Genomic DNA, 144179 nt, shown 5'->3' on the forward strand with positions numbered 1-144179 from the left:
GGAAAAAAGGATTTGTGAGGCTAGTCTTATGCTGTAGTGAATCTGGTATGCTTGTGTTTCTTTCTATATAGTTCTATCAGAAAAAAGGGTACATTAGGACAGAATGAGGGCCTAGGACCACGTAAGCTTACTGTTCAAGCCAGCTTAGCAAACTGGTCAGTAACAACTTTGCTACAGATCTCTGAGGAAAGAATATAAACAAACTGGTGGTTTTACATCTTTGGGAGCTTGACCTTGTAGCCATGTGACAGTTCTTGCTTCTGGACTCTGCTGTTTTACAATGGCAGCCGGGGTTCAACCCTGGCTTAGGGAATGACTACTTTCTGGTTAATATTTGTGTGGCATTTGCTGATACTTTTCCCTTCCATGAATGACTTCTAAATTTCTTTCTTAAGTCTTTCTGTGAACTACCATTAAGATTCTAGAGATTGGAAAACTGCTTGTCACCCCTTTGAAAATACTTCCTACACTCACAGTTAAATCATAACCTTAGTTAATGCTTGTTGGTTTCACCTGTGAGGTTATTTTTGTTAAAGTTCAAAAGCCAGAAATATTGACCACTTGGCATGGCTAAAGTCATGTAATAAAGGATTTTAAATGATTTTTTTAAAGAGTGCTATGTTTAAAAGTCAGCTTAATTTAAAATGGATATCCAAGCTATAGGTATATTTAAAAGGCCTTTATGATTTTTTTTTTAATTTTTCTTAGACCTTGTTTTGCAGAAAGGGTTTTTTTTTCTTCTCAATCAACTGAGTTATCTTTCTTCACTTTTATTAACATATGCATGAGAGGCCCTAAGATAACTTCTGATAGCTTGGGATTGCTTGAGAGAAACAAAGAACCAAAGATCCCATTTTGGAAAAAAACAAAAACAAAAATATGTTTTTCTCATGGAACCCCAATAATTAAAAGTAGATAGTGTAAGATTTATTGTCGAGGTAAAATGAGGAAACTGAGGCAAGTAAAACAAAGTGAGAAGCTAATTTACTCAGCTCCCGGGCAAAGTCCTGTGGTCCAGGGCAGGGCCAGAGAAGTCGCACCTGGCTGTTCAGGGTGTGGGGTTTTATGGGGAGGGCAGGCAATTGATTGGGTATTGGGGAAACAAAAAGAAGGCATTTCTATTGGCTGTTGAGAAGCAGGAAGTACATCAAGTTAAAGTAGGAAGTACATGAAACTAGCTGCCATTGGTAGGCGGGCGGGACCTTGGGTAAGTGGGCCTTGATTGACTACTGGGGAAACAAAGAGAAGGCATTTCTATTGGCTGTTGAGGAGCAGGAAGTATATGGAGTTAAAGTAGGAAGTACATGAAACTAGCTGCTATTGGTAGGCAGGCGGGACCTTGGGTATAGGGGCGTACAGGGCAGGCTGCTGTTGGGCACGGTATGGTGGGGCTTCTTTAAAAATTTTTCTGCAGGGTTTTTAACAACAGGCTGGAGGTTGGATGCATAATTTAGTGCTGAGTGTGGGCTTGGGCATGGTATGCAGAGGCAGGTGCAGGGAAACCCATGTGGCAAGGCCAGATAATGAGCTCAGGTGATGGCGCAGTTATCAGGCATGGAGAGTGATGAATGTGTCCGTTTGACTCCTGGCAAGGCAACCGGCCTTACAGATAGATCCCTCTAAAAATCTTTTTTTGTCTTCCAGCTATACCTACCTGCCTATTAAACCCTAAAATCTGCACATTTCCCTAGCCCTATTTCTTGAAGGGCTCTACCATAAGGACAATAACTTAGTTCAGAGATTGGCAAATAAAAATTTTACAACTGCTGGATCATCTTCTTTCTGTCTGCATGTATGTTTTATGTGTGTGATGTTTATATATGAAAGAGATCTAATTAATTGCCATAAAGAAAAAGAAGTGCTTAGATCAAAGATTTTTTTTTTAAAAAAAGCAAGCTGTAATGTCTTTTAGTTCACATGACTTTACTATTTTAGAAATAAAAACTGTTTTAAAGATTATTGGCAAAATACAAATGTTTCAAAATGTAAACTTGTGATCTGAATTATGTTCCGGTATTAGGTTTGCTGCATGCTTTAAATAATAAAATAACAAACAAAGTAGCATTTTGACTTTTGAAAATTGTTCAATTTGCCTGTTTTACAGTTTGGTAAGGCCTGGGGACATATGAAACCAACCACATCCCCAACTATGCTGGAAAGAGTAAAACCTTATGTGCACCTGGTACATAATTAAAATAGCTTACCAGTTTTAAAATTAAAATCAAAAATTGCTAAGAGTTATCATTATAACATATAATTGTTATACTGAGACTACTGAAAATAAATTTACATTCAAGGTATATAAGAAAAGTAAAATGTGTTTTTAGTAAAGTATTATAAAAATGCATGAGAATATAAATTTTTGCCTTGTTAGAAGGTTAAATTATTGTTTTAGATAAGATAAAGCTGAAAATTTAAACAAGTCATAAGATGTTTGTAAAAATTAATCTTAGTAAATTCCGTGTCAGAACATATTGACTAGATTCAAAAGATTATTATATGGCTTTTCTGTAAATTGAGCATTGAAATAAAAGCACCACAAGGTTTTTTTAAGGCACTGATCTGTTCTTCAACAAAAATTTGTAAAGGGTTATATAAGGTTTATAGGAATCTCACCTCATGGTCAAACTGATTAAGGTTGGATAATAATCTTATTATCTATAAGATTTCATTTTAAAGATTGGGGTTAAGAGATAGTAGACTAATGCAAGAATGAAATTTGGCTTATTCTCTTTTGAACAAGACTTTCATGTAGGAGTAAAGGATAATAAAATTTTTAGGTTAGCCTGTGAATAAACGACCAAAAAGAAGAAAACAAGAAACAAATTGTTTGGAAAATTAAGTCTTCCCTCTTAAGGAGTAAAGGTTTTTGCCTTGTTTTAAAATTTTTGAGTCATAATTTTGGCAAATAAAAAACTTAAGGGAATCTGCAATTTTATTTAATAATTTCAAGTGTTTTAAATCTCTAACATATTTAATAGCCTTCCCCAAATCAAACTTCAGCTTGAAAAGTTGTTTTTTATGGACCTTAACTTTTGAATACTATGGAGGCCCCTGGATCATACAAAAGGGAGGTAAACAGGACTATTTCACATGCTTAGTTACATGGGATTTCCAAAATAAAAATAAGGTTTAATCTTTTTCAAGTTATATTTCAGTAAACAATATTAATACATGTTCCAAAAATAAGGTTGAATCTTCTTCAAGATATATTTTAGTATATAATATTAATATATGTTCTAAAATTGTATGGTATTTATAAAATTCTAATGTCTGAGTATATGCTACCAATCATAATATAGGTTATTATGTTGAGTTATTGTAAACCACAGAAGTAATCAAATTTCTTTGTCAATCATGTTTTTGATGGTAACTCTGCTGGACATTCTGCAACTCACAGACAGTTGTTGTCTTGCTTCAATCCTTTACAAAAGATGGTTTATAATCAGCTATGAGACTTCAGCAGGTGCTTTCAAATGCAGGTTTCTGATAACTTTGGAGATTGTGATAATGTAATTCAGGAAAAATGTGCAGAACTCATGAAGAGCTGAGAGGTTTATAAATATCAAGCAGAACAAAAGTAACTGGAATGGAACTAAATAGAAAACTGATGTAATCATTTTTAACTTTTTGCTTAAAACATTGTTGACCTTTGTTTCGTTTTTCAGAGTCAAGGAAATTTTGAGCCATCTACAACTTTTAACATTGGATAAATTAAACTCCTGTGAACAAAATTTTGAAGCATATTTGTTTCTCTCTGCATGGTTTCTCCAGAATTTGGAAACTATTTGTGAGTATTCTTAACTTATGGCAATATAATTATTTGCATAAATGTAAAAAAATCCATTTTCTTTGCACCAGGACACAATTGGAGAAACTGGTGTTTTATCAAGGAATTGACTAGAATAGTGTGCTTTCCTTTAGTGAATCAATCTTAATTTACAGAGACAATATAAATCTCTTGGGGCAACTGGCCTTATGCCTTGTCTGTACAAAGTCCCTATACAAGGTTCCTGACCTGTGATGAATAAAGAGTATCACTTTCTAACAGGCCCGGGGCCCCAAGCTATCTTAGGACCTCAGGAAGAGAGGAATTTTCCCAACTCACAGATATTTGAGGGGACAAACACATGGCTGGGCTTGGCTTTGTAAGGTCTCATCTGAGATTCCTTGTGAAACAGCGTTCTCTCAAAGCCAATTTAGAAAAGTCTTTGTGAAAATAATTATTCTTGCTGCACTTTATGCAAGTAATCAGGTTCAGCACAAGAATAAAGCTTATTTTATTAACAACTTAGTTCTGCCGTAATTTGTTTTTTTAAATAAAGACTTGAGAGAGAAGCCTTATGTTTCAAAACATAAACACTTGTCATTACATTCCAGTGTCATTAGTTGTTTAAATTTTTGTCGTATTTTAGACGAACCCTGTGAATTAGTCTGTTCTCAAGCTTCTAATAAAGCCATACCCAAAACTGGGTAGTTTACGAAGGAAGAGATTTAATTGACCCATGGTTCTGTATTGCTGAAAAGGCTTCAGGAAACTTACAATCATGGCAGAAGGCATTTCTTCACTGGGCATCAGTAGAGAGAATGAGCACTGAGTGAAAGGGAAAGCCCCTTGTAAAAGCCATCAGATCTCGTAGAACTCGCTCACTATCACGAGAATAACATGAGAGAAACTGCTCCCATGATTAAATTATCCTCACCTGGCCCTACCCTTGACACATAGGGATTATTACAATTCAAGGTGAGATTTGAGTGGGAATGTAGAGCCTAACAACATCATTCTAACCCTGGCACCTACCAAATCTCATGTCCTCACAATTCAAAAGACAATCATGCCCTTGCAATAGTCTCCCAAAGACACAACTCAGTCCAGCATTAACCCAAAGTCCAAGCCCAAAGTCTAGCCTGAGACAAGACAATTCCCTTCCACCATTGAGCCTATAAAATCAAAAGCAAGATAGTTACTTCCTAGATACAATGGAGGTATAGGCATTGAGTAAATACACCCGTTTCATATGGGAGAAATTTGCCAAAATAAAGGGGCTATAGGCCCCATGGAAGTCAGAAATTCAGTGAGGCAGCCAAATCTTAAAGCTTCAGAATGATCTCCTTTGACTCCATGTCTCATATCCAGGTAATGATGATGCAGGAGGTGGACTTTCATGGCCTTGAGAAGCTCTGCCTCTGTGGCTTTGCAGGGTATAACCTGCTCCCTGGTGCTTTCATGGGCTAGCATTGAGTGCGTGCAGCTTATCCAGGGGCACCATGCAAGTTGTCAGTGGATCTACCATTGTGGGATATGGAGTATGGTAACCCTCCTCTCATAGCTCCATAGGCAGTGCCTCAGTGGAGACTCTGTGTGGGGACTCCAAAGCCACATTTCCCTTCTGCACTGCCCTAGCAGAGACTCTTGGTAAAGGCTCTATCCCTGCTGCAAACCTCTTCCTGGATGTCTAGGTGTTTCCATACATACTCTGAAATCTAGGAAGAGGGTTCCAAATCTCAATTCTTGACCTCAGTGCACCTGCAGACTCAACACCACATGAAGCCACCAGGGCTTGGGGCTTGCACCCTCTGAAGTAATAGCCTGTTTTTTGGCCCCTTTTAGCCACAGCTAGACTTGAAGCAGCTGGGGCATAGGGTACAATGTCTTAAGGTTGCCTAGAGCAGTGGAGAGGTAGGGTTGGTCTGGGCCCAGCACAGAAAACCATTTTGCCTTCCTAGGCCTGTGATGGGAGTGGTTGCTATGAAGCTCTCTGACATGCCCTGGAGACATTTTCCCCATTGTCTTGGTGATTGACATTTGGGTCCTCATTATTTATACAAATTTCTGCAGCTAGGTTGAATTTCTCCCTAGAAAACTGGATCTTCTTTTCAGCTGTATTGTCAGGCTGCACATTTTTCAAACTTTTATGCTCTGCTTCCTCTTGAACACTTTGCTGCTTAAAAATTTCTTCTGCCTGATACCCTAAATCATCTTTTTCAAGTTCAAAGGTTCATGGATTTGCAGAACAGGAGCAAAATGCCACCAGTCTCTTTGCATAGCAAGAGTCACCTTTATTCCAGTTCCCAACAAGTTTCTCATCTTCATCTGAGACTACCTCTTAGCAGGCATTACTATATTTACCAGTTATCTGGACATGTCAGCAGCCTCAGGATTTTTGAGCTGTCTTTACTTCCTTGTTTCATTTTGATACATGTCTTCTAATAACCTGGCTTGTCGTCTCTTGCTTTCAGGCCATCAAACTCCAAATGGTCCTGCAACTGGAGCCTCTGATGGTGGCTCCCTTTTACCAGAGACCATTAGATAGGCATCTCAGAGAGATCTGACCGCCCTCTTTCTAAAACAGCTCACCTGTCCACAGAAAGCAATTAAGAGCAATCAAAATCCTTATCCTAATGGGAGTTAGATATATGTCTTCATAGGGGAAAAATGACATTGGCAGGAGGCAGACAACTGCGTAGGCAGATAGGAGCAGTTCCCTGGTGAAACCCTATCTTCAAGCCAAAAACATCGTAAATACTGAAATACCAGATTGCTGATTCCTGATGAAAACACAAGCCAGAGTAAGAAATTCCATTCCTGTTTTCTTATCCTTTCCTGATTTGTTCTTTCTGAATAATGCTTTTTAACCAATCAAATGTTGCTTTTTCCAAGACTACCACCAGCTTGCCCCTCCCCATCCTGTGCCTGTAAAAAACCCAGATTCAGCCACCCTGGGGGAGAAACCACCTGATTATGGGGGTGGGACACCACCCCTGAGTCCCCTCTCCCCTGAGAGCTGGTCTATTGCTCAATAAAATTTTTCTCCACCCTCCTCGCTCTTTGATCATCAGCATATCATCATGCTTCTTGCATGTGGGCCAAGCGCTCAGCACCCACTGAACTTGTGTACAGAGAAGGCTGTAACACGTGCCCTCTGCCCTCCACCGGCAGATGGTAGCCACCCCATGTGACAGAAATGTTGGCAGGGCTGAGCCAGCCCCAAAGCCTTGGGTCAAGGTGGGGCAAGAACATTGTCAGCTGGGTGTTTCCAGCTGGCAAAAGTGATTAAGGTAAGTCCTGCATCCATGGCAGTTTAGATACTGTATGTTCTATGTATCTCACATGCAAGGGATCCTGTAAGATAAACTTTGATGCTGTTGTCGATAGAAAAGCTACCCTCTACTGTGAATATACATAGGAAAGTGTCCTCGCTGTGACACATTATGGGTGGACCAGGAAATCATCATCTTTAAAATGAAGATTGGAGTCAATTGATATTTAAGTTTACACATTTTATTCCTGGTCAAATTAATCAGGCAAAAAGTTTGAAGACTGTGATATTTATATTCAAGCTTTTAAAATTAAAATCAATGTATAATTCCCCAAGAAACATATTAAGATATGATGGAAAAAATGCAAAGATATTTTGAGAAAAACACTAGGCAATATTAAATATCTAGTTTCTATAATTTTTTCCCTAGAAAAGGCATGTTATAAATTATCCATTCGTATTATCAGTTTAAATCATTTCCTTTATTTCAGATTGACAGCTTCCTTTTCTCACAACCCCAATGCTAATACTTTTGAATAGAGACAATTTGTAGAGACATGCCCTGAGGAAAGTTATATTAATGCATCATGTTTTCCTAGTATTTAAATCAAAAAGAGCCTTCTATTATTTGACAGTAACGGTAATGAATAAAATAACAGCAGGATGAAAGAAACACTTTCTAGTGAGGATATAGCTATTGATAACATAAGAAAAAACTTCGTGTTTTTGACAGTCAAAATGGTTCACAGTTAACAATCTTATAAATGTATTTTGTAGAATTAGAGATGAAAGAACTGATTCAGTTCCTACTTTGCTGAGCTGTTTTTGTTTTAGTCTGCTCTATAGACTTCTTTTTCCCATACCTTCTCCCCTAGATTATTTCTTTCAGCCTTCGAGAATCAGCTCTAGCGTCATGTTCATTCCAAAACCTTTCTGGTCCTCCCCAGGTTGCACTGGATCCTCTTAAATTTGTGCTCTCACCTCACATGATATTTATTGTATTGCATTTGTATTAGCCAGTGTCCAGTTAGGAAAATATATACAATACTACTTCTTTCAGATGGGAAATTGAATACCAGGAACTGGTTTTAATGAGCTGGAAGAACTGGATGAATGAAAGAACATTAAGTTCTCTCACCAGTTGGTGGCTGATTGAAATCTGTCTGATGATTAGCCAACCAACTAAATGGGAGATCAAGTAAAAATGTATCATGAGCCAAGAAAGTATTATCTCAGAGAAGATTGCCCAAAGTGAATAAACTAAGTTAAAGCAAAAATACCAATGGTTTCATTTTACAAAATGGAAGCTCTACCCTTAGCACAGTAGTCACTAGCACACTTGAGTCTTTCTCCTCTGATTGTTCCATCTCAGAGATATTAACATATTTAGACAGAATGTCCAACCTAATTAACATAGAATAGAGAGGTGTGGACTATCATGAAAATTATCCTAAGGTGTATTAGCTTTAGAAGTAGAAAGCTTGGTTTGTTTGCTCTATTCTTTAAACTCAAATGTGGAAATACATTTCTATCTCACAGAATTGCCAATAAGTTTGGAGAACATAAATACAAAAAGAATAGTACAGCATGTGTGGTCAATCACTGAAAGCTACTCTTTTTATTACTATTTTTCATTAAAATGCTCTGTTTCCTTTTGCTCTGATTCTGATTCATAAATTCCCATTTAGGATGATTCGTTTGCTTTCTGGATATGTTGATTCTGATCAACTCTAGCCATATATGTGATTATTTTGACACACAGATTGTCTTTCGATTTCTTCTTATTCAGAGTCCTTCAAGCTATAACCGACATTTCTGAGTGAACTGAGAACCTACCCTACTTTTTGGTTTGGCCCTGCTTGATCACCATCTAGGGTATGATGAAGTCACTTAATTAAACTACCTTACACGCAAATGGTGACAAATCTGCTTGCTGCTTTTTCTTCGCAGGCATCATCACCCCTTTCATTCCTAAGTTGCCAAATTGCTGCCTTTTTTTAACTCAAATTTCATCAGTATCCAAGATTACTTTCACATGACTGTGATGATTTTTATTCTCAGAGTATGCCTATATGGTGATTAACATTGGCTTTGATTAAAAGAAATAGAGTCAGAAATTTTATTTTGAAAGAGTAAGTAGCTTTATAAAAGTGTAACAAAATGTATTTTCGTAAAATATCAATTACTTACCAACAATTAATTTAAAATGCATAAGTTAACAAGGCCTAAATTCTGATTTATTTAGTTCCTACTTTCTATTATGACAATGTCAAGTACTAATTTTTGCCTCTTAATTCTCCCAGTACATCTTCGGCAGTTTTGTGACCTGGTTGGCTTTTTTGTGACACTTCACTACGGTGTTCTGTTCCCCTTTACTATTTTTTGTCCTTTGTTGCGTCCTCCTTAATAAAAGGCTAATCATCAAGGACTTTCCCATCTTTCTTTTTCTGATTTATATTTACTTTGATTGACTAAGCTTAATACTTGCTTAAATGCTGACTTTTTAATAAGTAAATGAGTATCTTTTGCATTTATTTCAGTTTTGTTATGAAAATCAGATCTTTGCAGCAATACTCTCTTATTGAATACCACATAGAACTCCTCAAAAAGCCGATGGTTTCTATTTTAAGGTGGTAATAAAATACATTGACAAATGCATGCTTTCACAAAGGATGGATCTAATATGTTATCAACCATTACCACTAAAATCATTGAAATCTGCAAGATTACAGTGAAAATTATTTGATGTGGTGTGCCAATTCATACTCTAAGGATCAAACTAAAAAATCAATTTCTTTCATTTTGATCATAAATTAAAATTTATGTAAACATGGAGCTTATAACTTTAAAAAACACTAAATAATAAAAAAATTAATATATTTAAGTATTCATTGATGTATCTATTACCTTCAATACAAATGATATATAATTAAGACTTTAGCTATTGATGTGTCTTGCAAAACAGATGCTATTAAAAAACTGCCATTTATAAACCACATTATTTTAACACAACCATAATAAGAACTCAATAACTCATTCAGGTTCAGTAATTTTTTATTAAATAAATTATTTTTTAGAGCACTTTTAAGTTTGAAGAAAGATTGTACTGTCTGGTTATATGGTTTTGACCAAATGCACAATGCCATGTATCACCATTATATTATTATACAGAATAGTTTTGGTATTATTCTGAAATTCCCCTGTGATACACCTATTCATCCTTACTTTTCCTCTCTGTAGCCCTTTCAACTATTGATCTTTTCACTTTCCCTATAGGTTTGTCTTTTCCAGAATGTCATGCAGTTCAATTTGTATTCCCTGTAGCCACTTCAAACTGGATTCTTTCACTTAGCAATATGCATATAAGGTTTCTTCATGTCTTTTGTGTTTTGATAGTTCATTTATTTTTAGCACTGAATAATATCCTTTTGTATAGATGGACTATATATTGTTTATTCAAGAACCTACAGAAAGATATCTTGGTTGCTTTCAAGTTTTGGTAATTGTGAACAAAGTTGCTACAAATATTTACATGCAGGTTTTTGTGTAGACATAAGTTTTAAACTAATTTTGATGAATACCAAGGAGTACAATCAATAAATCATATGGTAAGAGTTTGTAAGAAACTGAAAAACTGTCTTCAAAGAGGCTGAATCATTTTGCATTCCCACCATCAATGAAAGAGAATTCAGGTTGCTATATATCCTTGACAGAATTGGTAGTCTCAGTATTTTGGATTTTAGCCATTGTGATAGTGGTGTGCTGGCATCTCATTATTGTTTTAATTTGTATTTATTTAATGATGCATGATGATGAACATCTTTTCATACACTTTTTTAACCATTTGCATATCTTCTGTGGTATCTGTTCAGATCCTTTGTCTGTTTTTAAATTGGGTCGTTTGATCGCTTATTGTTTAGTTTTAAAAACTCACCATCACTGGTCATTATAGAAATGCAAATCAAAACCACATTGAGATATCATCTCACACCAGTTAGAATGGCAATTATTAAAAAATCAGGAGACAGCAGAGAGGATGTGGAGAAATAGGAATGCTTTTACACTGTTGGTGGGAGTGTAAATTAATTCAATCATTGTGAAAGAGTGTGGTGACTCCTCAAGGATCTAGAAATAGAAATACCATTTGACCCAGCATTCCCATTACTGGGTATATAACCAAAGGATTATAAAACATTCAGGTATAAAGACACATGCACACATATGTATGTTTATTGCCACACTGTTCACAATAGCAAAGACTTGGAACCAACCCAAATGCCCATAAAAGATAGACTAGATAAAGAAAATGTGGCATATATACACCATGGAATACTACACAGCCATATAAAAGGATGAGTTCATGTCCTTTGCAGGAACATGAATGAAGTTGGAAACCATCATTCTCAGCAAACTAACACAAGAACAGAAAACCAAACACCGCACGTTCTCACTCGTGAGTGAGTGTTGAACAGTGAGAATATATGGACACAGGGAGAGGAGCATCACACATCGAAGCTTGTCAGTGGGTGGAGGGGTAGGGGAGGGATGGCAGTGAGCTGGGGGAATGGGGAGGACTAACATTAGGAGAAATGCCTAATGTAGATGATGAGGGGATAGTTGCAGACTGTCAAACCACCATTGCACGTGTATACCTATGTAACAAATCTGCACGTTCTGCACATGTACCCCAGAACTTAATGGATAATTTAAAAAATACAGAAAAAAAGAGTTTCTTGTACATATTATCTACAAGTCCTTTATTGAATAGATGTTTTCTAAAAATCTTTTTCTTCAAGTATGGGATTTGTCATTTTTTTCTCTCCACAGTGCCTTTCTTGGATGAGTAACTTTTTAATTTTAATTGTCACACTTACTTTTTTTCATGGATCTTGCTTTTGGTGTTGTATCTACTAACTGTCCGTGACACTCAAACTAGCATAGGTTTTCTTGTTTTCTTCCAGAAATTTTCTGGTTTGTGATGGGCGTATGATCAATTTTTGGGTTACTTTTTGTGAAATGTGTAATGTCAGTGTCTTGATTCGTCATTTTGCATGTGGATGTCCAGTTTTCCTTAGCACCACTTGTTGGAAGGACATGTCCTTGCTCCTTCAACAAAGATCAGTTGACTATAGTTCAGTAGGCTTGTTCACAGGCTCTCTATTCTTTTCATTCATCTGTTTTTGTATTCTTTCACCATTTCCTTACTGTTTTTATTCTCACAGCTTTATAGTAAGACTCGAAGTCCGTTAGTGGCAATCCTTCCACTTTCTTCTTTAATACTGTGCTGACTATTCTGGATCTTTTGCCCGTCTCAATACACTTTAGAATTACTTTCTCAATATCCACAAAATAATCTGCTAAGGTTTAAATTAAGTAAATTATTATTTCTCAATTATTTTAAAAATACATTTTCAGAAATATAATTATTATACAGAAGTAGTGAGATACAAATATATGGCATGCATTACTCAGAAAATCAAATTTATGTATTATATAAAATGGTCAGGGAAACGTTTTTCACCAATAAACAACCTTGTCACAGGTAACAATAAAGGACTGACTAGGCTTTTCTGGGTTGGTGGCAGTCTCACTGCACAGCATTCTGTCTTAATACTAATCATGTGAACAACAGAAAGGGATAAAAGGATCATCCTTCATTACTCACTGACTACTGTCACTTGCACAATATTTAAAATAGCCTGACACCGATGTTACAGAAACCCAACCAAATGAAACACAAAAACCAATATGTGTTCTGAAAGGTAATCAATAGTTCTTAATAACAGACATTAACAATCTCCAACATGATCTCTGGGAACAATCTGCAGTTTGAACCATACTTTTGAATACTATTTCTTGAAGTCTGTACATGATTTATTTCTATCCCATCATTAAAATTATTGCACTTTTTATTTCCAGCACTTTCAGCTCTTAAAACTTCTGTTAAAGGTTTACCATCCAGACACTGAGTATTTTGTACAGCAGACATGGTCCATCATCAGCATAGTCTTGAAGGAAGTATATAACATGGTGGAGCCATTGCGGACAGAGACCACATGGAAACTGTGTAGCATCCACATTTTCTTCCTTGTTCAGGAACCACCCTACCCAATTCAGGAGTAAGTAGACTTTAAAATACAGTTCTTTTTTCCACCCAGAGATGTGTATGCTAACACTATATGCCAGAGAGGACTGGCATATAGTCCAAGCACAGTCTTACCCCAAGTCTTATCGCAAATCCAAAAATGTCTATAAAAATGTTCCACTCTAAGAAAGCAATGGGATATATATGTGGGGGCGGGGGAGGCATGCACAGTTTTGGCTCTCATTTGCCTCCTGTGACTCTGGGTATATGACTTGGTTTCAGTGAGCATCAATGTCTTCATCTCTTAAACAAGGCTACTGTCAGTTCATTTGCAGGGTTTCAAAGATGGCTAAATTGAGCCACATATAAAACCACTTAGTACATATTAATACTCAGCACGTTTCTTGAATTGAAGTTTCTATGAGTTATTTAATAGCTCTCCATTCTGCACTCGATTTTGTAAATGAGAAAACTTACCTCATCCATCAGGCAAGTTCTTGCAAAAGGCTCATTTTCCTTCTCCAGTTGCAGTCATTACATACAACCAAACCATTTTTTTTTCTTTTCTCAATCCCTGTTTTCATTTCAGTGAGATAATTTCTCATCTTCTGCCACTGCCATGGGGCATTTTCATAAAAATGAAAGTGAACGCCAACCTTAATGAGAAAGGGCTTTTGGGGAGTTAAAGGATGGGTATCATGCGAGTTTATGGTGTACACAAAAAAGGAATTCAGAGCTATGTAAGAAATGCTGTGTTTATCTATGATCGTTATAACCATTTAATTGCTATACATCAAAGATATGTTGTTATTATTATAGAATCCTTTCTAAGAAAAACAACAAAGGATAAAATATGCTGGGACATTTTCCACTTTCCTGCTAACCAGAATATTAGTAGAACAAATAATTGGAAAGAGAAGGAAGAACATTAGGTATCTGCATATAGGTTAGGTAGAGGAGACAAATAATGCAGTGTTTAAGATTGATAATACAGTCAATTTATTTTACTCTCCAATTCATGATTAATGAATGAAAAGAATGGTGTAATTCCATTGGGAAATACTCTTTATCTGTTTAAGCCTAAATTAGAAAAATTTAACTAAAGCAAAGTATATATTTACACACACATGCACAACGCTTAAACAAAGATATATTGAGAGTGGATTGTTCTGTCTACTGCATTTCATATCTAGAACACTCAGTTTTCCAGATTCTACTATGATAAAATATTTTTCTTGATTTACTATTTTATAATTTTAAAATATTTTAACTAAGAACAGACTGGTGAATGATGGAAGTTTGTAAGTAGCCTGGATTTTGAAGGTAGCAAAGATACAAAGGAATCAGTTGTTGCAAATTGTACACTGAAGGGAAATATACTTTGTCCCATTTAAGAAAATTTCTTTTTAAAAATCGGGAGCACTCAAAGCAAAAACAAAGACACATGTTAAAAAAAACTAAAATTAAGAAAAAGATTCGAGCAAAATATGCTGCAGAGAAGATATAAAAGCAGCTTACTGTTTGAAATTTGTATTCTAAATTCTTTCTGTGCTTTGATTAGCCTTAAATTTGATTATAAATCTGTGTTGGGGTGATTTTACATAATGATACTGTTGTTTTCAGTTTGTTTTAGTTTGTTTATTTTCATTCTATTTTTCATAATAACATTCCCTTAGCTTAGTCTACATCCTATGCCCAGGACAGCTGTTTTGTGTAACTCTAGGGATGGTTATTACTTGTAATTCATATGAATGGGGTGCAATGGACTTTTGGCAATCCTCACCTTACATGGGTTATATGGAGTCTCATCCATACTATTGAATAATGATGAAGAGCCTGAGAAGAACTCTAAAGTTATTTCAACTCTGAATATTTTGAGATTTCTGTCTATTCTCAATTCTTTTCTCCTTTTTATTTAATCGAATTCCATGGCTTTAACTATCACCTTATGCTAATGAATCTAAATTAGTAAAATAAGTATTACTAGCAACCTCAGATCCCAGTGTCTTCACATAAGTGTTTTTTTCCTCTGACTGATGCCATAGTCCAATTCAATAAACACTCTTCTGAGTGTAAATCTAGATTTGCTAGACAATGTACAGAAGCAAGAAGTTACCTGCCTCCATCTGCCATATGCAAATACAGGGCTGCAAAGCTGAGACACAGCATCCGCAATGCTGCAATATTGTGAGAGAGACAGTTTGGGGTGTTCTTGTCCATGACTGTGGGGATAAATTTTCTCATTATTTCTAATTTTGCTCTCTGGAAAGAACGCCCTCGTGTCTTCTCTGATTCATGTCCCTGCCTTCTACAACATTCTTTCTTGTCTATCCTCTCTTGCCATGTATGAATTATAAGTTGGATTATTTGTGATTCCAGAAGATCGTAGAAATTTTGAAAGTTGTTTTCTACTCAAAGAAAATTGGTGGCTTAAGATTGTTCTACTTATTTTGTGGTCAAAGGCAATTTAATCTGGGCTTAATGTTTTATGTTTTTATTTTTATTTTTAGGAATACAATTTCTGCAAAAACAGTTAACTTCTGATTTGTTTTGAATTAGCTCCACATTCCAATAGCTGCATAGAGAGTCAGTGTTTACATATTTTACTCATCTTTTTTTTTCTTTTTCTTTTTCACCACCATGATTGCACTTACTGCCTCAATCTAATGGCAACTACTTTGAGAGTCTCAAGCTTTTATGCCAAGGTCACACATTCTACCTGATCTTTCACGAAGGCATCTTCTTAATGTGTTTCCACAGCTCAAGGACTTTTACAGTGCTACTTTTCAAATTTGGAGTAAACAGGTGTTATTAACTCCCCTATGAAGGAAAAAAAAAAACCGTGCTGGACTTTCCATTTCCTTTCATTATACTTGCAATCTAGCCAAGCTTTCTCTGAGCACATCTCTTTCTTGTAATACCTTGTCAGACACAGCCAATAGTAGCTAATACAGTGTATTAATGCAGTGTATTCACTGTATTCATTTACTACTTTCTGCTATAACAAATTGCCACAAACATAGTGGCTTAAAACGGCATATATTTATTATCTAACAGTCCGTAGGCCACGAATCTAAAATGAGTCTCACTGGGCCAAAATTGAGTGTTGGCAGGGCTGTATTCCTTTCTAAAAACTCTGGGGAGAATCCATTTCCTTGCCGTTTACAGCTTTTAGAACGCTGCTCACTGAGCTCGGCTCATGCACACGCCCATCAGTCTCTGAAGCCAGCAACACCCCGCTGAATCCTTCTCACAGTGGCACCTTTCTGGTTCTCCTTGTCTGCCTCTCTCTTTGACGTTTAAGGATCACTGTGATTATACTGAATTTAATCGTATATCATCCAATATAATCTTCCTATTTTACCTGTTAGGTCAGTGGATTAGTAATCCTAATGCATTCTGCAATCTTAATTCTCCTTTGCCTTGAAAGATAACTGCATTCACAGATTCCAGAGATTAGGATGCAAACATCTTTGAGGGGATCATTATCCTGCCTAGGGTATACATTAACCCTGTATTTCCAGTTATTTTCTCTAGAGCTGTCAGCCTCAAAGGCTTATAATCTGCTTTCCAAATTCTCACTGGCAAAGGTTTTATAAAATATTTTGACACAGCTTATCATGAGTATCCAATTTTCCAGACACTGATATCAATTTCCTCAACACCCTCAACTTAATAGATAAGCTAATGCAATTTATATATAATATTTAATATTTTACATGTACATCATTTTTAAATAATTATAGATTTACAGGAAGTCAAAACAAATATAAAATACAGAGAGATTTTGTATTCTCTTCACCCAGTTGCATTTTAGGTTACTATAATACAATATTGAAACTGAGAAATTGAGAATGACATTGGTACAATGTGTGTGTGTAGTTCTATATCATTTTATTACATGTAGTTTTGTGAAATCACCACCACAATAAAGACATGGAACTGTTCTATCACCACAATGGTCTCTCTCATGCAACCCCAAGTATTCACATCCACCCCTTTCTCATACACCATCCCCAAACCCTGTCAAACAGTAACCTATTTTCTATCTCAATTATTTTGACAACTTAAGAATGTTATATAAATAGAACTGCAGAATATGTGATATTTTGATGTTGGATTTTTCTTTTACACTCAGCATAATTTCCTTGTGATCCATTTAAGGCATTAGTTTCTCCTTTATTTAATTTTTATTACCGAGCAGTTTTGCATGTCATGGATCTACCACAGTTTGTTTAATCATTAGTCTATTATGGTGAATTTTACTTTTTTCAATTTTTTTTCTAGTATAAATCATGCTACTATGAATAATATTGTACTAGAGTTTATAAAGACACAAGTGTCCATTTCTTAAAAAAAGTCCATAAGTGTGATTTCTAGATAATGTAATAAACATATGTTTACATTAAGAAAACAGCAAAACTATTTTTCTAGTGTTGTTTTAGAAAGCCACCAGCAATGTACAAGGAATCTAGTTCCTCCACATTCAAACCAAAATTTCATATTCTTAGGATTTTTTGTTTTGTTTTTCTTTTATCTGTTCTGGTAGATGTGTAATGATGCTCATCACAGTCTTTCTTTCTGCTGGGATGATGTTCCAATAATGATGAGTATGTTTTCATGTGCCTTCTGGATATCCTCTGTGGTGAAATATATATTTATGCTTTTATCCATTTTATAACTGGCTAGTTTTTGTTTTTCTTCACTCTTTTTTTTTTACTGTTGAGTTTTGAGAGTTCTTTATATATTCCACATGTGAGTCCTTTAATATGTATGTGGTTTTTCAAATACTTTCTGAGTCTATAGCTTGTCTTTTTATTCTCTTAACATGATCTTTCACAAAGCAGAAGTTTCTAATTTTGACAAAGCACAATTTATCATTTTTAAAAATTGTATTGATCATAATATTTGTGTCAGATCTAAATTTGCTCATCAAGCCTGAGCTCCCCAAGAACTCAGAGTTTCTCCCCTGGTTTTCTCCAGGTATTTTATAGTTCTACATTTTACATCTAACTCTATAATCCATCTCAAATTAATTTTTGTTTAATTGTGAAGATAAGGTTGATGTTCATTGTTTTTGCCTAAGGATATATGTATTAGTCCTCTGAGACTGTTACAACAGAATACTGTAGAAAGAGTGGCTTATAAACAATATATATTTATTTCTCATGGTTGTGCAGGCACAGAAGTTGAAAATTAAGACACTGGTGTCTTAATTGTCTGAAGGTCTCTGACCAGTTTCATAGATGGCCTCTCACTGTATCCTCACATGGCAGAAAATTTGAGGGGGCCTTCTGAATCCCTTTCATAAGTGCACTTAGTCCTGTGAATGAAGGTTCTAATTTCATGACCAAATTACCTTCCAAAGTCCCCACCTCAAAATACCATTACATGTGGATTAGGTTTAAATATATGTTTGGTGAAGAAAAACACATTAAATCTATAGAAATAGCCAATTGTCCCAACTCTATTTATTGAAAAGACAATTTCTCCTCCATTGAATTGTTTTGTGACTTTGCCAAAAAACAGTCAGTCACACTTGCATGGGACCATTGCATTGTATTCTTCTATCCAGTTGATCTCTGATTCTATCTTTCGACCAATGCCACACAGTCTTCATTACTACATGTATATATAGTAAGTGTTGTAATCAGGTAGAGCATTCCACTTTGTTCTTCTTTCTCATGATTGTTTGAGATATTCTAGTATATGTTTTGTTTTCCATAGACATTTTAGAACAGCTCTGTCTATTTCTAGAAGAAAAGCTCCTAATTTAATTAAAATCTAGTTTGAGATATTCTAGTATATGTTTTGTTTTCCATAGACATTTTAGAACAGCTCTGTCTATTTCTACAAGAAAAGCTCCTAATTTAATTAAAATCTAATTTAAATTGATTTAATTAAATTAATTAAAATTGCACTGAACCTGAGGATAAAATTTGGGGAAAATGGATATCTTTACAATGTTGAGTCTTCCAGTCCACAAACATAGTATGTCTACTTATTTATGTAGGTTGTAGGTCTTTTTATGCATGTGTATTTTGAAATTTATAGCTAGCTATGCTGTTAAGATTTTATAAAGTTTAACATATAATTTCAGTTTTATTGCTGCCATTGTAAGTGGCATGTTCATAACTTAGGTTTCTAGATGCTTATTTTTAATACATACAAATAAGGCTGACTTTTCATATTTTTCTTGCATCATGTAACCTTAATTAAGTCACTTATTAACTTTAGATTTTATTTTCCTTTGGTTGGTTTTTCATAATTGTTTACACATACCTTTTCTCATCTGCAAATAGAGACAGTTTTGTTTCTTCCTTTCAAATGTGTGAGCAATTGATATCCATTGTATACCTTATTACTCTTTCTAGAACCTCCATTACTATGTTTAACAGCGACAGTTATGGTAAATACCCTTGCCTTGCCCCCATTCAATATTTTATTATTAAATATAATACTAGCTGTAGATTTTTCATAAATGATTTTTATGAGGAAGCTCCTTTCTTCTGTTATTTTTCTGAGAGCTTTATAATAAATGAGTGCTGAATCTTAGAAAACTTTTTATGCATCAAATGATATAATCATGAGATTTATCTTTTTTGACCTTTTCATAGGATGGATTACATTGATCTTTTAGTATTGAACCATCTTGGCAACCTTACAGTAAAACTCACCTGGACATGATATAAAATTCTTTTTATATGTTGCTGAATTCTATTTTATAATATTTTGTTAAGAATTTTTGGCCAGGCGCGGTGGCTCACACCTGTAATCCCAGCATTTTGGGAGGCCGAGGTGGTTGGATCATGAGGTCAAGAGATCGAGACCATCCTGGTCAACATGGTGAAACCCCGTCTCTACTAAAAATACAAAAAATTAGCTGGGCATGGTGGCACATGCCAGTAATCCCAGCTACTCAGGAGGCTGAGGCAGGAGAATCACCTGAACCCAGGAGGCGGAGGTTGTGGTGAGCCAAGATTGCACCATTGCACTCCAGCCTGCTGGGTAACAAGAGTGAAACTCCATCTCAAAAAAAAAAAAAAAAGAAAAAGAATTTTTGCATTTATGTTGACCTGTAGTTTTATTTTTCACTGCTTTTCTTGGTCATGGTATCAGGGTTATATTATCTTTATAATAAGAGTTGGGAAGTCTTCTATTTTTTTAAAATGATTTGTGCAGTTTATGTTAATTCTTCTTTAAATATTTGTAGGGATTCCTCAGTAAAAATCAGCCAGGATATTACTTTTTTTTTAGTTAGAAAAAATATATATTTAATTTTGTTCATAGTTACAGGACCATTAAAATTACCTAAACCATATTAGATGAGTCAGGGTAAATTTTGTTTTTCAAGAAACTGGTAAATTTCTCCTAACTTTTCAAATTTAATATGTGTAAGTTTATCAGCAGTATTTTCTAATTATTCTTTAAGTATCTGTGGAGTCCATAGTGATCTCCTCTGTTTCATTCCTGATGTTGATGATTTTGTATCTTCTCTCTTTTTCTTTCTATTCTTGGTAGAATGAAAAAGAGCTTTGTCAATTTTATTGATCATTAAAGAATCATATTTTTGTTCATTTTAATTTACCTATTATTTTTTCATTTTTCAGTTTTGTTGATTTATTCTCTCAGCTGATCTAGTAGCTAGGACTACAGGCGCATGCCACTGTAACCAGCTCTTCTGTTTGTGAATTCCAGTTTGAGTCCATTGTAGAGGAAAAAGATACTACTGTGTACAATTTTGATTCTTTGAAATGTGCTGAGATTTATTTTCTGGTCCAGGATATAATCGAACTTAGTATAATTTATATAGGCAGTTGAAAATACTATGTATTCTTCATTGTCTAATGTTGATTAGATCCTATTTGTTAATCATACTTTGAGTTTTTTTAATCATTGCAGATTTATGCCTAATTTCTAGGTAATTTGCTGAGAGATAAATGTTAAAGTTTTCTACCATAATTGTGAAATTTTCTATTTTTCTTTTCAGTTTGTCAGTTTTCACTATATTTATAGCTCTATTGCTTGATTCGTACACAATTAGAAGTGCTATTTTTTTCTTGGTAAATTAACTTTTTACATTAAGTAATGTTTCATTTTATCCTGGTAATATTAGTGTAATCATTCTTGATTCATTTGATTAATATTTGCATGATATATGTTTCCTCATTCTTTTACTTTTAACTTTACTGTATCATTATATTTGAAGGCTGTTTCTTACAAAAAGCATACACTTGGGTCCTGTTTTTTAAATCTACACCATCAATTTATTTTATATAATTTTGCATTTAGACCTTTTACATTTATTTATACTGTAGAACTTACCTGTCACTTTAAATTTTGTTTCCTCCTTATTGTCTGTTCTGTATCTCTTTCTTTTTCTGCTTTCTTATATGTTATTTGTAATGTTTAAATTAATTTATATTTTTCTGTAAAGTATAATTATTAGTATTTTATTTTATTTTTAAATTTCGACTTTTATTTTAGATAGATGGGATACATGTGCAGATATGTGGCATGGGCATATTGTACTATGCTGAGGTTTGGAGTATGGATTCCATCACCTTGGTAATGAGAATAGTACTTGATTGGTAGTTTTTTAACCCACCTTCCCACTCTACTCACTGGCAGTCCACAGTTTCTATTGTTCTCATATCTATGTCCATGTGTGCTCAATATTTTAACTCTCATTAATAATTGAGAACAGTTGGTATTTGATTTTCTGTTCCTGCATTAATTCGTTTAGGATTATGGCTTACAGCTCCATCCATGTTGCTGCAAAGGACATGATTTTATTCATTTTTATGGCTTGTGTAGTATTTCATGGTATATATCCATCAATTTTTCTTTATCCAATCTAGAAAAGAGCAGTGTTGAGCATATGAGTACATGTGTCTTTTGGTTTAATGATCTATACTCCTTTGGGTATATACCCACTAATGGGACTGCTGGGTCGAATGGTAACTCTGTTTTACATTCTTTCAGAAAGCTTCATATGGCTTTCCATAGTGACTGGACTAATATACTTCCCATCAACAGTGTATAAATGCTCGTTTTTTTCTCTAGAACCTCATTAGCATCTATTGTTTTTTGACTTTTTAATAACAGATATTTTGTCCGATGTGAGATGGTTTCTCATTTTGGTTTTGATTTGCATTCCCCAGGCATTAATGATGCTGAGCATTCATTTATATGTTTGTTGACTATATCTTCTTTTGAGAAGAGCCTGTTCATGTCTTCTGTCCATTTTTTAATGAGGGTTGTTATTATTATTGATTTCCTTAAATTCCCTATAGATTCTGGATATTAGACCTTTGTTGTATGGATGGTATGCAAATGTCTTCTCCCATTCTGTAGTTTGTTTGCTCTGCTGATAGTTTTTTTTTGCTGTGCAGAAGCTCCTTAGTTTACTTAGGTCCCACATGTCTGTTTTCGCAATTGCTTTTGGGGACTTAGAGCCAAAAATTCTTTGCCAAGGCCAATGTAGAAAAGTATATTTCCTAGGTTGTCATGAAGAATTTTTTTGGTTAAGGTGTTACATTTAAATCTGTAACACATCTTGAGTTAATTTTTATATATCATGAAAAGTAAGGGTCCAGCTTTTATCTTCTGCATATGGCTGGAGGACTGTAAAATACAGCTGAAAGAAATTGGAGATGACATCAACAAGTGGAAGAACATTCTATGCTCATAGATTAGAAAAATCAATATCATGAAAACGGCCATACTTCTGGAAGCAACTTATAGATTCAATGCTATTCCCACCAAACTATAAATGTCATTCTTCACAGAATTAGGAAAAACTATTCTAATATTTATATGGAACCAAAAAAAAAGTCCAAATAGCAAAGCAGTCCTAAGCAAAAAGAACAAAGCTGGAAGCATCATGCTATCCAACTTTAACTATATTATACAGCCACAGTAACCCAAACAACCTGCTGTTGGTACAAAAACAGAGACTTGAAAATATTTTAAATTTCAATTTTATTTTTCATAGTGTTTTTGAGTAAATTTATATAGATTTTTAATGGTTGTTCCAGGTAAAATATTATATATGTATATGTATGTGTGTATATATATATATACACACACACACACGTATATATATGTAATTTATCATGTCTACTGGAGATAGCATTTTACCAATTTAAATAAAATTTAGAAATTTTAGATTCTTGTATGGTCTTTTTTGCCCTCTAACATTTATAATTGTTTCATATATTTCCTCTAAATATATTTGAGTCAAATGACATAGTATCACAATTTTTTTTGTTTTAACTACCTAACATTATTTAGAAAAATCAAAAGGTAATAAAATGTATGTGTTTGATTATATTTTTCCTTTTCCACTTTTTTTCTTCCTTATTTTCCAGTATTGCTCTTTTATTCATTCCTTATTGTTTAGAAATCTTCCGTAGCCATTTATTTAGGATTGTTCTGATGACAACTAATTCATTTAGTTTTGCTTAATATGAGGATGTCTGGACTCTCCAGTTCCTGAAAGATATTTTTGCTAGTTATAGAATCATGGTTCTCTTTTGTTTCAGACTTGAAAAATATCTCACTTCTTATTGGCCTCCGTAGTTTTGGCTGAGAAATCAGCTGTGTTTTGAATTGTTTTCTTCTTTATTTAAGGTCTCATTCTCTCTTACTGTTTTCAAGTTTTTTTTTCAGTGTTTTCAGTTTTTAGGAATTTGATTACAATGTGCTTTGGTGTGCACTTCTTTCAGATTTTCCTGATTTGGGTTAATTCAGCTCTTTGTATCTAGAAGTTTATATTTCACCAAGTTGGAAATGTTTTCAGTCATTATGACATTCAACACTTTCTTTTTTTTTTTTGAGATGGAGTTTCGCTCTTGTTACCCAGGCTGGAGTGCAATGGCGCAATCTCGGCTCACCGCAACCTCCACCTGGTTCAGGCAATTCTTCTGCCTCAGCCTCCTGAGTAGCTTAAGCCCCTTCCACTTTTTTCTTTTTTTGAAACTTCAATAATACAAATGTTAGCTCCGTTGTTATAGCTTCCACTTGTCCTTAAGGCTCTGTTCATTTTAATGTTTAGTTTATTTTCTCTCTCCTTTTCAGTTAGGTAATTTCAACTGTTTTATTTCAATTTCACTCATTATTTTCTCTTTTTTATTCATTTTTTTTTAGTTTCTTTATTTTTAAATTCTACAATTTCATTTAGTTTGTTTTTGCATCTTCTTTTTTTGTTGAAACTCCATTTTTGGTTAAGATCTTCTATTTTTGAATACTTTTATCAAACATGTTTATAATTCTTAATTGAAGCACTTTATAGTAATTGCTTTAAAATCCTTGTCAAATAATTCTATCATCACCCTCATCTTGGTATTGGCATCTATTATCTTTCTCTTTTAAGAGGAGGCTTTTCTGTTTCTTGAGATAATGGGCAATTTTTGATGGAAACCTTGCTGTTTTCATAGAATGCTATTATTTTTCTCAATCTTATTTAAAACCTGGGTTTACCTTGATTTCTCTGCCACTGCTTCATCAGAAAAACGTGGGGTACTGCATTCTTATTGCTATGTAGGGTACAAGACCATATATCATAGTCGGCATCCATTAATACCCAAGGAGTAAAATTCCCTATTTCTGCTCAAATGTGTAGGAGTTACAGTTGTCTACTAAGTGTCTATTATGCACACCTGGCTGGGAGGAACAAGAATGCCTTTTTAGCTTCTCCCATGTGGCCTACATTGACACCAAGGGTATCTGGCTTTGTTACTATTGGGCACTGTTGAAATTCCTGATGCTACATTAAGCCACCTCTCACACAATTCTAGCTAGAAGATGAAGGAATGTCTCATTACCTCCAGGCAAAAATGGAAGTCAAAGATCCCATGTACTCTCTCCTGATACAGTGAAGAAGGAGGTCACTCATGACTGCACAACAGGTGTAAAAATCTCAACTTCCTCTTTAGACTTTATGTTGTGCCATAAAATAAGTGTCAGTAAATTTTGAAATGTCAAAATGTTAAATTTCATAGAGGAATTAAATCTAGTATCTGAATTAATGTACTGATAGCTACTTCTTAAGGTTGGGGTTCATTTAGGTATTTTAAGCTAAAGCACCTATGCCTGTTGTTCTGAATTCAATTATGAATTTCCTGCTTTGAACTTTAACAAGTTTCTAGAGATGTATAAAAACATGAAAACATTAATAAGTCATTAGCCTTGCTTGCATCTGCCAGGGAGAAATGTCATTTTGTTTCAACATGCAATTCTGCTATCATGCTTAATAGTTACAAAGAATACTTTATACTCCCTGTACTTCTGAGTTATTTATCCCACAGTAGCTGCTTTACACTAGCCACACATCAACTACACTACATATTTCTGGTCTCCAGATTTCCCACAATAATCCAAATATACCAAAAGTTAATTATTGCTGGACTCCTATAAATGCCACATAACACCCTCTATCATTTCTTCTTCTCATTGCCTGTTCATTTTCTTACAAGCTCACCAACCAGCCTCAAGTATGTCATTCCTCTGGTATTTTCATTCTGTCATAAATGGAGATTATAGGGTATTCATCACATCTTAGGTAATGGGTATACACCATATCCTGCTCCTCTTGCTTGGAAACCCTATTCATCCTAAGCTTACTTTTCAGCCCTTGATGACTCATCTCAAGAGTTCCATCTTCTGCTAAATTTTACATAAACACTTTGCTACACTTTTCCCAAATTCTCTTACATCTACCATTAATTGCTAACACAATATATTTTAAACTCTTTACAAATTTTCTTTACAAATAAACTATTTTCTGATACATAAAAATTGTGAAGATAGTACAGAGTTTCTATCTACCTACATCCATTTTTGACATCTTGCATTAGTATAGCACAGTAGTAGTTATAATCAATAAACCAATATTAATACATCATTAACTAAAGTCCATACTTTATTCAAATATTTTGTTTTTATTTATTGCCTCTTTCTGTTTTAGGATTCCATTCAGAATATCACATGACATTTCACTACCATGTCTCCTTAAGTTCTTCTTGGTGACAGTTTATCAGCCTTTTCTTTGGTTTGTTTTTAATTGTCTCAATAATTTTGATTAATAGTCAGGTATTTTGTGGAATATTACTGGCTTAGTCTGTTTGTGCTGCCATAACAAAATACTTGAGTCTGGGTGTATTAGTCCATTTTCATGCTGCTATAAAGACCTGTCTGAGACTGGGTAATTTATAAAGGAAAGAAGTTTAATTGATCCACAGTTCCACATTGCCGGGGAGGCTTCCAGAAACTTACAGTCAGGGTGGAAGGCAAAAGAGAAGCAGGCACCTTCTTCACAGGGTGGCAGGACAGAATGAGTGCGAACAGAGGAAGTGCCAGATGCTTATAAAACCATCAGATCTCAAGAGAACTCACTCACTACCACCAGAACAGCTTTGGGGAAACCACTTCCATGATGCAATAACTTTCACCTGCCCCTGCCCTTAGCATATGGGGATTATAGGGATTACAATTCAATGTGAGATTTGAGTGGGGGACACAGAGCCAAACCATATTACTGAGGAATTTATAAAAAACAGAAATTATATTGCACAGTTTTGGCACTGGGAAGTCAAAGATTAAGGTGTTGGCAGGTTCTGTTATCTGGCAAAAGCTGCTCTCTGCTTACCAGATGGTGCCTTATTGCTGCATCCTTTGGAGGGAAGGAGTGCTGTGTCCTCACATGGCAGAAAGGAAGACAGCCAAACATTAACTGAAGCATTTTCTGAAAGGGCCTTAATCTCATTCCCTAGAGAAAAGTCCTTACGGCTTAATCACCTTTGAAAGGTCCCAGCTCTTAAAAACCAGATTCAACAATACATCAAAAATATCTTCATTGTGACCAAGTGGGATTCATCTGAGGGATTCAAGAATTGTTCAACATACACAAATCAATCAATGTGATATATCATAACAACAGAATAAACAACAAAAATTATATGATAATTTCAATTGATGCTGAAAAAGCATTTGATAAAATTAAACATTCTTTCATGATAAAATCCCTTAAAAACTGGATATAGAAACAACACACCTGAACCCGATGAAAGCCGTCAATGACAGATCCAAAGGTAGTATCATACTGAACAAGAAAAAAATGGAAAGTCTTTGCTTTATGATCTGGAACAAGATGGAATGCCTGAATAACCGCTGTTATTCAGCATGGTACTGAAGATCCTAACTAGAGCAATCAGACAAAAGAAAAAAATTAAGGTCATCCAAATTGGAAAGGAAGAATTAAAATTACCCTTTTTTTATATGATTTTATGTTTAGAAAATTATAAATACTTTACCAAAAAATCTATTACAACTGATAAGCAAATTCAGTAAAGTTGCAGGATACAAAATCAACATATAAAAATCAGTAGCATTTCTATATGCAAACAGCAAACAATCTGAAAAAGAAATTCCATTTATAATAAAATATGTTAATAAATTAAATAAAATAATGTGTAATGTATAATATGTAATATAGTAAATATACCTTATTTATATTTTATTTATATTATATTTTGTGATGTATTATATTTCTTGTATATTATACATATTATATATAATTTACAAGAAATATAATATGTAATATACAAGAAATATATTAAATAAAATAAAATGCCTGAGAATAAGCTTACGAAAGAAGTAAAAGATCTTTACAATGAAAACTATAGTACATTGATGAAAGAAGTTAAATAAGATACAAAAAATGGGAAGATATTCCATGTTTATAGATTGAAGGAGCCAATATTGTTAAAATGTTCACACTACCCAAAGTAATCTATAGATTCAATGCAATCCCTATCAAAATACCAAAGACATGCCTCACAGAAATAGAAAAAATAATCCTAAGATTTATATGAAACCACAAAGGAACCAGAATAGTGAAAGCCATCCTGAGGAAAAAGAACAAAGCTGTAGGAATCATATGGCTTCAAATTGTACCACAAAGCTATAGTAACCGAAACAGCATGGTACTGGCCTAAAACAGACATATGGACCAATGGAACAGAATATAAAACCTAGAAATAAATCCACACATTCACAGTCAACTTATTTTTGACAAGGTGTCAAGAACATACACTGGGATGTTCTTCTATTGGCATAGAGCAGTCTGTTTTAACAAGTGAGGCGAGAAAAACATATATAACTATATGCAGAAGGATGAAACCAGACCCCTATCTTTAAACATACACAATTCATCAAACCTCAACAAAATGGAGAGACAATACACAAATGAGAGAAAATATGTGTAAACTACCCATCTGACAAAGGATTGAAAATCAGAATATATAAGAAGTTCAAACAACCCAAAGTTGGGGAGGGCAAATAATTTGACCAAAAAATAAAAGGTATGAATAGACATTTCTCAAAACAAGACATACAAATGGCCAATAGGTATATTAAAAAAATTCTTAACATCACTAATCATCAGGGAAATGCAAATCACAACCATGATGAGGTATCAGATCACCCCAGTAAAAGTGGCTTTTATTCAAAAGACAGGCAATAACAAATTCTGGTGAAAATGTGAAAAAGAGGGCCCCTTATACACTGCTAGTAGATATGTAAATTTCTACAGCCACTGTAGAGAGTATTATGGAGGTTCTTCAAAAAACTAAAAAGGACTTCCACATGGTCCAGCAAACCCACTGCTGCTTACATATCCAAACAAAAGAAAATCAGTATGTCAAAGAGATACCTGCACTCCTGTGTTTATTACAATAGTATTCAAAAAAGCCAAGATACGGTATCAACCAAAGCGTCCATCATCAGATTAATGAATTTTAAAATGTGGTACATATATGCAATGGAATGTGATTTAGCCATAGAAAAGAATGAAATGCTGTAATTTTCAACAACATGGGTGAAACTGGAGGACATTGTAAGTGAAATAAACCAGGCACAGAAAACAGATATTGCATGCTCTAAGTAATATTTGGGAGATTAAAAAAAAATGAACCCATAACGATAGAGAGTAGAATGTTTACCAGAGGCTGAAGAGGGTAGTGGGGAGGGAGTATAAAATAAAGATGGTTAATGGGTACAAAAGTATGCAGTTAGACAGAAGGAATAAGATCTAATGTTTGGTAGCACAATAGGTTAACTATAGTTAACAATAATTTATTGCATATTTCAAATAACTTAATGAGCAGAATTGGAATGTCTGTTGTTGGAATTCACTCGGGGTGGCTGGCAATATATTAGGGAAATATTAGGGAAAGTTATAGATTAGTATCAAACCTTTTGGAAGGCTGTAAGGTTTTATTGGGACAGGCTGAAGGCAGCTAGCCCATTATGTTAGGGAAAAGATAGGGATGGTAAGAGGCTTTTCCAGTTATATCTGTTTACCACACATTCCTTTGTCTCTACTCTGTTTACTCATATAAACTTTGTTCTGGATGGTCCTCTCGGGGGAGGTCAAAGGAGAATTACCTGTTAATGGTGTTTACTCTGGACCCGATACCTAAAGCTTTTATCGTTTGTGAAACCACTCTTCTAATCATGTTAATTTTCCACAGGCCTGTTAACGTAGAACCTCTGTTATGAAATCTTTACTGAATAAATGTGAGGATGGGACAGTGGGTCTTGGTCAATTTGCTGCATTTGCAATTGGAAGCAGCCAATGACCATCCCCATTTGAATCACTGAAATAAGTGTGAAGTGCATTTATTCATCTGTCATTGAGTCAGGGTCTTCAGAACAGACTTCTGCAGGTGGCGATCAACGTCTCAATTCCTAGCACAAAGAAATAATAAATAATTGATGTGATGTGTACCCCAATTATCCTGATTTGATCATTGCACGTTGTAGGCTTGTGTCAAAATATCACATGCACCCTGCAAATATGTTCATTATTTATTCCTAATCATTAAAAATTAAAAACTTAGTAGAGAAAAATATGATTCTATCTACCCATCTCCCAGCTTAAAATGTAAAAGTTTTGCAAAGACACTGAATGTCCTTATTCCTTTTACTCTTTCTTAGAAGCTAACCACTCTACTGAAATTTAAATATTGCATTTCCATATATTACTTTACATATCCATTACTTTTTATGTTTCCATGTAATAATATACACCACAAGTAATCAGGAGCTACTAAACTAGACAGAATAGATTCATATTGTTTCCAACTTTTGTTAGATCAGAGAATGACTATTGCCTGATTCCTTCGTACCTGTGAGAGTTTTTCTCAGATGCATATCAAGGACTAGCCTTGCTGGGTCACAGATCAGGCAAATCTCAAAACTGTAACAGAATTGCCACACTGTTTTCTAAAGTTATTGTAATAATTTATTCTCTTACTGGCAGTATATGAGAATTCCTATTTTCTTGCATCCTACCTAACTCTTGATATTGTCAAATGATAAAAATACCAACATTATGAGTCCTAAAAGATTGTTGTGCTTTTAATCTCTATTTACTTGATAACAAGAGAATCTGGGTATGTTACCATGTGAATTATTGCTCATTTAGAGTTTCATTTCTCTTAAACAACTGTTGGTTAAATTCGTTCATATATTATATTGCTAAAAATGTTTAAATGAAGATAAACTTTCAGTTAGGTATTATAATTATCATTGTTACTTTGAGACAGGGTCACACTCTGTCATCCAGGCTGGAGCGCAGTGACGCAATCTCGGCTCACTGCAACCTCCTCCTCTGAGATAGTCATGAGCCACTGTGCCCGGCCTCAGTTAGGTATTAATATTCCATTGTGTTCAAAAAGAGTTGAAGCAAAGGTGATCAGAGAATTGTGCAAAACCGTAGTCATGCTAATGATGAAGTATTTTTGTTTGCTTGTTTGTTTGCTTATGTGTTCGGTTATTTGATACTAGCCTCTTTTCTCTGGACTTTGGGATTTTGATGATTTTCTTACTCATAGAGGCTCGGGAAGGATTAACCTTCAGTGCTCCCAGTCACTTTATGTGACTTACGTGGTAGGAAAATGTAATGCAAAGTGACTGTTAAGTGCTCTGTGGCCCCATGGAGCACAGCATGCGCTAACCACTGTGAAGAGGAAGAGCCTGGAGAAGCTCTCTGCTGGGATGCATAAAACATTCATTTTCTGAATTCTGTCCAGCATGGTCATTTTCCTTTAGTTTCCTTTAGCTTGATGATCCTTTCAACTCTCTCTAGGGCTCCCTACCTTTAACACCTGTCCCAATAACTCCCTCATTGCATCACCCCTTCCTGGTACACAACATGCACAAAGCTAGTGTTTTGTTCTGGGCAACGATGGATTTATGAGGTACAAAATTTGAAATAGCTAAGATTTATTTTTCCCTCCCTGTAGAATGGGCTCTCTCTGTCCTGTCAGGACATGAATACATTAGTGCATGTATCCATAAATATTTCTATATGCTACCATCTATACATATATTAAGCTAAACAGCAGTTCATAACCATGCCCAACCCTAATCCATCACTATATAGATCATTCCTCTTCCAATTTTTATCTATAATGTTTCTCACCAACAGCAAGAAAGTTGTGTCTCTTGATCTGCTATGCAAACACAATTGTTAAATTCAATTAAGCATATATAGTAATTTCAGAATTATTAACCTATACCCTCTGGGACACAAACTTGTCAAATGACATATAGTGAATTTGTACAGTACCTTTTGTATTTAGTCTTACAGACCACTCATTTCCAAAGTTATTTAAGTTAAGTTAGTACCATGTCCCCTTACCTTTTTCAATAATGCCATTTAATACATTTGGTAAACAGATTCTTTTATCACATTCTGCATTCCATTGTGGAGTCCTCCAATCTCCTAAATGATTTTTGTTTAAATCTGCATACATTATTTCATTTACTGAGCTATAAAGTTCTATGGTTTCTGACAAATGCAGTATCATATATCCACTACTACAGTATCATACAGCATGCTTTACTGCTCTAAAAAAATCCTTTGTGCTTCATCTATTCATTCCTCCCACCACAACTCTTCCTGCCATGTGGCAACCACTAATCTATTTATTATCTCTATGGCTTTACCTTTCCAGAATGTCATACATATATTTGGAATCATATTGATTATAACTTTTCCAAGCTTTCTTCTTTCACTTGGCAATATGTATTAAAGATTTATCCATGTATTTTCATGGCTTGATAACCCACTCATTTTTATTCTGAAGAGCGTTCTTTTATATGGATATTCTGCCATGTCACCATTCACCTACTGAAGGACATCATGGTTGCTTCCAGTTTTTGACTATTATGAATAAAACCACTAAAAACAATCAGATACAATATTTTTCTGTTGATATGATTTTTAAAATTATTCAGGCACTTGGAGTGACTGCTAAATTATATGTTAAAGCTATGTTTTAAGTTTGTAAGAAACTGCCAAACTATATTCCAAAGTGGCTATACTATTTGACAATCACACCAGCAAATGGGTGAAAGTTACTGTCACTGTGCATCCTGGCCAGCATTTAGCATTATACATACATACACACACACATATATATACACACACACACACATATATATTTATCTATATATATGTTTCATTTACATATATGTAAATGAAATATGTATATGTGGATATACACACACACACACACATATATATTTATCTATATATATGTTTCATTTACATATATGTAAATGAAATATGTATATGTGGATACACACACACACACACATATATATATATAAACAGTGCCCCTTCCTCTGCCCCCTCCCATTTTCCAGAGACACTATGGAAACTATAGGGTCTTCACTGTGAAAACAAAATAAGGTTACTGGAATGCCCAGAAAAGTGTGGCCCCTCCCTAAGACTGAGGTCCACAGGAGTTTTTCTTTGGCACCCTAGCCTACCTCAGCTTCCGGTAATTCTTCAAGATTACCACTTAAATATTCCTACTGATTTGTGGAACCTGCAGCTTCTAAACCAAAGAAGATCTCAGCTGTGACTTTCTAGACACATCTCCACATCTCCAGGAGGCGGTTTGCTCTCTGTTCTATGATGTAACCTAGAAAAACCATCGATTTTCAGTTTGTCCAGAGTTTTGTGGTTGTTGCTCTTATTCTAAGGAGGAATAAGAATAATGGCTTCCAAGCTCTTTACATGTTAATTCTACTTTTAAAAATAGAATATGGCTTTTTATTTTGTTTTTTTGTTGTTGTTGTTTTTCTTTACTTAAACTCTATATTTGAATTTATGTTCTTTGTTATTTTCTTTTTTTGCATTTTGATGATTTTTTTTTCTGGTTGTGTCAAATCACTATTGATTCTATATTTCCCATTGCCAACTTTGTAAATGTAGTATGCTTCTCCATTACATTAATCATTAGCTTTTTAAACCTGGAAATCATTAATTTACTTTATAAATATTTATTGATTGTTCACAATTTATTGTTTCTGCCAGGCATGGGACTAAGACAAAGACCAAAATAGACAAAGTTCTTGCCACAATAAAGTTTATATTCTAATTATTCTAATACAAAAACAGTAACAAAGATGCAAATAAATATATAATAAAATGTCAAGAAATAAGTGCTATGGAAAATAAAAGTAAATCAGTTAATGGGTTGAAAATTGATAAGGTTGCCCAATTAGTCAATATGTTTACAAAAATTATCTTGAGGAGTGGGCATATTTCTGATAATAATAAAACTCATATTTTTCTTGTTTAACAAAATACTAAGTATTTTTCGACACAAATATGCTCTAACGCCATTATTTCCCATTACTCGCCCTATATGATACCTTTCAAATGCTTTTCTCTTACTATTTTTCTCTCAATGTCTACACAGATTTTTACTTAGTCTATTATTAAATTTTCCCTTATAATCTCTCATCTATATAAATATACTCATATTAAATTATATTGATAATAATACTATATAATTGACAGTTGTATATTTATTTTATATGTTCATATATGTATATCCTTAGATATTTTATATATAATGTACTGCTATATATTTTATATTTTTATTACTGATTATTTTACTCTTTTAAATATTATTTTTCTCATGGTAGAGGATTAAAAAATATTTTGTAGAGTTCTTGCTCAAATATTTGAATATTTATTTTAAATCAAATTCATGAATGATAAACTCTTAAATATCCACAACATCCTCCTTTTTCTCCTAGATAGATATTGATAGCTCTGTTGGGTATGACATTTCATATCACTGTGATTTTCTTTTGATGTCATTTTACCACCTTTTAGCTTATGATGTTGTAAATGAAAAAAGAATACTATATGACTCTAATTTTTTCTTTGTAAGAAAATGTTTTCCCCATCTTAAAGTTAATGTGTTTTTTTTTTCCTTGTCCTTGAATTATTTATATTTGGCTGCAAGAATCCTCCTATATGATGTCACTTCTCTTTATGTGCTCACTAGAGCCCAAGTCTTTGGTTGAAATAGCTTGAGTCATGGCAACGTAAAAATGGCTGGCCCTCTGTCAACAAGCAGAATGGCCATCCCCCTGGAGGTGTCAATGGTCTTAGCTTTCCTAGCCTCAGGAATAGGAGGAGTTAAGATGAGGCACGTAAGGCAAACTCACATAGGACCAATGTGGTTTTTGCAATTTTGTAGGCCAGGTTCTTTCTAGGAGATAATAGTTATAGATAAATAGATACAGATGACATAAATATAGATACAGATACATACACACACACACATATATATATATACACAAACACACACACACACACACACATATTATATTATTTTCTTTACATTAGGGTACTTTTAAAATGGCCTCTAGTAGCTGCACTGGCCGCTGGCCACAGGAGCCTTGTTTTATTGGATTTCCCTAGAGCTAAACTTCTTCTTCCTAATCAGTTGCTCACAAGACTCAGAAACTGCTTGCCTCAAGTCAGCTGGCTGATTTAGGGTTGAGTTGAAAGATATGAAAGATGATTTTGAGTCATCATCTTCCTGGAATTATTCCAGAAATTGGCTCTAGTTATTTATTGATTTTTTGAGTTATAAGATATTACCCAGACTCTCAGAAAGATGCTTAGGCTAATTAGATGAAAACAACCACAGGAAATATAGTCAGAATGATTTATTATTTATCTTTTTAAAATATACCTAAACATTCTAGAAATAAGTGTGTACTTCATTCTAATAAAGCAAACATATTTTCAATTTACTCTTATTTTGGCAAGATTTTAAATTTTATTTTACAAAATAAGTTTGACAATTTCAAAGGAGGGTTTTAGCCAGATTCCTATGTTAGCTAAAAAAATTTATCCTTTAATTTAATTTAGCTTTTTTATTCTTTGAAGTAATAGTTTAATCTCCTCAAATTAATTTACATTTCCTCTAAATCAATTACTTTATGAGTATTTGGATAGAGCATAATATAATTAGTTGTTTGAATATTAATCTCTCTCTCTAAATATTTTTCTTTATGAACACCAGGGCTGTCAATATTTTATTACTGAATATTGACATAGATAGCTGTTTAGTAAATGTTGACTTGAGTATAATATTCAACTAGATGGAGATATTTAGTCACGTGATAGAGAAAACTTTTAATAATTACTTTTGTTAAGAATCTGACAAATGATTACATGTTAGAGGGGTTATTGCTTGTCAGATAAATTAAATTTTAATTCTTATTTTTTACAAACATAAAAACTAGAATAATGTTAATGAACTTCATACACTCCCAGAATAAATGGTTATAGTTGTGCACCATAGAAAGGCATTTTAGTCAACAATGGATCACATATGACAGTGATCCCATAAAATTACAGTAGTATATTTTTACTGTACCTTTTCTATGTTTAGATGTGTTTAGATATACAAATGCCATTGCATTACAATTACCTACAGTATCTAGTAGAGTAACATGCTTTACAGGTTCGTAGCCCAAGAGCAATGGGCTCTATCATAGAGCCTAGGTATGTAGGAGGCTAAGCTCTCTAGGTTTGTGTAAGTATGGTATCATGTTTGCACAGTGGAATTGTCTAACTATGCATTTCTCAGAATATCTCCCTGTCATTAAGCAATGTTTAACTGTATATTCTAAATGACAGGCTTTTCCTAATAAATGGAATCTTATTCTTAGTTGAAATAACCCTGGAAAACTGTGCCCAGATTTCTTTCATTTAATGCCTTTTATCACCAAAATATCACACAATTATTACAAATTTACTCAATAATAACTTACTGGTTTTTTTTTTCCAAAAATGTACATGCTAATTTGCCCTTAGGGATTACTGTTAGGTGGAGCTATTGTTAACATATATCTCTTGATCATTTTCTGGGATAGATAATTTTTTAATTAGGAAATTATTTCTCCTGTAAAATCTGTGTGAATGCACTTTAGAGAGATAATAAAAAAATTATTAACTAACTAGAAATGACCCTAAATGGAAGGGAGGCTGCTGTGTGGGGAAAGATGAAAAGTGGACACTGCCAAGTTTCAACAGGGTTAGGATATCACTGTGTTTTGATTGAAACATAAGGTTTTGCAGCCGTGAGCATGGAATTGGACCTGATAATTTTCATCATTCACTTCAGTCATAAAATTCAATGAGTCTGTAATCAACTTGCCTATAACACCAAGAAACAATTGTCCCAAAGAAATATGATAACGATTGTTTTAAAATTACACAGCAAATGTACAGGCATAGACAGAAAACTACGTGACTTAGATCATGTATGCTGAGGTTTCCAGATTGATACTGGGTTTATCCCAAGGGAGACAACACCATCTGTTACCTGTTATGTTAGTTATTTTTATTATTGCTTAACTCATTGGACTCTTCAAGAGCGTGAATAGATGATGTCAGTCTTTCCTTATAGAAATAAAGAGGCTGGTGGGGCACGGTGGCTCACACCTGTAATCTCGGCACTTTGAGAGGTAGAGACAGGTAGATCACCTGAGGTCAGGAGTTCAAGACCAGCTTGGCCAACATGATGAAACTCTGTCTCTATGTCTATACTAAAAGTACGAAAACTAGCCAGGCATGGTGGCACACACTTGTAATCCCAACTCTTGAGAAGCTGAGGCAGGAGAATTGCTTGAACCCAGGAGGCAGAGGTTGTAGTGAGCTGAGATCACACCACCGCACTTCAGCCTGGGCAACAGAGTGAGACTCTGTCTCAATAAAAAAATAAATAAATAAATAAATAAATAACTTGGCATGAGTACATATCTAGATTTTCAGGGATGTTATTAAGTGATATTTATTTTATGCTTTAAATATACAGGCCTTAAAGTAGATTTTTCATTCAGAATTCTGCAGCAGTTATTTCTAATATGCTTCACAAATAGTTAATAATTATTTCATTTTTCCAATGCTGTCTGCCCAAACTGAAACAGTATCTCATTTATGTCAAGTAGCCCAATTACAAAATTTACAGATCACGACTTACAAAGTGATCAGAGCCAAAGAGGACAGGAAGTTCCATTATCATATGCATTTTAACTAGCTCTGGAAAGGCTTTAGCTCTCCTGCAAGGCCTGGCAGTAAGACATACAAGCTAGACTGTATACCCAATTACAGCTTTGGAAGAAAGGTAGTAAGAAGCTTGGATGTCCAGCACTCAGTACGCATGGTGCAGTAGCTCAGGATACTCCATAACCAGCGTCAGGGTTTGACAGACTGCCCGATTGCAGTCTCATACAGGATTACTACCATAGCACATGCAGTATCTATAACTCATGTCCTGCCATATATATGCCCCAGTGAGGGCCAGAGTGGACAGAGTCTCAGCAGAGAAGGATTGATTTATGCTTGCCTGGCCCTAAGGCCATCTCAATCAACAAGAATATTGCCTAATGAGAAGTAGAAAACAGTTCAGGCCCACCGCCCAATAACTTGGCTTGTGTAGTGATGTCTGGGCTGAAGTACTCAGCTGGAGATACTGAAGACTGTTTCTGCTAGGTAGGGAGCAGCACCTGGGGAAGTTGCTGCTGAGGCTGGACAGTAAGTGTTAGATTCATATCCCAAGGTTGTTGGAGGCCCTGCTGGCAACATGGAACTGTCCCTGAATTTTATTTTTAAACTATGTTTGGGATCAGCACCAGATTAAGACCCAGGCCATCCTTTTAGAGGCAGTACTTGTACTTGGCTGATACTAGAAAGCTCATTTGATTACTCTTTTTGTCACTCAGATATACAGCAACCTAACTGCAAAGAGTCTTTGCAAATGTAATCTGGGTTATGATATAGAAAAATATTTGCAGTCCGTGATTTCTCTTATATTTTGTGGACTGATAGAACATGGCCTAGGAGTCACACAATGTGATTCAATGTAATATACTGGAGAAGGAAACAATAATGTAAAACCAATGAAATAATGCAAATCACTAGAGATATATTGTCATGAAACAAAAGAAAATAACAGCAAAACACGTCACCAAATATTTTTTAAAGGAGGACATAATTACCATTTTCACACAAGAACTTTAATCTGGGATGCAGGAGTTCAAAAGAGATGATGAAAAAAGAGGTAGAATTTTAAAAAATAGGCTGTTGGGACTAAGGAGACAAATAAATGAGAATAATGAAACCAACATACAAATGAAGCAGATAATGAAAACAATAGAACTAGAACAGCCTCCACAGTCCACGTAGTAAGGATCTGGAAGACGGTATTAGTACTCCGTATAATGTATGTCCAAATGTTAGTATCTGCAGCTGGGCAGACACTAGGTATGTGACGTAATTTTCCTAATCCATTTTCTAGTTTTTACAAAGTTTTCGACTTTAGACTTTATAGAGTAGCTTTTTACCTATACTATATTGTATTACTGAATGTAATTATGTCAGAAAAGTTGGGGTCTGGAATTCAGTAGTGTGATGCTCTGTTTTTCGGATCTAATTAATAGAACCATGAAAACAGTCCACAGAGTCAGGAGGGCTTATATAATACAAATTGATTTACAACAGTACAGGAAAATTCAAGACTACGCTGCTCAATTTCTCATGGGGTATAAATCAGCTCCTACAACTGTGAATAAAAGAGATTTTAGGCATTTTGATAGGTATTTTAATAACTGATTTTATTTCACCTTGCACCTAAGTGGTGAGATAAGCCTAATTGTTAAAACTTTAGAGTCACACTGAAAAATTAGAATTACTGAGTTACCTACTTTTACAAAAGCAGAAAGTGCTTATTTTTTTTCCAGTTATACCATGTGACTTATTATTAAAGCTTTTCATGGTTTAAGACTTTTCTGGATTATTTTTACATTTTCATTGGTAGCTGAAAATAAATACTCAATGTTTAATGATTACCTGTTATGTCTCAGGTTTGAAGAAGTCTAGATACAATATGTTTTCTGTATTTTATTTAATAAATGTATACAATGCTTATGGAGAGAATATAAAAATAAATAAACTTGAAGTAATAAAATAAAGCACAACAGAAATGCAGTGTGATTGAGGAAAAAACATATTTACATTAGAACTTAAAAGGGCAGCAGCTAGCATCTTACTTTATGGCAGATAAAATGTATTTATATATATACATATTTACATCTGTATTATGCTTGCAGTTTTTACAATAATATTCCTGAATGTCTGTCATAAAATTGAAATAAATTATCTGTGCTTCCAGGAAAATTACCACTAGGCTTTGAAAATGGCTGAGTAAGAGCCATTATTTATAGATCCACATTATAACTTTTAAGTTAAATTGAAATGGAAAAAAAAACACAGCTTTTCTTTTTCTTTTACAAGTAAAAGTTATATTTACAGAATATTCTGATCTAGTTTAAAATAATGTATGGTTTTGTATAAGAAGTTGAATCAGTATCTAACCAATCATATATGTATCGATCATATATTTATGATACTTTGATAATGCACTTTAGAAATTTTGCTGCAATAAATTTTTAGTTTTATCTCATGGGAGGCTTCTATTAGTAAAACAGTTTCATCAAGTTAATAAAATGTGGACACATTTTAAATTTAATAAAGTAATGATTTGAGAAGGAATAATCAACCTACTAGATTTCTTGAACTCAGAAGTGATATCAATGGTACCCTTCAAAAACATTATAAAATTGAGGTCTTACATTTAATTTTTATCATGTCAGAAATCTCTTACAATAGATATTTTTTGTGATGTGTTTACTAATATTGACCAAAATACAACTTTTTCACAGAAGGAACTGTTACTCTTTTCAAAAAGTGTAGAGTGATTACTGTAGTTTTGTGTAGTTCCATTTATGGAACACTGGAAAAAGCCTTTTATGTCTATTTCTCACACTTCACATAGTAATTTTAATATTCATCCAGGCTGTTGTATGTATCAGTGTTTATTTTTATTTTTATTATGTAGTAAGCCATTTAACAAATGTGTCACAATTTGTCCACTTCCCATCGGAAAGACAACTGTGTTGTTTTCAGTTTGGGGCTCTCATGCTTAAAAAAAGAATACTATGAGTATTTACCGTAAAGTCCTGGTGTGGACATGTGTTTTCATTGTCAGTAAACTACCAGAAGTGAAACTTCTGAGTTGTATGAAATGCATATTTTTAGATTTATGACAAACTGCCACACGTTTTCCAAAGTGGCTATAACATTTTGTATTCATACTAGCAATGTATAAAAGTTCCAGTTAGCCTCACTAGCACTTGTTATTTTTATTCACTGATATTTTGCCAACATAATTTCTTTGGAGAAATTATGCATTGTGTTTTTAATTGTTTCCTTAAATATAAAAAACTAAGGCATTTGAGCATTATTTCTCATCTAATTGTCATTCATATATCTTCTTTGGTGAAGTGTCTGCTCAAATCTTTCTTCATATTGAATCATTTTTGTCCTAATTATTGAATTACAAATTTATGTATGTATTCGAGACATAAGCCCTTTTTCCAAATAAATGTTTATAAAATATTTTCTGCCAGTTGGTATCCTGTCCTTCCATTTTCTTAAAAGTTTTAGAAAGAGAAAATATATTTTTTAATTGAAAAAAATAAAATTTATCATTTTTTAATAGTTTTTGCCTTTTTGAGTCTTAATAACAACCAAAAAAACTTTGCCTAATTGAAGGTCAGAAATTTTCTTTGATGTTTCCTATCATATATTTCATACTTTTAACTTTGTGTTTAGTCTTGTAGTAAAGTTTCACTAAATGTTGGCATATGGTACAAGAAAGTTTCAAGTTCACATTTGTACACGTTCGTTTATAACTTTTCTGGTATCATTTGTTGAAAATACAATTCGTTCTTAGCATCATTGTCAAAACTAAAGTGGCCACATAAAGTGCATCAATTACCTGATACTTTTTTGAGTTAGATGTTTGTCTCTATGCCAATACCACACTGCCTTGATAATTTTAGCTTGAAGCCAAGTGGTCTCAGCCCTCTAGTGTTTTCTTTTTCTTTTCAAATTTAAAAATTTTTAAATTACCTTATCTTTTTCATAACACTTTTATAATCAGTGTAACCATTTCTAACAAAACCCTTTTGGAATTTTTGCTGCATAGAATATCTCTGTTTATATGTGTGTAGGGGTGTGTGTGTGTGTGTGTGTGTGTGTGTGTGTAATGTTTAGGGAATATTGAAATCTTATTGTATGTTCTCATTCATGTATATCATTTATATCTATATTTATTTAGGACTTCAATTTTTCTCAAGATTTTTTTGTAGTTCTTAATGTGTTTTCTGAAATTTATCTGTAATTATTTCATGTTTTTCATGCTATTATAAATATTTCCTCTTCAATTATATTAGCATATACTGTGAAGCTCTTTTTTGAATCTGTTCTTACATATTTCAGATTATTATGTATTGATGAATTGACTTTTTTAACATACTCAAATTATTTTTCATCCCTAGTATTTTTTAAAGTCTACTTTGCATTGTATTTATGTAGCCACTCAGGATTTGTCAATTTGTGTTTTCATGATGTAACACATTTTATTATTTTATTATTAACCTAGCTTTTCTTTCTTTATTGGGAGTGGATTTTATATATGTAGCATATATGTGGATCTTGCTATTTTATCCAATTTGACAGTCTTTACCATTTAGCTCAAGTATTTGGAAGATGTATGTTTAATGTAATTGTTGATACTTTTAGTTTTAAATATACTCTTGATATTTCCTTTATAGATGGCTTCCTCTTTTTGCTGTATTTGGAAAAATTGAAACTTTTATTTCAAATTATTCTCACTGTTAATTTTGTAAGCATATTTCTATGTTTTGTTTCTTACTAGTTGCTCTTGGTTTCTAAAAGTTACTTTAATGTAGTGGAATCTACTTTTGCATAATACCAACTCATGCAACGTGTGAGGATCTTAGCATAATAATTTTCCATTTTGCTTACTCTCATTCTTTATTATTTGATCTTTTCCTTTGCCATTTGGTATAAATCTCACAATATATTTTTGACATTTAAAAGACTATGTATATGAAAAATATTTTGTATATTTAATATAATTTTCATCATTTCTGTGTTTTTTTTTTTCATACATTGAAATTTTTATTTGGTGTCATGTAGACTTTGCCTGAAAAAATTCCCGCAATATTACCTGTAAGGCAAGTCTGCTTTCAATAAATCCTCCAGCTTTCGTTTGCCTCCCACTGATGCCTAGTTTTGGATAAAAAGTCCTAAACTGCTATTATCATACATATTTTTTTATTTTATTCTTTTTTCTATCCCCCTTTTCTACATTCAATATTTTCTCTTTATTTTTATATTTCCACAATTTAATTATAATGTGCCCTTGGAAATTTTCTTGGTATTTATCCTGCCTATGATTACCAGTAGAGTCTTTTGATTCTACTGTTACGGGTTTTGATTAAGGTAGTCCTTACCACTCTCTTTTCAACTATTTTTCTAACCTTTCTTTTTCTTTTCCATTTGTTTTTCTTTTAAGACACCAATTACATTTATGTTAAGCATTCTGATATAGTTTAATAACTCTTAGAAGCTCTATTCTGAATTTAAAAATATCATCATATGTCATTTTAGATAATTTTTATTAGAATGTCTTCCAATTCACTTATTATGTTTTTTAAGCCCAGTCTACTTATCCAGCCTATCACAGGACAGCTACATCTCCGATACTATGTTTTGCATTTCTCGCACTTCCATTTGATGCTTTTCATGCTTCTCATTTCGTAGCTTTCCATTTGTTCAAGCATGTTGTTACCTTTTCCATTATATTCTTTAACTGATGATTTATAGGTTAAGATTCCTTTCCCGAAATTGTCAATATCAAGGCCATTTCTGAGTATGGTTTTGCTGACTGCTTTTTCTCTTTAAAATTCTTTCTGACCACTTTGTTTCGGAAGTGATCAAGGCTCTTGTTTGTCAGACTGTCAGCATAGGGGGCTGAATTACTCTAGTCATGTGTTGGATGGCTTAGCTTTAATTGTTGCTGAATTGATCTTCAGTGAACCACAGACTTCAAATTTCTCCATCAATGGTGAACTCCTACCTTGTGCTTATTGTATGGCCTAGTGTTTTTTTTCAATGTCGCTGCCCTGCTGTCAGCTTTTCATGGGCCTTGCCCACCTGAGACAGAGGTGGAATACTGGAAATACTTGCTCTCTCTTCATCCTTGTTTCTCCTTCAGTCTCAGTTTTAGGCAGCCCATGTATACATGTGTTTCCAAGAGAGTGTTTTTCCCCTTGTCTTTCCCACCTTATAGTAGCCAAATGCTACCTTGCAACATTGAGGGGGCATAGGGTAGGGGAGAATGATCTTTCAGCACTTTATCTGCTTCATTTCAGTGCATGATGCTTGGTGAAGGGGTGTCCTTCTATTCTCTTAAAAAAAAAGAGTTTGGTTTCTTTTCCTTAACTAAGAGTGGCTAAACACTCTCTGGGCCTGGTGATAGGGAGATTTCTAGCTTGTCCTTAGCAGCAGACAGCTTTATTTCATGTGAGAGAAGAGTTTGGATTTTGCACGTGTCCTATGTATTTGCGTGTGTCACTGCAGGACTCCCCTTCAAATCTATAGCCTGCTCCAGGCTTCTCCTGAGCACTCCAAGACAGCTTCTGCAATAAAGCCAACAGAGGAGTGTCTGGGACAGTCAGGTAGACTAACTGTCACATTTTCCTGCATGTGGTCCCTAAGAACTCAGGAAATTCAGTTGTTTTCTTCTTTTCTGCTTTCCTAGTTATTACCTTGATTCATAAACTCTACCAAAAGCGAAACAGTTTATGTGGCCCTCTGAGGAATTAGTTACCAGTTTGAATTCAGTTCATCTAGTTGTTTTGCAATGATTAGTTCCTTGATAGGCTCAAAAAAAGGTATAATTTTGTAGATTTAGGGTATTCTCATTGTTATCAACAGAGCAAAATTATTTGCAGCTTTTGTTTTATTCCTGTGGAAGTGGTATTCTCTGAAGCACCTTTTTGAACCACCTTTAAATATCATAGAAAAATTATTCATATTCTCAAAAGGAAATACTGGAAAAATATAATGATATAGCAGAGAAGAAAATATTTATATGCTAGCTCCACGTTTTTAATAAATAACACATGCATTTATTTATTCATCCATCCCTAAACATTTATAGTTTACCCAGAACATGTTAACTATTTTGTTAGACTCCAGAAATAAATAATATATGATAGTCAGCTTACTAAAAGATCCAGTTTTGTTTTTATTTCAATTTATACAAAATGACTCCATGTCTGTACAGTTCACTGTTGGTAAAAATATATCCTCAAAAGGTGATACTGTATTCCTCATCAATATCAATAAGCAGGCTTTGGTTATTTAAGAAACAACATTTGTATTTCTTCAAGCTGATATGGTATGCAACAACAACAAAAAAGCCAACAAAAATAGCATGTAGAAATGAAAGTATTCAAACCACGTTTTTATGCTCATTTAAATAAATCAGTCCCATCGGTACACAATGCTATGTGGTGGAACTAGAGAGTTTTGAGGAAACTGGAATTTGCAGTGTTTACCGGTGCAGAAGTGACTGAATGTTTTTCTGAGAGTTTACATAATTCAGCATAAAGGGATGAATTTATGTTCATATAAGCTAAAATGCAAGCCTGTAAAATGTAATTTGAGACACTTTATGAACTACCACAAATATCTCCTTCCAAATCATGCAACACCACTCTTAGGTAAAAAAGAATTCCTCTACTGTGAGCCAGGCTCAGAATACCTGACTTCTACTCAGTTTATCCTTTTGGATCTCTCCGTTTGAAGGTCTATTTAGCAATGAAAGTCATCTTAGAAAAGATGATGTGCTGAACTAATAAACATTGAGGTTTATATACACTAAGTGACTCAGTGAGAAGTTATTAAGAAGAATGGAGGCAGCAAGGCAGGAAAAAACATTTTGGCATACATAATACTTAGGTCAAAGATTGTAATGTGAGGCTCTATGGACTTACTCACACAGAGGATTCTTTGTTTTATTTGGCTGCACTGTGCACTGTGGGAAGTTTAGCAGCATTCGCAACCTCTATCCACTAGCTGCAGCAGCAGCTTCTCAGTTGTGGCAACCAAAACTGTTCCTAGAAATTATCACATGTCCTCTCAGTGGAAGGTAATGACCTCTGGTTGTGAATCACTGACTTAATCAAAGACAACAAAGGATTGGCTGATTGATCTTATTAAATGGCTATGTATATAGACATATATATATATGTGTGTGTGTGTGTGTGTGTGTGTGTGTGTTTGTGTGTGTGTATATATATATAAATGCAAACACATCTTTTAAATTTAAAAAGACACAATATTTTGGGTAAAATCAACTGTACCATGTGAAATTTTTCTTATAATTTCACTGATTTTTAGGCAGATTTTTGTTTTGTTTTGTTCCCAGTTATTAAATATCTCCAAGTGACTGATGACTTACAGCTTTACTTAATGGGCCAGCCATCTAAATAAAATATATATACAAGGCATAAAAACAGAGAGAAGAGACAAAGCAGGGATGAGATCCAGACTCACACATGACCTAGGTTTTGGAAATATTAGAAAATAAATTTAAAATAAATATAATTTATAAACTATGTGCTTTAATGAAAAAAGTAGACAACATGTAATCTAAGCAGGCAGATGGAAATACTTTTTAAAAAGCTAGAAATCAAAAACACTGTAACAAAAATGATGAATAGTTTTAAACATGTATTAATTGATTAAACACAGATATAAAAGAGTAAGTAACCTTAAAGGTATGTTAATAAAAACTGCCTGAAATGAAATACAAAAAGAGAGAAAAAAGAAGGATAAGAAGGACAGGATCTACCAGAACTCTGTGGTAATTCCAAAAGGTGTGACATAAATGTAACTGAAATATCATAAAGAAAAAAATGAGAGAATAGATTTGAAAGAAATATTTGAAGAAGATAAAGACTATGAAGTTAAAAAAAAAATATAATGACGGACAATGAACCACAGAACCTGGAAACAAAAACTACCATTAGACTTATCACATTAAAACTGTAGAAACTCAAAGAAAACTATAAAATTTTGAAAAAAGATATAAAAAAGAGCAAAACAACAAGCTTTTATTTCCTGTAGAGGGAAAAGAATAGATTACAGTATACTTCTTAGAAACCATGCAAGGAAGCAGACAGTAGAGGGAAATAGCCAAATTATGAAAGAAAGAAAACACCAATGTAGATTTTTATATTCAGAAAAATTATTTTACAAAGTGAAGGAAAAATTAAGATTTTCTCAGGAAACAAACAAAAAATGCTGACAGAATTTATATCTAGCAGATACTTCCTATAAAATGTATTCAAATAAATTCTTCGGAAAGAAGGCAAATGATATAGTCGCCAATTCTGATCTACAGTTAAAAAGAGAATGCTGAGAGAAATTCCAAGATTGCCAACTAGATGCAACCAGGAAGAACTTCTCCGACCAAGATAGACCAGAATATCAAGTAAACCGGTGTACTCCAAACAGACCATCTGAGACCATCCAGATTCCGGGACTGAAGGGAGTGAAAGCGGGAAACCCCACACGAGGTGGCCCAGTTTGATGGCCTTTCCTGGCCCTGAATGGCTTTTAAAGACCAAGTGGCTCTGCCCTGCGTAAGCTGTGGACCTAGAGAGAATGGAAAAAGCAGAACTGTCATTCCCCAGGGACAAGGAAAAGCCTGATCTGTCTGCCTTGCCGATTCTGGCCTCCCTAGAGTCCCTGCCTGGCCGTGTCTGCAGACAGTGAGCTTCCACCCCCATCACTGAAGTGCCTTTGCTAATAACCTCCCATTGGAACATGTTAGCCTGAGACCCTGCAGCAGCCCTTTCAGAGCACTTCCTGCTGGCAGCACCCTCACCAAAATGCTTTTCTACTGTCGCGCCCCCACGGAAGCACTTCCTGCTCACTATGCCTGTGGCACCCCCCACCAGAGTGCCTCATACCCCTACACACCCCATGCCAGAGCACCCTCACCCGTAGCCTCCTCCCACCTTCTGCTGGAGTGCCTCCTGCCCGAGATTCCCCCATTGTCCCCATCAGAGGCACTCCAGCCAGTGGCACCCTGCTCTTTCCCATGGAGTGCTGTTGCCAGTGGTCTTTGAGAACCTTGAAATCTTTAGCCCAGCTGAGGCTTGACCTCAAGGAACAAGGGGATGAAACCACTGACCCAGACCCAGTCCTCCAAGGTTGGAGAACACAGCTAGGAGTCTGGAACTAAATCTTGCCCTGTAAAAGTATCCAGAAATAGTCTTTCAGCTACACCCAACTTGTATCGCAGCCAAATCCTCAAGGGCAACAATGATAATAAAAGCAAAAAACTGCATCTAAAAAAGACAGCAATTCCAAATAGACAAAGGATCATCAGCCCTCAAAGATGAGGAAGACCCAGTGCAAGAACTCTGGCAACACTGAAAGCCAGAGTGTCTTCTCATCTCCAAACACACTAGCTCCCCGGCAATGGAATCTAACCAGATTGAAACAGCTGAACTGGCTGACATGGAATTTAGAATCTGAGTGGCAAGGAAGCTCATTGAGATACAAGGGAAGGTTGAAACCCAATACGTGGAAAATGTTTAAATGATCCAGCAGTTGAAAAATGACATAATTATTTTAAGAAAGAACCAAGTTGAAATAGAAAAAAATTACTACAGGAATTTCAAAGTAATATTTGAAGCATAGCAACAGAATAGACCAAGATGCAGAAATAAACTCAGAGTTTGATAACCACTCCTGAAAGCAACAAAGGCAGACAAAAATAAAGAAAAAATTGTAATAAATTAACAAAACTGCTGAGAAATATGAGATTATATAAAGAAACCCAAACTACCACTCATTGGCATTTCAGAAAGAGGAGAGAGACCAAGCTACTTAAAATATATATTTGAAGATATGGTTCATGAAAAATTAACCAATCTTGCTAAAGAGGTTGACATGCAAATTCAAGGAATTCAGAGAATCCTTTGTGAGACAGTGTGCACAATGTCCACTAGCAAGACACATAGTCATCATCTTCATCAAGGTCAATTTGAGGGAAAAAAATTTAAAGGCAGCTAGAGAGAAGGGGCAGGACAATTAAAAAGCCAAGGGAGTTTGTTATCAGTAGAGAACTCCAAAGGGAATGCTAAACAGGGAAATGGAAAGACAGTACCTGCCACCATAAAAACACACTTAAGCACATACCTCACAGACACTATAGAGCAACTATACAATCAAATATATATAATAACTAGCTAACAGCATGATGACAGGAACACATACTTACATATCAATATTGACCCTGAATGTAAATGGACTAAATGGTCTCCTTAAAAACACAGATGACCAAGCTGGAAAAACAAGCAAGACCCAACTGTATCCTGTCTTTAAGAAACCCATCTCATCTGTGAAGATACCCATAGGTTCAAACTAAAGGGATGGATAAATATCTTTCAAGCCAACGGAAAACAAAAAAGAGCAGATGTAGCTATTCTTATATGAGATAAAAGCAGGCTTTAAATTAACAATAATCAAAATGGAAAAACAAGTGCATCTCATAATGATAAAGGGCTAAATCCAAGAAGACTTAATTATCCTAAAGGTATATGTGAGCAACATTGGAGCATCTAGATTTATGAAACAAATTCCTAGACATTTAGAATGTGATTTAGACAACTGCATAATAATACTGGGGGACTTCAACACTCCACCTGAAAGCATTGGACAGATTATCAAGGCAGAAAACTAACAAAGAAATTATGGTCCTGAACTAGACATTTGGCTAATTGAACATAAGAGACATCTGCAGAAAACTCAACGCAATAACAATAGAATATACATACTTCTCATCAACACATGACACATATTCTAAGACCACATAATCAGCCATAAAACACACCTTAAGACATTTTTTTTTAAATGAAAAAATACTAACTACATTCTCAAACCACAGTGCAATAAAAGTAGAAACAACACCGAGATCTCTCAAAACCATAAAATTACATAAGAGTTAAACAACCTGCTCCTGAATGGCTTTTGGGTAAAGAATGAAATTAAGGCAGAAATTCTTAGAAAAATCTTTGAAAGTATTGAAAGCAGAGACACAACGTACCTAAATCTTTGGAACTCAGCTAAAGCAGTGTTAAGAGGAGAGATTTTTTTTTTTGCACCAAACATCTACATTAATAAATTATAAATATCTCAATTTAGGAACCTAACATCACACCCACAGGAACTAGAAAAACAAGAACAAACCAACCCCAAAGCTAGCAGGAGAAAAGAAATTGCCAAAATCAGAACTGAACTGAATAAAATTAAGACACAGAAAACATTCAAACGATCAACAAAAACAAATGTTGGTTCTCTGAAAGAATAAATAAGATTGATAGACCACTAGCTAGACAAATAAAGAAAAAAAAGAGAGATGATCCAAATAAATACAATTAAAATGACAAAAGGGACATTACAACCAACCCCATAGAAATTAAAAAAAAAAAAAAGAGAGAAAAGAAAAGAAAAAGAAGGCCAGGAGCAGTGGCTAACACCTGTAATCCCAGCCCTTCAGGAGGCCAAGGTGAGCAGATCACAAGGTCAGGATTTCGAGACCAGCCTAGACAACAGAGTGAAATGCCGTCTCTACTAAAAATACAAAAATTAGCTGAATGTGGTGGCACATGCCTGTAGTCCCAGCTACTTGGGTGGCTGAGGTGGGAGAATTGCTTGAGCCAGAGAGGCAGGAGGTTGCAGTGAGCCAACACCACACCATTGCACTTCAGCCTGGGTGACAGAGTGAGACTCCATCTAAAAAAAAAATAAATAAATAAGTCTCAGCCTGTTATGAACACCTTAACATACACAAACTAGAAAACCTAGAAGAAATGGATAAATTCTTGGAAAAATAAAACCTCCCAAGATTAAATCGACAAAGACACCCATGCAAGGTAGATTCCCCTGCTGGTGCTTTTGTCTGGGCCTCTGGTAGAAACATACCAAATAAGAAAAGGGTATTACATAATGATAAAGGAGTCAGTTCCCATCAAGAAACCACAGTTCTTAACATGTATGTACTTACCAATAGGACATCAAATGCATGAAGCAAAATCTGATAGAAGTGTAAACTGAAAAAAAAAACCTTCACATTATAACTGAAGAACATGACATATATACATTCATATAGAGATATATATATATATGTATGTATGTATAATTGTACTTTAGGTTCCGGGGTACAAGTGCAGAACATGCAGGATTGTTGCATAGGTACATACATGACAATGTGGTGTGCTGCCTCCATCGCCATCACCTATATCTGGCATTTCTCCCCATGTTATCCCTCCCCAAACTCCCTACCCCTTGCTGTCCCTCCCCCAGCCCCCCACAACAGACCTCAGTGTGTGATGCTCCCCTCCCTGTGTCCATGTGTACTCATTGTTCAACATCTGCCTATGAGTGAGAATATGCGGTGTTTGATTTTCTGTTCTTGTGTCAGTTTGCTGAGAATGATGGTTCCCAGATTCTTCCATGTCCCTACAAAGGACATGAACTCATCATTTTTTATGGCTGCATAGTATTCCATGGTGTATATGTGCCATATTATCCTTGTCAAGTCTAACATCAATGGGCATTTGGGTTGGATTCAGGTCTTTGCTATTGTAAACAGTGCCACAACGAACATACATGTGCATGTGTCTTTATAATAGAACAATTTACAATTCTTTGGGTATATACCCAGTAATGGGATGACTGGATTGAATGAAATTTCTGTTTCTAGGTCCTTGAGGAATTGCCACACTGTCTTCCACAGTGGTTGAATTAATTACACTCCCACCAATAGGGTAAAAGTGTTCCTGTTTCTGCACATCCTCTCCAGCATCTGTTGTCTCCAGATTTTTTAATAATCGCCATTCTAACTGGTATGAGATGGTATCTCAATGTGGTTTTGATTTGCATTTCTCTAATGACAAGTGATGATGAGCATTTTTTGATATGCTTGTTGGCCTCATATATGTCTTCCTTTGAAAAGTGACTTCATGTTCTTTGCCCACTTTTGAATGGATTTGTTTGTTTTTCTCTTGTAAATCTATTTTAGTTCTTTGTAGATTCTGGATATTAGCCCTTTGTCAGATAGGTAGACTGCAAAATTTTTTTCCCTTTCTCTTGGTCGCCAGTTGACTCTAATGATTGTTTCTTTTGCTGTGCAGAAACTCTGGAGTTCAATTACTTCCCTTTTGTCTTTTGTCTTTTGTTGCCAATGCTTTTGTTGTTTTAGTCATTAAGTCCTTGCATATGCCTATGTCCTGAATGGTTTTGCCTAGGTTTTTTTCTAGGATTTTTATGGTGTTAGGTATTATGTTTAAGTCTTCAATCCATCTGGAGTTAATTTTAGTGTAAGGTGTCAGGAAGGGGTCCAGTTTCTGCTTTCTGCACATGGCTAGCCAGTTTTCTGAACACCATTTATGAAACAGGGAATCCTTTCCCCAGTGCTTGTTTTTGTCAGGTTTGTCAAAGATCAGATGGTTGTAGATGTGTGACATTGCCTCCAAGGCCTCTGTTCTGTTCCATTGGTTTGCATCTCTGTTTTGGTACCAGTACCATTCTCCTTTGATTAGTGTAGCCTTGTAGTATGGTTTGAAGTCAGGCATGATGCCTCCAGTTTTGTTCTTTTTGCTTAGAATTGACGTGGCTATGCGGGCTCTCTTTTGGTTCCATATGAAGTTTAAGGTGTTTTTTTCCAGTTCTGTGAAGAGGGTCATAGGTAGCTTGATGTGGATAGCATTGAATCTATAAATTACTTTGTGCAGTATGGCCATTTTCCCAATATTTATTCTTTCTAACCATGAGCATGTAATGATTTTCCATCTCTTTGTGTCCTCCCTTATTTCATTGAGCAGTGGTTTGTAATTCTCCTTGAAGAGGTCCTTTACATCCTTTGTTAGTTGTATTCCTAGGTATTTTATTCTCTTTGTAGCCATTGTGAATGGCAGTTCATTCTTGATTTGGCTCTCTTTAAGTCTGTTATTGGTGTATAGGAATGCTTGTGATTTCTTCACATTGATTTTGTATCCTGAGACTTTGCTGAAGTTGCTTATCAGTTTCAGGAGATTTCGGGCTGAGATGATGGGGTCTTCTAAATATACAGTCATGTCATCTACAAATAGAGACAATTTGACTTCTTCCTTTTCTAATTAAATACACTTTATTTTTTTTTCTTGCCTGATTGCTCTGACTAGAACTTTCAATAGTATAGTGAATAGGAGTGGTGAGAGAGGACCTCCTTGTCTAGTGCCAGTTTTCAAAGGGAATGCTTCCAGGTTTTGCACATTCAGTATGATATTGGCTGTGGGTTTGTCATAAATAGCTTTTATTATTTTGAGATATATCTGTCGATACCTAATATATGGAGAGTTGTTTGAATAAAGGACTGTTGAATTTTGTCAAAGGTCTTTTCTGCATCTATTGAGATAATCATGTGGTTTTGTGTCTTTGGTTCTGTTTCTGTGGTGGATTACACTTACAGACTTGCATATGTTGAACCAGCCTTGCATCCCAAGGATGAAGCCTACTTGATCATGATGGATAAGCTTTTTGACATGCTGTTGAAATCAGTTTGCCAGTGTTTTATTGAGGATTTTTGCATCTATGTTCATCACGAATACTGACCTGAGGTTTTCTTTTCTTGTTGAGTCTCTGCCAGGTTTTGGTATGAGAATGATGTTGGTCTCATAAAATGATTTGGGAAGGATTCCCTCTTTTTGAATTGTTTGGAATAATTTCAGAAGGAGTGGTACCAGCTCCTCTTTGTATGTCTGGTAGAATTCAGCTGTGAACCCATCTGGACCTGGGCTTATTTTTGGTCTGCTGGCTATTAATTGCTGCCTCAACTTCAGCCCTTGTTATTGGTCTATTCAGGGTTTGGACTTCTTCCTGGTTTAGGCTTGGGAGGGTGCAAGTATCGAGGAATTTATCCATTCTTTCAGGTTTACTGATTTATGTGCATAGAGTTGTTTGTAGTGATCTCTGATGGTGGTTTGTATATCTGTGGAATCTGTGGTGATATCCCTTTTATCGTTTTCTATTGCATCTATTTGATTCTTCTCTCTTTTCTTTTTTATTATTCTGGCTAGTGGTCTATTTTGTTCATATTTTCAAAAAACCAGCTCCTGGACTTAATGATGTTTTGAAGGGATTTTCATTTCTCTATCTCCTTCAGTTCTGCTCTGATCTTAGTTATTTCTTGTCTTCTGCTACATTTTGAGTTTTTTTTTTATCTTGCTCCTCTAGCTCTTTCAATTTTGATGATAGGGTGTCTATTTCAGATCTTTCCTTACTTCTCACATGGTCATTTATTGCTATAAATTTTCCTCTGGACACTGCTTTAAATGAGTTCCAGAGATTTTGGTACGTTTTGTCTTCATTGTCATTGGTTTGGAATAACACCTTTATTTCTGCCTTCATTTCATTGTTTATTCAGTTATCATTCAAGACCCAGTTGTTCAGTTTCCATTACGTTGTGTGGTTCTGAGTTAGTTTCTTAATCCTGAGTTCTAATTTGATTGCACTGTGGTCTGAGAGACTGTTTATGATGTCTGTTCTTTTGCATTTGCTGAGGAGTGATTTAATTCCAATTATGTGGTCAATTTTAGAGTAGGTGTGATGTGGTGTTGAGAAGAATGTATATTCTGTGGATTTAGGGTGGAGAGTTCTGTAGAAGTCTATTAGATTTGCTTGGTTCATAGCTGAGTTCAAGTCCTGGATATCCTTGTTCATTTTCTGTCTCGTTGATCTGTCCAATATTGACAGTGGAGTGGTAAAGTCTCCCACTTTCATTGTGTGGGAGTCTAACTCTCTTTGTGGATTAAGAACTTGTTTTATGTATCTGCGTGCTCCTGTATTGGGTGAGTATATATTTAGGATCATTAACTCTTCTTGTTGCATTGATCTATTTACCATTATGTAATGCCCTTCTTTATCTCTTTTGATCTTTGTTGGTTTAAAGTCTATTTTATCAGAGACTAAGATGGCAAATTCTGCTTTATTTTGCTCTCCATTTGCTTGGTACATCTTCCTCCATCCCTTTATTTTGAGCTTATGTGTATCCTTGCACATGAGATTGGTTTTCTGAATACAGTAGACCTATGGGTTTTGACTTTTTATTCAATTTGCCAGTCTGTCTTTTGATTGGGGCATTTAGCCCATTTATATTTAAGGTTAATATTGTTATATGTAAATTTGATCCAGCCATTTTGATGCTAGCTGGTTGTTTTGCCCATTAGTTGATACAGTTTCTGCTCTGTGTTGATGCTCTTTACCATTTGGTATGTTTTTGGAGTGGCTGGTACTGGTTGTTCTTTTCTATGTTTAGTGCTTCTTTCAGGAGCTCTTTTAAGGCAGGCCTGGTGGTGATGAAATCTCTGAGCAATTGCTTGTTCATAAAGGATTTTATTTCTCCTTCACTTCTGGAGCTTAGTTTGGCTGCATATGAAATTCTAGGTTGAAAGTTCTTTTCTTTAAGGATGTTGAATATTGGCCTCCACTCTCTTCTGGCTTGTAGGGTTTCTGCCAAGAGATCCACTGTGATTCTGACAGGCTTCCCTTTACAGGTAACCCGACCTTTCTTTATGGCCACACTTAGCATTTTTTCTTCATTTCAACCCTGGTGAATCTGATGATTATGTGCTTTGTAGTTGCTCTTCTTGAGGAATATCTTTGTGGTGTTCTCTGTTTTCCTTGTACTTGAATATTGGCCTCCATTGCTAGGTTGGGGAAGTTCTCCTGGATAATATCCTGATGAGTGTTTTCCACCTTGGATTCATTCTCTCCGTCACATTCAGGTACATCTATCAAACGTAGATTTGATCTTTTCACATAATCCCATATTTCTTGGAGGCTTTGTACATTTTTTTTAACTATTTTTTCATTAAACTTCCCTTCTAGTTTTAGTTCATTGAGTTGATCTTCAATCTCAATATTCTTTCTTCTGCTTGATCTAACTGGCTATTGAAATTTGTGGATGCTTCTCGAAGTTCTTGTGTTGTGTTTTTCAGCTCCATCAATTCATTTATATTATTCTCTAAGCTGTTTATTCTTGTTAACATTTCATCAAACCTTTTTTTCAGGATTCTTAGTTTCTTTACATTGGGCTAGAACATGTTCTTTTAGCTCAGAGAAGTTTGTCATTACCCACTTTCTGAAGCCTGTTTCTGTCAATTTATCAGACTCATTCTCTATCCAGCCTTGCTCCCTTGCTGGTAAGGAGTTGGAATCCCTTGGAGGAGGAGAGGCATTCTGGTTTTGGATGTTTTCATTTTTTTGCACTGGTTTCTTCCCATCTTTGTCGATTTATCTACCTGTGGTCTTTGCAGTTGTTTACTTTCAGATGAGGGTCTCTGAGTGGATGTCCTTTTTGTTGATGATGAGCTTATTTTTTTCTGTTTTTTAGTTTTCCTTCTAACAGTCAGGGCCCTCTGCTGTAGGACTACTGGAGGTCTACTCGAGACTCTGCTTGCCATGGGAACACCTGTGTTGACTGCAGAAGAGTAAGGGTTGCTGCCAGTTTCTTCTTCTGTTATCTTCATCACAGAAGAGTACCTGCCAGATGTCAGTCTGAGCTCTCCTTTATGAGGTGCCTCTTCATATATACAGGGGTCAGGGAGCTGCTTGAGGTGACAGTCTGTCCATTATAGGAGCTCAAGTGCTGAGCTGTGAGCTCAGTTGTTCTGTTCAGAGCTCCTAGGCAGGTACGTTTAAGTCTACTGCAGTGGAACTCATAACCACCTTTTTATCCCAGGTCCACTGTTCTGGGAATGTGGGGCTCTATTTATAAGTTCCTGACATGCTGCTGCCTTTCTTCAGAAATGCCCTGTCCAGTGAGGAGGTAGCCTAGTCACAGTCTGCCAGCAGAGGCGTTGCTGAGCTGCCATGGGCTCTGCTCAGCTGCCATGTGAACTTCCTTGCAGTTTTGTTAATAGAGGTATAGTTAGAACTGTCTCAGTAATGGGGGACCGCCTCTGTAATGATGAACTGTCTCAGTAATGGTGGACTGACTCTGTAATGGTGGACTACCTCAGTAATGGTGGACTACCTGGGTAGTGGTGGGCTGCCTCGGTAATGGTGGATACCCATTCCAGCGGTGTTTGCTGTGAAACTCTTAATCCAGAGCATTTCAGATTGTTGGTCTTTGTAGGGGTGGGACCTGCCAAGCTGGATCAGCTGGCTCCCTGTTTCAGCCCCCTTTTTTTTCAGTTGAATGGGTGACTCTGTCTCCCAGGCATTCCAGGCAGCAGTTGAAATGGCCACCCAGATTTGTGTGAGTTTTTGTGTGGAGACCTGCTGATCCAGCTGAAACAGCTGTGCTGGAGACTCGTGGAGCTTTTCTGCCTGGGAATCTCCTGGTCTGTGGACAGTAAAACCTGTTTGGAAATGTGGTGATCACTCACCCTCTGTGTTCTCTCTGGGAACTGCACTTCAGAACTGTTCCTATTCAGCCATCTTGGATTGTCTCTATACATTATGTATGTAACATAATACACATTCTTTGCAAGCTCCCATGAAACATTCATAAAGGTAAATTATTGTTTGGATTTAAACAAATAAAACATATTTAAAACAAATTAAAAAGAATATAAATCATATAAAGTATGTCTTCAGACCATAATAGAATAAAATTAGAAATCAATAATGAAAAAATTATTTTAAAAAATTCCAATATATATGGAGATGAAACAACATATTTATAAATAAAATAATACCAGAGCTCATGAAAAATAGTTAATCTAACTAGGCCTATTATCTATTTAAAAATTACTTACTAATAACCTTTCCAAAAAAATGTCCCAAGGACCATTGTCAGAAGGTATTAGTAAGTTATGGTATTATGTTGTTACTACATGGAACATTCTACAAATGTCATATGATCAAGTCAACCAGTAATATTGTTCAGATCAACTATATCATTACTGATTTTCAGCATGTTAGGTTTATTAATTGCTAAACATGAGATGTTGAATTCTTCAGTTATAATTAAGATTTTGTTTATTTCCATTTGCAATTCTAGGCTACACATAGCATCTTCCTTCCAAAGAAACACAGTATAGAAAGGATAAATTTTAAATAAATTGATAGATTTTACTTGATAATATTGTATACATATTGACTTAATAGTTGTAACAAATATACATACTAATGTTAAATCTTAAAAATTAAAGGAGCTGACTGAGGGACATGGATATAGACACCATTCATACTATCTTCACAATTTTTACATAAATTCAAAAAACATTTATTGCCAGCTCAATGAAAAAGGAGGTAAGGAAAGAACATTTTTTTTTTTGGAGTTAATAGTAGAGAAATATGGAGATAAAAATCATAATACAATTAAATAAAGGATATAAAAATTTGTACAAATATGAGAACAGTAAGTTTCTACCATGAAAATAGGAAATGTTTCAGAGATAAAGACTGACCATTGAGAGGAGCATTTAAGGATGCATGAGTTCCCCAAATAAAGAAAGTAAAGGCGAGTATTCCATACAAGTTGAATAGTATTTGAGAAGGAACAAGCATGAAACTGACAATGATCACATTATACTATGTAAACAGCAAATAATTGTGTGGCATAAATGGTGGATACCTGGTGGGAACTTGATGCTACATCAAGTAGAGTGTAGAAGGTTACTCTGAGCCCATATCATAAGTAACTTGCATGCAATATGGAGGGAATTTTATTTTATTATGTGAAACATCATGAAAATCTGGTATGTTTAAAACAGTATGTTTTTAATAAGATTGATGTTTCAGAAAGACGACTCTTAATGCAGTAGATTGTTTAAGAGAGAATGAGATCTAAAGTCTGGTTAAACTTAGACTTTAAAAGTTCTGTTATGTCACTCATATGAAAGCAGTTTTTTTTTCAGTTCTAATAAAAAATCATGAGACTTTAGGTTTTATGCTCCAGCAGATGTGTTTGGACTTAAACTTTGTCAAGACAATTGCAGCTGCTTAACACAAGCTATTCACAGTTTGCAGGTGGACAGATTGCATTAAATCCAGAAAGCCAAACTCTTAAAGATAATTATATCTAAAATTGGCAAAAACACTTTTATTGTAATCATTTTGTTAAAGTATTGGCAGGCTTATTTAAGAACTTAATAATTTTAATACATTTTTCTAAACAAATTGGACCTGCCCTCTGTGTATAATTTTAAAACATTATTTCAGCATTTCTTTTGATAGATTATTATTAAGGACTTTTCAGAAATAAAATATCAAAATTGTTTCTCTCCCTAAAATAGTAATTTGTTGTTTTCACTGAGGACTCTGTATACATGAGTTAAACATAGGCATGAGGGAAGGGGAAATATAATTGTAATATTATGTTATTGAAGGCTTTTTTCTGTAGGATTTATAAATCAAATACTAGTTATGTACTTGCCACAAATACACATGCAGTAAAGAATCATTGTTGCTTCTTGAATTAGTGTTATCATGATTAGCTAAGTCTTGAGCTCATTGCTCAGCCATAAGTAGAGTTTAACATGGAGGGGATGAAGGTTTAATGACTAGATTCTGTGTTACTGTATCTTTAAAGTATATAAAAGATAAACAGAATTTTATATTAGGTAATTATATAACCCCAGGAAGGTACGTACTAAAATGATTTTGATGATTGTTAAAGTTTTAAGATTATTAAATGACTTAATGCTTTCAAAGTTTTATTCCTAATGTGACTACAGATTTTTATATCAATAATAAAGAAATCCAAATATTAACAATGTACTGATTTATGAATGCATTTTGAGAGATGTGAATATATGCACATATATTTTTATGTGTGTGTGTGTGTGTAGCTATGTATAGAATCAGAAGTATCTTTTCTTTTCTGGGAACTATTACTCCCTTTATATCTATTTACTCAGTAATTCACTTATTTAACTGATAAATAGGACTTCATCACATATTTTATACCAGGCATAATGTTGAAGGTTAAAAAAAGATAGGTTAGTTTATTCTGCCACAACTTTTAAATAATTGAAGATGACAAGGTCTGATGTTTGTTTTTATACTCATTGCATGAGATATAAGAATGTGCCACTGAAACACATTTAATGTTTTATTAATAAACTTAGTACTATTTCTCAGAGGAGTTACCATAAAAAGACATGTTTCTTTAGATTTAAGGTTTCATACTGGAAATGAGTGGCTTGTGTAGGTGGAAGACAGAAATATTGGAAGAAAATGGTTCTGAGAGCTGGGAGGCCACAGTTGTGGAGGAATTGTTTATATTTATGTTGAAATCAATAACCAAAACGGGTCATTTTGTTGAGTGACAGTGATCCAGAAGACAAAACTTTCCTTGTAGTTGGTACAAACCAGCAGCAATGCCTGGCAATGGACAAGAACTTGCTGATATCAGATTTGAAGGTGAAAGGAGTAGGGACAGGGACCGAGGAAAGAAGGAGTGCTCTATAAACAGCCATACGGCATAAGAAGACAACTTTCAGGGAGAGAGGTGGTAGGGATAACGGGGTGAAGGAGACTAAAGACAGTCATCACTGTGGAGCCCAGAAGGGCCATTATGGTCCTCGGGGGAAAAGCCAGCTTTCTCTTAGAACAAAAACTATAGCATATTCCTAAAATAGATTGAAGTTAGAGGCCATTTTTTCTCATAATTAAGTAAAAAGAATTTTGAGGAAGGGTTTTATATCTTCAAAGAGGTAAGAAAGGAGGACTGAATAAAGATGTACAATACAGTGACAAGAATGTGGAAGTCGCTGGTGAGCTGGGTGTCTGCATGTTGCTTTGGTGACTTGCTGAACAGGGTGAGATTGGAACTGTAGAGTTCAAGGCAGATGATGGTGGGGAGGCTGAGAGTGATGGGGTAGGGAGCAGTGGGTTTCTCAGTTTCAATCTTTGTCTCTGATGAATATAAACCATGAGTGGTAACTACTCTTCTCAAGCAGTCTTCTAAGAATATGTCTCATTTTCAGAAGGTAAATTTTCACATTGGTGCAATGAATGAGGTATATTGGATGTGCCAAGTTATTACAATTTTATCAAACATGTACCAGCTTCCTAGTTAATGTTTTTAAAGAACAAAGATTTTATCTATTGAGGCACACACACACACACACACACACACACACACACACACACTCTCACATGACTGAAAGTATCATAGAAAATAGTATCACATAACTATTTAAACTTTCTAATATTAAAAATGTGGAAATTGAAATGGAGTGACATAACCAATTTAAAAAATAGCTAATTTTTCAAGAACTTAGAATTAAATAGGAAAATATATTTATTCACTGAATTGTGCCTAATTTTTCCATTCTGTGTGAAGCATGTTATATAATTATGTGGCTAAGAGTTAGGTGCCTAGATCTGTAATAAAATGGATACATTTTTACATTTAAAAATCAAGTAGCAAGCTATGAATTTCATGCTACTATTACCTCTAGTATAATTGCCAGACAATTTTCAGGCCATAAATAACCCTACAATTACTTAATGCTTTTTTTATGGTCCATAGTCTACATGGCAACAATTACATTATTACAGAATAATTACACCAATTACTTTATTTGTAATTGCCACAAAAAGACGTTATTTGTCTACCTTATTCAAAGCACAAAGACTAAATACAATATTTGTGATGCCAAACATTTGATCCATTATTAGGAAATTAAATGATATTAAACCTTCACCTTTCATTATATATTTGAAGAAACACACATATGAGTCTCTGTGGGTCATTTGTCAAGTATTGTTCTTTTAATAGCTTAAACCATACTTGGTAAAATAGAAAAACAAGGAAATTTCTTAATCCATTGCATCATAATTTTCTTGTGTGTGCCCCTTTGCAAAAAGGCTCTGTAAAATCATTAAATGGTATAAATATACTTTTAAGAACACAATAATTACAGATGTTCTGTTTCAATGAATAGGCTTCAAACAGCTAAATAGAACTGCATTTAAAAGAATCATTCAATTAACTATTTTCACTGGAAACCAAAGATGCTTAAATAAAGCTAAAAATGTTAATTTGGTATTAAATTCTACTAGAACCATGAGTTTAATTAATGTTCATAATTTTTTTAGAAATTTATTGCCTCAATCAAGTTTTATATATAATCAAATGACTGATAGGTAATTAGAAATGCTACAATTTTTACCTTTCCTGAGCAGCCAGATTCCAAGCATCTTAATTCTTTTTCACCCAAAACACATTCATAGCAAAAAAAAAAAAATCATTCTGCTCAAACTTTTTGTTTACCAGCCAGTTTGAATATCTCTATGCATATAACTATGTGGTTAATAAGGAAATTCAGTGTGATTTATCTTTGTGGGATTTTGTTTGGTTGGTTTTTGTCTTTTAGTCAAAAAAAAAAAAAAGCCACAACTTCATCAATTGTTAGAAACACTACCACTTACTGTTTTGGGATAGCAGTTACTCATTTGAGACTCCAAAGAGTCCTGATCTTCAAATGATATTGTTGTTCATTGCCTGATAGCATTTACCGTTATTTTCCTGTTGTTCCCCAGAGCCCAGATCACGTTTACTCTCTACACATTTGTGTATGTTGTGATCAATTTTATTTCCTTCCATGTCTTTCTAATTAACCTCTTCCTCTTCTCCCTGCTCTTGTGTAGTTGGAGTGTGAGTTTTTGTTTGAATGCTTTTGACAAATTAATCCTGAAATTTGATTTTTTCTTGGTAGCTGCTAGCTGATTTTGGATTCTCCAAAAACTATACAGGTATCTAAAGCTGGACTCGTGTAACATATGGCTTTGTGAAAACAGTGGATTTTTTAGATTTCCAGTTAATGACTCTACTGACTTTGAGTATAGCCTTTCAGGCTTTCTTTTCACTCTGTTTGACTTTACTGGATCTTGTTGGGTCTTCATTGAGTGAGCTGCTGCTGCCCGCTCTGTTAGATGTATAGAGCTGTGTGTCCTGTTCCTAGAATTCCAGAGCTGATTCATCACTCTTAAAGTCTGTTATTTTCAGTATAAGGTTGACATTTAAAAAAGATTATATTGTAGAACCTATCTTAATTGAGGGCTATGGAAATTCCTCTTCTGTGACAGAAAGGGCTTCTGTGGCCATGTCTTGCAATAAAAAGGAAAATGCAGAGTCTATATGTTGGCAAAAAGCAGAGGTTTATTCTTCATAGAACATGCCTTTGAAGCAACTCAAGCTCTTATTAGATTATTTTTTTCTGAGATTTGGAAAAATTTCAGTAGTATGCAGTATGTGTCCCTATGTATCTCGATGTATCTATCATCTATGTCTCCATCATCTATGAATGTATGTATGTATCTATCTATCTAGTCTATCTATATCTGATAGATATATCTGAGAGAGATATATTAATTTATGTTAATGCACTGTTCCTTTAATTATGGATGTGGCAAGTTCTGCAGAGTGATCCAGCAGTCTGGAGACCAAGAGACAAGCCAATGTTCCAGTTCAAGTCCAAAGTCCCTCAGACTAGAGACGCAGGAGAGGGCCAATATTGTATTCAAGCCCAGAAGCTGTCTGCTGCAGAATTCATGCACATTTTGAAGAGCAATCTGCTTTACTCATAGTCCCTTGATTTAAATGTTAATCTCATCCCCAAACACCCTCAAACATTCAAATTCATGCTTTACCTCGTGTCTGGCACCATTGCCCACATAAATTGATACACAAAATTAACGAGCACAGATATTTAGGTTAAACAAACACACACACATTATAGTAGAGATGAAAATTTTATATTGATTTTTAATATAGAACATATATTTTATTCTTGTTGCAAACCACCGTAATCTATGTCTTTAGGACCCTAGCAAAAGCATTTTTTTTTCAGAGTATAAATGGAAGATTTGGAAAATGACAGAGATAACAAGATTACTCTTAGTGTCAGGATACTTTGCTGTATCTTCAACATGCAGTGTTTATATTGAGAGTACTATGCCCATCTGATCCTCATGTCCTTCACCTGTAAAGTATGGCATAGCTGTGAAATATTACTTGTGCAATATTTACATATAGCCTAGCTATGAAATAGTCCATATATTACATATATATACATAAATATTACATATATTAATATAGCTATAAAATATTATATGCATAATATTTAGTATTACCTGTAAAATGTAGCATAGCATAATTTCTCAGCATGTTTCCAGCTCTGGCAGCCTCTGACTGTACTTACTTTACAGTGGCAATAAGAAACAGGCTCATCAGAAAACAAGAATAACCCTTGTGACAACTAGTGTACGACAGTTACAGACACTTTGGTGAGTGGATAACTGTGATGTTTAACTTTATGTGTTAAATTGACTGGGCTGCAATACTCAGATATTTGGACCAATACCATTGTGAATGTTTCTGTGGAAATTCCTTTGAATGAGATTCACATTTCAGTTGGTGGACTTTGAGTAAAGCAGATTACCCTGCACGATATAGATGGGTCTTACCCAATCAGATGAAGGTCTAAATGGAACAAAGACTGACCTCTCCCAACAAGAAATAATTCTGCTAGCTCTCTGATTTCATGTATAACATTGGACTTGACTAAATCTCCAGCCTACCCACCTCTCCCAAAGGTTTATATATGAAAATAAACCTTTCATATATAGATAGATTTCATAAAATATACATATAAATATATAAAAATATATATGAAAAGTTTATATTTCATGAAATATATATATGTAGGAAAGGTTTGTTTTTGTTTTGAGATGGAGTTTCACTCTTGTTGCCCAGGCTGGAGTGCAATGGTGCAATCTCAGCTCTCCTCTGTCTCCCAGGTTTAAGCAATCCTCCTGCCTCAGCCTCCCAAGTAGCTGAAATTACAGGTGCCTGCCACCAAACCAAGCTAATTTTTGTATTTTTGGTAGAAATGGGATTTTATCGTGTTGACCAGGCTGGTCTTCAACTCCTGACCTCTGGCAATCCACCTTCCTTGGCCTCTCAAAGTGCTGGGATTACAGGCATGAACTACCATGCCTGGCCTGGATTTGTTTTAAATAAATATTTTCATGCCATTGTGGAGCCTTGCTAAGTCCAAAAATTACACACACACACACACACACACACACACACACACACACACACACATAGTTTGTAAAATATATATATATGTGAAATATATGAGAGGTTTTCATTTTATAATATATATACACATACTTTTTTGTGGCTTGGTAAGTCAAAAATACATATGTATATATATAAAATAATAAAATATATATGTGTATATATATGATTTGTTTATATTATATATATATCTATATAAAACACATCTTATTGTTTTTGCTTCTCTAGAGGACCTTGACTAGTACAATAATTCAGTCTCAAAATTTAGTCAAAATTGAGACCATGTGAAAGCTGTTCACTAGGCTAGGCTAAACAAAAAACAATAGTGTCATGAGAAAACACGAGATGCCTTGGAAGAAATGCTGATGCCCAAAGTCTAGTGAAGCCAAGAGTCAACAAGCACGTGAGTCTTTGCCGAGTTTGCCTCACTCAAGTGCTGATTCCTTTGCCTACAGAGCCAGCCGTGCCTTCATCATTCCTAACTCTGATGAGGTCTAGACACTGGAGAGCTTGCTTAATCTGAATCTAACCACATGGAAACATCAAATCTGCCCAAGGGACAGTCCATAAAATAACTGGTGTATATTCTTCAAAGTAATTGAGTTCCAGAAAAGCAAGAACAAACTGGAAAAAAGTGCCCAAAGAAACATAACAGAAAGAAATATTAGGTTGGGGCAAAAATAATTGCAGTTTTTGCCATTGAAAGTATTGGGATTTATCCAGCAGCACGTACTCACTTCATGTCTCTGTGTCACATTTTGGTAATTCTCACAATATTGCACACTCTTTCATTATTATTTAACCTATTAAAGTGATCTGTGATCAGTGATCTTTGGTATAACTTTTGTAATGGTTTGAGACACCATGAACCATGCCCATATAAGATGGAGAACTTAATCAATAAATGTTGTGTGTATTCCGACTGCTCCACCAAGCAGACATGCACCTGTCTCTCTTCCTCTCCTTGGGCCTCCATATTTTCTGTGATACAACAATATTGAAATTAGGCTGACTAAAAACCCTCTAAGTGTTCAAGTGAAAGGAAGAGTCACGTATCTCCTACTTTAAATCAAAAGCTAGAAATGATTAAGCCTAGTGAGAAAGGTATGTCAAAAGCTGAAATGGGCCTAAAGTTAAGCTTCTTGTGCCAAAAGCCAAGTTATAAATGCAAGGGAAAAGTTCTTGAAGGAAATTAAAAGTGCTATTTCTGTAAAGACACAAATGATAAGACAGCAGAACAGGCTTATTGCTAATATTGAGAGTTTTACTGGGTCTGGGTAGAAGACCATACTGGCAGCCCGGCACAGTGGCTTATGCCTGTAATCCTGGCACTTTGGGAGGCTGAGGCAGGTGGATCACCTGAGGTCAGGAGTTCGAGATCAGCCTGGCCAACACGATGAAACCTTGTCTCTACTAAAAAAAATACAAAATGTTAGCCTGGCATGGTGCCAGAAGCCTGTAATCCCAGCTACTCAGGAGGCTGAGACAGGAGAATCACTTGAACCCAGGGAGCAGAGGTCACAGTGAGCCAAGATCACACCATTACACTCCAGCCTGGGCAATGAGAGCAAAAACGGAAGGAAGGAAAGAAGGAAGAAAGGAAAGAAAGAAGAAAAGGAAGAGGGGAAGGAAGAAAGGAAGGAAGGGAGGAAGGAAGGAAGGAAGGAAGGAAGGGAGGGAGGGAGGGAGGGAGGGAGGGGAGGGAGGGAGGGAGGGAGGGGAGGGGAGGGGAGGGAGGGAGGGAGGAACAAAGAAAAGACAGAGGAAAGAAAGAAGAAAGAAAGAAAAAAGAAGGAAGAAAGGAAAGAAAGAGAAAGAGAAAGAGAGAAAGAAAGAAAAGAAAACCATACTGGCCACGACATTACCTTAACCCAAACCTTAATGTTGGGGACTAAGAAGTGGGGAGGGGTGAGGGATAAACAACTACGTATTGGATACAACATAGACTACTATGGTGATGGGTGCCTGAAGTCTTAGACTTCATGATCATACAATTCATCCATGTAACCAAAGACCACTTTACCCCTAAATCTATTGAAATAAAAAATGTGTATGTAATAAAATTTAAAAAAAAGTAATGGGATTTACAGATAGCAACAGAAACATTGCTAAATATTTAAAGTAAGGCCATTACTTTCAATGGCAAAACCACAATTACTTTTAGATCAACCTAATAAAATGAATATATTGTTGGAAATTGGAAGTGAGCATATACAGTATGGTTACAGAGCAATGAGCAACAGACTTCCTTCCCTGTAGCACCCTACCTTTGGCACATTAGAAAAACATGTAAACAGTAAGGTACAGATTGAAATGGAAAGTGTGATAATGAAGATATGTAAAATATGCTAGGGCAGCTGAAAGTAGGAGCGAAAAGTCTACCTTGTAAAGAAATGTAAGAGCTGGAGACATTTGAACTAGGTATTAAAAGAGGGTTAGATTGAATCTTACCTAGGTTCAAATTTTTCCACTACATTTACTGCTTGTCACTTTAGAAAAGTCATTTTATCTTACTGAAGCTAATCTAATCACCTGTAACAAAAGGTTGAAAATCTGTAAGAATTACTTTGAATATTTCCTAAAATCTAGCATATGAAATTTCTTAACAATGTAGTCACCAAATAAATCATATCTTAATCTGAGGTACTATTGAAAACAAAATGAAGAACCTTTTACAAAGTGTGAGGCTTGGGAGGGATATGGGAAAAGCCAAAAGCATTGCACAGCTGTTCCTAATACAGTACAAATAGGAACATCTCTGTTGCTATCGGTAAATACCTATAGTGTTGGTAATGGGCCACATCCTTAGACATTGTATAATTGAATCTTAAAATATCCCACAGGTGATTCTGATGAACAGTTGTAATAAGAGCTACGCTTTTTGAAAACTTACTTTATCCTTGAGGCTTTGCATTTCTTATAAATAATTCTTACAGCCATCCTATAAGACAGGCACCCTTATCTTTCTTTAAAACATGAGCAATATGTATGTGGTCTCTGAGAGGTTAAGTACTTGCCCTCAGTCAGACAGATACTGAGAAGCTGGAGTTTCATTCAAGGTCTGTGTAACCACAAACACTATACCAATTTTTGTATGAATTGTATGATCATGAAGTCCACTCATCCTTCTCTAGTGATTATTAAATTTACCACATAATTCACAGAGCGCATTATAAAGTTAACCAAAAGGAGAAGCAGGAAATAAATACTGACACTTCAGTGAATATGGAATATTGATTATTAAAGATCTTCCTCTGTTCTTTCAGATGAGCTATTTATTCCCACAGATGTTTCCTCTTTACAAACTACATTAGAGGCTGAAGATAATATATGCTAATTTCTATAGTCCTTTGACACAATTTCTGAGGGTTAGTAGCAATTAGAATACTATTGTTTTTTACTATGTGATTTAAGAAATTGTATTCAAATTAAGATATCAATGTTGTAAAAAGAAAGTCATACCTTATCATATGTTTTCTAAATTGTTTACTTCTGCCAAAGGTGAATAGTTTTTCATGACTCAGTACTTTATACTTGTATTTATTCATTAAAGATGGTAATACAAATACTGTGAAAAATGCTTATACAAAATATGGGGGGATTTTTTTTCTGATTTTTTCTCATCATTGATATGCAGTTGAATTTTAGAAATATTTTGTTTCTTTAACCAAACACTTTTTTTATATTCTACAATAAACCACTATTTTTTTACATTTAAAAAAATAACCAATTTTCTAAATTACTTTGATGTCCCCCCATTCATTGTCACAATTAGACATTGATTGTACAAACACATTAAAGTACAAACACCCACTAGTGTGCAATTACTACACCCAGTTGAGGACATCACCTTAGAGGTGAACTGGGAAGAGTGACAGTTACACTCCCACGTCAAGGGAGCCTCAGGTCATTCTTACATTCTCATTCCTTATACTTTTGAAAATGCAAGTATTTTAGGTCCCAAGATGATAATTCATCCTCAGTGCAGCCAAACTAGCATCCACTAACCTCATTGCAGTTAATAGTTTTAGGCCAGGGGATTTATTTTCCTTTCTTGAAAACTTAGTCACGCAGTGAAGAGAATGTTTCGTAGTTTATTCATCTTTTCAAATGAATTGCTCCGGAAGTGCCTACGGATTATCAGATGATCTAGTCCATCTCCATGTTAAAATGAAGTACCCCTCTCAGACTTAATCTTTTCTATACCTATGTATTCCTCTCAAGGCTAAACTCTGTGTTCCCCAAAGGACTGTAATGTCCAGCCAAGTGTCTACTTCATAGACATGCATTTAATCCTATATTTTAGATGATATTTTGCAAAGAATAGGTCTAAGACATGTTTGCATAGAAACAATGTATCACAGTGAAAAGCGTTTCTTTCTTTTTTTTTTTTTTAATATGGCACCTTCCCAACTTCCACTCTCTGTCTCTCTCTCTCTTGCTGCTGCTTTTGCCATGTGATGTGGCTGTTCCCCCTGCACCTTTCCTCATGGCTGTCTGTTTCCTGAAATATCCCTAGAACCAGGCAGATACCAGCACCATGCTTCCTATATAGCCTTCAGGACTGTGAATCAATGAAACCTTTTTTCTTTCTACATTACCCAGTCTCAGGTGTTTCTATATAGCAGTACAAGAATAGACTAACACAGTAATGAAACTGAACTGTGGTTTTAATTTGTGCATTAATGATGGTGAACTTTTTTCCTTTTTTTTTTTTTTGTGAGGAACTGGGATGTTGAAAAGTAAAAAAAGGAGAGAAGGAGAGGAAGAAAGAGGAAGAAAAAGAGGGAGAGAGAACAGGAATATTGCTTCATTCTAAAAATGGGTATTAATAATGGCCGATCAATATTTTGTGTATTTAAAATGGAGAACTCTATAAATATTTATTGAGTTTACTTGTTCCGGATCTGAGTTGAAGTCCTGGATATCCTTATTAATTTTCTGTCTCGTTGAGTCTAAATCTCGTTATGGGTCTTATGTATCTGGGTATTAAGGTCTCTTATTGTTGCATTGATCCTTTTACCACTGTATCTTTGTTGCTTTGAAATCTATTTTATCAAATGTGAGAATTGCAACTCCTGCTTTTTGTTTATTTATTTCTTTTTGCTCTCCATTTGGTTGGTAAATTTTTCTCCAAACCTAGGTTTTGGCTGTATCTTTTGATTGGGGGATTTAGTCGATTTAAATTTAGGGTCACTGCCATTTGATGTTAACTGGCTATTTTATCCATTCGTTGATGTAAATTCATTGATGTAAAAGAGTTTCACTATGTGAAACTGAATGATAAACAAGCTGATCTTATTTCCTAGTGTGTCTGGAATAAATTCAGTTTTTGCTGATGTCTTGGGGTGATTGTTAACTATATTGCCTTTCCATTTTCAAATGCGTTTAAGTTTGGGTGATAAATTCTACAACCACCTTACCAAAAGAGGGCATTTTAAAAATTATAATTGCTTTTGTTGAATTCACTAACATACATTTTGGAAAAACATATTTATAAGGGGCTTGGTGGTTTCACTTCTTTCAATAAATAGTTATTCTATGATCTCAGAATTTGCTTATTCAATGCTTATTTCCCTAAAATAAATGACTAACAATTTAGTGTGTGAATAAAAACGATTAGTAATTATGCAAGAAATTACTATGGCAACATGTCATCAATTATACTTTACACTCTGTTATAAAGCAACATATTTTAAAAAATATATTTGAGCAAATTTTCAACCAAATTGCAAGTTGGTCTGTTTTTATAAATGGATTATTTACAGATCTCTGTCCTTGGTTGCAAGTTACCTTAAAGAGCAAAGATACGTCTGCACTCTGCAGAACTCAAAGCTTAGCACAGAGTATGTGGAGTCTCGGAGCAAACGATGAGATGATGCAACTAAAATAGTCCACTCTGATAAGACAGAGCTAGACCACGAGCAGATCTTTTGCAAGAACTCTGGTGCTCATCATTCCAGAAATGAGATACATCAGGGTCAATAAAGAAAAGACATGTTGTTTCCCTAACATTAAACAGAAAATAAGTCATCCAATACATCATATTGACATAGGACATCACAGGTCAGGAGAAGTGTGTCTCATGAAGAGAAATTGGGGAATACATGTGTTCTATGCTCAGATGACCTTATTTGTTGATGATTTTATCTTATTCTTCAGTCGGCACAGAATTATGATACACTGACTTTGGAATACAAACATTTCATTTCATTAACAATTTTAGGCTAATGAATTAATACAATAGTGATGTACTGAGGACCAACACCGTGCTGAATAAGAACCTGTGTCCTTCAAGTATATGGAAATGATCTCACCCTTTCATTCCTTTATCAAGAATGACTAACTTTGTGCTACCTTCAGGTAAACTGACATCTTTAGGTGTGTTGGCTACTTCATATGCACCTAAGTTAGATTTCTTATGAATCTTATGCCAGAACCTTAGAGAGAAAAGTGTCATTATCATTATTTTATGGATGAAGAAATTTAGCCTGAGGACAGGCGTGGTGGCTCACACATGTAATCCCAGCATTTTAGCAGGCCAAAGTGGGCGGATAGCTTGAGCCCAGGAGTTTGAGAACAGCATGGAAAACATAGACCCTTTCCCTACAAAAAAATACAAAGATTAGCTGGGTGGTATGCCTGTGATCCCAGCTACTTAGGAGGCTGGGATGGGAGCCCGGGAGGTGGAGATCGCAGTGAGCCATGATCATGCCATTGCACTCCAGCGTGAGTGACAGAGCAAGACTCTGTTTCAAAAAAACTAAAAATAAAAATTTAAAAATGAAAAAAGAAAGAAGGAAAGAAAGAAAAAGGAGAGAGAGGAAGGGGAGGTGAGGGGAGGACAGAGGAGGGGAAGGGAGGGAAGGGGAGGGGAGGGGAGGGGAGGGGAGGGAAGGGGAGGGGAGGAAAGGGAGAACTTGAGAGGTACAAAATAATTTTTCTGTTTACATACTCACTGAGGCAAAGCCAGTTTTCACTAATTAATACCCTTTGGAGTATTTCCGGGCAAGAAGATATATTATCTTTCAAGAAAGTTATAAACACAGGACCTCTGAATGTGAATGTTCAGATCTGTGTTGTAATCTAGTCATCACCTGCAAGGACTGGGTCTGGAGTAGAAAAATGATAGTTTCCAAATTAGTTGGATGAGAATTGTAATAAGTGGATTTTTGAAATTACTAAAAGATGATAAAAATGTGTAATTACTTGATAACTGCAACACACATGTGATGATTTCTGTACTGAACTGATCTATTGTTTTACAGCTAAGGAACCCAAGGAACAGTATATCTCATTCATTTACTCAGAGAAAAATGGCGGTTGTTGTGTAAATTAAAATTTCAATGCCCATCTTGGACTTACCACTATTTATAAATGCAAATAAAATATTCTGAGCACTTATTCTGTATCTTGCTCTAGAAATGCAGCAATTAATGGATAAGAACACTGACCCTAATATGGCTCCATTCCTTTAGGCAAAATATGAATGATAAATAAATAAATAAATACAATTGCAGGAGGTTGTGAGTTTAATGGCAGGGGTGGGGATAAGTTCTGAAAAGTGATTGCAGTGAGTGCAGCGGCTTGCAGACTAGAGTATGACTGACATGTTTGAAAAATAGCAGGGAGGCGAGGGCTGTGGTGAGTGAGAGGTCAGAGGGGAAGCACCTGCCAATTCATGTAGGGACCTGGAGTCTTTCGTGATGGCTTTGTGGTCTGCTAAAAAATGGGAGACCACTAGAAGGTTTGAGTTGACAATGACAAGATCTGACTTATATCTTGAAAGGAATACAGTGGAAGTTGTATTGAGAAAAGGCTAAAGTGAAGAAAAGGCAGATAGATAAGAGCAGTACGTTTTATTCCAGTGCTTCTATTGAGAGAGGACCATGACCTGGACCAAAGGGATAGATCGCAGTGTGTGTCCACCATCAGAGTGCACTTCTCAGAACTGACAGCCAAGAGCATTCCGAAATCCATCAGTGGGTCTCAACTGAGGTCATGAGTCCCACAGCCTGCCTAGCCAATGACTGAGCATGGCAGGGTTACAAAGGCAGGCTCATTTCTGGGAGTTGCAGCAATTTTCTGATGAGTGGCTGGACTCTGGAGTGAGGACTCTCTAACGGCCTTGCCAAATAAATCTTGGCACTGCTCTGCAGTCAAGGTTACTTACAATCATGTTCCTTAGACAGTTGAAAATAAAGTCTGGAGTTTCAGGGAGCAATCCAGGTTGGAGACATAAATGGAGGTGGTATTTTATGACATGAGGGATGAGATCACCATGGATTAGACTTATTGAGTGTGGAATAAAAAGAGATATGAGTTCCAAAACTAAGCACTGGAGTGCTCCAAAAATTTATTAATCAAAAATAATTTAAAAGGAGTGGCAATGAGACAGGAGGAAATCCAGAGAATACGGGGTACCTGGAAACTATGTGTTTATTTCCAAACAATCACTACTGATTTCGGAGACGTTGAAGAAAAAGTGAGCTCATGGCTGTACAGTACTTAGCTCAAATGCAATTGTCCCAAAAGCATCACTGAATAGAAATTATTAATCCCCTTTTTAGTATTCAAGTTGAGTAATTCAACACAATAATAACAAAAAAGGTGGCAAAGTTAGATTGGACCCAATTGTCAATGGCCCATTTATTGATGAACTTACCATACACACGCACACATGCACACACGTACACACACACACACACACACACACACACGAGAAAGGACCTATTCTATGCCACACAATAACTTTTGGGAAGTGTTCTGTGTGGTGAGTTTAGACAGTATCTGACTTCCAGTATCATTCCAGGAAGCCTGTAGCCCAACACTCCTCATATAAAAAGGCACTCATCCATTATACTGCTTTCAAACTTGAATGTAGGAGCCAGTACAAGATTGATTAAATGTATATTTGAGAAATATTTTGGCATGGCATTATTTCTGTACTTTCTGAATAAGAATAAAAATCAAATGTCTTTCATTTCAATAACAAGGATTCAAATACAGTTCTAGGAAACCATCCTGAGAAGGTTTAATTACAAAAAAATACAGGTAGTGTGATAAATAGGGATCAACTCGTAGAAAACAGAATGGTAAAAGACTGTAACAGACACATTCATCTAACATGCATGTGTGTGCCAACGCAGGCATCTCACATTTGTGCTTAGCAAATGCATGCACCAAATAGAGCATTTTTCTGTAAGGAGGAAGTCTGTGACATACTGATGGGGATGTTACTTTGTCTTTTAGCAAACTTCATTTAGTATAATAATGCATCCCCTGGGGTTATTCTCCATGGTTCTTGGTTCTGCCTTCTAGCCTTGGTTCTGTTCTCTAGGTCATCCTTCCTTTCCTATATCATAAGACATGGGTTATAGTGAATAGCCTTCCTGGAGAGCTTCCTGTGTAGATACTAAGGTCTAAGGACCTCTTTTATAGTTTACTGTCTCTATTTCTTTCAACTAATGCTGTTGGGGGTTTTACTAGTACAATTTGCTTACCAACTTTGTGATGATTTTTATAAATTTTATTAAAATTTACTCTATTTAGACATCAAGCCACAATGATAAATCTTTAACAGATTACTTTCTCTGCTGTGGTCCCTTTACACTCTTAGAATCTCTATTGTTTAAAAGGGATTGTATGTGAGCCACATACACATGATCATTAGAAAAGGCTTTTGTCTCTAAGAAAGGGCCCGTGAGTTACCACCTTAAACTCTGAGGTTATAGAAGAGTCTTTATAGTCACCTTTCAAAGACTCAAAACAGCAATACTTGTATTTGCTTGTGTTTTGGTTATATAAGGGGTCTGAAGTTATATGCAGGGTCATTACAGTCACATCTCACAGCCTTAAAGCAGACATTTCTGCTTTAAGACATTTTATTTGCTTGTGTTTTGGCAGATCAGGAATTCCAAAGAGCTTGGCTGGACAGTTCTTACTTCGAAGACTTTAACGTCCCTCACTACCTAGCAGTTGATGCTGATCACCAGCTGAGAACTCACCTGTGGTTCTCTGCTGGAGGCCTGACATGACTCTCCAGGACAGTGATCTCAGGTACTCAGACTCCTTACATAGCAGCTATCTTCCTTCACAGTAACCCATGCAAGCAAAGAGATCATGAAGAAATGACATGGTCTAATCTGACCTGTGCTCACAAGTTACACAGAGTAACTTTTACTTCATTCTGCTGGTTACAACTGAGTCACTAAGGCTGGTCCAGGATCAATGTCTCTTTACAAAGGTGACGTTTTAGAAGAGAGCTGAAAGAAGAGCGGCAAAATATAGGTCAGTCTGGAGGAAAAGGAATTCAGAAAAAGATAGAAGGAGAGCAACAAAGAACAGTACTTAGAATGTCTGTGTGCATAAGAGGAAATCAGAGTGCAGCAGGAAGCCCGGTCTTTAAAGGTTATGTAAACTGATGTAAACAAAGTAAGATCAAAATCAGAGGAATACTTGAGATGAAGACATATTATGCCCAAATTAATGTTTTAAATGTGTTCCTCTCCAGCAATGAGGAAACCAGGGTGTGAGGAAACAAGAGTATATTCAGGGAGATTTGTGAGGGTTTACTGCAATCATTCAGATGAGAAATGATGATGGCTTGAATAAACTGAGTATAGAGAAGGTGATTAGAATTATTTGCACTCAGAATACCCTTTCAATGTAGAGCTGCTAGAATTCATTGATGAATTAAATGTGAGGTCTGAGAGAAAGAAAAGGGTTCAGAATTTTCAAGACATCTTCCCATAATTTCTTCCTACATGTAAAAAGTTGGTACTTCCTCAGATAAGAAATACTGTGGTTGAAAAAACTGGAGATAAAATTGAAGAAATTCTATGATGAAGAAGTTGTGGGCAAAAGTGTGGATAATTCTAACTGTATATTATGTGATACACACACACACACACACAGACACATATGCACACACCCCTAGAGTAAACAATTAGACATGCATTTAAAAGTCTAACATTAACAATCCTATTAAAAAATCATGTCTATGGAAATTGCAATAAACTATACAACACATTTGAAAATATAAATTTTAAGATACAATTCTGTAAAGATGTCACTTGTCTTTAATTTGATCTATATATTTGGTTTCAGCTTAGTCTAAAGATGATTAAAATGTGATAATAACAAGTAAAATTAAGATTATCATAAAGGCTTCATTATCTGAAATGTATTAGATAATTCTAAATTAATATGCAGAGTGAGAACCAAGAATAGCCGAGACTACTAAACAATGGTTTAGAATTTCCTCAACCATGTATCAAGTATTTAGTATTTCCTGAACCTTAAGTCAACCATACATATTAAAAAACTATCTATAGTAACTGAGACAATATTACATCAATGAAAAGGAAGACTGATAAGAAAACGGTACAAAAAAAAAGCTCAAAAATAGACTCAAACTTTTATAGACTCTAGACTAATAAAATGTTGGTACTCTTAAAGTAGTAGGAAAATTTGTTACGTGATTAAAAATACATTTATATAAAAAGTATATATATAATATATAATAAATTATATATAATGATTATGTAACATAGTGTGCATATAATTTACATAACATTGATGTATAATATGTATATATATCACACATGAATATAATCACATTTTACTACCCCATATCATAAGGAAAGTGAATTCTAAATGGATTTGAGAAATCAATGCAAAAGAGAATACACAAGATAAGAATACTTTCATGGTTTTAGTTTAGGAAAAGATTTCTGAAGCTAGACACAAAAAGTCTTAATATAAAAGGAAAGTATTAATGAATTAGATCTCATATTTGTCAGGCAAGTGATAAATACCAGATAATATATTATCTTTGTGATTACCCATATAGTAATCACAGAGGATTTAGACCCAGAATATATAAAGAAATACTGTAAATCTATAACATAACATTGAAAATCTATTTAATAGCAGATAATCCAATAGAATAACAGTGTAGGAGTCTTGAAAATAAATTTCATAAACCAGGATACATGAAATGTAAATACACATATCAAACAATATTCAACCTTATTACTAATCAAGAACATTAAAATTATGTGCCCACGAGAATGGCTAAAATTAGCAAATGTCTGTTCCAATTGATGAGAAGGATGTAGTGAGAAGCTAAATTAGCACAATCACTAAAAAGAAAAAAATCAGCCTTTTTTACTAAATTTGAGTATGTGAAGTATCAACTATGCTTCAACAGAAATATGAACACAAGTGCATTAAAAACTTTTTTATACTTTAAAAAATATTGGTTTTATGCTTAGAAAAAAATTCATATGACCATTAAGAGAATTGACAAAAATATGATTTATTTACACAATAGAATGAAAATGAACAAAGTAAAACTACTTTCATATAGATGGATCTGCCAAATATGTTGAATAAAAGTGGGCAGAAAAATGTTCATAATTAAGCTATAACTCTAGAAGAAACTTACAAATTCAGAAATTAAGCTATAGCAATCTTGAGGTAAAATGGAGAAAACTGTTAATGAGATAGAAAATAAAATGCCTCATCTGATACTGTCAGTGCCCTATTTTTGGTGCCTTTTGGTATTGGTACACTGCTGTTAATTTCATGGTAATTCTTTGAACTGAGCTAACTCTTGTGTTTTTGTACTTTGCTTTGGCTGATATTTTGCAATACAGGTTTGCTACACAGGTATACATGTGACATGGTAGTTTGCTGCACCTATCAACCCATCATCTTGGTTTTAAGCCCTGCATGCATTAGACATTTGTCCCAGTGCTCTCCCTCCTTTTGCCCCCAACCCCCTGACAGGCCCCAGTGTGTGATGTTCCCCTCTCTGTGTTCATGTGTTCTCATTGTTCAATTCCCATTTATGAGTAAGAACATGTGGTGTTTGGTTTTCTGATCCTGTGTTAGTTTGCTGAGGACAATGGTATCCAGCTTCGTCCATGTCCCTGCAAAGGATATGAACTCATTCTTTTTATGGCTGCATAGTATTCCATGGTGTATATATTCCACATTTTCTTTATCCAGCCTACCACTGATGGGCATTTGGGTTGGTTCCAAGTTTTGCTATTGTAAATAGTGCTGCAATAAACATACATGTGCATGTATCTTTATAGTAGAATGATTTATAATCTTTTGGGTATATACCCAGTAATGGGATTGCTGGGTCAAAGGATATTTCTGTTTCTAGATCCTTGAGGAATCACCATACTGTCTTCCACAGTAGTTGAACTAATTTACACTCACACCAACAGTGTAAAGCATCCTATTTCTCTATAGCCTCACTAGCACCTGTGGTTTCCTGACTTGTTAATGATTGCCATTTTAACTGGCCTGAGATGGTACTTCATTGTCTTTTTGATTTTCATTTTTGTAGTGACTAGTGATGATGAGATTTTTTTTCATATGTTTGTTGGCTGCATGAATATCTTTTGAAAAGTGTCTGTTCATATTCTTTGCCAACTTTTTGATGGAGTTGATTTTTCTTGTAAATTTGTTTAAGTAGATTCTTGACATTAGATATTTGTAAAATGGGTAACTTGCAAAAATTTTCTTCCATTCTGTAGTTTGCCTGTCCATTCTGATGATAGTTTCTTTTGCTGTGCAGAAGCTCTTTAGTTTGATTAGATCTCATTTTTCAATTTTGACTTTTGTTGCAATTGCTTTTGGTGTTTTAGTCATGTAGTCTTTGCCCATGCCTATGTCCTGAATGGTAATGTCTAGGTTTTCTTCCAGGGTTTTTATGATTTTCAATTTTACATTTAAGTCTTTTATCCATTTTGAGTTAATTTTTGTATACAGGATATGGAAAGGATTCAGTTTCTGTTTTTTGCATATGGCTAGCCAATTTTCCCAGCACCATTTATTAAATGGTGAAACCTTTCCCCATTGCATGTTTTTGTCAGATTTGCCAATGATCAGATGGTTACAGATGTGTGGTGTTATTTCTGAGGTTTCTGTTCTGTTCTGTTGGTCTACATATCTGTTCTGGTACCAGCACCATGCTGTTTTGGTTACTGTAGCCTTGTAGTATATTTTGAAGCTAGGTAGTGTGATGCCTCCAGCTTTGTTCTTTATGCTTATGATTATCTTGGCTGTATGGGCTCTTTTTTGGTTCCCTATGAAATTTAAAGTAGTTTTTTTTTTCTAATTCTGTGAAGAAAGTCATTGGTAGCTTACTGAGAATAACATGCAAGACTAATTTTTTAAATAACAAATACAACCATTTACATAGGCAAGGTACCACAATGGCCTGCTCTTTAGCTGTCTTTATTGATTCTGTTAGGCTATTCTCCTTTGCTCTTGGTGCTGCTATTCATACTGGCCTTCTTTTATTCCCCAGGACTTACTCAAGAAAGGCCGGTGCTCCCTCTCACCACTGGGATTTGTACTTGCTGTTGACTTTCTTCATCATGTTCTTATTCTTTGGATAAAATCAGTCGTTCCCTTTTTTGGTAAAACTTTTCTTGATCTTCATTTCTAGGTCAAAACAACTTTAACCTCATATGTAAGCTTCACAAATTTTTAAATAACCATGATCTTCTAAAATTTTTTCTTGTATTATAAATTTAATAATACATTTACTACTATTATCATTATTTGATTGACATCCTGAAATGTCTTGTTTTGAAGAACAAATGATATAAAATTATTAAATCACCAAGAATGATGTTTGATGTCACATACATTCCTAAAAAAACCAATTATTTTTATTATTGTTTAGCATGATCTCAGAGAGTAAGAATCGCCCAAAGTAATTTGCCCAGACAGTTAATAACCATCGGACTCATAAATTATCTTTTATTTAATTGCAATTTTTTAATATGGAATTTTGCAAAATAGGATATGTGGAAAAAGTATACTTGCTTATGCTAGGTATAACCCATAGGATATGATTTAACAGCCCAAGTACTTACTCAATATACCTTCTCTTAAATAATATCAGTGCTGTATTTTCATAAAGTATTTGACAAGAATGTAAAAATAAACAGTAAACTGAATTGATTATAATCAATTTTCAGTTCACTTAGGCTGGCTATCTTTTTCAAACACACATGCACACACACACATGCAATTGGATATACTGGTCTCTAATTGCTATTATTTATTTAGATTTTCTTTCAGGCATTCTATTGGACATATCAAATGTGTTATTTATAACCCTCAAAAAAACGCAATGCAATATATAATGCTATACTTTTTTTATATGGGAGTAAACTATCATCAGAGAGTGAAATAGATTGCTAAAGGCCACAAAGAAAGCAAATAGCTAAACCAAAATTTAAACCTAGTTTATGTCTCTAATGCTTGTGCTCTTTTGTATCCATCACTCTTCCTCTCAAAAAACGATTGTGAAATTGTGATTCAATATTAGCATGTAATATAATCTAAGGATATATTAAAATGCTAAATAATAAGAATCAAAGGATTGAAGGCTATAACCAAAGTGATTAAGTGATATTTAATTTGCCTGCTATTGGATTATTCTCAGGATCTCTGTACAACTTAAGTTTGCATCTGCCGTGTGTACATTTTAGTTCTTTCCGTTTGTTGAGGTAGGCATTCTAAATCTAAATGGCAAGTGTAGTTATTTTTTGCTTTATATTCCTGAGTATTTTAAGAAACATTACCTGAATAACTCCAAATTGGAATTGACCTAAGTTGTCAGAAATCCCCATTCCCTTTGTCAGTGTATAACATAGGAAAGGTTTTTGTATTTTGATGTTACAATGAAACACACAGAATAAATTTCCTTCCCTCCCTCCATACCTCCCTCCCTCCCTCCCTCTCTCCTTCCCTCCCTCCCTCCCTCCCTCCTTTCCCTCCCTCCCTCCCTCCCTCCCTCCCTCCCTCCCTCCTTCCTTCCTCCTTCCTTCCTTCCTTCTTTCTTCTCTCCCTCCTTCCCCCACTTTCTCCCTTCATTTTTGACTTTCTTTTTTCTGCTGCTGCTGGATGTTATCTCTTCACTTAATACCTATAATTGCCACCGATTTCTTTCTACCATGGTAGAAAACGGCAAGCCAAAAAATAAGAAAAGAAAAATAAGAACAGAAAACGGCAAGCCAAAAAATAAGAACAGCCCAAGTATTGATAATTTCATGGACCCACCCAATTAACCAGTCCTGGAACTACTCTGCCTCTGAAACTGTTGAAATGAGACACAGTAAGTCATTATTTCAATTATAGACCTTTGAATGTTGAATTTCTTTTATTTGCTGCCAAAAGCTTCCTAAGTAATACTTCCTTACTTCTTCCTGAGAAAGGCAAAAAGTTCTCAGAGAAGACAAATGAAACTTTACTGATTCGACAATAGTTAATAGTTGCACTTTCCGGGTGGTTTATATACTTGGCTGAATAGATTCCCTGCCCAATAGCTAGGAAGATGAATTGACTTTCCTTGAAGCCGAAAAATGATATCAAAGACATTATCACCTACTATGACATTTTTTGTGGGCTTCATTTTTCTCAGCAGCAAATGGTGAAAAATCTTTTCTGAAGGAGATAATTATGGTCAAAATGGATTGCAATTCCAGGGTCTAAACTGTCCAATCATTTGTACAAAAAGTTGCAGCAAATTGATCCCTATTCTCAGTAGTTTCAGGAGGACTAACTTTCAAATAGCTGTTATGATGGTCTTAATACATATTTGATTCAGTCCTATGAGAAAAAGAAAACACACTTTAGGTCAAATGTTTATATTAAGCCTCCAAAGAGTTCAATGTGCCCAAAAATATGTCTTGCATAGTAATATATTTTAAGATGACTGGATTTTAGTCTAGTTTTTCTCACTTCATGGCAAGTGATTATCCTTTTGATCCTTAGTACTTGCTTATGTAATATGGGACTTTTCTAATTCACCTGAGAGGTCTTTGTGCCTTTCCAATAGGGTGGCATCGTTTGAAAATTTCTGCTTTAATACTTTCATATTTTTTAAATAACTATATCTTACCAAATAACATTTTCTATGTTAATACTTTTTTGAAATCTTCAAAAAGTATTAACATATATTTTGCTGCCATTAAGCCTTCTTTATCATAATTTGAAAAAGTCATTTTATATGCTCACAACAATTTTTAATGTAGCACAAAAAGTCATTTGGTATGTGATGGAGTATTTATCCTTACAGACTTTTTTTTCTTAAGAGATACTATTCTTTATATTTCTTCTTTCCCTCTTCCTCTTTTGTGCTATGACACTTAGCTGGTATCAGTCATTAATATTTATTGTTATAATTAACATGTAGAAATATGTTTTCAGCTGTTTCTCATTTATATGAAATGAGAAAACAAGTAATGTGGCAAATTAAAATCATGTAAAATGATGTCTTCTAAAAATAGACATTTCTTAAAAAGATAACAAAGTGCAGCAGGAGCTCTTTAGAGGTCTCTCCAGCTTGTTGACTGCTGCTTGGCCTTGTGGTCAGGTGTGTGATCTTAGTTTCTGAAACTATGTCTTACAAATCATTAAGAGTTTGTGTTTTGTGGCTCAGCAAATGTTTCTTGGAACAAGCTAGCAATGATATTTCTGAAGCTGTGCTATTTTTATTATCATTTTAAAAATACATTATATTTGTCATTTAAAATATTTGTAAGTATACAATGGTTACAATGTAAAGTACACCATGTATGTTGCACATACACCTTGATGTGCAATAGACCTCTAGAATTTTTTCGTCTTGCAAAGTTGAGATTCTATGCCCATTGAACAGCAAATCTCCATTTTCCCGATCCTCTGGCAACCACCATTCTAATCTCTCTGAGTGTGACTACTTCAAATACCTCATATAATTGGAATCATGCAGTATGACTGGCTTATTTTACTGAACATTTTTTGTGATTGGCTTATTTGTCTTAACATTGTGTCCTTAATGTTCATTCACATTGTAGCATGTAACAGGATTTTATTTATTTAAGACTGAATAATTTTTCACTGTATGTGTTCACCACATTTTCTTTATCCATCTGTCACAGACATTCAGGTTCTGCATCTTTGCTATTATGAATAATGCTACAATGAACATCAGTACACCAACATTTCTTAGAGATATTGTTTTCAGTTCTATTGTGTATATACCCAGAAATGAAACTCTTCGATCATATGGTAATTATATTTTTAATTATTTTAGGAACCTCCATACTTATTTCCATATCTGGACACCATTTTACATGCCCACCAGTGGTACGCAAGGGTTTCAATTCCTTGACATTCTTGGCAACATGTGTTATTAGCTGTTTTTTTTTTTTTAATAGTAGCCATCTTAGTGGGTGTGAGGTATATATATTTTTAAGATGTTAATTCTTCTTTAAAAGTCTGGTAAAATTTTCCAGCAAAGCCACTTGATACTGGGCTCTCCTTTGCTAATAATTGTTGATTACCGATTCAATAAGCTTGATAGTTATAGGTCTACCCATATTTCCTTATATCTTAAAAATTCAGTCTTAGTATGTTGTATGTTCCAAGGAATTTACCTATTTCTTCTTGGTTCTCCAATTTCTTGATGTATAATTGGCCACGGAAGTCTCCTATAATGCTTTTTATTTATATGGCATCAGTTGTGACATTTCCTCTTTCTTTTGTGATTTTCGTTATTTGGAACTTTTTTTTCCTTTCTCAGTGTGGATAAAAGTTAACCAATTTTGTTGATCTTTAAAATTCAACTCTTAATTTTGTTGGTTTTTTTGCATTGCTTTTCTAGTCCTCATTTTACTTCTTTTTAGTTTCGATCCTTATTAGTTATTTTCATCTGCTATTTTTGGTTTTAGTTAGTCTTACTTTTCTGGTTTCTTCATGTGCATAGAAGTTGACTTGAAATCTTTCTGCTTTTTGAGTATAAGCATTAAAACTGGGGCTGGGCACGGTGGCTCACGCCTGTAATTCCAGCGCTTTGGGAGGCCGAGGCAGGTGGATCATAAGGTCGAGATGGAGACCATTCTGGTCAACGTGGTGAAACTCGGTCTCTACTAAAAATAGAAAAAATTATCTGGGCATGGTGGCTCGTGCCTGTAATCCCAGCTACTCAGGAGGCTGAGGCAGGAGAATTGCCTGAACCCAGGAGGCGGAGGTTGCGGTGAGCAGAGATTGTGCCATTGCACTCCAGCCTGGGTAACAAGAGCCAAACTCTGTCTCAAAAAAAAAAAAATAGCATTACAACTGTAAACTTCTTACTGTGGTTTTTGCTGCAGATGTTTTGGCATTTCTATTTGTCTCAAAATATTTTCTGATTTTCATTTTGAATCTTTTTTTTTGTAGACATTACAAAAAGCAAAGCATACAATCAAACAGAAAAAACAAACTGAATAATCACAATATATTTAGATTGTTCTGTACCCTATATTACCATGGTTTCTCAAAAATCTGCTGTGGCTAAGCATTATGGCTAATACCTGTAATCCCAACACTTCTGGAGGCCAAGCGGGAGGATCACTTTAAGCCAAGAGTTCAAGACCAGCCTGCACAACATTGTGAGACCTTGGAGATTTTTCAAACCTTTCCTGGGGATGCATATTCCCTGGGCTTACATGTGCAATTTCCCAAGTAAATAAATTTGTGACTTTCTTTTTAAGAAGCTAATAATCACTTCCTCCCTGTGGTGTCTGTCTGGGATATACAGGTTCTCTGTTGCTGTAACAAACTACCAAGCTCTCCTATGTTCTAAGCAGTCCAAAGTATGCTGATTCCCCATCGATCCTCTGAGTCTTGTAAAACAGAAACCAGTTTGTCTGACAGTCCTAAACAAATCAAGAATGTTGGATGTAGATTCCACTTTCCTTTTTCCCTTTCAAACAAGAAATCACTAATTAAAAATTTTCTCCCAATTACACTAAGCTGTGCCAACTTTAGGGAAAGGTTATCATAGGTAAAATGCAACACCTTTCTTTAACCTATTGCATTTGCTTTGTCCTCACCTGGTATAGTATGACTTCTGGTCTAATTTTTGCAGTTCTCATTAAAGGATGTTTGGATTGTATATTATTTTTAGGTCAGTGTCTGTAAAACAATGAGGTCTGGAACTTCTTATTTCACCATCTTGCAGGCATCATTCTGTCCGCAAACAATATTCTCATCATTAGAAACCCAATGAGGATAAGTATACTTAAACAAAAAGTTAGCATAATTTCATTCTAAATATAAACTTTTGTCCAATTAATAATACTAATATTATCTGTTTTGGGATTTAAATAAACAAGTAAATAGTACTTTTTGTTGCTACTTAAATTCAGAATTATTTGCAAAATATACAGTGTAGTCAAACATATTGGAAAACAACTTTAAATACAATAGAAAAGTAAGCTTTTCAGTAATTCATTCTTAAAATGACTTGCTCACTCTGGTCGAGCTGGACAACAGAATTTTTCTCAAAATGGAGAAGTATTACATAATTTATTGTGCAAACTAGAAAACATTTAAGAATGTAGAGAAAACAAAAAATATTTAAAGCTGTACGTTTTATTGACTTAGTTATACTAGTAGATGTGCATAATTCCATTTAAAAGCCACTCTAAGAAGTAAAATATCATATAGAAAGTAAAGGTATAGAGACATGTGTACTGTAAATCCAAAATTTCAAAGTGTCAGAGTGAATATGTAAACATAAAAAATAAAAATAATCTGGGCATTGTGGTTCACACCTGTAATCCCAGCACTTTGACAGCCCAAGGCAGGTGGATTGCCTGAGGTCAGGAGTTTGAGACCAGCCTGGCCAACATGGTAAAACTTTGTCTTTACTAAAAATACAAAAATTAGCTGTGTGTGGTGGCAGGTTCAGTAATCACAGCTACTTGGGAGGCTGAGGCAAGAGTATCACTTGAACCTGGGAGGCAGAGGTTGCAGCGAGCCGAGATCTCAACAAAGCACTTCAGCCTGGGTGACAAGAGCAAAACTCTGTCTCAAAAGAAAAATCAAAATAATGCAATATATATATATATATACACACACACACACACACACACACACACATTTATATTCTTATAATCAACTTCTCATGTATATTTTTTAAAATACCATGCCATTATTACACCATTTTCTGAAAAACATGTTTTATCATACTCTTATTAATTTTAATGATTTTAAAAATGAATCAGCAATCTTCTGCAAGGTTGAATTTATGGCTTCAAATTACTAAATTTTGTGGCATCTTCAATTGACTGTCTTATGTAGACCTCAATTAAAAAAATATAATTTTGTCTCTGCACATGCTGAGATACCTGAAAAAATGAGGCTGAATTTTGATGAATGGTCAATATTTTCATTTCTACTTTTATTCATTAAGACATTTTATAAATAATAGTTTTATAAAGTATTTGTCGCTATTCTAAGAGACATTTTGCAAGAAAACTGTTAGCAAATATGCTTTATTTGTGTATGATGCTATTTATAATCCATAACTCAATTTAAATGTTATAACATTGCAGGCCTTCCTAAATTGTGGCTAATTCTTATGCATAATATATGTTTATCCAATTAAAAGTAGAAGCTCATTCTAAGATCTTTTTTCCAAGTTGTAATATTCAAAACCTCAAATATAGAAGTCAGAATTAAAGCTTATGCACTGACAAGTCTTATCTTTTAATTAGTGCCATAAACTTCCCTCTTAGATCTACTTTTGCTTAATCCCATAGGTTTTGGTATGCTGTGTTTTCATTTTTAATTGTCTCAAGAACTTTTGAAATTTACCATTTAGTTTCTTTATTGAATTGTTATTTAAGTGTTCTTAAATAACAATTTAAGTGCTTAATTTTCATCTATTTATGACTTTTTTGAAGTTCCTACTGTTAGTGATTCTCAGTTTTACACCATTGTCATCAGAAAAGGTACTTAATATGATTTCAATTTTCTTAAATTTGTTAAAACTTGTTTTGTGACTTAATGTATTTTCCATACTGGGGAATATTTTACTTGACATTGAGAAGAGTGTGTGAGTGAATCTGTTGAATGGATTGTTCTGTTTATATGTCTGTTAGGTCCATTTGATTGACTGTGTATTTTAAGTATAATGTTTTCTTATTGATTTTCTGCCTGGATGATTTGTCTATTGCTGAAAGTGTAATGTTGTTATTGTATGGCATTCTATCTCTCACTTTAGGTCTATTAATATTTGCATTATATATCTAGTTGCTCTAGTGTTGGGTGCATATATATTTATGATTGTTATATCCTCTTGTTGAATTGAGCACTTTATTATATAATGATCTATTTGTCTTATTTTACAATATTTGATTTAAAGTCTATTTTATCTTATTTAAATATGGTCACTCCTGCTATCTAATGGTTTCTATTTACATGGAATATTCTTTTTATCCCTTCACTTTCAGTGTGTGAATTCTTTCAGGAAAAGTGAGTCTCTTGGAGCAGCACATAGTTGGGTTTTGCTTTTTATTTGTTTGTTTCCATTCAGGGACTCTATATCATTTTATTGGAGAATTGTGTTTATTTACATTCAAGGCAATTATTGATAGAAATTTATTACTGCCATTTTGTGGATTGTTTTCTTTCTTTCTTTCTTTTTTTTTTTTTTTTTTTTTTTGTAGATCTTTTGCTTATCTCTTCCATTCTTGTTGTCTTCCCTTTTGACTAAAAGTGTTTTAGGCCAGAAATTGAGTTCTCCAAGGAAGCATAATGCTTAGAGCTATGTCATCCCACCAGAGCTAGGGCAGTTATACAGGATCAGTTCACAGGTACCAGCCTGGAATATGGAGCAATGGGGATCTGTCCAGTGCTGACTTTTACTGTGGTTGGCTGAATGTAATGACTTAAGGCAAAATCCTATGCTCATTTGTCTCTCTTTTCTCTGAGCAAGGAGAATCTCTTGCCACAGTGCACTGCCTCAGGTTGTGGAGGGGTGATACAGGTAATGTAAAAATATCCTTCTTACCTGCTTTAGTGTGTCTTTTCCTACTACTGTGCAACAACCAGGTACTATGGTCTTTGACCTGGTTTACTCAGTTCTTGTGAACATATTCTTGTGCATGGATACTTGTTCTAATTGATGTTTCTAATTGTGACTTTTTATATGTCTCACAACCAAATTCAAATACATGTTTCCCCACAGAATTCTTAATTTAATGAGAATATGATACTGGTTTTGCTATGATTTCTTCCATGTCAAAACATGTATTTAAAATATTCTAAGCAAAAAAAAAATAAGTTTGGGCTTTGAAGCAAGACATTCTATAGCACTCACAATATTCTGTTTTTTTCATTTGTAATAAAATTAGCTACCAAGGATTTTGATTTTATGAATTGTATAAAATATCTGAACAATACTGGCATTAATCTGATTGTATATATTATTGATTGCATGACATAAATGAGCATTATTTAATAGTTTATGAAGTTTTTCTTCTACTAATAAAGCAAAAAAGGCTATTTGTTACCACTTCATATATGCACAAATATTGAATTAAAATTTAATTTGAAAATACACAAATGTCCTCTTTATAAAAGTATGTAGCTATCTACTTTCTCCTCTCTTACAATAACTGCTATTGTGATTTGTATTGTCTGGGTTTACCACGTTAGACGGTGAATACTGAAAGACATTTTGTGAAAATTACGCATTCAGACTCCAATTAAAAAAACAAACAATACCAGTTATTTTAACTGAGAAAATAAACACAAGTAATTGGTTAGACAGGTTTTATAGGACAGAAATAAAAAGAAGGGAATACTGACAGAAGATGGTTTGTAACTTCGAGTAAATCCCTAATTTCTTAGGAAACAGAAGGAAGAAGTTAGGGTTATTAGAATTTAGTCTTTCAGAAAGGATTGCACAGAAGTGGTAAAAGGGTGTGATTCCCAGATATTATGGGGACCCAGAAAAAAACAACTTGTTGGAGGATTCTATCAGAACTGAAACTCAGGCTTCTGAAAGTGGGTGACACATGGTGTTAGTTTCAGCCTAGAGGGTATGATGAACCTGTTTCTGGATAGAAAAAAATTAGAACAAAGAAAAGAGAATTTCCCTTTTCCCTTCTCCTACCTCTTGGTCTCTTTATAGGCCACCTATGTTCAGAAACTGACAGCAAGCCATGTGACAAATAAGAAATGCAGCTTATATAATCTCAGCCAGAGCATCCTAAAGTATATAAAATCATTTTAGAGCTGAAAAACCAGAGCTTAGTCCACAGCACAATCAGCAATTTTTATAGACGTGGGCTTTTAGTACTTAAGATTTTATTAACTGTACATTTTTAAAAATTCATTAATGCTAGAGATTATTATTAAGTTATCAAGTAATATAACACAACAAATAATTGTGATTTACCTCTGTAGCAAAAACATTGCCATCTTCTCTTTATCTATGGTCAGACTCCTCAGTCTATTCTTCACACTTATTTCATCTAAACTGTAAGTTTTTAACATTTTCACCAAGGTATCCTGATGTAATTTGTATATATCACAGCTTACTAGAAGTTATGTGGTCCAGTTTTCTGACACAATAGGTAGCTGTGGATCCCCACAGCAGCATCAACTACTTCTCCTATTATTCAAAGACTGAAAAGAATTTGCTATCTGTAGCTGCTTATGTATGAATATACTCCTGTGTGCTGTAGTTTAAAGGGAGGCCGTAGGTACTAACATCCAGAAGGGCTACTGAAGAGAGAAGCTTGCTCACTGGTCAACTCTTTGATCTATTCATGTGTTAAATGAGAACTGTGTTCACTGTGAATTTACTTCTGATACTAATAAGTAAGATTATGGCAGAAGCTATAAAAAAGGCAAATTGTAGGTCTATCAAACATATAATGGCTTATTTTCATGCAGCTGTTAATAATACAATCTTCTAAGAAAAAAACTAGTACACATTCTAAATTGGATGAGGCTCCAGAAAAAAGATCAACTTTGACTTCTCTGGCAAAGCGGAATGTAGGACCACATTACTTATGGAACCCTGTCTCTAGAAAAGTAGAGATTTCATGCTTCTGGGGGTTAGGCACAATCTAATAATTAGCTTGGAAGGATCTGAGCCAGGCATGTCCATCTGCTTGAATCACACTCAGTAATCAAGAAGTCACCCTCTCTCACTTAGGAGTGCTGAAAAAAATATCATGTTATTATTATGTTAACAGAGGAAACATAGAGAGTAGAATATAATTTTCCCCCCATTATCTTATATTGAGGACGTTAGTAACCATGTTCTATCTATAGGGAATTACAATGATAGAATATTTTTTACATTTACACATAAAGGAAATATATAACTTTTATAAATTATGTCAAGATTATATATTAGAATGTTGCATTATCATTATTGATGCATATATGTTACGACTCTGATATAGTTTGGATATTTGTCTGTGCCCGAATCTCATGTAGAATTATAATCCCCAATGCTGAAGGTGGGGTTTAGGAGAAAGTGTTTGGATCATGGGAGTGGATCCTTTATGGCTTGGAACTGTTTTTATAATAGCAAGTTCTGAATATGGTCATTTTAAAAGTGTGTGGCGGGGGAGGACTCAAAATGGCGCTGTGAGAACAACCCAGGATTGGAGTTCTCGTGTCTGCGAAGAGGTGAGTCTGAGCTGCATTTCCAGACTGATCTTTGTTGCTCACGGAACGGGGAAATTCCCAAGTGAAGAGGAGACGCGGGACGCCAGGCAGATATTCCGCCTGGCGAAGCCGGCAGCCGGGGTGGCGGTGGCCGGCCCTACCCAGCGCTCCCCACAGGGCGCACTTGTCCGGGTGCCCCGTTGAACCAGCAACCGGAGACGTGAGAGGGCTGGACTTGAGACTGAGCTAGACTTTGACAGTGGGCCAGCCCAGGGGATTGCAGGAACAGAGCGTTAGGATTGGCCCAGTGGGACGAACAAAACCGCGATTTCAAACAAGCCCCGTGCAGAGGGCCCGAGACGCTCTGAGGGGGAGGGGCGGCCACCATTAGCGAGGCAACCCGCCCCAAATGAGATACACGACCGTTGCTGACGCAGCCAGCCGTTGCCGAGGCAACCCGTCCCTACTGAGATACACGCCCACTGCTGACGCAGCCAGCCGTTGCCGAGGCAACACGCTACAACAGAGAGACTCCGCTGCAGGGCTTGGCGGAGAACAGCAGAACAGCGGAGCCAGGGCGAGCCTCACCACAGCAGGGCGGAGCCTCGGCAGCCAAACAGTGGCTAGTCTGCATCCTAGCTGGGCAGGACCTCAACGGACATCCAAAAATAAAGCCCAAACCCCTCAACACAGAGCATTTGAGAAAAAAAAGGTTTTTTTTTAATAAGCTCTGTTGCAGCAGAATCAAACATAGCAGCCTAACCCTGAATGAACAACACAGCTCACAACTCAGCAATTAAACCCCTATAAAGTACAAACTGTCTCCTCAAGCAGCTCCCTGACCCCCCTATATCCAAAAGACTGACATTAGGCAGGCACCATCCTGGGACAAAGATAGCAGAAAAAGAAACTGGTAGCATCCCTCGCTGTGCCACAGCTGCTAGAGGTGCACCCCAGACAAGCAGGGTCTGGAGCGGACCTAAGCAGTCGTACAGTGAAGGGGCTAGACTGGTAGAAGGAAAACCAAGCAACAGAAATACTTCATCATCAACATTCAGGGTGTCCACTCAGAGACCCAATCGAAAAGTCAGCAACTACGCAGACGACCAGCGGACAAATACACAAAGATGGGAAGAAACCAGCGCAAAAAGGAGGAAAACACCGGAAACCAGAACACCTCGCCTCCTAGAAAGGACCAAAACTCCTCACCAGCAAGGGAACAAAGCTGGACGGAGAATGACTGCGACGAAATGACGGAATTAGACTTCAGAAGATGGATAATGAGAAACTTTGGTGAGCTAAAAGATCATGTATTAAATCAATGCAAAGAAACTAAGAACCTTGAGAAAAGATTTGAAAAAAGATTTGAGGAAATGATAACAAGAATGGATAACTTAGAGAGGAATATGAATGAATTAAAGGAGCTGAGAAACACAATACGAGAACTTCGTGAAGCATGCACAAGTTTCAATAGCCGAATGGACCAAGCAGAAGAAAGAATATCTGAAGTCGAAGACCAACTCAATGAAATAAAACGAGAAACCAAGATTAGAGAAAAAAACGCAAAAAGGAATGAACAAAGTCTCCAAGAAATGTGGGACTATGTGAAAAGACCTAACCTACGTTTGATAGGTGTATCAGAAGGGGACGAAGAGAATGAATCCAAGCTGGAAAATACTCTTCAGGACATCATCCAGGAAAATTTCCCCCACCTAGCAAGACAGGCCAACACTCAATTGCAGGAAATTCAGAGAACACCACAAAGATATTCCGCAAGAAGAGCAACCCCAAGGCACATAATCGTCAGATTCAATAGGGTTGAAATAAAGGAGAGAATACTAAGGGCAGCCAGAGAGAAAGGTCGGGTCACCCACAAAGGGAAGCCCATCAGACTCACAGCAGATCTCTCGGCAGAAACACTACAAGCCAGAAGAGAGTGGGGGCCAATATTCAACATTCTTAAAGAAAAGAACTTTCAACCCAGAATTTCATATCCAGCCAAACTGAGCTTCAGAAGTGAAGGAAAAATAAAATCCTTTGCGAACAAGCAAGTACTCAGAGATTTTGTCACCACCAGGCCTGCTTTACAAGAGCTCCTAAAAGAGGCACTACACATAGAAAGGATCAACCAGTACCAGCCATTCCAAAATCACACTGAATGCTAAAGAGCATCAACATAATGAAGAATCTACAACAACTAACAGGCAAAACAGCCACTTAACATCAAAATGGCAGTATCAAATCCACACATAACAATATTAACCCTAAATGTAAATGGACTAAATGCACCAATCAAAAGGCACAGACTGGCAAATTGGATAAAAAGCCAAAACCCATCAGTGTGCTGTATCCAGGAAACCCATCTCACATGCAAAGATACACAAAGGCTCAAAATAAAGGGATGGAGGAAGATTTACCAAGCAAATGGAAAGCAAAAAAAAGCAGGAGTTGCAATTCTCATCTCCGATAAAATAGACTTTAAAGCAACAAAGATCAAAAGAGACAAAGAAGGACATTACATAATGGTAAAAGGATCGATACAACAAGAAGAGCTAACGATCCTAAACATATATGGACCCAATGCAGGAGCACCCAGATACATAAGGCAAGTTCTTAAGGACTTACAAAAGGACTTAGACTCCCACACAATAATAGTGGGAGACTTTAACACTCCACTGTCAATACTAGACAGATCTACCAGACAAAAAATCAACAAGGATATCCAGGGCTTGAACTCAGACCTGGAGCAAACAAACCTGATAGACATTTACAGAACTCTCCACCCCAAATCCACAGAATACACATTCTTCTCAGCACCACATCACACCTACTCTAAAATTGACCACATAATTGGAAGTAAAGCACTGCTCAACAAATGCAAAACAACTGAAATCATAACAAACAGCCTCTCAGACCGTAGTGCAATCAAGTTAGAACTCAGAATTCAGAAACTAACACAGAACCGCACAGCTTCATGGAAACTGAACAACTGGCTCTTGAATGTTGACTGGGTAAACAACGAAATGAAGGCAGAAATAAAGAAGTTCTTTGAAACCAATGAGAACGAAGACACAACATGCCAGAATCTCAGGGACACATTTAAAGCAGTCTCTAGAGGAAAGTATATAGCAATAAGTGCCCATATGAGGAGAATGGAGAGATCCAAAATTGACACCCTATCGTCAAAATTGAGGGAGCTAGAGGACCAAGATCAAAAAAACTCAAAACCCAGCAGAAGACAAGAAATAACTAAGATCAGAGCTGAGCTGAAGGAGATTGAGACACGAAAAACCCTTCAAAAAATCAATAAATCCAAGAGCTGGTTTTTTGAAAAGATCAACAAAATAGACAGACCACTAGCCAGATTGATTAAAAATAAAAGAGAGAACAACCAAATAGATGCAATAAAAAATGATAAAGGGGAAATCACCACAGATTCCACAGAAATTCAAACCATCATCAGAGAATATTACAAACAACTCTATGCGCATAAACTAGTAAACCTGGAAGAAATGGAGAAATTCCTGGATTCCTGTGTCCTCCCAAGCCTAAACCAGGAGGAAGCTGAAACTATGAATAGACCAATAACAAGGTCTGAAGTTGAGGCAGCAATTAAGAGCCTACCACACAAAAAAAGCCCAGGTCCAGACGGGTTCACCGCCGAATTCTACCAGACACACAAGGAAGAGCTGGCACCATTTCTTCTAAAACTATTTCAAACAATCCAAAAAGAGGGAATCCTTCCCAAATCATTTTATGAGACCAACATCATCCTGATACCAAAACCCGGCAGAGACCCAACAAGAAAAGAAAACTTCAGGCCAATATCCATGATGAACATAGATGCAAAAATCTTCAATAAAATATTGGCAAGCCGATTGCAACAGCAAATCAAAAAACTTATTCAACATGATCAAGTAGGATTCATCCCGGGGATGCAAGGCTGGTTCAACATACGCAAGTCTATAAATGTAATTCACCACATAAACAGAACCAAAAACAAAAACCACATGATTATCTCAATTGATGCAGAGAAGGCATTTGACAAAATTCAACAGCCCTTTATGCTAAAAACCCTCAATAAACTCAGTATCGATGGAACGTATCTCAAAGTAATAAAAGCTATTTATGACAAACCAACAGCCAATATCATACTGAATGGGCAAAAACTGAAAGCATTCCCTTTGAAATCTGGCACTAGACAAGGATGCCCTCTTTCACCACTCCTATTCAATATAGTACTGGAAGTTCTAGCCAGAGCAATCAGGCAAGAAAAAGAAATAAAGGGTATTCAAATAGGAAAGGTGGAAGCCAAATTGTCTCTATTTGCAGACGACATGATAGTATACCTAGAAGACCCCATCGCCTCAGCCCAAAAACTCCTGAAACTGATAAGCAACTTCAGCAAAGTCTCAGGATATAAAATCAATGTGCAAAAATCACAAGCCTTCCTCTACACCAATAACAGACTTAAAGAAAGCCAAATCAAGAGCGAACTGCCATTCACAATTGCTACAAAAAGAATAAAATACCTTGGAATACAACTCACAAGGAACGTAAGAGACCTCTTCAAGGAGAACTACAAACCACTGCTCAACAAAATCAGAGAGGACACAAACAGATGGAGAAACATTCCATGTTCATGGTTAGGAAGAATTAATATTGTGAAAATGGCTATACTGCCCAAAGTAATTTACAGAATCAACGCTATCCCCATCAAGCTACCATTGACTTTCTTCACAGAACTGGAAAAAACCACCATGAACTTCATATGGAACCAAAAGAGAGCCCGCATAGCCAAGTCAATTCTAAGCAAAAAGAACACAGCGGGTGGCATCACACTACCGGATTTCAAACTATACTACAAGGCTACAGTAATCAAAACAGCATGGTACTGGTACCAAAACAGAAATATAGACCAATGGAACAAAACAGAGGCACCGGAGGCAACACAACATACATACAACTATACAATCTTTGATAAACCTGACAAAAACAAGCAATGGGGAAAGGATTCCATGTTTAACAAATGGTGTTGGGAAAACTGGCTAGCCATGTGCAGAAAGCAGAAACTGGACCCCTTCCTGACACCTTACACCAAAATTAACTCCAGATGGATTAAAGACTTAAACATAAGACCTGGCACCATAAAAACCCTAGAAGAAAATCTAGGCAAAACTATCCAGGACATAGGTGTAGGCAAGGACTTCATGAACAAAACACCAAAAGCATTGGCAACAAAAGCCAAAATAGACAAATGGGACCTAATGAAACTCCAAAGCTTCTGCACGGCAAAAGAAACAGTCACTAGAGTGGATCGGCAACCAACAGAATGGGAAATAATTTTTGCAGTTTACCCATCTGACAAAGGGCTGATATCCAGAATTTACAAAGAACTCAAACAGATTTACAGGAAAAAAACAAACAAGCCCATTCAAAAGTGGGCAAAGGATATGAACAGATACTTTACAAAAGAAGACATATATGAGGCCAACAATCATATGAAAAAATGCTCATCGTCACTGATCATCAGAGAGATGCAAATAAAAACCACATTGAGATACCATCTCACGCCAGTTAGAATGGCGATCATTAAAAAATCTGGAGACAACAGATGCTGGAGAGCATGTGGAGAAAAAGGAACACTTTTACACTGTTGGTGGGAGTGTAAATTAGTTCAACCATTGTGGAAGATGGTGTGGCGATTCCTCAAGGCCTTAGAAATAGAAATTCCATTTGACCCAGCAATCCCATTACTGGGTATATATCCAAAAGACTATAAATCGTTCTACTATAAGGACACATGTACACGAATGTTCATTGCAGCACTGTTTACAATAGCAAAGACCTGGAATCAACCCAAATGCCCACTGATAATAGACTGGATTGGAAAAATGTGGCACATATACACCATGGAATATTATGCAGCAATCAGAAATGATGAGTTTGTGTCGTTTGTAGGGACATGGATGAATCTGGAGAACATCATCCTCAGCAAACTGACACAAGAACAGAAAATGAAACACCGCATATTCTCACTCACAGGTGGGTGATGAAAAATGAGAACACATGGACACAGAAAGGGGAGTACTAAACACTGGGGTCTATTGGGGGGAAAAGGGGAGGGCCAGTGGGAGGGGGAGGTGGGGAGGGATAGCCTGGGGAGAAAAGCCAAATGTGGGTGAAGGGGAGAAGAAAAGAAAGCACCCTGCCATGTGTGTACCTACGCAACTGTCTTGCATGCTCTTCTCATGTACCCCAAAACCTATAATCCAATAAAAAATAAGAAAAAAAAAAAAAAGTGTGTGGCACCCACCCACACGCCATCTCTATTTCTCTTGCTCCTGACTTTGCCACATGAAGTGTCTACTCCTGCTTTGCCTTTCCCTATGATTGAAAACTCCCTGAGGCTTCACTAGAAGCAGGTAGATGCCAACACCAAGGATTCTTGTAAATCCTGTAGAACTGTGAGCCAGTTAAACTTCTTTTCTTTATAAATTACCCAGTCATTTGTATTTCTTTGTAGCCATGCAAGAACAGTTTAACACATCATCTGAACCTATGTATTCACGGTAAGAAATCTGGACTCTAAAAAGAGGTCTGGCCTTTGACCCAGCTCCTGGGAGGTAATCTCTTTACCTTTGAATTTTTCTGAGTCTTAAGAGTGTCTTTGTTTCCATGGTGGGCCCCTTAACCACACCTGATAGTTTATGCTAAGAGTGACTCATTGAGTAGACCCCGGGACCACACTCAAAAATCTTAGGGTTGGGGGCTGGTCATACCAGACAGACTAACCAGGTGATTAAGGTTTGGGACTTCAACCCACAAGATATCAGCCCAACCTATGGGTAATGGGGATGCTGAAGGCTAAATTAAACCACATATACAATAATTCAAGTAATTGTGCTTACCTACATAATAGAGGACCAGTAAAAGCTTTTGAATACTGTAGCCTGCGTGAGCTTCTCTGATTGGAAATACTCTCTGGATATTGTAATACCTTGTGGTTGGGAGGCAGCAATGCCGTCCATGACTCCACAGCACGATGACAAGCAGAAACTGCTTTAGGCCCCTGCCGTATTCTACCTTATGCCTTTCTTCTAATTTGTGTCCTTTGCCTGAAGTAAACATAGCTGTGAGTGTCACAGCTTGCAGAGAGTTCTGTGAGTCTACTGAACTTTTTACTGAGTTATCAACACTGACAATGGTTTAGGGAAAGCCCCCAGCTTGCCATTGGTGTCTGAAATCTTGGGTAGACTTAATCATCTGATAGACTGTGCCCTTAGCCTCCAGTTTGGCTAACTTTGGGTAATGCACAATAGAGAAATTTATGTTTTTTATATTATACCTATTCATATAGTTGATAGACCAGTGTGAATATGAGACAGGGGGCTCAGAAGATATATATTCTGAGTCTTTCATGTAATTTCTCAACTGTATGATTATTTAGCAAAATACTTTATTTCTCTGACCTCACGGGAGTTTTCTCCAATGTAAAATGGTTTTAATGCTGGCAAAGAAGACGTAGCTAGACTTTTGAGTATTACATCAGATTTATCATTCTAAGATCAAATAAAAATGTATAAAATATATGAAATTATAACATTTGACTTTGTTAGTAGATTTAGTCATACTAAATGTCTGAGGGTTTACTTCACGCATACACATATAACAAAAATATATTTCTTTTCATTGTATAAGTTCAAGACTGTTGTTTCCTTAAAACATATTTTTGATAAATTAATAAGAATCACCTTCTGGTTTATTGGCAATGTATTCCTTCCGCAAATTAGCTTTTCTGATGTTGACTGGTTTCCTTAGGAAACTGTCCACCTGCTATTAAAATAATGCAAAATGACAATATTTAACCCTAGAAGGAGAGAAGGGTAGGGAAGTCCCTGATGGACCTGGTGAGATCTATGCTGGTTCTTTTTTTTTTTTGAGATGGAGTTTCGCTCTTGTTGCCCAGCCTGGAGTGCAATGGCACAATCTCAGCTCACCGCAACCTCCGCCTCCAGGTTCAGGCAATTCTCCTGCCTCAGCCTCCTGAGTAGCTGGGATTACAGGCACACACCACCATGCCCAGCTATGTTTTTGTATTTTTAGTAGAGACGGGGTTTCACTATGTTGACCAGGATGGTCTCGATCTCTTGACCTAGTGATCCACCCGCCTCGGCCTCTGAAAGTGCTGGGATTACAGGCGTGAGCCACCGTGCCTGGCCGCTGGTTCTTGAACATTAAGGTATTTATGACATCAAAGAGATTTGGAGCAGAGTGTTCAAGCCTAATCAAAGCAAGGTTGAGGCAGGTGTGGAACATATGAGGAAGCAGCAGCAGGTCAGTTATAACTAAGCATCACGTACGGTGCAGAGTAGGGAGAAGGAGGATATGTAAGAAATAAAGCAAAAAGGCTTCAATATTAGAGGGGCCATATATTCCATACTACATTTTTGGACTTAACCTTGCAAGAAATGGGAAGCCATAGCTTCTTTTGAGGTTACTTTTACTTTCTCATTTCAACAATATAGAGAAGCCGTCTTTCAAAATATGCACAATATATCAATATACATATGTACATGCAATAAAGTTTGGAATAATGTAAGAGGGAAGTTAAAATAATAAGCATAAAGAATCAGATGTCTGGATGCTCAAAACCTAGCCAGGCAGCCACAGGAACACAGCACATTGACATTTAAATTGTTGGTGAGAGAAAAAATGCAGGCTATGACTCCCGTTATATTAATCTCTTACAAGGTGTTCTGCCTCATTATGGAACAAAAAATTCTGTTCGTTAAAATGCAGAGGTGCCCATATTATCAAATGTTAGAAACCTCGAGGACAGAAAAGAGACAGAGAAGACTCTGGCTTTTTATCAGACTCCCAAGCTTCCACTTGAGAAATAAACTTAAATGCCACAGTGCTTTTAGTCATTACTAACTCCATGAAAGATATTTTGAGATGTTTTTCCATTTATTTTTGCACACTAGAGAGAAATAATTTATTCTCTTCAAAACAGGTGGAAAATATTATATGTAATCACACACGGTTTTATCCAACTTAATAGTAAAAAAGTTGAGAATATTATTGAGATAAGAATTTTGATATCACAGCACTTCAGTGTGATATAGTGGGAAGATAATCTGTTTGAAAGTGAGAGGCCTGTAAGATTCAGTGTAGCCAGTTACAAGCCGGGTCTCTCTCTAAAGTCACCAGTCTGCGTATCTGTGAAAAATTTCTACCAGGAAGGTTGTTGAAAGTACATTTGTGACCACATGCAGTCATCATGATGTTGAACATAAAACAGGTGTGCTCAAGCCTGTAATCCCAGCACTTTGGGAGACCGAGGCGGGTGGATCACGAGGTCAAGAGATCGAGACCATCCTGGTCAACATGGTGAAACCTTGTCTCTACTAAAAATACAAAAAATTAGCTGGGCACAGTGGCGCGTGCCTGTCATCCCAGCTACTCAGGAGGCTGAGGCAAGATAATTGCCTGAACCCAGGAGGCGGAGGTTGCGGTGAGCCGAGATTGCGCTATTGCACTCCAGCCTGGGTAACAAGAGTGAAACTCCGTCTCAGAAAAAAAAAAAGAAAGAAAAAACAGGTGCGCAACAAATTCTGATTCACTGTATTCTTGATAAAAGCAGCTCCACTGTATTTGCTTAGTGTTCAGTTTTTCCCCTTCAAATAATTCATCTCCATTTTCTTTTCTTTCTTTTTTTTATTATTGTATATTAGGACTTACAGCATGATGTTTTGAAATGATTACAATAGTCAAGCAATTTAACCTATCTATAACTCTCCAGTTACTTTTTTTTGTAGAAAGAGCACCTAAAATCGAATGTTTTAACAAATTTTTATGAATGTTGCCTTGTAAATTAAGTATTAACATTTTCTATTTTCACATTTACTTATTTATTTTAAGACGAAAGGTCAAATAAAATGTATTCATTGTATACAATATGATATTTTGAAATATACAGGCCAACCTGATCTTACTGTACTTTGCTTTAATTGTACTTTGCAGTTATTACAATTTTTTTTACAAAGTAAAGGTTTGTGGCAGCTCTGCATATAGGTAGTCCATTGGCAGTGCCATTTTTCAACAGCATGTACTCACTTTGTGTCTCTGTCACATTTTGGTAATTCTTATAAGCTTTTAAACATTCTACTTGTTATCATATCTGTTATGGTGATCTGTGATTGGTAATCTTTCAGGCTGCCACTGTAAATATTTTGGGGCACCAAAAGCTGCTCCCATTTAAGGCAGCAAACAATCTATAATTGATATGTGTTCTGACTACTCCACTCACTGGCCATTCCCCCATCTCTCTCCTGCTCCTTGGCCTTCCTGTCTCCTTAGATGCAGCAATATTAACTTTGGACCAATTAATAATCCTACAATGGCCTGTAAGTGTTTAAGTGAAAAGAATAATTGCAGATCTCCCACTTTAAGTCAAAAACTAGAAATGATTACACTTACTGAGGAAGGCATGTTGAAAGCCAAGATAGGTCAAAAGGTGGGCCTCTTGTACCAAACAGTTAGCCAAGTTGTGAATGCAAAGGAAAAGGTCTTTAAGGAAATAAAAAAAGAGCTACTCCATTGAACACATGGATGACAGAAAAAGAAGCCTGTTGTTTCTATAGAGACAATTTTAGTGGTGCAGATAGAAGATCAAAGCAACCACAAGATTCCCTCAAGCCAAAGCCTGATTCAGGGCAAGACTCTAACTCTTCAATTCTATGAAAACTGAGAGATGTGAGGAAGCTACAGAGGTGAGTTCATAATGCTTGAAGAAAGAAGCTATCTCATGAAACATGAAAGTGCAAGGTGAAACATGAAATGCTGATGTAGAAATTGTAACAAGTTATGCAGAAAATCTAGCTAAGATAATTGATGACATTAAAGAACAGATTTTTGAAGTAGACAAAATAGCCTTAGGAGATTCCATCTAAAATTTTCATAACGAGAAATAAGTCAATGCCTGGCTTCAAAGCTTCAAATAACGGGCTAACTCTTACGTTAGGGAAGAATGCAACTAGTGAGAATTGCAGCCAATTCTTATTTATGCTTCTGAAATCCTAAGACCCTTAAGGATTATGCTAAGTCCACTCTGCTTGTGCTCTGTAAATGAAACGACAAAGCCTGGATGACAGCACATCTGTTTACTGCATGGTTTACTGAACATTTTAAGCTCACTGTTGAGACTTACTGCCTGGGAAAAAAGCTTCCTTTCAATGTGTTGTTACTGACTGAGAATACACCTCGTTACCCAAGAGCTCTGATGAAGATGTACAAGGAGATGAAGCTGTTTCTCTGCCTAATAGCACAATATCCACTCTGCAGCCCATGGATCAAGGAGAAATGTTCACTTTTGAGTCTTATTATACGATAAGTATATTTTGTAAGGCTATCACCGCCATAGATACTGATTCCGCTAATGGATTGGGGCAAAGAAAATTAAAAACCTCCTGGAAAGGATTCATCATTGTAGAGGCTATTGAGAACATTCATGATTAATGGGATGAGGCCAAATTATCAATGTTAATAGATGTTTTGAGGAAGTTGATTCCAACTCTCATGAATGACTTTGAGGGTTTAAAACTTCAGTGGATTAAGTAACTTCACATGCAGTAATAACAAGAAAATTAGAATCAGAAGTAGAGCGTGATGATAAGACTGAATTGCTGCAATTTCATGATGAAACTAAGACAGGATATGAAATAGCTTCTTATGCATTAGCAAAGACAGTGGTTTCCTGGAATGGAATCTACCCCCAGGGAAGATGCTGTAAAAACTGTCTGAATGACAATAACGGATATAGAAGGCCAAGCATGGTGGCTCACTCCTATAATCCCAGCCCTTTGGGAGGCCAAGGCAGAAGGAACACTTGAGCTCAGGAGTTTAAAACCAGTATGAGCAACAAAATGAGACCCAGTCTCTGTAAAAATTTAAAAAATTAGTCAAGCGTGGTAACATATGCCTGTAGTCCCAGCTACTCAGGAGGGTGAGGCAGGAGCTTTGCTCACACCACTGCACTTCAGCCTGGGTGACACAGCAAGACCCTTCCTCAAAGGAAAAAAAAGGGATTTAGAATATTGCATAAGTTTAGCAGTGGCAGAGTTTTGAGAGAATTGACTCCGATTTTTAAAGAAGCTCTACTGTGGGTAAAATGTTCTTAAACAGCATAGCATACCACAGATAAATCTTTCATGAAAGAAGGAGTCAAACTCATGCAGCAAACTTTACTGTTGTCTTATTTTAAGAAATTGTCCCAGCCACACCGGCTTTCAGCAACCACCACTATGATTAACCAACAGCTGTCAACATTAAGACAAAGCCCTGGACCAGTCACCAAAGGCTCCAATAATCATTAACATGTTTTTGGCAATAATGTATACTTTAGTTAAAGTACATACATTTTTTAAGACTAATGTTACTTCGCACTCAATAGACTACAATATAGTACAAAAATAACTTTTATATGTACTGGGGAACCAAAAAATTTATGTAAGTTGGTTTATTTTGTTATTTGCTTCATTTGCTTTAGGAACTAACCCTGCAATGTCTCCTAGGTGTGCTTGCATATACATGGTGGAGTAGTTCATTCTAGCTGATTAAAATATACACTGCCATGCACGGTCATCATTTTTGTAGTGAGAATATTTAATATCCACTCTTTTAGAATTTTGTAAAACGTTTTTAAGAATATAAGGTATGTTCATTAACTGTAGTTGCTGTACTATACAACAGACCTTTTAAACTTCTTCCTGTTATCTAATGAGGGGTAATTTTGTCTCCTTTGACCAAGGTCTCCTTTGCCCTCAACCAACCCAGCCTCTGGCAACCACCATTCTACTCTATGTCTATAAGAGCAATCTTTTTAGATATGAGTGAGAACAGACAGTATTTGCCTTTCTGTGGTTTAATTTACTCAACATGATCTCCAGTTCCATCCAAGTTGCTGCAAATGATAGGATGTTTTTTTATGACTAAATAGCATTCCATTGTGCATATTTACATTTTCTTTATTCATTAATAGGAACATAGACTGATTTTGTAGCTTGGCTATTATGAATAGTGCTGTAACAAACATGGGAATGAAGGTATCTCTTTCGCATACTGATTTTATTTTCATTGATATATATATACACAACAGTTGAATTGCTGGATCATTTAGTAATTCTATTTTTAATATTTTCAAGAACCTCCATATTGTTTTCCCTAATAGCTGTGCTAATTTAAGTTCTCATCAACAGTGTGCAAGGGTTCTTTTTCTCCACATCCTCACCAACATTTGTTATCTTTTGTCTTTTTGATAATAGCCATTCTAACAGGAGCCAGGCGATATTTCATTGTGGTTTAAATTTACATTTTCCTAATGGTTAGTGAGGTTGAGTTTTTTTTTTTCATATCCCTGTTGGCCATTTATATGTCCTCTTTCATAAAATGTCTATTTCAGGTCCTTTGCCTATTTGTAAATTGAATTTTTAATATTTATATTTTCAAAGATAAATCAAAAGATGTATGCTAGTAATAATCATAGTCTTATTTGTAATAGAGATAGACTGGAAGTGATATTAAAATCATCTATTAGGAAATTGTTACACAAATGATACTGTATTTACAGGTTGAAAATTAAGGCGTATATTTAAAATAGTAACATTGATGAGTGAGGAGTATTTTTGAAAACATTTTTTTTTTAATTTTTAAATTATTTTTTAAATTGTACTTTAGATTCTGGGATACATGTGCAGATCATGTAGGATTGTTGCATAGGTACATACATGACAAGGTGGTTTGCTACCTTCATCACCCCATCCCCTATATCTGGTATTTTGCCCCTCATTTTCCCTCCCCATCCCCTGCTGTCCGTCCCCTAGCCCTGCCAGCTGACCTCAGTGTGTGATGCTCACCTCCCTGGGTCCATGTGTTATAACTGTTCAACACCTGCCTATGAGTGATAAAATGTGGTGTTTGGTTTTCTGTTCTTGTGTCAGTTGGCTGAGAATGATGGTTTCTAGATTCCTCCAAGTCTCTATGAAGAACACGAACTCATCTTTTTTTGATGGCTACATAGTATTCCATGGTGTATATGTGCCAGATTTTCTTTATCCAGTCTATCAATGATGGACATTTGGGTTGGTTCCAGATCTTTGCTTTGTAAACAGTGCTGTGATGAACATCCGTGTGTGTGTATCTTTGTAATAGAACAATTTATAATCCTTTGAGTATATATCCAGTAATGGGATTTCTGGGTCACATGGAATTTCTGTTTCTAGATCCTTGAAGAATCACCACACTGTCTTCCACAATGGTTGAACTAATTTACACTCCCAACAACATTATAAATGTGTTCCTATTTCTCCACATCCTCTCCAGCATCTGTTGTCTCCAGATTTTTTAATGATCACCATTCTAACTGGTGTGAGATGGTATCTCAATGTGGTTTTGATTTGCATTTCTCTAATGACCAGTGATGATGAGCATTTTTTCATATGCTTGTTGGCCTCATCGATGTCTTCTTTTGAAAAGCGTCTGTTCATTTTCTTCACCCACTTTTAAATGGGTTTGTTTGTTTTCTTTTCTTGTAAATCTGTTTTAGTTCTTTGTAGATTCTGGATATCAGCCCTTTGTCAGATGGGTAGATTGAAAAAAAATTTCCCATTCTGTTGGTTGCTGGTTCACTCTAATGATTGTTTCCTTTGCTGTACAGAAGCTCTGGAGTTTAATTAGATCCCATTTTTCTATTTTGGCTTTTGTTGCCATTGCTTTTAGTATTTTAGCCATGAAGTCCTTGCCTATGCCTGTGTCCTGAATGGTCTTGCCTAAGTTTTCTTCCAGGGTTTTTATGGTGTTAGGTCTTATGTTTATATCTTTAATCCATCTGGAGTTAATTTTAGTTTATGGTGTCAAGAAGGGGTCTACTTTCTGTGTTCTGCATGTAGCTAGCTAGTTTTTTGCACACCATTTATTAAGCAGGGAATCCTTTCCCAATTGCTTCTTTTACTTGGGTTTGTCAAAGATCAGATGATTGTAGATGTGTGGTGTTGCTTCTGAGCCTCTGTTCTGTTCCATTGGTCTATCGCTGTTTTGGTACCAGTACCATGCTGTTTTGATTAATGTGGCCTTGTAGCATAGTTTGAAGTCAGGCAGCATGATGCCTCCAGCTTTGTTCTTTTTGCTTAGGATTGTTTTGGCTATGTGGGACATTTTTCTAAGTAAAGATACAGGATTATACATATAAACTTATTACAGTCATGCACTACATAGGCATGGAAGAAAAGGAAGGTAATGCATTAAAATGATAAATGTAATTTTTCTTTTAAATTGATGATTTCTCCCTATACTCTTTGCTGGTATAATTGTGAACTTCCTGAAATTTCTTTTTTTTTTTGCTCACACTTTTACTAGTGAACTCATATCAGTTGATAGCTATTTGGAAAACTTTTCTTTGTTTCTCTTATGTAATCATTTCTTTCTCCATGCTACTGTAGTACATTGTAACTATGTTTACTGTATCACTAAATGCATAGTTTTATAATTTTTTATATGCTGCCTTCATTAGAATATTAGACTGTAAGAGTCAGCCTTTGCTGCATGACAAAGAAACACAAAATCTTGGTGGCAAAATAAAACATGTATTTTATGCTTAGGGTCTAGCCATTTAACTGTGGATTTCCCAATGCAGTCTGAGCTGTTAGCCTCTGCTTTAAGTTGAGGTTTCCACAGCTCTGAGATTCTAGCTTTCAGTTGGGTTATGCCAACTTAACTTGTATTCACTCTGGGTCCTTACAAGCAAATGTCAAGCCTGTGCTCTCATCATATACACTGTGACATCACATTGGCCAAAACAAGTCACCTAGCCAAGATCAAGATTAAGGATCCAGAAAGCATGCTCTGCCCACAAGTGAACCATAGTAAGCACATAATTCTTATTCTGTGTCAAGGGAGTGAGGAATTGTGAAAATAATTCAGTCAACCACAGGGATCCTTTACAGCTTGTATTTATTTTTGTGACATCACTGCTCTGTATACTCACATGTTATTGTATATGAAGTGCTTATAGAGTAATATGCAGAAGACTCTAGGGAACACTGAGAATGAAATAATAGCTTCTTCTCTGCACAATGGTGAATCTATTTCCATTTCCTCTCTAAGCAGCAGTGCTTGAATCTGCCCAGAGAGGTTTGAAAACTGTTCAACAGCTGTCAGGGACTGTGCCTATTACTGTTTAAGCATTTAAGATTTTTTTATTGAATTGGTCAAAATGTCTGTACCTGGAAGAAATTTATATAGTTAAAACTGAAGGAAATAATTCATTTGTTCTTTCAAATAAATGAGTATTATTTTAACACCTATGCAAATACTTCTTGGTTTGTTGAAAATAGATGCTGGGGTTTTTCTTCTGACTTAATTTTTTTTCCTCAAATGAACCTAATTCAGAAGTTTATTTATCATAAACTCACAGGGGTTTTTCTCAAATTATGAGGAAAAGAATACAACCTAGAAGAAAGAAGCCTTGTTTATTCTTTGTGTTCACTTTGCCTCTAGCATCAAAATATGTAAGTACAATGTTGAAAGAAATTTTAAAATCTTGTAATGCACTTCATATAAGAGGAGCTAATGACTGGCCAAGAGTGATAGTTGAGACTATGCAGAATAAGCCTGGCACTGTTTACAGAACAATTTTTGTGTCCTATAGTATGTAGGAGACACACATTGCATGTCAGCCATTCTTATTCTTTTTCTTTTACTTCTTTTATTATCATAATTATTATTAACACCATTTACACTTAAAAACATGACAGCGATAATTATCACAGAATACATACACTGCTGCAGAATTAAGATTGCCCCAATCCTTATCATATAGCTGAGGACATTGAGGAGGACAGGGTCCTCTGATCAAAGTCATAAAGTGAGTTAGTTGCAGCTTAGCAAATTAAAATCTGGCTATTTCTAGTTACCTGAATAAAATACAGTACCCCATAATTGACAATATTTCACAATAAAAAGTAAGAAAGGTAAGTATGATGGTAGGGAATGAAGGATGTTTTCAGAAGTAGTGTGGAGGAAGATAAAAATAGCCAAATACGAGCTACATTCTTGTTTGACAGGAAACAAATTGTTCAGATGTGATTGAAGTGAACCGAGTGGAGTTAGTATAGCCTTATGCATTATGCTGTATTCTAGAGAATGAATTTTGGATGAATCTACGATTTTAATCCCTATGTATTTGAACAGGGATAGAAAAGACTCACAATGCCCATGGAGAAATCTTTGTTTGCAATAGCAAGGAAATAATATGGACACATTCAGCTAGAACTGGTTCTAGTACAATAGAGTATATTATGACTTCAAGCCCTCACTTGTCAAATTAAGAGTCCAGTTTTTTTTAACACCATAATTTTATGTAAATGTGTCTAGAAATGATTCCTTGTAACTCAAGTAGGGCCACTTGAAGACTAGCAGAAAATAGAATACCTTGAAGTAGGTTCTGCAAATATTGGTCTCTGGAATATTACTCAACAGCTAAAATTGTAGCATTACCACCTTGTTGTGGTTTATACTAAAGAGCAAATTTTCGTGCAGAATTCTGGCAGTCTTAGCACAATAGAGTTGGATAGACTACAAATTTCTCCTAGCTCCACCGGCTATTCATTCTCATGACAGTTGCAGAAATTGACTACAGCTGACATTTCTAGACCTCTGTGGCTCTAAACTTATGAGGGATAACAAACTTTCTGTCACTGTCACAGTGGGTCATGCATGAGTTACAGAAAACTGCCCTGACCACAGTGTTGTCTTTAGTAATTAAGGTCTATTATCCCCAACATAGATATATCATGAGTTCCAGAATGTCTGCACCATAGCCAGTGAAATCATCAGCAAACATGTGCCCAGAATTATGATTCTACTCTAGCTACCTAACTAAGCAAGGGTGTGAGTCCAAGTCTTGAGTCCAGAAATTATTATGTCTGATGATCTGCATCTACTGGGTCAGTATGGTCCATCCTTGTCAATTGATCTTATGCTGGGCCATGCAGAAACATTTTTAATATTTTAAATATCAATCAGATGCTCTTTCTACAGTTTTCTAATTTTATGTGAGGCATCTGTGATTCTATTGAATTACTTAGGAGCAGTGAATGTTTAATGTACTTCACTGGGTCATGGGATATCCAGGTATTTGGTGAAACATTATTACTGGATGCATCTGTGGGCAGATTTCTGGAAGAGGTTAGCATTTAAATTCATAAAATAATGTGGTTACAGTATCCATTGAGGACATGAATAGAACAAAAAACAGGGAAAGGGAGTTCATTCTCTCCACCTGATATAATTTGGCTCTGTATCTCCACCTGAATCTCATCTCGAATTATAATCCCCAGGTGTCATTGGAGGGACTTAGTGGGAGGTGACTGGGTCATAGGGGTTGGTTTTCTCCATGTTGTTCTCATGATAGTGAATTGGGTCTCACAAGATCTGATGGTTTAAAATTGTCTGGAAGTTCTCCCCTGTATCAGTATGTTCTCACATTGCTATAAAGATATGCCCAAATCTAATAATTTATAAAGAAAAGAGGATTAATTGACTCACAGTTCTGCATGGCTGGGGAAGCCTCAGGAAACTTAGAATCATGATAGAAGACAAGAGAGAAGCAAAGGCACATCTTACATGGTGGACAGTAAGAGAGAGCAAACAAGTGAAGGGGAAAGAGCTGCTTTAAAAACTGGATCTGCCACTACCTAGTTGTATGACTTTGAATAAATATAAAAACCTGTCTGCTTCTCAATCTGCCAATCTGCAAAACAAGGAATATAGTCCCTACTCTTGGTCTCACATGGTTATTGGGAAGGAAACTAAAAAGACATTGTGAAACCATAATGCAGGCTTCTCAATAGCAGTATTATTATTGCTTTAGGACATATACTTCTTCACTGTGGGGGCTTCCCTAAGTAATTCAGGATATTTAGCAATATATCTGGCCTCCCCTATCCAGGTGCCAGTAGCACATTCCCAGAAGTGACAACAAAACACTCTCCGTGAATTTGAATTTTGAGTAAAGATAGAAACAAAAAACTCTCTCTAGATATTGCCCCATGGCCCCTGGAGAATAAAATTGCCCTTAGTTTAGAAGCACTGGCATAATATGTGCCTTACTCAGACTAAGGGAATTTTTAAAAAAGTATTTAATAGTAAATGCTCTATTAACTGGTTCTCCAGGATCTTGATGTATGTTACCAATTATGTCTCAATTAGCTTTCCATACACACAATAATTTAAATATCTGAATGGGATTATGAACAAAAAAATAAATGTACATTTAATTATAAAAACATATATGACATATATAATATAAAAGATACAAAAGACATAATTTTTCCAATTCTTCTTCACTATAGAACTGGTACAGTATTTAATGTATTTAACCATGTTCTGCTTTCATTGAAACTATTCTTTCATGTACTACTCATTTTTTTGTGTGTATTACATAGCAGTTTTATCCAGACTATGTCAATGAATGGTGGCCCATATAACTTTTCACAGTATCCCCCTCTTTAGAGTACGTATATCCTCATGGAACACATGCAGATGTACCATGTACTTAATTTGCAGTTCTTCAGAAAAAAATAATTGGGCCAGACTCTCACTGTGCTAACCTTGCCTGAAGCCTTCCCTGTTTTGCCTTCAAAAAACTGCTCTAGAAAAGTGGCATTTAGTGAGGAGAAATTTGACATTTATATCTAAGGTCTATCATTTGAGTGAATGTCTTCTCCATATTTTGTGTGTTGAGAACTTAATCCCCTTTGTGGCACTGTTGAAAGGTAGGGCCTTTAAGAGATGATTGGGTCATAATGGAGAGCCCTCATGAATTGATTAATCTATTCCTGGATTGATGAATTATCGTGGGAGTGAAACTGGTGGCTTTTTCAGAAGAGAGCTCTGAGCATGCATGTGAGTATGCTCAGTACCCTCCCTCTGTGGTACCTTGTACCACTTCTGAACCTTGGGATGCTGCAAAGCCCTCACTAGCAGGTAGGCTCTCACTAGAGGAATACTGTTAACCATGGATTTCCTAGCCTTCAGAACTATGAGCAATAGATTTCTTTTCTTTATAAATTACCCGGTTTCAGGAATTCTGTTGCAAGCAACAGAAAACAAACTAAAACAGTAAGATGTTCCAACTATCTGCTGTCTGCATTTCTTATCATGGAAAATACCTGAAGATATATATTCTTCAGCATTTTCAGACTCATTGATCTCAGAGCCGGGTGAAATGTGAGAGTCCCTTTAGAGACAAGTGACCAAGGTCCAGAAATGAGTAGAGATTTGCTTGAATCCAGTGAATTTTTGTAGTAGATTTAAAGCAGGAAATCATCTCTACATTCAGCTTTTTTTTTTGAGACAGTCTCATTCTTGCTGCCCAGGGTGGAGTGCAATGGTGCTGTCTCAGCTCACTGTAACCTCCACCTCTGGGGTTCAAGCAATTTTCCTGCCTCAGCCTCCCAAGTAGCTGGAATTACAGGTGCCTGCCACCATACCTGGCTAACTTATTTTGTTTTTTAGTAGAGATGGGATTTCACCATGTTGGTCAGTCTGGTCTCAAACATTCAGCTTTGCCTGTATATTACACACTTTACTGCTGGGAACAATACCATGCTGTGCTGAAGTGAAAATTTAGCAGACAGAATCTATCTACATTCTAACCTTTCCATGTTTAAGTTTCCATCAGTGAGTCTACTTTTTGATTGATTAATTCTCTAATTTGTTCAATAAGCCCCAGTGTTATTTTCTGGTATATTACAGAGGCTTGAGAGAATTTGTGTCAGCTGCTAGCTCTTTTCCCTTATTGTGGTATGTGCCAGGTAAGAGTATTATCTCCTGGGGATGATCCTGTGTTTATCAATCCATTGTTCAAAACTGCATTGTAAGCTGTGCTTGCTTAAAGATTTTTCACTTTCCATGACACTGAGAATAAAAACCATATTTAATTTGAGAATAAAAGCCTAATTTAAAGGTCACTCTCTCAGTTTTCTAATCTCTCAGAACAAAACAAACAAAAAGCATGTGCCAGTAGATATTAAAATGTATTACAAAAATAATTGGATTCTCTTGTTTAGTTGTCATCTTCTGTCCATTAAATAGAAACTTTATTAACAGAAACAAGTCTCAGTTCTAAGGAAAAAGCTGATTCAGGAATACTATTTGCCAACAAAACGCTTATTGCATGCAAAAAATGAATTCATGTCTTTTTATTATGGCTTTAACTCTAAGGCTCATATTAATTAAGAATCACACGAAACAGTGAAAGTTACCACCTATTTTCTCTGTAAAATTAATCAAAACAATTGTATAACTGCAAAAGAAATTATTTTTTTTCTATTCAAAGTCACTTCTTTCCCTTCAGAATTCCACTGTCTTTTTAATGGAAAAAATTACGAGCCCTAGAAAAAGTAGAATAATAATTGGAAAGAATTATGGTTACACAGATATCTGAAACTGCTTCCTGTGAAGCCAAGAATTGTATAGACTGCCTTGTGAAGTCAAACCTGGCCCCGGGACTGCCTTTGGCTGATGGATGGTTTTTTTGGTGTTTGTTGTTGTCATTGCTGTTTTTCATCCCAGAGGCTTTGGAACCAGTGCATATAGGGTCAGGTTCTCTCTGCCTATCTCCCCTGCCTCTTGGATTGTGGCAATAGGTCTTGAAATGGAGGCACGGAGAGCCTGTGTCCCTTTGTTAGAATGATGAGCAGTTTCTATCTGCCAAAAAGCAAAGGTTCCCCTTGAGCTAAAGCAATCTGAAAAAACTACAAAGGTGATTCTGATGGGCATGCTTGAGACCCCTATTAATTAACAAATGCTCAGTTCTCAGAGATTGTTTTGCTTTTTAACCATATGTGTGTTTCCACCATAAGCCTATTACTGAACTGTCAGCTGTCAAGGATCTCCGTTCATTAGACTTTCAAAAGATTTCCTAGAATCAATCACTTCTTCTCAGTTGCACTTATACCTTTCTGTCATTTATTTTAAACAACTCTTAATATTCCCACCTTTTTTTCAGAGGATTATGGAATAATTGCCACAGCCCTTGCATGTAGGAGCTCCAGAAAATTAGGCATGTCACTTTTCTGATACAAAGTGGTATTTTTGGATTGTTTGTTAATAAAAAAAAAATGGCTTTTTTTCTCATTCACAAAAAACCAGAATGGGAAACCTGTATAGTGAAAAGAGAGCAGGCTTTGCAGTGAGATACACTTGACCTTCAACTTTTGTCCTGCTATTAGATATTTGTTAATTTGTCTCTTAGACATCCATTGCTTTATATGTAAACTGTGCTATTTCTTTGTATATGTATCATGTGAGAATGTTGGGAGATACATAATAGACAGATAGATGTAAAGGAATGGAAGCGAATGTCTTGTTAAACCTTTCAACATCCTGGGGAAAGTAGAAGGTTTGGTTTTGTCTTTTAAAAAAAAATTTATGTCTTATGCTTTTTAGTAAAAGGTAATATGATTAAATATACTGTCCTATGCATAGTAATAGGTGGTCTACATGTATCAGCTCTAATGCTTACAACAACCCAGCTACATAGATACATCATTTTATGAATGAGGAAACTGAAGCTTAAGGTTTCAGGGTCAAAATACTGCAAAGGGCTAGATCTGTGAATCAAGTCCAGATCTTTCTTATTCCAAAGCTCATATTCTCTTTATTAAACAATCTTCACTCTATCTAATTCTCACTGATAGCCTCTGACATATGCATGACACATATCTGCAGTTCTAGAAATTGTATATGAAGTTTCACATAACCATCTTAACATCCAGACAGAATCAGTCCTATTTCCACTTTTATATAAGTGGAAATGAGGCTCATATACTTTACATGATATTCTAAGTCATCCAGGTAGTGAGTGACAGAGGCCACCTATAAATACATGCTATATAGACTAAATGCACATTCATTAAGTAATTTCTCAGTCTCTATTTTTTCTGTTGATATCTATTTACAATTGCCTTCCCTTGCTCCTTATTGTCCAATGGCAATTCCATTTCCTTCGAGTCCACTCTCTTTTCAATTATTTCTCACAATATCTTCCCTTCCCTTTGGGACAATAAAGAGGTTAGTGAGGTAGATCTGAGAAGAAACAGATTGCAGTGGTTGCCAGGTACCTGCTGAGCACCAAGTCACCGATGATCCCTCATCAGCCTGCTCTCAGCAGGTTCCACTTCAGCCTGCCTTGTGGATCCATTAAATGCAGGCAGCTGTATAAATTCTATTCTTTGGAAGGTGTAGAGTTGTTTCATGCACTGTTTAAACTGATCTTACAAATGAAGCACCCAAAGGCTTATCATAGCATAGACTTTCTTTTGCTTGAGGTCCGATCATTTTAGAAACTAAAGGTAAAAGAAGGATGGTTGGCACAGCAGGCACCCAGAGGTATCAAGATGAGTTCCCAGACATTCACTAAATCAGGCCAATGAAAACAGTGGAATTCCAATAGTCCTACTTTTTTATAAGAAGATATATTTTATTAAGTACCAACTTGTATAGTTCTCTATAGGCATGATTATGCTAAGTGTTTTATCATATTTCATACATACAACAGTGTGATTTGTTTATTATACTTCCCCTCGAACAGATGGGGAAATCGAGAATGAGATTGATTATCTTACTGAACACAGTAACAGGTCCTGTAAGGGGCGACTTTCTGCATTCTAAAATGTTTGGGCATTACATGCCATGAGAGAATCAAAGCACTGGATGTATGGAGGATTGAGAAAGTCCAGTAGGTTCAGAACTTCACTCTTTCCTGACTCTTATCTACTAAACTACATCTGCCTATCAAAAGTATAATACTATGAAATACTCAATGATTTTATGGATTTGGTTAAACTGATTAAAATATTCTCACACTGACCTTTTTATCAGTAAGCATGTCTCTCATTTTTGCTAGAATAAAAATGAAATAGCTACATTATCCACCTATTCCAAGATTGTCTTAGCCACTCAGATAAGTTTTCCTCAAAGCTCCAAGCTATTAGGAAAGAAAATAAGCTAAGTGGAGGATGGCTTATAATTTACTTTAAGCAATGTCCTCTTGCTTTTATTTTGATACGTACACACTTAAATGAGATTTGAGGGTGAAAATTTTCCTTCTCAAATGTCAGAATAGATTGAGCAAGATATTGATGTTCCACAGAAAACTATTGCAGATAAAGCTGTATTGAAATGCATTGTATACACTAGAAGTCAACATCAGGATTCTGGTGATTTTTCCATCTGAAATGGGGTGGACATTTGCAGGGTAGAGGAGCTCATCCAGTTGAATTTTCCACATGGGAACAAAAGCAGAGAAAAGATTATCTATGTTCTGTAGGTAGGGTGTGTCTGAAACAGCAAACCAAGGAAATATTTTTTTGCCTGCCCATGTGGCTTTGTGTCTGATCCTGTTTGCTCAATGCATATTTTAGGGTACTAGAGGAGAAGGCACGCAAGTGCAGAAGAGAGGTCCACAGGACCTGGACCATGCACAGCCAGTGGGCACTTGTATTAGTTTTTCCTCACACTGCTATGAAAACATGCCTGAGACTGGGTAATTTATAAAGAAAAGAGGTATTAATTGACTCGCAGTTCTACATTGCTGGGGAGGCCTCAGGAAACCTACACTCAAGGCAGAAGGCAAAAAAGAAGCAGGCACCTTTTTCACAGGGTGGCAGGATAGAGTGAGTGCAAGCAGAGGAAATGCCATATGCTTATAAAACCATCAGATCTCATGAGACTCAATTATTATCACAAGAAGAGTATGGGGAAAATCACCCTGGTAATCCAGTTACCCTACCTCGTCCCACTGTTGCCATGTGAGAGATTATGGGGATTACAATTCAAGAAGAGATTTGGGTGGGGACACAGAGCCAAATTATAGCACCCCTTTTCTGATCTTTCCCCTTTTTCTGGGAGTTTTTGTGTGTATTTACATGCCTAATGTTGAGAACCATAGAAATGTGTATTGTAATGTGTGTTTGCTCTTTAACCACTGAATTAGCTGACAGGAACAAGGGAAGAGGAAATAAACTGTTTCCAATCCTCCTCCCCTCCTCAAACAACTTTCCTCCAGTTATGTGAAATCTATGATAGAAATACATTTTTGTAACCACAAGGATATCAAAGGGCTATCTCTTTATAGTGTTCAACAGCTGTGATGGCTAATTGTTCACTCTGTAGCCATTTGGACTGAGTTTGGAAGCCAACGTACATTTATTTAATGGGGATATGAGGCATGGAGTCAGGGTTAACGTGCAGCACAAAACAAAAATATTTATGAGAGTGTAGGGAAAACAAACAACTTTATATAATCAGAACATGGTACTGGTGTTCTTTTATGCAGATGAAGTGCCCTGATGTTTTCTTCCTTATTTTCTCTCCACTGAATACCTCCTGTGATGCAGACTGTTGAGGCACAATGTGACATTTTCTTTTATTTATTTATTTAGTGAGATCCAGCCTTGGGTAAATAGTTTTTCTTGCCTTTGCGTGTCTAACTTCCAGTGTATCACTTACCCTATAGTGCATTTTAGAAGCATGAAATCATTGTAAGCCTGTGGGATTTGTAATAAAAAAAAATCATAGATTTAAGTAACATATATGAATATTTATTCTTAAGATATTAGAGGTAAAGCTCTAAATTCCCAATTTATTCAATTGGCATAGAGATCAAATTCAATGAGACTGTGCATTAAATATTTTATCAAGTTTGTAAGGGATATATAACCCCATTATCAAGATTTGCATCACTCCCAAAGATTATCCCATACCCTTTCTTTAACCTCATGTCCTTTTGTAATTAGCACTTACCCTCACACCACGTGTCTGGTAACCTAACAATCACTGAGATATTGATTATCTTTAGTGCTGCCTTTTCCAAAAATTCACATATGTGGAATCATTCAATGTGTGGTTTTTTGAGTCTACCTTCCTTCATTTAGCACAATGTGTTTGAGATTTATCTATGTGTCACACATACCACTAGCTATTTTGTTTCATCATTGAGAAGTATTTTGCTGCATGATGCACTATGTGGTTTATTACCAGTCTAAAACCATTTAGTTTATTTCCAGTTTGGAGTAACTTGGCACAAAGCCTTATTATGAAATTTCAAATAACAGATTTTGTGTATATACAAGTTTTTATTTTTATTTTTGGATAAATACCTTAAAAGTGGCATTGCTAGTGCAAATGTTAACTATATGCTTAACATCATAATAGACTAACAAGTTGTTTTCTGAAGTGACTGTAACATGTTCCATGTTCATGAGCAATGCATAAATGATCCAGTTTCTCTCTAACATCACCAGGACCAAATTGTGTCACACACAAAAAAACACTTATTTTAACTATGTAATGAGTTCAGTTGCAATCTCCCAAAGCCGTTTCTCCCCAAGACTTCAGAATTAGACTTTATTTGGAATAAGGGTGCAGATGGAACAAGAATCTCAAGATGAGATCAATTTGGAATACGTTCGGTCCTAAAATCTGACAGATTTAGGTGACAGAGACACACAGGTAGAGTGACCTTGTGTAGATGGAGGCAGATATGGCACTAATGAATTTACTAGCCAAGGACACCAAGCATTGTCAAAACCACCTGAAGTAAGCAGGTGACATAAAATGGATTCTACCTGGAAGCCTGCAGAAGGGAGTTTGGACTCTTGACTTCCAGAACTCTGAAATAATACATTTCAGTTGCTTTAATCCACTCCATTTGAGGTGATTTGTTATGGCAGTCTTCGGAAACAAATACAGTATTCAAAACAGATAGGCAGTAGCATCTCTTTGTGATTTTAACATCAGTCATTTTGTTAATGACTGATGTTAAGCATGTATTTATGTACTCAATATATATATATAATTTACATATATATGTATAGAGAAAGAGATACTGTTCAAAGTTGTGTACATTAATGTAAGTTTTGAATATTATTTATACATTCCGTATACATATCTTTTATTGGTTATATTTTTCAAATATTTCCCCCAGTACGTCACGCATCTTTTTATTTTCTTAATCCTTTTTTGAATAGCAGAAGTTTTTAATTTGTTAAAGTCAAATTTGTCAATTTTTTTTTGTGTTTGTGTTTGTTTGTATGTGTGCGTGTGTATGTGTTTGTATGTGATTTCTAAGAATTTTTTGCTTAAACCATGGTTACAAAATTTCTCCTAGATATTATCTTGGATAATTTATAAGTTTAGGTTATACATTTAGGTGTATGATCAATTTGAGCTAAGTTTTATATATGCTGAGTGTGTGTGTGTGTGTGTGTGTGTGTGTGTCAAGGTTCACATTTTGCATATGATTGGATGGTTAAATAATTACTCATTTATTATTATTTTTGGACTAAAATCTGTCATTTTGCTACCTGTTTTCTGTTTGTTTCAAATGTTCCTTGACCTCTTTGCACTCTGCCTGCAATTGGATTGAGTATATTTTACCCTGATTATTAGCTTTCATTTATATTTTTAAAATTGCTTTCTTCGTTACTGTCTTTTGTTTGGTGAGGTTGCTTTGGCTTTGTGGTTGCCCTAGGAGACACAATATAATTTTCTAGCAAATAGCATTCTATATTTTTGAAGAACAATGTACATGTTGGCAAAGCTTAAATGAGGACTAAGCAAAACTAAATGTATTAATTATTATTATCATTATTATTTCTTCCATTGCTTGCTCCCTTGTTTCATCACTCACTTTATGGGACAGACTTTCAAAAAACAGGCAGAGTCTTTTCAGTGTGCTTATTACTGTGCTACGTAGTATGCTGTTGTAGATACAACCCTTTGAGGGAAAGCTTATATTTAATGAACTTGCTTTTATATCTACAATATATAGGATATATTATGTGTCAGACAAATATATTTCTTAATTTTCTGCAATTTAACCAAAATAATTTTTATATGACATCTATTAAAAATGTATTTATATATATATAAAGTACACATATTAAGGTATACAGATTTATGAGAGCTATGATCTTTTTACACCTGGAATATCATCACCAAAATTATCAGAACAAATATATCTACATGATGCCCAATGGTTTGCTGATGTCTCTTTTCAGCTCATCCATCCCTCGTCTATTCCATTTTCTTATTCCCAGAAAACTTCTAACTTACTTTCTGTCAGTACTGATTTGTTTGCAGTTTTTAGAGTTTTATATAAAGAATGATGTATCATGTGCTAATTATTTTTGGTGTGACTGAAAATATTTGGGCCATTAAAAAAAGTTGTGTTATCATTTAGTGGTAAGAGTTCCTTATATGTGTAAATACAAAGCCTTTGTCAGATATATATTTCACATATTTCTCTCTCAGCCTGTGGTTTGCCTTTTTATTTTTGTAGTAGTGGCATTTGAAGTGTAAAAGGTTTAATTTAGATGTGACTTAATTTATAATTTATTCTTTTATATTTTCTCATCTGATGTATCTAAGTAACTATTATCTAAGTCAATATCACAAAGATTTTGTTTTATGTTTTCTTTTAGAAATGTTATACTTTTCCATTTTCCATTTATGTTTTTAGGGTTTTGTTGTTGTTTGTGTGTGTGTGTGTGTCTGTGTGTGGAACAAGGTTTATTTCCTTGCACGTATTCTACTAGTACTATTGTTGAAACAGATATGAGATTCAATTGAATTGCCTTTGAAACATTAAAATATAAATTGGCCACATATTTGATAGGATATTTTTGGACTTGCTATCTTCTTAAATTACTTAGATATTTATAATTATATTAAGCCCACATAGTCTTTTCATTACTATACCATTATACTGTTTGTGTAATTTCAAGCAGATTTCCTACTTGTTTCCTGGGAGCTGACTCGTGCAGTTGCTGTCAGATGGCAGCTCTCTTGAGGTGGTCTAGTGGGACAGTCTAGCAAGGCTTGGCTCACATGTGTCATAGGTAGCAGGGTGTTGACCAGGATTCCCTGACTCTCCACATGGCTCTTCAATGGAAAGCCCATAGTTCATGAATGGTAGTTCCTGAGTTCCCAGTAGCAAAAGAGGCCAACCTTCAGTATGCAAATACTTTTCAATTTTTTACTTATATCCTATTTGCTAATGCTGTCTGACCAAAGCAATTTGCATGGCTGTGCAGAGATTCAAAGGATGGAGAGAAAAACTTCACCTCCTTTTTGAAGAGTAACAAAGTCACATTGGGAAGAACATGCCTACATGGATGGGAAAAAATTGTGGCCATTTTTCCAATCTACCACAATTTCCTTGATTTATACTCCATTCAACATCTACTGTGTCGGCCAATTTTGAACCATTCTTGTTTTCTACTTAATATGGAAAAAAAAACCATATTGTATCATCTTTCAACCCTTCTTTTTTCTTTCACCCCATCAATGTCTTTATTGGAAACCATGCTAGCATGTAACAAAATAAAACTAAAAGTGTGAAATTATTTCAAATGCTTATGCTGCACACTGGGAGGAAATAAATTCCAGATTTATTTGGTACTGAAGTCATCAATGCCAAAGAATTTCCATAATAACGTTAGTACTGATCTATATACGGTGTCACTATGGCTCTGTGACACCTAGTAACTGCCAATAGTGATTAAGCTCTGAATGGCATTTATCTGTAACATTTGTCTACTATGAAATGTTTTCAGGAAGATATAATTTACACATTTTAGGATAATAGAACCAGTGTAACCTTGTTCAAAAATAGCATTTCTTAACTGCTGTAAGACATCTATGAGTTTTCAACCCTATCTTTCTGTCTCTTCCTTTCTTTTTCAGTAATGACATTGCAGCACAGCTGAAGGCATGTCATAATTTATTTTATCATTTATCTTGAATATAGAACATAGATTAAAACAATAAAATTAGTTATATATATATACATATATAGGCTTTCATTTTTTTTCAATTAGATTTCCATCATTAGGAATGACATTGGCTATGAAGTACATAGAAAGAAGAACAAGTGGACGTATTTTCACATGAATCTCGTTTTGTAAGTGGCTTATTAGGAAAGTGAGGTGAAAAAAGCAGTGAGAACATGGAGGGCTATATCCTTTCTCTGGCTTGGCTGGTAACTCATTATCTCAGCAGGTTTACTTCTCTCTAAGCCATAATTTCTTTCTCTGTAAATATATGAGTTGGGAGTAACAAGTTGATTTTCCCCAGGTATTAACAGAGCTACTTCTAGGGTTCATCACAATTGCAACTTGAGTTTTACTTCCTATTTTATATTTAACTTTAAAAAAGAAAACTGAAAATTTTCACATGTATGGATGTGTTATTCATACATAAACTTTTTATACTTGGTGTTTGTTTTGGAGTGAATGCTGGATCCACTTTTTTGAGTGTCACACATACTTTCCTCTGCACTTTTTGCTAAATTAACACTTACACTCTGCTATGCACTCAATTTTGTCCACCAGAAATTTATATGTTGATGCTGTAATTCCCAAATGTGATAGTATTCAGAGATGGAGCCTTTGGCTAGATGAGGTTGTAAAGGTGGGGCCCTCATGATGGGATTGTTGCCCTTATAAGAAGAGATGCCAGAGAGTTTGATCACTGTCTCTACCATGTAAGGACAATGAGAAGGCAGCCAGATGCAAGCTAGGCAGAGAATATGACCTTGCTGGACTTCTAACCTCCAAAGTTCATCTTGGACTTCTAAGATCCAGAACTGTGAGATATGAAATTATTGTTGTTTAAACTACCTGGTCAATGCTATTTTGATATAGCAGCCTGAACTCCCTAAGACATTTTTTTTTCTTTTTTTTTTTTAAGATGGTGTCTCACTCGTGTTGCCCAGGTGGTACAATCTCTGCTCACTGCAACATCCGCCTTCTGGGTTCAAGTGATTCTCCTGCCTCAGCCCCCTGTGTAGCTGGGACTATAGGTGTGCACCACCATACCCAGCTAACTTTTGTATTTTTAGTAGAGACAGGGTTTCACCATGATGATGGCCAAGATGGTCTTAATCTCTTGACCTTGTGATCTGCCCACCTCAGCATCCCAAAGTGCTGGGATCACAGGCATGAGCCATTGTGGCCTGCCTAGACATCTTTTTTTTTTCTGAGTGTAACAGAATAAAATCTTTTCTGCATTCTTCGCTTAATTAAATATTGTTAGTATATAGATTTTTAAATTTATGAGAATTTTATTTATATTAGGCAACCAAAACAAAATCACAGTCTAATTAGGATGTTACAAGCTTTTTAAGACTCTAATAACCATCAATTCCCTCACCCCTCCTCAAAGTCACATATTCATTAAATAACCTTTTCTATATGTTTTTTGTCAAATAAATGGTATCAGTTTCATTGTATGTATTTTTTATTTTATTAAAAAGTTCCTTTATCTATTCTGTATGTCTATGTATAAAATAGCCTGGGACAAAAATATTCTACAATAAGAATGTGAAAGTTGAGAAAAGGAAAACAGCTCAGAGCAGTCTGAGATCTGTGAGGTATGGAGACCCAGAGAGACATGAGTATGGGATTCAGTCATGCACCCGCCTAACAGCCATGCCTAGGGGAAATGGTTTAAAGTCATTTTGTTCCTGACTGCCTCACCCAATATCTTCATGTTGTTAGAACTTATGATACAAAGAAGAATACAGAGCCATTCAATAACTTATATTATTTTAACATAAATTCTTAGTAAATATCCCAGGAACTGAATCTTTTTTTCCCTTTAAAAATCTGCTTGTTACTGTTGCTAATCAGAGTATATATTCAGGACAAATAGAATCCATGCTCTTGGGTTGCAGCCCTCAAGCTTGGCCCAAATAAACTCTCTACTTATCAATAGATTAATTTTGCCTCCTGGCTTCCTTAGAGATAGGTATATCTGGCATCATTAGCAGGATTCAGAGTGACTCCTTCTCATCACCAGATGCAGTATTTCTCCCTGAAAGCGGTGCTTGATACCATCCCGAACTCTGTGTCTACATAAGTCCCACTGGGTGATTTGGGTAAGTTCTCCAGAATTAGGCCCTATCACTCTTTGAAAGTTTAGACTTTATTTGGCTGTTTTTCAAACCCTCTCTTTCCTTTAAGAGAGAGGGCTTTGGTCTCTGTCTTTGGACAGGAACTTCAAGTACAGAGCTCTGCAGAAAATGTCTTTTTGCTGTCTCTGTCTCACAGCAGAGGTTCAGATCAAGGTTTTTCCACCTCTGCCTCAGGACTGGAGGCTTGGGTCAAGCTTTTTCTGCCTCTGTCTCACAGCAGAAGTTCAGGTCAAAGGATTGACAGTTAGGCACAGATAGTTTTGTTTTATATGGCATGCTTTTAAGATTAGAGCTGTTTCTATTGCTTAAAAATTCAGACCTACCCTTTTATTTGTGACCAATTCCTGTTAGTTCCTAAGTGAAAAATGTTCTCTTTTTGCTCTTCCAAACAAGTATACTATGAAGGTCTGGTACTCATACATTGAGCCCAGAATTCCCACTGGAAGTTAGAGACAGTCCGAGATAGGTTACGCTTTCACCCTAAACACATTCCCAGCCTCGACACTTTTGGAAAGTTCCTAAATTAGGGAAATGAAGCATTGAAACTAGAGTAACCTTTTAACAAACACCAGCTGAATTTATGTATAACACTCATCGGGCATCTTCTTGTAAAGGCCTAGGAAGGTGGACCCACCTGACCTGGTGATACAGAAGGTAGAAAGAAATTATTTAGGCAGACAGTGAGGGCAACAGAGTTCTTGCAGAGCTTCCCTTCTAACAAAAAGCAGCCCCCCAAATCATTCCTTTTGTAACAAAGAGCAGCCTGAAAAATAGAGTTGGAAATATAAATAAGCACACGGGAAGCTTATGGGGGGAATGCCGGTAGCTGCGCCAATAGAAAAGCGCTAGTGGGGCCGGGTGTGTCCAACATGAGGCTCCATCTTCCCTTTTTTTTTGTTACCATGTGTACAGTAAAGAAACAGGCAATATGGCACAGCTCAGACAGAGGACCCACCCGCATAATAAAAGATTAGGGTGAGGGTGGCCAGAAATTCGCACTCTATGCAGATGGCACACCTGTTTTTTATGACCTATGCAAATGGCACATGTGGTCCGACCAATCTTCCACACCCAGTGTAAATCAAACACTGCCTCCTCGCCAGGCATCTATAAACCCCTGCATTTCACCATGGATTGACAACCCATTTTTTTGAGACAGAAAATGCAACAGAGAGCACTTCTCTTTCTTTTGCCTGTTAAACTTCTGCTCTCAACATCACTTCGTGCATCTGCATCCTAGTTTTCCGTGACTGAGACAACAGATATGGGGTGTTACTCCGCAAGAGTCCGTTTTACTGGGACAATCAAAGGCAGCAGGAGCCAAAATAGGAATCCTTTGATATGTCTAAAATCATGCATTCACAATTCGGGAAAAAATAAAAGCTGGTGTTAGCACCACAGAAACGGAATCAGACAACTAGTTTATGTTTGTCTTGGATTAAATCTAGTAATAAGAGATTTAAGATTCTTTCTTAGAGCTCTATGGTCAGAAGTCAGCTTAACTAAAAGCTGACATTTAGGCTATAACTTAAAAAGTAAAAATAAAAAAGGCCTTTCTGCATTTTCTTCTTTTGGAACCTGTTTTGGGGGATTATTTTTTTTCAGTTGACTGAAACTCTTTTTAAATATGTTTGATCCCTTTGGTTACTTCCTATCTTGTTGGCATAATTTTTGCTGAGAAAAATGTAAAATATCATTTGCCTTTTAGAAAGCTTAACATGTCCCCAGATTGGTTCCTATAAGACTTATTTTTCTTTTCTTTTTCTGTGACAGAGTCTCACTCTGTTGCCAAGTGCCAGGCTGGAGTGCAGTGACACCATCTCGGCTTACTGCAATCTCTGCCTCCTGCCTTCAAGCAATTCTCCTGCCTCAGCCTCCCGAGTAGCTGGGACTACAGGCATGCACCACCACACCCAGCTAATTTTTGTATTTTTTAGTAGAGATGGGGTTTCACCATGTTGGCCAGGATGGTCTCTATCTCTTATCCTCGTGATCCGCCCACCTTGGCCTCCCAAAGTGCTGGGATTACAGGCAATTTCTTTTCACTTCTGATTCTTTCTTTCACCATTTTTGATAGCACATACAATAGTAATAATAATATAATAATAATACAGTATATCTCTACAGGAGATATACTATTATATTATTGTCTTTCAAAATTGTATGATAGTTCTAAAATTATGATCTGTTAGCATATGTTCTCAGACACGGATGTGGTTATGTTACATTGTTGTTTGCCACGGACCTAATCAAATTTCCTTATCAATTGTGTTTTTAACCATGGCTAGTCCTTTTGTCATCCACAGACAATTATTGTTTTACTTGGATTCTTCTAAAACAAGTGGTTTACAACTGACTACAGTTCAGAATTTGCTCTTTTTGTTCAAGACAATTCATGAGAAAGAACCCTGACAAGTACTCTTGAATACAGGTTTCTGATAACTTTGGAGATTGTATCATTAGACTAAGTAAAAACTTTCAGAACTCTCATAAACTGAGACGTTTATAAAGATTGCTAACTCCACGTCAAACAGAACATGTATCAATTACGTGGGGCTAAACTGATAGAAAAAGAAGACTGAAGTGATTTTTATGATTGTGTTTAAAACATGGCTGATTCTTTGTTGTGCAGAGTAAATGAATCTTTTTTGAGTTGTTTATAGCTTATAGAATTGAGTGGAATATAGCACTGGTGAACAAAATTCTCTATAACTTATTTCTTCAAAATTTAAAATTTGTTCATGAATCCTCTTATTTTATGGTAATCCAGTTATTGTATACATGTAATAAGAATCTGCTTTCTGCAATAGGACACAACTGGATACACTGGTTATTATATGCTAAGGCTGTGACCAAAACGGAGTCTTTTCCGATATGACCAGACTGCATTAAAAAATTAAGGTTGACTTTAAAGGGTCAATAAAAAGCCCTTGGAGAGATTGGCCTGGTACTTGGTCTACATAGTTTCCTTTCAATAATTCTGACCTTGCAGTAAGAAAAGAATGTCCGTGTCTGACAGGCCCAGGAACCTCAAGGTATCTTGGTGACCTTGAGAAGGGAGAAATTTACTCAATTTGTACAGATATGACAGCACATTTTAATTGTGAATCTTTGGCTTGGCTTCCTTGCCTGGAGGCTTATAAAAGCCTCATCCGAAATTCCTTAAGAAAGTTTCAGCAAAGCCAATTTAAAAGAGCCTCTACGGTAATCACTATTCGTGTTGTGTTTTTTTGAAAATAATCAGGCCCAGTGTAATACTAAAACTTATTTTGCAAGTAAATTGGTCCTGCTAAGATTTATCTTGAGTGTAAATGGAAAGCTGGAGAGAGAAAAATTATAGCATACCTGTTACTAGATTCCAGCCCTGACCACTGTTTCTTTAGTTTGTATAATTTTCCTACAATTTGGACTGAATCCCCAATGAAAGAGTTTTTTACTCTGTATTTATCAGTTTTACTTCTTCTGAGAAAACCAAAAGCATGAAATTCTGAAAACTGGAGATGACTCAACAAGCAATGATAGTTATACAAATTAATGACTGACTGAGGATTATCCAAAAGTGAGCCTTTCCAGTAATAAGGGAAGAAGGCCTAAGAGACTGATGATCATCACTGCTTCCATGGGAAGATTTTTTATAAACAGGAGAAATGAGGAAAGAAAAATCAATCAGAGCTGTCTGAGGTCTGCAAGGGATGCAGGCCCAGAGAGACATGAGTATGGGACTTATGTCATACTCTGATGCCACACCGTGCCTAGGAAAAGTTATTTAGTCCTGTGCTCCTGACTAGCTGCCTTGCCCATTATCTTCATGTTCCTAGAATTTGTGACACAAAGGACAATGTATAACCTATCATTAGCTTATGCTATTTTAATGTAAATTTTTGGTAAACAACTCAGGAAATATCTCTTCTTTCCCTTTACTTCCCTTGGTTGCTGATTGGAGTGTATATTCAGAATGAACAGAATCTATTCTCCTAGTTGCAGACCTCAAGCATGGTCCAAATCAACTCTCTACTTAGATTGTTTGCCTCAGCTGCTTCCTTCTTTTGCCAAAAATCCATGGAGGTAAATGCTCTCTTGAAATATTTTAAAGATTCATCTTCACCAATTCTCATGTCAAGAGAAGGAAGCAAAAACAAACAAACAAAAAAAAACTATATAGACGTCCTCTATTGTCACTGCTGAGTTGCTGGTAAGTTTTTCTTTTTAATGAGGCCCGTGTCACACTGAAGGATTGGAAGTTCTAACTTGAAGATGTAGCATATAGTGGTTTTATTAAGGAGACCGAAGAAAGCTTAAAATAATAGGCAAGAACCCGTGGTTAGCAGCGAATTTATTATATATCTGAACATTTTTAACACAAAATATTAAAATTCAGAAATATATACCAAAGCTGTCAAGTTAGAATTAGGCCTTATTGGTAAGAATCCAAATGAGTAGGGTAAGAGGCCCTTGGTACTAAAAGTATCATTCATTACATGTTGGAGATCATGCAATAGTAAAGTCCAGAGATATAGATGAAGAAAATGAACCTTCCCAAGTGTGTACCCTAAGCCTGGGACATAGCTAGGTTCAAGCATGAAAGTGATCATACATGTTATCACATAGAAAGACAGTAGGGTTTTAGACCCTTTCCTTCTAAAATACTTCTAGAATCTGCAAAACTTAGCTAACATGTAAACAACTGATGCTCTGCATATCAGTGAATATTGAAAGATATAATTTTATCACCCCCCATTTAGCTATTAAAGGCTTCACAGACAAAATGCTTGACTACCTACTTCCTCTATTTCTACATTAGTTGCATTCCTATTTGCTTTATGTTTGTGAAACAAAAGAACCACTCTGAAGATTTCGCCAAAACAAAAAAAAAAAAAGATTTCCTAAATATTTGTACTGAAAAGTGATATAAACCCATAAAAGCCAAACCTAATAATCAATTTGACTACTAATCAAAATAAATTGCCTTTCCTCTAGGAGTTCTACTGCTGACAAGTTCTTATTTTTGTCTCTTAGTGCTTCCTATGTTAAGCTTGAGCATAAAGAAAGGCTTAAGTATGGATTTGGCCTGACTTAATTAAAGTTACTGTATAATGCAATATACTGATGAAATGAGTTACTTGGTCTTCTGGTAAATGAAGATATTTGTTAAAACAACTTTCAAATTTATATATAGAGAGATGAAGCATAAACCATATGATGAAAAATATTAAGATAATTTTTCACAAATTACTTATCTTGTAAAATATGTTTATTCTTCCCTAATTTGTAAATTTCTCAGCATAATTACCAGTGTCTTAGAACAATAGTAGATATATATACAGTACCATTTATACTGAAAGGAGTAGAGTTGATATTAACGAAATCTTTCAGCCTGCCTCACTTTCAGGTGTGGTTTTGGGTGAATTCTTTAAAAGCCAATCCAGAATTGTCATTAAGAATCGCAGCCTTACTCTGGACACAGAAAGGGTCTCAAACAGGTTAGAACTTCTGAAATATGTGTGAGTGATCTTTGGAAAGTCATATCAAATTAGTGGGCTTCATCTTTCACATCTGGAAAAATAAAGAATTAGATTATCAAAATCTTTGCTGGTTCTAATATTTTGGAAAATTTACCTAGAGGGACGTTTCCTTTTAACTTAAGGAGAAATAGTTGACCTTTGTAGGAGTGGCAAGTTGGCACCAATAGGATGCATTCACTTTTTTATTTAATTTTTCTGTGAATGCTGCAAAGGGTTTTACAGATGAGGTCACTACAAGTCAGGGAGCTTAAATAGCTAGCTGTCTACTACAAAGCCATGCTTTATCTCTACATTGGAAAAAAAAACACATTTTTTTCCCCTGGCAACATGCAGATCAGGATACATAATGGAGCTATGACAGACACTAAATGTATCAAAATTATCATAATTAGTAACATTTACAGATGAGATATTAAAAATGCTTTTTATTTTGCCAGTTCCCATCATAATCATACCCTATTTGGTCTTCATGCAGTTGTTATAGATTGCAAGCCTGAACAGACCTAGATTTTCAGTCAAGTCTTTCTGAATCCAACCCCTGATTCTGAATCAGGGGGTTTTCTGAATTAGGGGTCGGATTCAGAAAGACTTGACTAAAAACTCTAGCTTTGCTGCTTGCAAGTTCTAAAAGTTGTTCAAAATGCTCATTTTCTAAGCTAAACTCTAACTTCTAATTTGATTTTACTTTATAATTCTGTTGTAATAACCATTTTATAATTTGTTTGATATTCAGTGGTATATGTGATTATCTTTTCAACCAATCTGTTTTGTTTATTAAGAAGCAAAAATTTTGTGTCACTGACAAATAATTTAAGATAAACATGTATTCAGTGTATTATAAATATATGTTTTGTTAGATTATATTGGGATTCTCTACGTGAGAGAAAGCACCCAAAGGGCTAGTTGCAGTGGATCATACAAAGAGTACCAGAGACAGATTAAAAGGACAACTATTCTTTTGATAACAGTGGAGAAATTACATTGCCTCTTCTATGTCACATACACTTTTTACGTAAGTCCCATTGTTAATCTTTGTGCTGTTTTTTATACTGGGCATTATGGAGGATTACATTTCTAGTACTACCCTTTATGATTAGAGGTAAATCATGATTATGCTTGCTACTTCTATGTGCACAGGTAGAGAACAGCAATCGCCTGGAAGCATATTTTATGATTACGGGAGGAATCCTTTAGAAAACTTTTTCTTTTTCATCAGGCAAAGATAAGATAAATAGGTAAGTAGTTGCTTGGGTGGAAGGATGTAACTGATTTTCTGTGGCTTGGACAATACTACCATTCTTTAGGTCCCTGAGTGTACATGCTGTAGAGTGGAAATGGACCAGTTTACATAGGAGCACCAGAACTTCCGAAAGAGACCAAGATCCCGATCCTTCTACACTGAGACTCTACATTATAGAAAGCGGTTTGTATAAACAGCTGTCTTTATAAAAAACATAACCTGTAATTGATTTGCAGGGAGAAAAAGATGAAAGAGTCTGAAAAAAAAAAGAACTTAATAAGAGAAAAACTTTAGCTGGTACCTATGCTAAGCAGAAAGGATTATTGAGAAATGGCTGTTGGAATGAAATTAGAATACAGCTTGAACTTAGAGTGGTGTTGAAGGAAATGCAGAGCAGATCAAAGAGCTAGGAACTTGAAGCCCAGCAGGAGAAAACACAATGTTGCCAAGAGGAATTTGTATTTAAATATTATTACTGAAACAGAAGGCATAGTAAAATGTGTATCAAACCTGTCTTCTAAATAGCACCTAGTAGCAGCACTTAAAGCAGTTAGAGTAAAGGTTGGTTTAGTGTAATCAGTAAATGTTCTAGTTGATTTAAGTTCTTTTTCGGGAGAAGGAAGATTCCCTGTTAACCAGAAAAAGTGAATGCTTGTGTGTCATTTATAAACAAGTAGAAGATATGAAAGCATCTCTGTTTAAAGATAATTAAGCATTTCCTATAGTTGTAATTAGTCATGACGGGACAGGCACTACAGAGACACAGGTGTCACTGGAATTAGAAATAGTTTGCTACTATCATTCTGAATGCAACATTTTTTTCACATCTAGGTAGGGTAGAGACTACTGGGAGGTTTTTCTTGCAACAGTATGACTATGCTGATCACCTCTGCACCTGGCATTAACAAGGAACTCTTGGTATAGGGTAGACTTAGTCTCTGCCTGTAAGAGATTTACTTCTCCAAGGTTAAGCAATGCAGATAGAAATCATGATTAGTGGTATAAAGAGGTTATTTGAAATAATCAGATGGAAAAATCTGTGGAATTTTGAAGAAGGAAAAGATTCCATTTGACTAGTATGATGAAAATCTTCAATAGAAGGAATTAAGACTAAGAAAATCCATGAGTGAGGCATAGAATTTTAATGAAGACTGATGAGAACAAAAATTGTACTCTTTTCTCCATTTTTTTCTCCTGGGAACCAAAGATAGAATAGTGTTTTCACTACAGTCTTTGCAGAAAGGTTTTGTATGTAAAACACAAATGTTTATTTGGCAAAAAGAAATATGTAACATATAGATTTTAATTCATACACAGAGAAACTGCCTTATTTTGCAGAAACCAAGGTATGGTTTCTTTGTGTAGAGCAATTATTTTCCCTTGAAAAGCAAACTACCATTTTAAAATGAGGCAGTAGATTTTAGTGTCATCTTAAGCAGAATATTATAGCTTTAAAAATGTCGTAGAATCAAATTCAAGGCTATGGTGTTCAGTAGTTGTTAATTTCACTTCACTGAAATGGGTTTTTTATTATTACAAGACATTGAAAGGAAAACCCCAGAAAAGCCAGAATGATATTTCTCCCATTGATAAGAGAGAATCATCCCTCTGATTTGCTGCTATATGTATCTTGTGAATATTTGAACTCTCCTCTGGTTAAATATTTATTTCTTTGATGAATTTTATTTTTCGTTCGGACTGTCAATAATAACTCTACTTAAAAGGAGCTCAGCATAAAGAATTGAAGTCTTTTGTGTGTATGTTTTTCCCTTTTACTGACTCTGTAGAAGCAGAACGGTTGCAATTGTTACCTCCCTTCTTTTCTGTTTGTCTGCGTCAGTTTTGTTCCAGACCTGTACTTTTCAGGACATACCAATACTAGATGTAGGTATAATAAACTACACAAATGAATGCCTCAGTAATTATATTATATTTTAGTTTAAATACTCTGCATCTGTGCTTGACATTGTTAACTTTTTTGAATAAATGTTTAATGAAATTCTTTACTAATTTAACTCCAAATTCAGAATAATATATTATGTGAAATTACAGGTCTATGAATAAAGTACAGATTGTCACAGTGTTTTCTAACCACACATTAAAAAATCCTTTTGCCCAAAGGTCAGCAATATCCCTAAAGCTAAACGTTCACAATCAAATGACAAAGTCCAAAGTGGCATTAACTAATTTCATATTAAATATTGAAGAATATTTGGAGTATTTTTGCTGTTTTATTTTTGCCCTCCTCTCCCAAATGTTATTCAGGTATGATATTACACCTGATGAAGTGTAAACAATCATCAGTTTGTTTCCCCAAATTCTGATGAGGAGATAACCTAATATAGCAAGAACTGAAATAATCCACATATCTCACTTGGCCTGAGATTCTCTGAAAGATAAACAGTATAAATATAGATAGTTAGATTCGAGGTGACTCCATTGGATATTAGTTTTAAATAGAGTTATATATCAACTGCGTATGTTGTAAGCAGTATTAAGGCCTCAATAGAGGACATTTTATTCAGAAAGATTTATAGCAAAATTCTAAATTTTGCTTCTTACGAAAAACTAAAACATTTATTCAACTGTGATTTTGAAAGGAAACATTTTATTAGTGATCATATCTTTGCTTTTCATCTTATACCTTAGAACACACAGAACAAATTTTAACAACTGCAGTAACGGTGAATTCATGCAGATTTATTTATGATTACCATTTTTTTATTGATCTAGACTGTAAGCTCTTGATTAGCTTTTGCATGGTCCAGATTTGTTTATTATTTTTACCTTTTATAAGTCATATACTATATATAAAGTGTATATATCATGTATAGTATACATATTTTACATATATACACACGTACATATATATAGATATATATACAATATACACAGAGCCTGCTAAGTGGAAAACAGGAATTTATTACTCAAATCAGTCTCCCCCAGTATTTGGAGACTTGGAATTTTTAGGGATAATTTGGCAGGCAGGGGACTAGAGAATGCATACTACTGATTGGTTGGGGTGAGATCACAGGAATGTGGAAAGCGATCTTTCTATGCTGAGTCAGCCCAATCTTAGGTTCAACAAAAGTGATTCTTATGTATTTTTATCTACGAGTAATTGGGGAACTTACAGATCTTATGACCTCCAGAAAAACAATGGCTGGTTATTATGTAATTAAACATATCTTAGCAAAATGCCCCTCTCATAATCCTAACATTATGGCCTTTCATTAGTATTACAATGTCAGCTTTGGTCTCTAATATGGAAGCAGTGGTTTTGGGAAGGGCTATTATTATCCTTCCTTTAAGGTTAAACTACAAACAAAATTCTCTGAAAATTAGCTTCATCTACACCCAGAAATGAAGAAGGGCAAGTTGGAGGTCAGAAGCAAGATGGAGTCAATGATGTCAAAACAATATTCAGGAGGAAAAAATAATAATAGAGATATGCCATTTGTTGAATAACATCTGCTAGTGATTTTACCTAAATTAACTACTTTAATCCTGAAGCAATACAGTGATAACAGAGCTAAGCAGATTTTAGAGCTAAAGAGCTCAACTTTGAGAGAAGTTAACAGTTACCTAATATCCCTTCCTTATTCTCATTCAACCAAGGTCTCCAAATGCTAAACAGATGTTCTTCCCACCCCACCCTCTTTGAGGAGGCTTCAGGCAATAAGTAGGGGACAATGGAACAAATTTGCAAACTTAAGTGCTCACCAGTAGAGTGTCCAAACATATGGTGTCATAATCTCCTCTCCTAATAATCCCTGTTACTGTTCCACAATGGCCTTTTTCTAAAGAGAATTTGGATTAAACTTGTATTACATCTGATGAACTCCATGTATTGGGAAAGTAAACAGGAGAGGAAGAAAAGTGTGGAGGCTGACAGAAGTCAAAGGAGAGTCACGGGCATGAGAACCCCAACCGTGGCAAACAACTATCTCACCTGAATGGAGTCAAGTTCCTGGCCCCAGAGGAAGCTGCATTGTCCCAGATGCAAAATTAATTTGTTGCCGTATATGCCTCTGAGGGCTTTCTCTACAGAAATCTGTCTCTTGGAAAATCTTTCCTCATTTCTCCTTCGTTTTATTACTGTTCCTATAGCTGTGGTCCTGCCTAATCAGGTCACCCAATGCCTAAAGCACAGAAAGTTTATAATGCTAAAAAGAGAGCAAATTATCTCACCTCATTTGTTATTTCAGAGACTAATTAGTATGCAAAATGACCAATTTCCCTGGAATCTACTTCTTCCATTATCTACGGAATGACAGAGACACCACAACAAAGCGAACTCAATTCAACCACCCTCTTTATCCTTTGGATACCTGTGGGTAAGACATGTGAGCAATGCACATTCTCCCAAGGTTATTTGAGTTTGCTGGCAGGGCAGTTACAGAGCAGGTCATTTACGTAAGCAAGAGCAGTGAAAAGACTGGTGAAATCAAGAAAAGCTTATATATCTTGGCATAGAAATTAAAACAAACAAACAAAAGCTTCCTTTAGAACTGGTTAGAATAGCCGTTGATTTGAAGTCTTGTTGATGCAGAGGGTACACAAGGCACAGGATTACTGCTGAACAAAAGAATTTGAAATATGCTTTTTAAAGAAATCTATATGTCTCAATTCTCTTTAAAGAACTGGAAGATTTGACATAGCTATCCCGTATTTCAACATTACATCACTTCAATTGAAACTGGGCTTAACATCGGATGTCTCTTTATATTGGGCATGATCCCCCCAGTTTTTTACAGTCCCTACTATACATAAAATATAATCATAGCTATTTAAACTTTGCTTGCTTCTCTCAGTTATGTTAGGTTCTAATTATTGTGCCAGTTGGAATTTGCTAATTCTTCCTTAAGGAAAATGCCAAAAACAGATTAAAGCATTAGTGTGAAAATGTGAAGTGCTGTGGTTTAATGGATTTTGAATGAGACACATAATCTAACTTTTTAATTTCTTTCTTTTTTAAAAACAACACTGTGGGTTAGTCATTGTATTAGGCAATATAAATTTATTCTATTGAATTTTCATACAAACACTTCAAGATTTCTGTTTTCCACATTTTCTGACAAAAAAAATTAGATCTGAGAAAATTCCAAGGTCAGGTAACAATTACATTTCAAACATAGATGATTCTTGCTTCTGTGACTTATCCAGAAGACCAAAATTTGAATTATAGTTCAATATTTACTCCAGAGAAAACCGTAGAAAAAACACCATTTATTGAGACTGTCATGGGATTCTGACAGGGAGTACCTCCTAGGCAACATGAGTTAGTCAAACCCTCTGAGACTCCATTCCTTCAAGTATTATTTTCCAGAGTAATATTCTGCCTTTAGCTCTTCTCATCTTCAAACGTCAACACACCTCACTATGTATTTTCTCCCAGAAACTTCTTAAACATTTACGGATCCTTCGCGTTCATACTTTTTTCATCCTGACCAGACTGTCTCCCTTGCTTCAATTGTCCTCTCAGAAGTCTCTGAACTACTTGAAGACAATAAACTATTCTTGGGGTTTAGTATGATAATTTTTCATCACATTTTATTAGAGCCAGTTGTTTATGTTTTTGTATATTTTATCAGATTTCGAATTACCAACAGTAGCATTTTGCCCCATTTTTTAATTATCAGTAGCTACAACAAATGGCAATTAAGAATGTTTAAATTAAATGGGCAGACTGAATAAAGAAACATACAATCAAATAATACATATAATTGTATATTAGTTTGGGTTAGTTAACAGGCTTTATTTTTCTAACCAGAATTTTCATCTTGATTAGATTTTTTAAAATATCTGAGTGCCAAAAAAGATATTTGAGTATATTTGAAATAATCAAATGTTTGTTGCTAAATAAGACAAAAATTTGTGACACTAAGATAGATACATAATGAGGCTGCAACTTAGATATTCTAATGGAGTATAAATTCTTCTTAAATATTTAGAATCTGGAGGCAAGAAGAATATTGATTTTTCTGCCAAGCAAGAAAATTTGGATTTTGTATGATATGAAAACCCACTTATCAAAGGTATTGTCATATGATAAATGTACCTGATTTGAATTCAGATGCTTATCTCAACTTTTTATAGGTTAAAGAGACATTTATTGAGCATATACAATGTCTTTTGTACGCAGACTATGGAAATGAAAGACCAAAGACATGATTTCTGTTATTCAGTGAGCAAGATTGAAATGTCAACAGAACATTGTAATAAAACATCAAAAGTGATATAATAGCCAGGTGAGGTGGCTCACACCTGTAATCCCAGAACTTTGGGAGGTTGAGGTGAGCAGATCACCTGAGGTCGGTAGTTCAAGACAAGGTGACCAACATGGAGAAACACCATGTCTACTAAAAATACAGAATTAGCTGGGCATTGTGGCACATCCCTGTTATCCCAGCTACTTGTAAGGCTGAGGCTGAATGATCACTTGAACCTGGGAGGCAAGGTTACAGTGAGCCAAGATTGCAACATTGCACTCCAGCCTGGACAACAAGAGCAAAACACTGTCTCAAAAAAACAAAGGTGATATTAACAGTGAGACTGATAGTCTATGGATTATCTCTGTCCTTTGGCAAGCCATGCAATTTACTTGTTTTGATGGCTTTATCTGTAAAATGAATTAAGTGAATTAAGCACAATTTAGACATTCTTCTAGCTCTGAAATTTATAAAAATTTCTATGAAAAAAGTCTAATGTCTTTACATGTAAACATGTCTCCAGAAGAGCAAATATTAGCTTTCTAAATATTTCTAGATATGTTATGTAAGTCCACGATTCCAAAACTATGTGTTGAAGCATCCTGCAGAACCACAGAGATAACTCTAAAAGACAGTTTAAATTTTTTGAAACAAAAGACAAGACATTTAATATCTTTTGAAAGCTATGTGAACTAGCAGCTTGAGATATTTCACAGCTTGCACATTGGATCCCATTGCATTCCTTTCAAGAATTTGATATTTGTGTGAAGCTGGGATTTAAGTGGGTGTTGGAATAAGAAGCAGGCACCCATATAAAGCAAGAAAATTACTGTGGAACATAAAATGAGGGTGGTGGTGTCCGATCTGGTTCCAGGTTTTAGAGGCAGTACAGCACCCAAAGGCATTTTTTCTAATAAGCAATTGTGACTATGTAGGGAGAAATAAATATGGTTTTTTCTGTCATTTAACATACATAACACATATATGTATATTTCCAATTTAGGATATAAATATTTATTACATTGTTCGAAACCTTAATAGATAAATTGAAACTGTTTGGTACTTCTGTTGGCCTAAAGCATGCCATGAAAAAATTACTGTGATGCAAAGAGTACAGTGAACTGAGAAAACTTGAAAATATCTAGTGTAAGTCATTTCAAAAAGGTTTCTCAGTTATAAGCAAAGTATAATATTGGGTATACTTATAAAATGGGTATAATATTGGGTATACTTATAAAAATGGGTATAATATTGCAGATCAGAGCTATGCTGGAGTCAAACTTTCATTCAATAGATTAAAAATATTATGCTGAGAAAATACATATATTTTTATGTGTGTGTGTGTGTGTGTGTATTCTAGAGTCACATAGCTACTTAATGATGGGTTGTTCTATCTCTCCATGTTGTCTATACTAGTGGTACAGATAGACTAATCATCCTTTTACAATGCTTTTACACAATACATATTTCTGCAAAAAGGTTAAAAAGAAAAGAAACAGCAGCTGCTAATAATTTCCATAATTATGAAAATTAGGTATGAGCTTCATTCTCTTGGTAAATTGCCAATATGTTCAACTGGTAGAAACAATTGGCCAGCTATGCATGAAAAGGACACTGTTAATTTTTACATGCCATGTAAAAACAATTTTTAAACACATGTATTCTCTTGTCTGATTTCTTTTTATTTTTAAAAATGACATCTACCTATTGAAGTAAACAGAGAGAATACACAAATAATGAAAAATGATTACAAGCAATTTGTGATTTAATCACTCTTATACATTCATAATATCTTGAGATATACCATTTAATATTTATTGCTTCCTATTAATAAACATTTAAAAAATTACTGCAATAACAATGGATGTAAAATTGGTTATTAGTCTATTCCTCACCATAGCCAATTTCATAAAGTATGTATCTTTATAAAAAATATTTTAATTATAGCATATTGTTTCAATAAGCAGAATTACCATAAATAACTAAAGCTTTTCAAAAATAATTGAACATTATAATTTTCTTCAAAAACTTCATTATCATACCCAATCCAGTTAATATGAGGGATAAATACACATATTTGGTTTATTGTCTTCAAAATCCACATGAACCTAACAGTGAAATAATAAAAAAAAAGACAAAAACCTCAAAATAAAAGAAAGGAGAAAATGATCTCATCAATGAAAACAGACAAGAACATTCTGGAAATTGTAAGATGAATGGGTGATTTGTACTTTGTTTATGACAGTGGAAGTTCAGTCTGATAGGCAGGGTCTATATATCCCTGAAAAAATTTAGAAATGTATTTTCTCAATATTTTGAATAAAAGTAACTTTGGAAGTCAAATAAAAGGAGTCCAAAAGGACAGTAGCAATACACCTTATTGAAAACAGGAGGTTCAGTAAAAGTCTGCAGAAAAAAATTTGAGTTGAGATTCCTCTCTTCCCCATGGTGTTCTCAGGACCCTTAAACAGCCAAGTTTATAGACCCCTCCCACCAGTAAGAATAGTGGATTACTTGTTCTGGGTCAGTTGGTCACCCTATATAAAACATCTGTAAATAGCCTCATCTGAAAAGCTCCCATGGAAACATCCAGGTCTGCACCTCATAACCATGGCAGAGACCATCAAATAGGAACACAGAGCTTTCAAAACCCATTTTAGCTTGCCCTCAATTATAAAGAATCGACAAGTGATTACATTTTTGATAAATGCCAGACAGAATATTGAATAATCTAAGCAAGTATTATAAAAAGAGATGATATGACAGAAAAAGAAAACTGCAAAATTATTTTAACATCCTCAAAAAGGTAGGTAAAGTTAATACATGAAGAAAAACCAGAACATTGGGGATAATCATCCATTCAATGAATGATTTTTTTAAAAAGTTGCAGACATGTTTAATGAAGGCAGGGATGATATATTTATTATGAGTTCTGAAGGTAAAATTGAGAATTTTCTAAGCAATATCACAAAAGTGGAACAATATAAGAAATGGAAGAAAAATATAAACAAGTTAAAAGTTATTTTTGGGAGATATCTGACTGAAGTTCTTCCAGAACAAAGAGAAAGAAAAAAGAGTTTCAGGAGAATATCAAAGAAATAATATAAGAACATTTTTCATAGCTACAGCATATAAGGTGTTTAAGTAGAAAATAAAAACTGAATGCCAAGCATAAGGAATGATAAAATGGAGTAATAGCACATTTTTGGTGAACCATAAAAATAGCAATGTCATGATTTCTAAAAGCTTTCATAGAGAATAAAATGTCAAACAACATAAAAAGAATCAAGGAATCAAACTGGGCTCAACTTAAAAGTGGACAAAGATAAACCTTTAAAATGCTAATGGGAATGGATGTCCAACCTCGCTTTTGCACCCAGAGAAGTTTATAATCAATTGTAAAGGTTCATTTAAAATTTTCAAGTGTGCATGATGCTATGATTCAAATGTGTTCCTTCTAAAATTCCCATTTTATTCTAATCCCCATTTGGGTGGTGTTAGGAAGCCGAGCCTTTTGAGAAGTGATTAAGTTATAAGGGCTCCATATTAGTCTGTTTACACATTGCTATAAAGAAATACCCAAGACTGGGTAATTTATAAAATAAAGAGTTTAATAAATTCACAGTTCCATGTGGCTGTGGGGGGTGGGGCAGGAAATTTAAATTTACAACCGTGGTGGAAAGGGAAGCAGGCACCTTCCTCACAAGGTGGCAGGAGGGAGTGAGTGCAAGCATGACAAATGCCAGACACTTATAAAACCATCTGATCTCATGAGAACTCACTCACTATCAGGAGAGCAGCTTGGGGGAAACTGCCCCCATAATCCAATCAGCTGCCTTTATGTTCTCCCCTTGACACATGGGGATTACAATTCAAGATGAGATTTGGAAGGGGACACAGAGCCAAACCATTTCAGGCACCAAACTCATGAACAGATTTAAAGGGCTGGAGGTAGCTGGTTTAGGCCCTTTTGCCCTTCTGCCATGTGAGGACACAGATTTCCTCCCCCTCAGATGACGCGGCAATGAGGTGCCATCTTGGAAGAAGAGAAACTAGGCCCTCACCAGCTAGCACCTTAATTTTGGACTTCTCAGCCTCCACAATAGAAAGAAATAAGTTTCTATTGTTTATAAATTACTCAGTCTTTGGTATTTTGCTACAAAATACAGCCAAAAGGTCTAAGACATGAGAATATTGCAAATAAGCCTCTCATGGGCTTAATAACGTGAAGATGCTTAGAAGATGAATATTACCAAAATAAAGTGTAAATGAATAAAGAAGATAACATGTTGTATCCATTATGGCTCTTGGTTGAAAATGATAAAATTTACTTGAATGAGAGAGGTGTTCAATAAAAGACATTGTTTATTCAAAAACTTTGGGATGGCCAGACTGTTTGCTGACTTATACAATACAAGGCTAGGGGTAACATAGGGACAAAGTCTAACCCCTTCTGAGAACTTTCTAATGAAAATATCACTGCTCTTCCTGTCTGCAGTGTTGCACTTGCATGCTCAGGACTGAAAATCAGAGGTCTTACAAATTCCGGAAATCAGTATTTCCACATGCAGCTGCCATACCATATAGTTCCTGTGTACTAACTACCAAATCAGCAGAGTGCAACTTATTGGATGAATCTAAGTCATATATGCATATACCCTTGTGGGGTTTGGAAGAGGCAGATTTTTTGATTATCCATGGAAAAGGAAGTAATCACAACGTGGGGAATAAAAAGTGAAGAAAAATTTACTTAAACTTTGTTGGGCAGCCATATGTTAAAAATCAAATTGGTAATAACAGTATAACAGTTGTCTACTATGCATGGATTCCACAAAATAGGTGATATAACAAAGGAAAGAAGCATCAGGAACACGTAGGTGTGAGATGAATGGAAGTGCCTGGAAAAGGACTATGATGTAGGTATTTAGCACATAAGGTAAACATTTGCATCTGACAGTGGTGGGAATCTCAGAGACATCTCCAAGAAAAATAAATGGTTTTGATGTATTTTCTGAAGCGTTTAAATATATTAAGAGAGGATCTTCAGTTCTGGTGGAAACTTGGACATAAATAAGTGGTGTGGCTGTGTATGCAGATTGCTATAGATGGTCTCTGGAACATCAATCCTCCCTGTCATCACATCTGCAGAGCATTCCCCACATTGACCCTGGTTTTGGTGTGTGAATTGCTTTGGACAATGAAATATTCTCAAAATGTCCCAAGCAAAAGCTTACAAAGTTATGTACTTGAACAATGGAGCTTGCCTTTTTTTGCTGCTGTTTGAACGAAGCCAGATTAGCCTGTTGAAGATACCAGACATGTTTAAAAAGCAGCCCTGAACACTAAACATGCAAAGGGAGTTTTGGACATCCCAACCTCAACAGACTGACCAGATGGTCACAATAACACGAGTGATTCATACAAGACCATTATAATTAGTCTTCTGAGGCCAAATTTCTGAACCACAAAAAAACAAAATGGGAAAATGAAATGTTGTTTTCATAAGTTAGCAAATTTGGGGTAGTTTTTTATACAACAAAAGTAACTGAAAGATAAATAAATGATTGTTTATATGCAAGGACCTCCTTATAATTGAAATCCATAATAGCTATCATTGAATATAAAGTTGGAAGGCTGAAAGAGTATTTAAAAGAGGGAAGGAAATGCTGGCAAACACTGGAACTTTTTTAAAGCTATTTTAGGCCTACAGGACATTTTTTTCCTTCACTTGAATTGATTTAATCACATTTATTTCAAATTGATGACAGCCAAAGGGGGAAAAAGTTTTTTAAATAAACACAGTAAAAAATTAATGACTGATAAAATTGTGAACAAATCAAATCATTGTTTTTATAAATAATAAAATTTAAGGGTAATTTTTAATGTAGCAATATGTATCTGAAAGAACGGAATATATGAATGTAGTTAAAATCACATCTTTTAAAGGTTAAGTTATAGGTAGTGGTGTCAAAATAATAAAGCTTTCTAGATACATCTGTTTTCCTGCTGTGCCAATTACTCAGCAATTGTGGTACAAAGTTCAAAAAAATAAATAAATAAAGTCTGGGCTGGGTGGCTCACTCCTGTTATCCCAGAACTTTGGGAGGCCAAAGTGAGTGGATCATGAATTCAAGAGTTCAAGACCAACCTGGCCTAGATGATGAAACCCTGTCTCTACTAAAAATGCAAAAATTAGGCTTGGTACAGTGACTCACGCCTGTAATTCCAGCACTTTGGAGACTGAGACAGGTGAATCATCTGAGGTCAGGAGTTCAAGATCAGCCTGGCCAACATGGCAAAACCCCATGTCTATTAAAAAAATGAAAACAAAAATTAGCTGGGCATGGTAGCAGGCAGTTGTAATCCCAGCTACTCAGGAGGTTGAGACAAGAAAATCGCTTGAACTCAGGAGGTGGTGGTTGCAGTGAGCTGAGACCGTGCCACTGCACTCTAGCCTGAGTGACAGAGCTAGATTCCATCTCAAATAATAATTTAAAATATAAAACAAAAGATATGTTACAGTAAAAATTATGCTATATCCCAGTACCAGAAATAGATAATAACAGAATAAAACAAACATGTTTAAAATATACAAAATGACCTCTACTTCCAACCAGAAATTAAAAACGAGAACAAGATTCACTTTATCATATTAAACACACTCTCTTTCTCCATTTAACCCCCACAAAGAGGAGAAAAAACTTCATGAAACCATCAAGACACAGGTTTTCAAGCAATGGAGACCAAAGATCCCTGAGAGATGGGTAGCAAATTAGTTAATTCCTACATTTTCACCAGTTTACTGCCTTAACAAAGTTTCTTAGCTCAGGCCAAGAAAAAGGATCTAGTCAAAGCATTACAGACTTTCTATACAGAAGAGATGGAGCATTGGCTAGAGGAGGAGCTGGAGAGAGATACAGAAGTAAGAGAGAGAGAGAAATCTCTAGATATCTGCACAAGTTACCCATCACTATTCAGTTAATCACAAACCAGCACATGCACCTGAGGAAACTACCAAAGTTAAGGCAAGAACCATCCAAAAATAATAGAGGTAACAGTGCTCAGAGCTCTCAGAGGGTTGGAACATCCATTTCCACCTGCCATAATGAAAAGCCTGTTGAACATGAAGCAACGTGTAGATGTTAAAGACAGAATGCTTGTTCCAAGGACAAAAAAATTAGCATTCAGACAAAAAGTTTTCTCGGCAAGGCAATTTTACTTTCTGCAGAAAGGGTGCTCCTGTTAGCCATCTTGCCACAAGAGTACAATCAACCGAGGAAAGGCAGGCATATTTATTTCTTACACATTTGGTCCGTACTGCTGTGTACAGTCTCCACTGGTTGAAGCCAGACCTCACCGTCTAAATTAATCCTGTTTGGCTAACAAATTAAAACCTTTCTAAATAGATAAAAGCAATGGAGAACAAAAAAAAAAAAAAGAAAAGAAAAGAAACAAAAAGGAAGTGGCTTGTGAAAGGTCTTAGAAATGTAATGACATTTAGAAATGAGGAAGGGGCATAGGCTGTGAGCTGGGGCATGCCTATGTGCACATCCAGCACAAATATAAAATAAAAGACATAAAATGTACTTATTCCCTTATAGCTAACAGCTACATAGGAGAGGGCTTAACAAAGAGTTACTAGCAAAAAGCAAGAAGGCCTTGAAGAAAGTCTTTAAAAGAAACTATTATTTCTAACATTCATCATTATTATTCTTTAACAAGAAGGGAAACTTTGAAGAGGAACTTTCTACTTTGTACAGTACAATACACAGATAAGTTTACCTTAGCATTGGGAAATAAAACAGTGCTCTAATTTGACCCAATAAATCTTAAGCTAAGGACAATAAAGAACCAAATGTTTTCCAGGTGACTTAACTGGACCCCCAAAACAAAGAGCTCAAAAATATTTATAGGAATATTAAAATCTCCACACTCTCAAAATATAAATCACAATGTGTGGCATCCAGTAAAAAAATCACTAGATCTAAAATGAAGATGCAGGTACAGTCTATGAGAAAAAAAAATTATTTAATATTAACCAAGAACTAAATTAGCATACATGGAAATAAAATCATTTATTATTATAATTCCATTCATTTCATAGGTTCAAAAAGTTAAGTAGAGATATGAAAGATATAAAAATATCCCAAACATAACTTTAGATATCAAAACTATAATATGTGAGACAGGGTAAATTGTAAATTTGATTATAAGTAGAAAAGGTTAGTTTGATGATAATTAAATAATGTGATGACAACCAGAAAAGATCTCAAAGATATATCACGAAAAACTACTAACATTAAATTTGCAGAGAAAAAAGGCAAATAAAAAACAACAGTGTCACTAAGCTATAGGACAATTTCTGGCAGTTTGATATACATACAGCTAGAGTGCCTGGATGGTCAGGAGGGGAGTGGTCAGAAAATGATTTAAAGATGTAATGGCAAAAAAAAAAACCCACCAAATTTCACAAAACTATACACCCACATATCTATGAAGCTAAATAATCACAAAGCAAAAGCTGTGTGAACTAAAGAGAATATCTTAAAATCAATCAGAGGGCAGGGAAGAAATTTCCTCACTTCTCTGGTGGGCATTTAGTACTATAGATTTCCCTCTAGGCACTGCTTTAAATGTGTCCCAGATATTCTGGTACATTATGTTTCATTCTCATCAGTTTCAGATAACATCTTTATTTCTGCCTTCAATTCATTATTTATCCAGTAGTAATTCAGAATCAGGTTGTTCAGGTTTCATGTAGTTGTGTGGTTTTAAGTGAGTTTCTTAATCCTGAGTTTTAATTTGATTGCACTGTGGTCTGAGAGATAGGTTGTTATGATTTCTGTTCTTTTGCATTTGCTGAGGAGTGATTTACTTCCAATTATGTGGTCAATTTTAAAGTGTGATATGGTGCTGAGAAGAATGCATATTCTGTGGATTTGGGGTGGAGAGTTCTGTAAATGTCTATTAGGTCTGTTTGGTCCAGGTTTGAGCTCAAGTCCTGGATATCCTTATTAATTTTCTGTCTTATTTAACTGTCTAATATTGACAGTGGAGTGCTAAAATCTCCCACTATAATTGTGTGGGAATCTAAGTCTTTTTGCAGGTCATGTAGAACTTGCTTTATGC

General features: G+C 35.5%; 1 long non-coding RNA gene across 1 annotated transcript; it reads left to right on the plus strand.

The window, feature by feature from the left end:
- The first annotated feature begins 3666 nt into the window (after positions 1-3666).
- LOC128929541 (uncharacterized) lies at positions 3667-75369 on the plus strand. Its single transcript, XR_008476149.2, has 3 exons — positions 3667-3790; positions 12960-13159; positions 74463-75369. It is a non-coding gene; the product is annotated as an uncharacterized LOC128929541 (long non-coding RNA).
- Positions 75370-144179: the final 68810 nt, after the last annotated feature.

This window comes from Callithrix jacchus, chromosome 14, assembly GCF_049354715.1.
Source record: "Callithrix jacchus isolate 240 chromosome 14, calJac240_pri, whole genome shotgun sequence".
Taxonomy (NCBI): domain Eukaryota; kingdom Metazoa; phylum Chordata; class Mammalia; order Primates; family Cebidae; genus Callithrix; species Callithrix jacchus.